The sequence below is a fragment of the Nipponia nippon genome, unplaced genomic scaffold, assembly GCF_047370975.1.
Source record: "Nipponia nippon isolate SJK-2023a ecotype South Korea unplaced genomic scaffold, ASM4737097v1 scaffold_1, whole genome shotgun sequence".
Taxonomy (NCBI): Eukaryota; Metazoa; Chordata; class Aves; order Pelecaniformes; family Threskiornithidae; genus Nipponia; species Nipponia nippon.
The window spans coordinates 23,454,706-23,598,884 of record NW_028262290.1 but is presented as its reverse complement, the minus strand read 5'-3'; the positions used below and the strand labels follow the sequence as shown (position 1 = coordinate 23,598,884).

Genomic DNA, 144,179 nt, shown 5'->3' with positions numbered 1-144,179 from the left:
CCCCTTCTTGCCATTTGAAATGGAACCTGTCCCAAAATGTGCCCAGAAGCCCCCAGCTCGTCTTCCGCGGGGTGCCCCTGCCCTCCGGGGTCAGCTGCGGTCCGCCCCCCGCCGCCCGGGCGCCGCCGTCCCGTCGCTCGGCCCCGGCCGTGCCGCGCAGCGCTCCCGTCCCCGCCGTTCGGGTGCTCCCTCTTCTTTTACCGTCGACCTTGACGCCGTCTTTCACGGGATTCCCTCCGCCTGCAATCCTCTCTCAGCCGCTGCCTTTTCCCACAGCCTGCTCGCCCCTCCTGACCTCCGCCTCGGGGCCAGCTCCGAACCCCTCTCCTCTGTCCTCGGGCATATTTTAAGAATTATTGGTGGACATTAATGTTACATCGGTTTTAAATCGTGTGCCTTTTTTTTTTTCTTTCTCTAGTTAATCATTCATACTGTCTCTTGTCGTCTCTGAATTCCCTGGAACTGGAGTTTGTCCTGTGCTTATAGATGGCTAGCGGTGCTTCCGCTAAGCTGGTATGAAACCTAAAAGCTTACTCTGGAAAAAGTTACTAATTACCCAACCTGCATTTAACATGTGCACATATTGTAAAATGTGTAAAATGTATAAAATGTACTGTGCTTTTCCTGCGGGATTTGCAATGTATGGTCTGTTAAAGGCTGGCACATACACTTACCTTTATTTATGTGCATAGTTCCATTTGAGTCAATAGGAGTGCTTCCAGTACATCAAATTAAGAGTGAATACAAGTCATTCCATGGTGAGATACTTAATCTGAAATGACAGAATAGGCAATTACAACAAACAGGGAGGGGAAGTGGAAAATGAGGGTAACAGCAATGAGATTATACTGGAATTTTGGTGTATTGTGTACAAACGGCAGCAGTTCCTTCTTTGCTTGCAAAAGGCAGTAGCTAGGTGAGTTACTTAGGCTCCAGTGTTGCAAACATGGACGTGTCGCTTAAGGCCTGTAAGTAGTGCCATTGTATTGCTTTGGATAAGATAGGCAGAAAAATGTTACGTATAACTGTTTGCAGGGTAAAGTCTTGGCCACTTTCTTATGTATGAGAATTTGTACAGAGAAATGGAATTAGAGAACTGAAGTTGATAAAATGAGGGGAGAAAAAGGAAAGGCAAGAGTGGAGGTGAATGAGAGAAAGAAAGCGAAGAGTGGAACAGACAGATTTGCTTATAGAATAGCAAGATAAGATAGGTGAACAAATTTTGACTGGAACAGGAACAGCAAACCATTTTACCAACTCAAATGTGCAGCCACCAATAAAACAAAAAACAGCAACAAGAAATGCAAAGCAATGCAGTAATGTATTGCTTTCTAAATGCCCAGAGGGATTCAGCAAATCAGTGCAAATATTCTGAAGTCTCTTGGCTGATGCTGGAGAACAGGAGGGGAACGGAGCCCAGGTGTTTTAAAATTCTGCACTGAGAGATTGAGTGGTCACTGTGGTGGTCAGATAGTTTCTCCTTGAAGCTGATGAGGGACAAAGCAAACGTCCAGCCACCCTCCTGAGAGCTCTGCAGCAGAGAGCCTGCAGCCAAGTAGGTGCTTTTCATCAGAAGCATTCAAAATAGTCAATTTAAAAAATACAGAAAGCACAGGGAGGAAAGAGAATCTTTTCTGCACAAGCTGTACACAAAAACTGACAGTGGTTTGATTTGATATGTAGGGAAGATATGTTTGCTTGCTTGCTTGCTTGCTTATTATTATAGAACAGGATGACAAAGAGGTATTAAGGGAAAGTAGGGGCTGCCCAAACCCTTTAACAAAGAGGAAATACCTCATGCTTACTGCATTTTGTGAAGCATACAAGATTTATAAAAACAAACAGGCCTGTCTTTCCAAAACACTTTCTGGAGAACATCTAGGATTGAAACATTCTGGGTATTTAATTCAGCTGCTGGCAGAAGAGTACAAAGTATTATTTCAGAATACAACAATACTGCCCTCCAAGCAAAGCATCTGGTGTGTTCTAAGGAGATATAAGCACACACAACACGCTGTCAAACGTGGAAGGGCAAAAATTGTATCAGCATGAAGAGAGGTGAGCAGAGAGGACTGAGAAAGAAAAGTGCTTTTTCTCTCAGTGGTAGGGAATGGAGAAAGGGTGTGACATGGACAGCCTTGCCTTAATTTAGTATATCCTTCTCATAATCTATGCTTGTATGGACTGCTGGCCTCAGTATAGTTTCAGTATTTACATATGAACATACATTTACATATGAAACACTGCTATCTCATATGAAAGGGTACTGTAAAATGCAGTGCCTTGGGCCAGTATGTCATGTGTTTATGGTCTCTTCTTTAAACTTATGTTGGAAGAGTATCAAATATGGCAGGTAAATGTTTCCATCTCTCTGATCCCACATCTGAGTCTCTCTTAGAAATCTTTATCTGAATATTCAACCATCATCTTCAACATAAAATTGGCAAAGGCAAACTCTTTTTTTCTATAGATAATTTTATATTTTCTGCAGCTTCTGCCATCATCTGGTCACCAGTCCTTCATTTTTAGGAGAAAAAGAGACATCCTCACCCTTTCCCCTTTTGACACACACATTGGGGTCCCTGACCTTTCTCTCATGTTGTTCTGAAGAACACCCTTTGTTTGGGGATTCACCACTCTCCTACATTTTCCAGCTCAACTGTCTTGCCAATTTTTTTTTCTTTCTGGAGAGTTTATTTTTAGCACCCCTGATTTTACTGATCTGTCTTACAGCGTTGCCCCACAGATGGCTGCATTTGCACGAAAAGCATAGCAGAAGATTGATATGGCAGCAGGAACAAGTAGCATGGGGAAGGAAGAGAACTGTTTAGATCAATTTTGCCACTGGAGAAAATATGGAAATGCATTCTGACTTGCAACTAAAGAAGAAAGGATAAAAGCCTTTGATGAACTAAAATATCTGCAATATCCATTGACAGCAAAACATGTCTTTAGACCAGGCATGCAAAAATAGGCAATACTAATAAATATCAGTATATAACTGATAAATATCTTATTATTTATTAGTATAGCTAAGATACAAATTGCACAGGACGGGAATATGTGTGGAATTCTATCAGGCTTCTGTTTACCCTTTGTGAAAGATTATTTGCCATGCACTGATTGTCATAAATTGTATTGAGCACAGTAGATTAAAAAATACATATGCTGGAAGAAATCCAGATTAGGATTTTCTCAAAAGGCATCATTAACCTGAAGGTAAAATGAAAGGATATTTGAATACAAGGGTAGCATGATGACAAGCCTAGGATAATAGCTTCGTGTCAAATAGAGCTATCTGATGTAGATGCAACCTCACTGATCCAAGTTACAAAGTGGCAAGATACCAGTAAACAATGTGCGGGCTGAGAACTTTCCAAATTATCAGCGTGTCATAAAACATTAAAGATGAAGGCTTCCATAGCCATTTCAAACATCTCAGATATCTTAGCATTATATCATCTGATCTAATCAGTTTGTGTAGTAGTCGATAAAGAAAAAGCAAGGGTAGAAAATTTAGGATATCTAGAACTACAGGCCCGAGAACATGCCTACTGCAACAAAGAAAATCTGTTTAAATCAATTAAATAGGTTTATTTCGAGCCCCAAAGAGAGAGAATAGAAATAGTGAGAGAAATCTGTGAACCTGAATCCAGAAAGTTGCTCCTAAACACATATGTCACTCAACTTGCAAGGCTCCAAAAGTCTGCAAAAGACTTGTTTATGAGCTTAACATTTCTTGAACACCTAAAACTCCGGATCCTGTACTATATAAGCTCTGGAGACTGTTCTGGAAGTCAGGTGCCTAAAGGTGAGGAGTTGCAAGGCGCATGTGTGATACCTCTGTATTTTCTTGGAGCTAGCCCTTTTTAAAGGTCAGTTGCTCACACTGTCTGTATCCTTAGGTAGCTTCAACTTGTTAAAAAAAATAAATGAAAATCAAGTAAGAGTTAGTTATACTGTGAAAAGCAGCAGACTATCATTTCTGTTGCACAACACTGTTTCCATTCTAATCCCCCAGGTTTTCCTCTTCTGTTACTCAGAACAGCCTGAAACTTCTGTTTTTCTGTGTTGCGAAGTTATGTGCTTAGTCTCTGCCCAAAGGTGAAATTGTTTCTGGAAAGCTTGAGCAAGACTGTTTTTGCTGTTTTAAGTGTGAGAACAGTGGGGTAGGGGGAAAAATTGTATAAAGGTAAAAGTGCTTGAGAGTTTTCTAAATAACTTTTTCATCAACATCACTAGATGTGAAAAGATTAAAGTCATGGTGGAAGTAACCCTGCTCAGGAAAGGCCTATACTTTTTCTAAAGTTGGTCTCAAATCGGTCAGAGAGTCCTTCAAGCAGCATGTACAGTCCATCTTTGGCAGAGCCAGAGGACATATAGACTCGCCGTTCCCTGAGGAGCTAATATCTGCTTAGATTTAGCTGTCCTTTGAGTCGTAAACAGTGCCTCCGTATTTTCATGGTGACACACTGACTGCACCCCAAAGTCCTAGTCCACCAGTTGCCCCATTACTGCATAATCCTTCCTGGGGTGGCTCATCTGCAGTGCATCTACAGGTTCCCTCACGAATAAACTTGGATGGAGGAGGCTGGCGAGGGAGGTGCTTGGTGCCCGTGGGGATCCCACTTCAGTGCGCACCATGGCCACAGTCTGCTATTGACAGTACAGGACCTCCAAAAGTGCCACAGCAGGCCCTGTGGCCTTGTCTCTCTGCATGTCCTCATGCCACAGTTAAGTATCATGGGTAACTCACAGGCATTTAAAACAACATGCCATCTGTGTGACAACGAGAGGCCAAAGGGAGTCTTTGTCACTGTGTCCATGGGGGTATGCAGAAACAGAGTGTTTCTCCGTAGGAGCATCTCACAGTGGTGAGATGCCTCAAGTCAACTGCAAGGAGGTCAGTGGACCTGAAGGCAGCATGCGTTTGCATCCAGGGTGACAACTGCCAGCCTGGACAGCATGAGGAGGAGATTCTGGGCAGGCATGATGCCACAGAACCCATTGTCGCACGCTGTCACCTGCAGTCGTGCCAGGCGTTGCATACCCGGCATGAGCACATGTTGAAAAAAGACAGTGAGGGAGGTGTCCTCCTCGGCTGGACCCATAGCGTACAACCTCTGACTCTCCTGTGGCCACAAAACCATCTTGTCAGGAAGCAGGACAGGCCAGGGGCTCCCCATGGCAGCCAAGGCCTGTCCCACCACCCCAGCCCTAAGGCAGGCAGCTGGAGGGCACCGGGGCAGCCCCAGCCCTGGGCATCGGGCACCTCCCTCGGGACAGCCTGAGGTCAGGTCGGGATGTGAGCCCCCAGGTGGCCCTGGCTCAGTGGGGCCCATGGCGGGGCAGGACATGAGGTCCCTGGGAATGGACAGCCAGGGCTGTGGGTGCCCTCAGGGCTCCAACACATCCTTATGGAGAGACTCCATATGGCTTTGACCATCACTGACTTCAAGAGGAGCTCACAGAAGCAGAGCTCTGGCGGGAGCACTGGTGTGTGCAGTCACGTTGTTGGTGGAAAAGGACAGAGGTGGGGATCAGTGAGGAGTGGTTGCCTTTAGCCCCTGCTTAGAGGGTAGGTGGTTTCTGATACAATGGCTAAGGCTGTGAGAGCCAACAGAGAAGCAGCAGTAGGACACAGGACCTCTGTACAGGGAGAGCTTTCCAGAACTGCATCATCCTCCCTGGCCTCACCAGGGCAGACAGGCCATTCACGGGGGAGAGTCGCTTGCTGTGTGTGGGGAGCTGCATACACAGCTCTACCGGGTTGTCTGGCAATTTCTGCTTGCCATAAAACATCCTGCAGCCCCAGCCACTGCCCAAGGGTGGAGGACATGAGCAGGGTACTCTGAGGCAGCCTGGTCCTCCCCATCATCGGCGGGTGAATTCTGCATGCCATGTAAAGCCGCTCTCCTCTACGTGCTGAGGCCACCGCCAAGATGGCAGCTTCACCATGAGCGTTGCACTTGTGACCGTGCCTGCCTTCCTGCCAACATCTCTGGCAAGTTTGCTGTTTACTGTGATTACTCTCAGCGTGACCCTTTACTCAGAAGTCTCCTCTGTTGTCTCTTCTTCCTCAGGCTGGCTAGGAGGCCTCCCAGACTGCCTCTGGAGTGAGGTGGGAACCTCTCGCTTCCTTGCATGAAGCTGACTCCAGACACAAGTTAGTAACAGCAATTTCCCGTGGTCAGGAGCATTCAACTCGACTAATCTCTCCAACAGTTCCCAAGACTTCAAGCCCCTTTTGGGGCAGTCATTGCATAGGGAGAGGGCAGCGACTGCAGTGCCGTGAGACTACCCAGGAACGGTATAGTTAAATCTTTGACAGAGAGCTCTAAATAGTTTTGATTCATGGTAGGCAGCATACCAGGACGTGCCTAGTTTGGCCATGATGCAACATGACTGGAAGATAACTGCTGGTCTCAAATGTCCTTTCCACATGCAAGGGAAGTATCTGAAGCAGCCAAAGGTTTTCAGTCTAGTCACCACTCAGACCAGGCTACAGAGAAGGACAAGTATCAATGAAGACCATTGATGTAATGCCCCAAACCTGGGCAGTCAGCTTTGGAAAACTGCTCCAAGGAATGCTCCCAGGATGCAATCTGCAAAGGGTTGAGCCAAACCCCTGCATCCATACACAAGGTTGCAGTGCTGGCCCTGAGGGTACAGGTATCTTCAGGAGACATGCTCCAGTGGGGACCTGAAGGAAATCACAGCAGCGGAGTGGCAACAGAGCTATCTCCAGCAGTATTACCATCAGCTGCAGAGCCAGCCCTGATGGGAATCTTTTCTCCTACATGTGCAAGGAAGGAAGCTGAACTGGCAGATGATCCATGAAGTGTTTGGGCTGAGACTTTAAGGGCAGCCCCTGTGAGCTCCAGGCTTGGAGAGAGAGGAAGGGAATACATCCCACAAGCTTCTTCCTTCTAGGCCCATAGCAGTCAGCCTGCACACTGAGAGGGCTTGTGAGGGGTGAGAAGGCCACAGGAGCATCACGGGAGTCCTTTCTTCTTTTAGTTTGCTTAAAGACCAACTTACTTCATGGGTAAAAGGGTATTTTAAATAGCTTTTTTCAACCTATTAATATTTGTTTTGGAATTTGAAGTACTTTTTCTACTTTCTAGCTTCTCTCTGCATTCTTGAAGCCTTTGACAGCTCAGTTTCTTGTCTGCACAGGCGTGAACCAGCCACCTTTACTCAGTGAAAGAACACATGGGTTCTGGATCCATGAAAGGCAAAAAGTGAATACCATTGGGTTCAATGGGAAGGTCTATTTTTTTTGCTATCCATTAGCCATTTAGTCATATCTCAGATTGGCTACAGACCATGGTATCTGGCAGAGGATCAGCTGTGTGTTGTTGAGAATGGGCAGTGGGTCTTTATCCATAACAGCTTCCATGCTAACAACCTTCTGGATCACCTATGGGATAATCTTCTGAACCACGTCTTGCAGAGTCTTGTCCAGTTCAGTCTCTTTATCATGCTCAGAACCATAGGACTAGAAAACATATTATGTAGTTTGTACCCGGGGGACTTTATGTGCACTTGCATTGATGGCAAAGTGAGGAAAATGCTGTGGTGTTTTCTTCTCCCCACTGTCCAACAAGGTCCCCAGGAGTTGGCCCTCCATCCAGCTTCACCTCTGCCATGTTACAAATGGGGTGATACAGCTCTTGGGTGGTGTGCTGACTTTGCTTGCCTTCTTGAAAACTGAATTGATTTAAAATACATTTAACATATGTTTTAGGCCACAGTTGTTAATTTCTAGAACCAGGTGTCTTGAGTTAGCCCCTTACTTTCTTTCATGCTAGAATTTGCCTACTGTCCCAAAGTAATCAAGGCAGGAATCGGTGGATTTGGGTCTTCTGAGGACTGTGTCTGCCTCAAGTTCTGCAGAAGGTACTCTGTGTGTTGGTGTTGCCTCCTTTTTTTTTTCCTTGGTTTGTCTTCACAGGGTTTCTTTCCCCTTGATTCCTTTCTATTTTTGTATTAGATCAGCTAAACACATGACACCTAAGACTTCACTCACTCTGCCCCCCTTCTACTCCCCGGCACTCAGTTCTGGCCAAGATATACGGACAGAGATTTCCTCTCACCCAAGGGTAATGAGTCACAGTCTGGATGATTAGAAGGAAGCGTTAGGGTTTCACCTGCCTTCTGGGAGATCATTTTCTCCTTCAGATACCATTCCTAATCCTATACTCGCTGGAGATGCACTCTACCACAAGACCTGAAGTGAGTCCTCTCTGGAGACTGCAGTGATACTCATTGCTTTCTGGAAGGTGTTTCTGCACCACGTTTATCCCTAAAGGGTTAGAACTGACACTTGACACTGAAACTTGTTCAGTGTTTTTTTTTGTTTCAAGTTTCGATAAAGTTTAACCACTGAGATAGCCCAGGTTTCTATTTGAAGCAATAAAAGGGCAGCCATACTGCTCAGCAAGCAGGCTCTCTGACGCTGTTGTGGGGTTTATCTATAATGCAGGGTATGTAGACGCATTTGGGCTAGCTCTACGTGGGTTCAGCAGGCTGTGCAACCACAGACCCCAGTGAAGAACAGCTCACCAGCCTTCCAGGCTGAGAAATGCTCTGTGTTGTTGCAGTATTAATGCTGGCAGTAACTGAGTCAGTTGAGATCTTGAGATCCTAGTCTTGCCATTGCTGCTTGCTTGTCCTTCACTTCAATAGGGAGTTGTATTGGGTTTGCATGGCAAGGTTTTCATAGCAGGGGGCTACAGGGGTGGTTTCCGTGAGAAGCTGCCAGAAGCTTCCCCTATGTCTGACAGAGCCAATGCCAGCTGGCTCCAAGATGGACCCACCGCTGGCCAAGGCCGAGCCCATCAGCAATGGTGGTATCGCCTCTGGGATAATATATTTAAGAAGGGGAAGAAGTTGCTGCACGACAGAAATTGCAGCCAGAGAGAGGAGTGAGAATATGTGAGAGGAACAGCCCTGCAGACACCAAGGTCAGTGAAGAAGGAGTGGGAGGGAGTGCTCCAGGCACCGGAGCAGAGATTGCCCTGCAGCCCGTGGTGAAGCCCATGGTGAGGCAGGCTGACCCCCTGCAGCCCATGGAGGTTAATGGTGGAGCAGATATCCACCTGCAGCCCGTAGAGGACCCCACGCTGGAGCAGGTGGGTGCCCGAAGGAGGCTGTGACCCCGTGGGAAGCCCATGCTGGAGCAGGCTCCTGGCAGGGCCTGTGGACCCGTGGAGAGAGGAGCCCATGCTGGAGCAGTTCGTGCAGAACTGCACCCCATGGGAAGGAGTGATGTTGGAGAAGTTCATGGAGGACTGTCTCCTGTGGGAGGGACCCCACGCTGGAGCAGGGGAAGGGTGTGAGGCGTGCTCCCCCTGAGGAGGAAGGAGCGGCAGAGACAACGTGTGATGAACTGACCACAACCCCCATTCCCTGTCCCCCTGCACTGCTGGAGGGGAGGAGGTAGAGAAATCGAGAGTGAAGCTGAGCCCGGGAAGAAGGGAGGGGTGGGGGGAAGGTGTTTTAAGATTTAGTTTTTATTTCTCATTACCCTACTCTGATTTGATTGGTAATAAACTAAATTAATTTTCCCCGAGTCGAGTCTGTTTTGCCTGTGACAGTAATTGGTGAGTGATTGCTCCCTGTCCTTATCTCAACCCATGAGCTTTTCGTTATACTTTCTCTCCCCTGTCCAGCTGAGGAGGGGAGCGATAGAGCGGCTTTGGTGGGCACCTGGCGTCAGCCAGGGTCAGCCCACCACAGGAGTGCTGAGTTAGAACAAAGCAAAGATTATGAGATTTGGTACAAAATTATTCCCTGGAACAGTAACTAGCAACACACGTCTCTGCTCCTGTGGAGGTCTTTCTGCAATGCCAGGAGTGTGTTTTAAGCTTCAAGTCACCCCAGTTCACCACCTATTTAGCTGTCAGATCTGGGCCCTGCAATATAGGATCTGATGTTACTGGTGACTGGAATTCATTATTACACCCAGCTCCTTAGCTGACATTTATAAAAGGCTGGATGAGTTTATGATTGATAAGAAATTCACGTTAACTAGAGAGCTGCAGGAGACAATAGGCAAATGATGCAATCTACTAACCACCGACCAGGGAAGAATTTGCACCTCCGCATGTGCATTCAGTCTTCATAGTAGAGCAGTTCCCCTGAAGCCTCTGATATTGCCTATTGCTAGAGATGGGGCTCAATGGAGTAATTACCTTAGTCATAATGACAGATACTCCAATGCCATCAATTTAAATCCTTTTCATAGTGCTGAATTACAGCTTGACAGCAGAGATCTCATGACACACTCCTGCTTCTGATTCCCCACCTGCCTCGTGACAACTGTATTGCTTGGTTACATGAAAAAAACAACATCACTGCCTAAAAGGAAGACAAAATGACAACGAACTTATTTTTATTAATTCTTTGGATTCTTTACCATCTCCTATTTTCTTTCTGTATTTTTTGTTTTTCCTTTTTGCAAGATTTTACATTTATTGGGACTGAATCTTTTCATTGCTTGCAACTTCCCAGTGCTCTGATGCGATCGCTTTCCAGTTTGCAATTTCTTTCTGTGTGCTGCTAGAAGTTAGAATCCAGGGTCACCATTAGTGTTTTACTAGGTTGCAATTTGCACCAGTGAAACACCTCCTCGCCCCAAAAGTGAGTTTAAGGTATTTGTCAAAGGTGTGGAGGGTTGCTTGCTTCTTTTAGTTTTGTTGACAAAACAGGAAAAAATCTCCAGCTCTCAAATTGGGTTCCTATCATCTGGTAACAGGAATGCATGAAGACAGATTTTAATTTATTTTTTTTTATTTACCATGGTGAGACAAAACACTTGAAGCCTGGGTACTTGCAATTAGGATATGAAGGATGTACCATACTGTTCTGAAGACTGGAGATACTTAAACAGTTTATATTTTGACACTGAAGTCATAGGTTAATGTAAACATTTTATCGTATATCCAAGGCATGCCGTTTTCCCATGACATGCTGTAGCCTCATGTCAGCTAGTTGTCTATGAAGAAGCTGTATGAATCACCTTCTGGCTGTGTCTGTCTTTCTTCTTTCAGTGTGGAGGAAGCACAGATTACGATCTTAGATTCATGCTTACCATTTGAGCGGATAAGGTTGGGTAAGATGAATCCTGCCCTCAGATTAGACAAATATCAGAAAAGATATCAAGTGTTCCTTTCTCCCTTCCTCCACAGCATTACTTGAAATCTAGGTAGTGATTCTTGCAGAATTATTTGGTGTAATAAATGCTCATACTTAAAAGCAACATGCTGTAATTAGTCAGTGATGATAGCTTACATAGTTTAATTTGCAAATACACTCTTATCCCATTTCTAAGACCCTTAAACCAATTTTTCCACAGCTGGAGGATTCTGTCAACCAGATCACAACAGGCAACTGGAGGGAAAAATTGAGGGCTCTTTGCAAGGATTTTTTTGCTGTGTGAAGATGTGAGCTAGCTGGTTGGTAGCTTTTATTCCTCTTTATTGCACATGAAACCTTGATTTAATGCTTGTGCAGTACCAGAGATGTGTAAGGGACACTACAGCCAAGTAAAAGGCATCGAGAGTGCCCCATGTGGGATTAAAGCTTGTCAGGACTAATGGAGGGTTAGAATGAGTAGAGGGAGAAAGTACAGGATCACAGGTCTTCACAGCGTACCGAACTGTCATTTTTACACTTTTCAGAGTCCCTTTTTCCTGAAGGAGCCAGGTTGAGCTATAAATCTTGTCAAGGGAGGTAGGGCTCCCCAAAAGACCATTTGCATCTCCTGCTTGGAGAGAGGGAAGGGGCCAGCATGTGTGGGATGCAGCTGGCACAGGCATCCAGACCCAAGAGCTCACAGGCATTGGCTCTGCCTGTGTAGCTGTTGAGGGGCTCGAAGCCAGCCTCGGAGAGAAGTGCGATGACTGTTCAGCAGCAAATAAACCAACAGTAAGAGGTTTTCCATGATTCCGTTTGGTTATAGCTGAGGCTTTGAGGGAGTGAATGGTATAAAAACAGGAGAGAGAACGCTACTCTGGAGCATCTGCTCTTGAGCCTCATTGCGTTTCTGAGTCCAGGCCCATGTTCCCTGTACAGAAGCCAGAAAAGAATAATTCTAAACTTATTACCAGAAACAGGAATCACCCTCAAGACTGATAGGTTAGGAAGAGCCCAGAGAGGAGAGTGTTAACATCCTCATAACGCTATGCCCACGATGGCCTGCTTTCTTTTTGTCTTACTGCTAAGCAAAATACAGGATGCATAAATAGAAACACTGAATATAGACTGCAGGAGATTATTTTAGCACAGTATGAAGACACGATGCCAGTAAACCTGTAATTTGAATATATATTTTTGTTGCAAGATCTAGTGTTCTCTTTTACACGTAGACGCACATACATAACAAGAGCATTGAGGCTGTCAGTTCTGGCCATCTCAGTAGTATTGCAGAATTCTCAAGAAGGTGACAAAACGCTGCATTCAGTTGAGAAATCAATTTAAGCAAAATGCTTAGACAAATAGATTGTTATCTATAGAAAAGGGGAAATTAAGGGCAAGTGTAACTTCACTGAAGTATGCCCTGTTTGGGAGAAACCAGAGAAGTACTAAGCCACAAATGGAGTTGAGCTTAAACAAGTTGAGCAATTAAACTTGTTGAGCTAGTTTAATTGCAAGAAGAATAATCCATAATATCTAAATATTATGTTTTGTGAAACTGAAATGGACACTAGCAGAATATAAGGTACTTCTGTACTAACTGTCAAAAAATATTCACAATAACTTACGTATGGAATGAAGTAGCAGGGCAACAAGAAAACCATATGTAATGTTTTAACAGAAGTTAGGCAAATCTTTGGGCATCCGAACTGATAGTGCTCCTGTTGCCAAAGAAAAGCACCTAGAGGTACCTTCTGGGCATTTTCCATTTCAGAGTTCCTTCATCCCTATTGCCCAAGGATCTCTTCACATTAGAATGTATCAATGCGCAATTTTTTGTTCAATAAATAAAACTCATCATTTGGTATATATCTAATCCTAGTGCCATTCTCTGGAGCCAGGTAAATGAAAGACAGTTTGAAAATAGCTGTATGGAAAGACGACTCTCTCCTTCCCTTCTTTCATATGCACAAATAGGCTTGGAGGAGAGTGTTGATGGCATTTACTTTCCTTTGGGAAATATGGGGAGCTATTCCAGCTGGCTTGGCCAGTTTGCCAGAGCACAGCCCTGCCATGTACCCCCAGTTCTCTGCAGCTTGGTCACTTCCCCAACTCTTATCTCCCTTCCAATTTAATGAGATTATTTTCCCTTGGTGTTTTGCAGGTTTTTCCTGTCCTTTCTTTTTTTTAAAAATGAGTAATCATGCTTGCTAACATCTTATCCAAAAGGCCAAGACTTCAGTACAGCTTTGGAAATGCTGCATGCTGTGAGCTTTCATTTGCCTGTTGTTTGCATCTGCCTTTAGATTATTAATAGAAAAATTCAGAAAAAACATAACTTAACCCATATTATACTTTACTAAATATCCTTCCTGGCACAACTAAAGATAGTGTCTCAGTGTCAGGGCACAAAGCAAGAGTGAGACCAATTCTTTTCAATCTGTCTAGAAATTTCCAATTGCAATCTGTGGAGAGCTGCCTGGTGGTCCCCACAGACTCGTCTGATCACATGTTGCTGGCGCCTCATCTTTTCCAGCTGCTAGCTTCTAATAAAAGCAGGGGGAAAATGGTATTCCACAGAAATTATGAATATGACTGCCCCAGGGGTATTATGTGAATGTGTACTGGAGAAAAGATGATGTCCATAACCCTGAAAGCAGGGGAGACCAAGTTTGCAAGACAGTCTCGTTGTTGACCTGTGATCCACCATGTGAAAAAGTTGGACATTTGAGTGGCCTTTTAAGTCCTAGTCCGATTAACCTCTTCGGGGCCATTCTTTACCCTCATCTTCCTCCCTACAGTTGCAATACACTGTTATAAAACACTTTTCCTCTAAATCTAGATCCCTGGAAACTACATGTAGGATAAGATCCTCAGCTCCTGAGGCAGGGCCATTTCTCTGCCAGTCCAGGACTTTTTAATAGTCCTACTCTTAATCTAATTACTTCTCCAGTCTAGTTTAAATTGTCTCAGTCAATGCAGAATTCAAACAAAACTGGAGACCGTATGAATAAGCTTAGCCAAACGGGAATTTTCTCTGTCTAAAGGTCAGGTTTGGCCTCTAAAGAACAGCCTGTGTAGTAATGAGTGTTTGGCTCCCTTGAAAATTGCAGTTGTATGGAAATGTCACAAGAATACGTGTATCTTTATTTAAAGAACTGTTTTTTTTGACTGAGTTGCTTAAAACCACATGACTGAGGTATTTTACAATGCAGCTGTTACAGATGACTCCAACATAACCTCCTTTACAAAGGGAGGCATGGAAACTAACAGATCTTCAGACGGGAATAAAATCAGCTGTAGCTGTGCTTAGGCTTGTCACTTGCCTTTTTTTTTTTTTTTCAGAAGAAGATGTGGGTCAAACCCTGCCCTCGCACCAGTGGGACCACACTGCAGGCTGGAGAGTCGAGGGGCTCAGCCTGGCTCTGCGCGCAGCCCGCCAAGGGGCTGCCTGGGGCTCGGCCTCCTGGCACCCCACTCGCCTCCGAGCACTGGAGCCAGGGAGAGCCCCTTTGATGCTACAGCACCTTTCACACTACTCAGTCAGTGCCCAACACCAAATTCAAAGTCCTATTTAATGAAATCCTCTCTGTATTTGTCTTCCTCTCCTGTTTCGTGCCTTCCTCTCTAGAACAAATCCTGACCCTAGCATGTCCTTAGGCCTACAAGAGATTTATTTTAGCTAAAATAAAACAGAGAAGAGAGACTCAAGTACCTACTACTGATGGGCAAATAGCTTTTATTCCAAAAGAAAACATGATGCGATAAATCCACTTCAGACAGTGGATTGCGGAGACATATCAGTGGATGTTCATACTCAGCATGGCACTTACTGCTACCCTTTTGACAATTATCACCTCCCGGCATAACCCAGGGCTGCTGAGCTGATATAGAGCTGGCTCTCCCACTGTGGAGGGTGCCAGTGAAGTTAAATGTACCACTGAAGGGGCAATGTCTTTCTGATGCGCTGCTGGAGCAGAGCCGTGGCCAGCCTCAGCCTTGTCTCCGCAGCACCGCTTTCCCTCTCACCCCAGCACCGTTCTCTCCCCAGAGCACAAGCCCCACGTCTCGCTACTTCTGGGCAGCACAAGCTTTTGGGTCACAACAACCCCATGCAATGCTACAGGCTGGGGGAGGAGTGGCTGGAGAGCTGCCTGGCTGAAAAGGACCTGGGGGTGTTGGCTGACAGCCGCCTGAACATGAGCCAGCAGTGTGCCCAGGTGGCCAAGAGGGCCAATGGCATCCTGGCCTGTATCAGAAATAGTGTGGCCAGCAGGACCAGGGAGGTGATTGTGCCCCGTACTCGGCACTGGTGAGGCCGCACCTCGAGTACTGTGTTCAGTTTTGGGCCCCTCACTACCAGAAGGACATGGAGGTGCTGGAGCGTGTCCAGAGAAGGGCAACGAAGCTGGTGAAGGGTCTGGAGCACAAGTCTTATGAGGAGCGGCTGAGGGAACTGGGGTTGTTTAGTCTGGAGAAGAGGAGGCTGAGGGGAGACCTTATTGCTCTCTACAGCTACCTGAAAGGAGGTTATAGCAAGGTGGGGGTTGGTCTCTTTTCCCAAGTAATAAGTGATAGGATGAGAGGAAATGTCCTCAAGTTGTGCCAGGGGAGGTTTAGATTAGATATTAGGAAGAATTTCTTCACGGAGAGAGTGGTTAGGCATTGGAACAGACTGCCCAGGGAAGTGGTGCAACCACAGTCCCTGGAAGTATTCAAAAAATGTGTAGATGTGGTGCTTAGGGACATGGTTTAGAGGTGGATCAGGCAGTGAGGTTAACGGTTGGACTCAATGATCTCAGAGGTCTTTTCCAACCTTAATGATTCTATGATTCTGTGATGCCAGCCCAAATGCTTGCTAACAGTATGAGCAGGTCCTATGAAACAGTGCTAGCCGCAATCAAGGACACGTAGGGCAACCTGCTGCAGTTATAGCTTCTCCTTGTAAATGACTGTGTAGAGACAGGGAACTTTTTGGAAAGGAAATTAAAGCAGCAAGGTGGATGGCCAGGCAAAGATGCCGGGATCAGATAGGGAGAGGCAGCATATTATATCCTAGGAAGAACGCAATCGAAACTGCTGGGAGGGAGCATGCTTCTGGCATATTGTTCTCTTCCTCCAAAATGTGGTTGTGTGCTTGTAGCAGGAGTCAGTGAACAGCTCTGCTTATTGTGTGACTATTTGTTATTTCGGCCCACCGCAGACTCAGGGTAGAATTACCTAAACACTCAATATTCACATTTTGAAATATTCTTTTAATTCCATAACCATAAAGACTGGAGATTTTACAGTTTTGAAAATGAAAGAGAACGGTACAGTAACTTGCAGACACACATAATGGCTTTTTACAGGAGGCTATAGACAATTTTCTGACTACAGTTAAGCTGTAATGAATGAAAAAGAACTCACACCAGCACACAAAAAAGGGAGGAGGAAGACAAAAGAAAACCTATTTACTTTTAAAGGCCTGTTGGCAGCTAACATAAGACCAAAATTTAGGTTTTGAAAAACAGTACATTTTACCAGGCAAAATCTAATGAGGCTGATTTTTAAACAACTTAGCACAATTACATTGATTGCAAGAGCAATTTGGGTAATTACATGTGGAAATGACCATAATTAGCCAGAAATGAGCAAGAACCTTGCAAATGTTCCCATATACAAGATTTTCTTCATGTTTCTTTGAGATGTTCACTGCTTAGTGTACAAGTTCCTTTCTTTAAGCTAATAAAAAGGTGTGGTTAGATAAAAAGTCTGTCATATGTTTATAAATGATGTGTCATAATCCAGATACCTAAAAAACCCCGAACTTTGGGGACAGTTCTGAATTGTTACACATGACTGTTGGGATTTTTTGGGGAAGACTGTGTGTCCATTCTTATGGTAGCAGCGCCCAGTGAGACATGGAGCAGCATTTCAGTATGCAAACGGGGAGGGGGAGGAATCGTGCATTTTGCATTGAAGTTCTGCCTGGCATCATGTCAAAAAGTTAATTTCAGTGCGGTAAGAAGAAGAAAGAACAATTTTAGGAAGGGTTTGATATTTTATTCATATTTAGATTAGGTCCGGAGAGATGATGAGAATGTTAATTGGTCTCTCTGAAGAGACAGACGTTCTCACCAAGAAGAAAAATCATCTCAAGCAATTGGGTCTTTTTTCTTTGTTATTCTCTTTTCTCTTTTAATCTCTATGCGAAGCTAAAGAGAAGCTGAAGAAAGCCAGGCCAAATGGCAAGAAAATGAGCCAGGAACAGAAGAGGCTTCAATTGATGAAGGGAACTGTGGACAGCAGGGACAATAGTCAAAGCAGGTCTTATCTTTCTGGATTGAAATGAATTGGCTAGGACCTTTCATAATTGTTTATGATCTATTATTATTGTTATCATTATAGATCTCTCAAGAGAGAAGAAAGTAGCTGGTGGAAATTTCTGGCAACTTGAGAGATAAAATGGCGACTCAGTAGAAACTTTCCCTGTTAAAAAGCCACGTTAGGTGGTTGTAAGTATCTTCTCTGTTTAAACAAGTGGTCTTGGTGATAAAGGCTTCCCAGCAGAACACTCAAAACAACAGTCACTATAAAACTCAACATACTGCCAGCAGAGTTGTGTTTTTGGCAAAACTCACCCTGTTGTTGATCAAGGCAGTGAACTTCCTCTGTAAAACTCATCCATGGCCCAGCTGGACAAGGTTTGTAAAATAAATACACCAAAGTAGATTAGCTTTAAAGCTCTAACCAAGAGGTGGCAAAACCAGGGGGGATGTGCCGAAGCCCTGTTGTTCAGCTCTGACAGGCTGTCTCCTAGATTAATATCAACTTTCCAGTGTTCAATGTTATTTCAGTTGGCTACAGTACTCTTGTTTCCTGGTGTTGTTCCATCTCTGTCAACGTTTTATATCTGTCTTTTGACTACTTTTTCCACTGAGCTCTCCTGCTTCCTTAGTGTTGCTACTAAACATGACAGAGGAGCCTGGTAGATGTTCTTGGGGGCTGTTGACTTTGCGAGGACCTGATGCCCAGTTCTGTCCCACCATGTCTGGCTTGACCTAGCCCTGGTAGCCTGAGGAAGAAGAGCAGCCATGTCATTACCTAATGTGAAATACATCCTTTTGTCATGATGATACAGGACAAACCAACCCCACATGTGTAGGGTGAGTAGTAACATTCCCTGCTGTTGTAGCTTCTCATCTTGAGGTAAAGAAATGATGTGCAAGGAGAGAAAGTGAGAGACTATTTAGCAAGCCTTCATCCCAGGCAGGGGACTCGCTGCTCTCCCTGCACACTGCTGAATTGTTGCAGAATGGCTGCAATAAAAGCGGAGCAGTTTGCAGGGGGCTGAGGAGAAGGACATCTCCTGCTCAGCCCACCCAATGCAGTGGGGGTTAGCGGCCATCTGGCCTAATAGGCCTCCACCAAGAGGCAAACCCTTATTCATGTGGGGCTGCGGGATGATTGCTTCTCTTTGGGGAGCTTTTTCCGCTCTTCACCTCCCCCGCCCAATAAATTCCTGTTTGGTCAAGTCCACCTGTTTCATTTTCCTTTGGAGAAGTGACATGCTGGGCATTTGGGTAGGAAAAGGATGGTTTTCCTCAGAGGCTGGCTGGGGGCTTGAGCTGATGTTTCCTTGATCACTCCTGAGAGTGAGCCTGGCAGATGGGTAACATGACGCTAGTCTCTGAGCTGGAAACATTTATGAAAAGAATTATATGTGGTGGGATACCAGGCTTGACGGCCTCACAAGCTCAAGCCAGTCGTGCATCTCTGCCCTGTCCTCTCCTCTCCTTTCCTATCCTACCCAACTTCTTATGTTCGAGTAAACACTACAGTTTCTGAAGAGACAGAAAATGCAGAATCGTTTCTCATGAGATAGCAGTAAATTCCCTGGTGAATGTCTTGGGCTGTGATGATCCACAGACCAGCATAAATTTGGGCTAAATTTGGTTCTGGCTTCTGCTGTCAGAGGAATGAGTTCAACTAAATTTTTCCACCTGGGTAGAATATGATACCTGATGAGGGCTGTCTGTCTATGGCTACTACTTAAATGTATAGCAAGCCATAGTATAACATTCTGATTTAAGTAAAAAATGTTAATTTAATAGACCATACTTAGTTTGCCATTTCAGGGAGTGAGTGGATCAGAGCTTCAGCTGGCCCATGACTGTGTGACTCCATCAAAGAGCTGTTGTGGTACATACAAACAACAGGGCTGGCTTCAGGGCTATGATTACTTTTGGGCCATACTATCTATCCTTACTTTGCAAATGAAGTGATTCTGCTCATAAAGTAAACATCCAGCGTGCTCCATGAAAGACTTGGGAAGCAACAGCACCTTCCTGAAATGCGCTCCCATGTAGCTCAGTTTCATACGTAGGTGTTGATAGCTCATTTATGGGCTGCTCGGGATACATCAGATGTATATCATATCCTCTTTTGTTAAAGTGCCACTGAGTCTGGCCCAGCTGTTTAAAACTCAGCCCCTGCAGAGTCTATGGTGATCATTTTCACCCCTTGCTATGGCAAATTTTCATAACCTGGAGAGGTTCAACTGCAGTTAGCTTCAGTAGTGTAAAATTAATTACTTTTATATATTCCTGTGCTGTAAGCACCGGGTGCAGCTACTGTGCTGTAATATTAGATTAAACTGAGTACATTATTAGCTTTATCAATGATTCATTACAATCTTAATGCCAACCGAAAGGACACAGAGTACCCATTTACCAGTGTGCCTCTAGCAAACACTGCAACACACACAGGTGCTTTTTTTGGAAGTGCCTTTATCAAGGAATATAAAGTAGTAGAAATTTCCTGAATTGAGAACATGTGTTTCAAGTAGATTATATCAGAAATAGGAAAAAAAAACTGCATTTAACTTCAGACTTACGGCAAGGTGCTCAAGACGGGACCCTCAGCCATATGTTCCAGGCAGCCAGGATTAGTACAAAATCTGTGTGACAGCAAACAACTGCAGACTGAGATGCAGACCATTTGTAACACCGATTGACAACTGTGCTCATGGCAGTCTGTGCAAAGGCTGGAGCAACTGAATGCAGCTGTGAAATAAGGTTGAACGAAAAAAAGAGACTCACAAAGACTCTCAGAAGCATGTGGCAAGTGAGCAATTGCCTCCCCTCAGCCATCCCCTCCCTGTCTTCCCCCCACGTTTTGGAAGGAGCTGTCTCCTTGATTCGTCGGTCCATCAGTTTCCTCCACTGAGAAGTCATTCCTTGTTCACTCACCCCTTCGTAGCAGGTCCTGAAGGAAGGGTGGGCTCTTTGGGTGCTATTAATATGTAGAGAAATGCTAACTAATAACAGAATAAAGAGAACAGGGGAATTTTTCTCTTCCTCTCCCTTTTGGGTCAGGATGAGAAGGGGAATTTCAAGGAACAGACTTCAGCCGGTACAGATGCAATACACAATTTCAAAGTTTCCCAGTCTTTTTGAAAGCTGAGGCATTGGCCTGTGATATGCACACTTGTCAACAACTGTATATTCACCCCTGTTGGCTTGAATCAGATCATACTACACCCCAGTTTGTCACTGGTATAACCACTGATTTCAGTTAAATTAGTCTTTATTTACACTGGTGAGTATGAAGAAAGGCAGGTTTGCTAAGTACAGCAGATCACATGAAACCGGTCTTTTTCTTCAAGGGAGGCATTAGTCACCACTGCAGGCACTTTGATTTGTTAGTCTGTACACAGCACAAGCAGGCTTTTGAGAAAGCAAAAGAGTGTTTGTGTGGGTTTCCTGGGACGTTCAGCACTCTTGTAAACCCTTGTGTCGGTTTTGGTAAGGTTGGTTAAAACAGGTGATTGTCGGCTTCAAAAATGAATCAATGAAACTCCAGAAACAAACCACACTGGATGTTAGAAGCAAGGGTTGCTGTGTGCGAGACTGCCGAGGAAATACGTGTGTCCCAAGAATAGCCCACAGCTGTTTACAGGGCATCTCTATTGGGACCTGAAGGATGGGAGTAGTGCTGTGTGTCTCAATACACATGTATGATAAATATTACTCACTGGTAGCCATTTGAATGTGCCTGATAGAGCTCCAAGTCATTCTAAGAAAATAAATAGTTATTCATGGTAACAATTACATTACTGGGGTCTTTGGAGCCCTGCTGAGGTCATCTGACTCAGGACCAGGAGATTCAGTAAACCACGAGTAAGAAAAACTTCCTGTGATTAGGTTTCATTTCACTGTAGATAAATCTGTATTTCTACTGGAAAACATTTAGGGTTTAATGACTCGAAAATAACTGAAAACTACTGAGTACTACTTTTGCCATTTGCAGATGAGAGTAAATGACATTATATAAATGAGAAATCTAAATCACCAGAGTTAGATGTTTAGCCCAAATGAACGGAATCACAGAATCACAGAGTGGTTGAGGTGGGAAGGGGCCTCTGAAGGTCATCTGGTCCGACCCCCCTGGCTCAAGCAGGGCCACTTAGAGCCGGTTGCCCAGGACTGTATCCAGATGGCTTTTGAATGTCTCCAAGGATGCAGACTCTACAACCTCCCTGGGCAACCCACACCAGTGCTCGGTCACCCTTACAGTGAAAAAGTGTTTTCTTATGTTAAAACTCATACATTAAATCTCAATGTTCATGTGATGCACACACAAATCAATTTGGAAACTAAAAAGCAGGTTTTGCTCTCCCTCCTTTAAAACTGAGTAAGCAAAATGGACAATTTCTACAAAAGACAAGTAAATAGCAGAAATTTAAAAATCATTTCCCACTGAAATGCTTCTTCAAAACATTTTCAGCCAAACATAATTAGAAAGGTAATTTCTTAGAAGCGTTCAGAAAATTTGCCCATTCCTTTCACATACATTTTTGCAATATTACTGCACTTCACATTATGCATGGAGCATCTCCCTGAAGGAATCTGAAAGGCCTTGTCTTTGATATGCCTCTCGCAGCTTGCTGATGCTATGACGCCAGCAGGAAAACCAGCCACTGTATGTTCGCTAGGCTACCAGGCAGCTGGGGAAAGGCAGTGCTTCGTTTAATACTCAAGACATATATATATATATATATATATATATATATATATATATATATGTAAGTCTGCAGATATTCTGTGAAGATACATATATATTTAAAATGCTGAGTATTTAAATCAGTACATATGTAACATATTTATATATAAATGCATTTTTGTGTATGTGTGTGTGCATATATACATACAAACACAACCATATGCATTTAAGCTTATTTTATTTCTCCTTAATTCTCTTCCTTCTGTACTAGTCTCCTTAGACTGTAAGCTTGCTGGATCAGATGCTGTGCCTGTACTGGTGCATCCTGTCTTAAGGGGGAAATGAGGGTATTCCTGTAATATAAATACTAATTTATAACCCAAAATCTGTGTTCAAAGAACACTAAGGCTGCAAAGTCAAGCAGCCAAAGGTAGGAAAGACCAAGATTAGGGAGCTCTGTGCCACTTTCTTTCAGTCTGCTTTGCATACTGCTTATTACCCGATCATATATTCTGCTTTTTCCTTTTTCATTGCCTCATTCAGTTTATGCAATATGCAGTACTAACTTACTGAGCAACGAGGCAAGATTGGTTTTCCCCTGACTTCCCACATGTAAATCTACATCCTAGTTACTGTATGCTGTTCAAACCCTGCTACTGAGAGGAAACTGTTGTTTCCTGATTTCTTTAGTATCATTGGTGCTCACCTCTATCGCCTTGGAGTGCCTCATGAGTTTCTGTTCATGGCATCCTCTCTTTGGTGGGAGCAATGTCCATTGCTGATGGCAAACTGAGGTAGAGTAAGGTAAGGTAGATTTGATTTGGTAAAATTGAGATAGATTAAGGTGAAAAATTTAAAAAGTTGGGGGACACAGTTTGAGATATACCTAATTTTTCACAGTATCCATCACCAAATAATACTTATAATTTCAAAGCTCAGCTCACGAAGACTTCAGTTCGGTGCTCAGCCCTTCTGAAAAATGAGCCCAAGGAGCACCAAGACAGGCCTTAAACCCCAGATCACAGGCCCAAGCCGCTGAGCCATGGGAACCCAGGTGTGTGCCTGTGTAGTTATGTTCAAGACACCCAAGAAGTAGAAGAGGGCTCTCCGAGCTCCGAGCTCTCTCCATCCTGTCGTGTGGGTCCCCTATGGTGAGAAACCTTGATTCTGTGCTGCTCCAGGTCAGCACATGTCATGGGATCCACAAATGGAGTTTTGGAATGAATTAAATATGAAAATGAATAATGGACCTTGTGCGGCACTCCTGGGGAGACCTAGTTTGAGATCACATTTAGTTTCATGCTCCTCTTAAATATTACATTGTCGTTGCACTATAGAATGCTAGAGCAAAAACACCAGGCTGCATCCCGGGAGCGGCGGCAGAGGTTTTGGCAGACAGGCAAGGAGAATCGGAGCCACCGGCCCTTGGGAAGGTAGCAGGGGCACTGTGAGCTGTGGAACGAGTGAGCTGTCTGGGTGAGCTGTCTGGATGTTTCAGGAAAGTCATCCCCCTTGACACCATTCCTGGTGTTCAGGTCGGACTTGTCGTCATTGAGCTTCAAAGTCAATCCCGGGTGTATTTCTGTGGGGCTGCCATTTTCCCATAAAGATTCTCTGGCTTTTCACAGCCTCTGACATACTCGCATCTGTTTGCACTCACTTTGGGCTTGGAAACATTTCTTGAGAGAAGGAGCAAGTCGGGTGAATTTTTCTAAAAGAAGAGGTGGATTTCTTGAGCTCAATTTGTTAGCATTGCAGAAAAAGTGTGGTTTGTAAGAAATTTGTCTCCTTCCAAGCCTTTGGGCTGATTTTTTTTTCACGGGCTCTTTGGCTCTGCTCTCTGCGAGCTGTTCCCGGCTCAGCTGGCACAGCCAGCCTTTGTGCGTGACTGTGAGAGCCTCTGCATTTCTTGTGACCTTTGAATTCATGCCCACACACAGAGCGGTCCCCAAGCTGCTGCGTGCTGCCTCAGCTCCAGCCGCTAAGGACTACCTGAGGTGCAGCGCCAGCTGAAGAAAATCATTGAGGCTGTTTTTGGAAACTACCCACAACCACCCCAGAAGTTTTTCTTCCTTGTAATTCACAGAAGAGACGTGAGCTGTGTCTGGATGGTGCCCCATGCCTGCACCTTTCTGGCACCCTTCAGTCCCATACGACAGTACAGGCGAAGAGAGGGAGATGTAGGCTTCAGGGTGACAGGGCTTGCTCTCTTCTCACCTCTTTTGGATGACCTGTGGGCCCTGGAGCTGGCACCACAGCCAAATGCTCACCAGGTGGCAGGGAAGGCAGAAGTCTGAAAGCACCGAAGATTGCCGGGGAAGAAGCGTGCATGGTGACAACGTGAGTGGCCGGAGATGTGAGGGACGGAGAGGCTTGGGTAGGAGAGGCAGAGAGGCGATGAGGGAGGTCGGAGTCCTTGGTGCGGGGCAGGCTGTGAAGGAGGTGAAGGGGGGGGTCCACTGCAGGAAAGTGGCAACTGAGGATTTCAGGAGGGGTCAGAGGGGAAGCCAGTACGACAGGCCTGGCTGCAGGAGCACCAACGTATACAGCCTTCTTCCCTTATGTAAGCTTAATGCTTAAGGCTGGGGAATGAGAATGCCAGGACATTCAAAGGCTTTTCAGGGACACACGAAACCCCAGGCACATTTCAGAGGGGCTCTGACAAGTGGATGCACGGTGAGAGTCCAGCTCCCATGCACACGGAGGGGCTGAGCAGCCTGGCCACTGTGTGATGTGTGGAGTCACGGGGCTGGGGTGCAAGGGAAGGTGAGTATATCCCCCTCTTGTCCTGTCTGAAAATTCATACCGGGAATTAAGATGCAGTGCTTGTGGCAGTCAGGGGTTCAGCTTGATGATCCCAGGAGCTCCTTCTAGCCCTTTCTCTTTAGCTCGGGCATACGTATCACTGCCCGACACCTTATTTGGGTGCATTAGGTTTATACAGCAAATATAGCAGCCCTGCTGAGCCCAGAAGTGGAACTGGCCTCTACATATGCCCTTTCTGTGTCTTTTGCTAAAACAGAGGTGTGTTGGAGGGAAGTACACTGCTTTCCCGTGTACATGGAATGGAATGGAATGGAATGGAATGGAATGGAATGGAACGGAATGGAATAGACTAGACTAGACTAGACTAGTTCAGTTGGAAGGGACCTACAACGAGCATCTAGTCCAACTGCCTGACCACTTCAGGGCTGACCAAAAGTTAAAGCATGTTGTTAAGGGCATTGTCCAAATGCCTCTTAAACACAGACAGGCTTGGGGCATCCACCACCTCTCTAGGAAGCTGTTCCAGTGTTTGACCATCCTCTCGGTAAAGAAATGCTTCCTGATGTCCAGTCTAACCTCCCCTGGCACAGCTTTGAACCATTCCCACATGTCCTATCACTGGATCCCAGGGAGAAGAGCTCAGCACCTCCCTCTCTGCTTCCCCTCCTCAGGAAGCTGCAGAGAGCAATGAGGTCGCCCCTCAGCCTCCTCTCCAAACTAGACAAGCCCAAAGTCCTTAGCCACTCCTCAGAAGGCATTCCTTCCAGCCCTTTCACCAGCTGTGTTGCCCTCCTCTGGACACATTCAAGGACCTTCACATCCTTCTTAAATCGTGGGGCTCAGAACTGCACACAGTGCTCAAGGTGAGGCCGCACCAATGCTGAATACAGTGGGTCTTCACCTTTCTGATGCCTATACACTGGATGTCATGATCAGGGTCTGCACTAGGGCTAGTTCTCCTACTAACCACCAACAAAACTCCTGTTAGTTTTAAGAAGAGCGGGAGTGGACTGAGGAATCTCTGAAATTTTAATTTCGGGTAAGAGGGACTTATGTAATTTACCACCAATTAGAAATAATTCAACTAAACCTGAAAATGAAAATATATTGAAGAAAACTATAGGAGGGAAGCAGCTGACTTTTTTCTGTACTTGCATAGAGGCAGGGCACTTTATTTAATTTTTCTACGGATCAGAGAAAATAACCCCTCAAACAGCCACTGCAGTAAATCATTGCACATTTTTTTTCTACTATGTCTGGAAAGGAACTGGAAATCTGTTACTTGGGCTTCAGAAACGAGCCAGGAGCATGACATTTAGGCCCCTGCTTCTCCAGTTTGTGTGCGTTATATCCGTGCTGTGGACCACTGTGAATTAATTGCTATTGCCTTTTATGTACTTTAGCTGGCTACAGCTGCTCAAGACACTTTTAAATATCCCAACAACTCCAGTATTATTTGCTGACACTTTCTAAATGTTCTGCTCAGCATTTGGTTGTCTTGATAGCATCAAATGCCCTGTTTCACTTGGAGGCAGCCAGAGGCTTTGGTTAAGGGCCTGTACAGGTGTTGCGGAAATAATCCAGGGCAATTCTAATACCATCTAAAAGCCGTACTGTTTATTTTTCTGCACACACGGGCTGCTTATCACAACCACCTGGAAAATTCCACACATGCAGTTGCCCCAGAATGGGGCTTTGTGACAGAGCAAGAAAAATGTTTTTTTCATCTGATTCACTGGCAGTAAGTCTCCAGTAGGTAAAAGCATGTTTTGTATAGAGTAGGAAGGCAGAAAGATGAGAGAGCGCTTTAAATTAAAATGGAAGCTTTGTTGGCATAAAAGATTAACCCAAATTTCTGCTGTTGGTGGCCAGAAACCTGCTCCCTCGCCATAACGCCAGCTCCCACCATCAACTTATGCTTGTCTGGAGTTACGTTGTGTGCGGGTTACGGCTGCATGCCAGGGTTGCGTGGCAGTACAACTCGGTATACCGACAGTTTACATAGCAACACCGTCTCATGGGTGCAAAGCACTTGCTTTCGCCAGTGCTTCTTCCTCAGCTCAGCCAAGGTGGTGGCACTGGTTCGATGGACACCCACAGGTCTCGGGGCGCAGGCGTGCTGGGGAGGAGGAGGGCGTTGGCGTGGCTGGGAAGGGAAAGCCAGAGCACGCCGAGCGAGTGCCTGGGGCTGGGCGTACTGTGGACGGCCGCAGTACCCACCTGAAGGGCCCAAGGGTGTGCCAGGCTGAGCTGCCTGCCAGGGTCTGCCCTCCCCAGCTCTTTCACAATAACGGACTGGGACCCAAGGCAATACATGAGGCTGAGACTGGGTGAAGCGGCCTGTTCTGTGCCTGAAGCATCATGTGGGGCCACTGGCTCAGAAGCAGCGTAAGCAAGAAATCATGAGCCAGGAAAGCAAGAGCTCTTCGCTGTGCCTTGCTTTCTTCTGAGGTACAGGCAATGTGCTCTTCACCCCTACTACATCACCTCTCGGTTCTGCTGAGAGGTGCTTTGGGATGGCTGAAAGGGCACTGTAAAACCTGTCCTGCCCTTCGCCAGCTCTCCTTGATAGAGTACTACAACACTCTGTGCCCAGCCTTCCCCTTCCTCCTCCACCTCAGCCTCCAGCCTTTTCTGGTGCAAACGTGTAGGGTTGGAAACAACCATCATCTGAGTGACAGGAGCCGTGTGGCCATTCCTGGGTGACCTGGAGCAGGTATGCCTCAGCAGCTGATGCTAATAAGGAACAGGGAAGCTGCGGCCCTTGCAGTTGTCCTTGTAATCCTGCAAATGGTGTGGGAATTTCCTCTCCATGCTATATCCCTGGTCCGCTGAACAGCCGCGGTGGTAAAGAACTGAACTCTTTAAGGACACATCCCACCACCACTCAGAGAGAGTTCAGGTAGACAGAAGCCCAGGCTGAAAATCAGCATACCAGGGAATGCAATACAACACCGATGCAATGAAATCACAGGTGTCTCTGAAAGTTATGCCAAAACCATTTGGGTGTCATAAAAGGGTGACTTTCCTGCAGATGTTCCAAGCCCTCCTGCAGTGACCACTGTGCTCATAGTAAAGTTTCCTGCACCAGCACCCAGATTTGACTTTTGCTCTGCAGTGTAAACCTCTTCACTCCGGCTTGGCTCTGCTGCCTCCTTTAACATATTCTCCATTTTTACAACTGTTTTAGCAGTCTCCTCCCCATGACCTATCACATCACTATTATCTTCCTTATTAATTATATCTGACATTCAATTGGCATGTTTTGACAACCTTATCAGTGAGATTTGTGTTCTCATTTGACCTCAGCCTGTCGGGGATGGGAGGACAGGGAGTCCTTGAACAAGCTTCAGACCTAATGATAAATACTGAACAGAAGAGACATCTTTCTTTGAGATCTCTTGCCATGTTCTGTAAGAAATGATGGGGGAGCCTATTATTAGGCTGAGTGCCTGCGCCGAGCACCACAGGACCCTTTGCCTTCACTAGGTTCGGCAGGCACTGCCAGAACACGCACAGTACTACACCGCGTAGTACTTAATCATCTGTTTTAATGCAAGGAACCACATGCCTGTTCTTTCCCAGCTCTCTCTCAATCCTGGTAGAGTCGAGAAATGTACCCCCAGTCAGCGTTTGCCATCACTTTATGAACTCCAGAGCATGAACTCCTCTGAAGCTGCCCTGCCATTGCTTGTGTCAAGTCTCACCAGTAAACATGCAAGAGTGCTCTGCTACCTTAGGTTTCTAAAGGGATTCACAACAACACGGGATTTTTTTTTTTTGTTTCAAAAAATGGCAAAATCTGAAAGACCTAAGGATTAATGGAGATTAATCCACTACAAGACTAATAGACTGCCCATCCTCATATTGACACCCCCTAGACTGTGAATTCCTCAGGGCAGAGAATCCCTCTCTCTTCTGTGCTTTTTAAAGCAAGGCGGGCTTTTGTGGTGCTAGATGCCTGCTGAGGGAAAGCAGGACACCTGGTCTCAAAGCGTTTAGCTGCATGGCTTCCACAAATGCTTTTCAGTTCCAGAAAAAATACTGAGCAAGGCCTTCAGGATTTAGCCCATGAATTGTGGTTCTCAGAGCACATGTGGATCCTGAGACGATTTGAACTAAAATTGGGCCAAGGAGGTCTCTCCTCCTGCTTGTGTTCCTGGTGGGGCAATAGCCTTAATGTCTGTAGCTCTCATATGATTGCAACTTGCTGCACAGGAAGCAATTACGGATGAGGGCTGAGCTGCCCGGCCTCATGGCTGCCTTCCTGGCTCTTGTTAAGCATCTGTGGACAATTGGATGGATGGAATGTGCTAACGAACATATTCCCCCACACTAGGCTTGTCCTACTGCTTACATCGGTCACATGCTGGAGCCAGGGCAAATCAGGTGAGTCAGATAAAGGTCTCAAGTGTGGGATTGTCTCCAAGCAGCAAATGCTGAGGTGCATCTGCATCTCACCCCTGCACAGAAGAACTTGGGGAGGGCTGGTATATAAGGAGTTTTCCTATAGCTGTCCTGTGCAAAGCTACCTTGCAAGGGAAGCTCCTGGAAAGCTGAGGCTATGTCTCCTTACATTTTCCTAAATCACCATAGGACACTAGAGAAGATGCAAGACCAGGCAAAATGGTCCAGGTGCCCTGGAAGGGGGAAGCCAGCTGAACTAGCTTCGACATGGTGTAGCCTACAATCCTAGCCCATGCACACGAGGTTGTTTAGGCCTGGGGCATGCTGTACCCTCTTTTCTCAAGCCCATTGGCAATTTGCCAGGCTGTCAGTGAGGGTTATACAAATCTCACATGGGATGTCTGTACCAAGCAGGTTATCCCTTACCTACTGCTAGGCTGTCCTGGAAGAGGTTCCCATTAATTTTTTTCCCCCACCCTCTGATGACACATTTTCTAAACCACAAAGCTGCTTTGATCTGGACAACATCAAGAGTCATGCTGTGCTGTGGGTTTTCCCTTTAAAACTCTTGGCAATTATGCACACTAACAGCTATGCCTCCCCTCGGGGCCACTGCTCAGAGGTCCTCCAAATGGGCCGGGTGCTTTCGTACAGCTCTGGACCTTTTTTTCTTCCCGTGACCTTCATCCACAGAGGTTTTTCTTGTCCTTGAGTCTTGGCTGCCTTGGGCAGCTGCAGCTGGTAGCATACTTGAGTCTAAAACTTCCATGTATACAGGAACTTGACCTGATGTGAGCCTCGCACTGCTGACTCCTTCCTTATGTTCCTCCTCTGCAGCCAGGCCAGCACACAGAGCTTTTGCAACGTGGCGCTGCATGACCCACACGGACCAGACACAATTGGACAGACTGATCCATGATTCATTGAGAAGTTGCCTCAGACTTAGGGTTCAGGGCAGGAGAAAGGCTAGTTTCATCTTGCGTGCGACGATCCAGCGTGGTGCTACCACGTGTCAGAGAAGTAATACTTGGAGGTCTGCTGATTTAAATGGAGAATTTGGCTTCAGCCAACCTGGGTTGAGTCACATTGCTGACTGAAGGGCTGCTGCTTTGGGTTTTGATTCCAGTTTTTGGAGCAGATGCTGTATGGGAGGTTGTGTGCTAGCTTCCTGCCTGTTTCTGCCTGCAGCTGGATGTGGTCCTGGAATAACCTTTTGGTGACAACCATAAGGCACCAGCAGAGCCAAACCATTCTGGCTGGCAGCCTGTCTGGGAAGGTTGTCCCTGCTGTCCAGCAAGGACTTTGGAGCAGCTGTTTAAAGACAGCAGAAATAATCTGTTCCAGGCTGCCCGCGAGACAGCATTGCAGGAGCCAAAATAGGTTTCAGGCCCAGAAAACGCAGCTTTTCATGGTTTTGTTCTTGACTTCACTGGAAAGGAGGGAAAGTTTTCGGCTGCCACCAGCTTCTGAGTGCTCTGCAGGAGTGTAATTGGTGGTGTCCATCCATTTTCCCATGGGCAGTCATCCATGCAAAAGCCGGCACCAGCCACCTCCACAACCAGGCTACGTGAGAGCAGTCCCGGGACTCTGGGTGGCAGGAGGCTGCCGGAGCAGCTCAGGGTGTGGTGTGCCTCACAGCCTCTTTTAAGGGCACACCACGGCCCTCTGTGCCTATTAGAGGTCTCCAAGCCAGGGAGCAGGTCCCTGCCTGGGCCGGTGGCCAAGAAACCTGTCTGACCCCTTACCTTTATCATAGGCCATCAAGTGTCAATCAGAGGACACTTCTAACAAGGGCTTCAGCTCACTCTCTGAGAGCGCGCGGTTGCTTCATACGTTGCTAATCCTGCAGGACTTTCCACCTGTGCCTCTCCACCCTTCACCTGCTCTTTGCTGCAGCACTGCGTAGAGGCAAAGTGAGCAAGTTTTCTTTCTTTCTCCCATCCATTGTAGTGCCTGCTCACACTCCAAAGCATGCCTCCTTTTCCCTTTTTTCTGATTTCTAAAGGGTTCCAGTTTCTCCAAGCTCAGGTACTTTCCCACCTCCTCCTCCCCTGCCTTTCTGGGCCTTGCTCAGCAACAAGTGTGAGCTATGCAAAATGCTTGTCTCCCATCAGGTGTAACGGATATTACCATCATTTCTGCCCAACACTGCTGCCAGTAATAAGGATGTAAATAATGCATAAGCTGATGCTAGATGAGGATCAAATATGTACAGCTGTGAGTTATTATGTGGTACCGTGCTTTAAGGTTGGTGAAAAGAGCCACTTTACAGCTACTTAGGATTTTTGTATTCTCTTCCCAGGAACTTTCATCTGAATGCTGAATGTGCTCACAAGATAACCTCTTAATTAGTCACAGTCCTTCATTTCAGTTTCTGCTTTGCTCGACTTTGTTGGTTAAACAGCCGAGGTTTCCCTGGACCAGGGTCACAGCAAAGCCAGTGGGAGGTGGGTGATAACGGCTGTGGAGATGTTTCACTGCAGGAGGGCAAGCAGAGAGGTTTCAGGTAAAAAAGGGGAGGATCGTTCCCATCTCTTTGTCTCGCTGCTCACTCAGAAGTGCCCTGAATAATACAGCCTAAACCATCCCCATCTTGAGGCCTATGGATACCTCCCTCCTTTGACTGCAGAGTGGAGAAGGTTCACCCGAGGCAGGATGTTAGCACTGGGGAGACGAGGCAGCCGTTCACCTCTCCGAAACATTTTGACTGTGCCTTATTTTCAAGTTTTCATATTATGCGAAATGACGGGCAAATCAGGCATAACACAAAGCAAATTGTCTCCAAAGCTATCAAAATTGTCACTTTTGGACACTTTTGTGTTCAGCTATTACAAGCACGCTTTTCTAAATCTTTTCCTGTCTTCATTGATGTCGCTGCTTGCTCGCTGCGACACATCAAAAGGCTTGCGATGCTCCTTTTTCCCCTGCGCAAAAGGCACCTGTGCCTCCTGCTGCCTCATGCTGATCTGTTTCTAGCACACTTGACACACACAAGTCAAATGCTTTTTCTGCTGCTTCTGAGCTTGGGCATCATGAACCAACTTACGCATCTGAGTGTTCTTTTCATAGCCCAGGGGGGCCAGGCAGTGTGGCAAGGCAGCACGGCCAAAAAACCAATGAGCTCAGGTCAGGAAGGCTTTGCTTTGCAAATCATCTCACCAGGGATGACGCAACCCCAAGGCAGGCATGTGCTTAAATGGAGGGGCACTGTCATGGAATTTCCATCCTTCCCAGGTTGGAAACTGCAGGCAGCCAGAGTGAATGTCAGAGGATCAAAGACAGTGGAGATGCCAAGTTCTCAGGCTGTGTTAAGATTATAAAGAATGTTTTAAGGTTATAAATAAGGTATTTGGGGAACAGAGGAGGCTGAAAGGCCTGTGATTCTGGCTGGTCCCCGTTCTCCCCAGAATTAGGATGGCGTATAAGGGACAAAGCAGGGGTCCTTGCCTCAGGGCACTGCTCCTCCTGTGGGAGCAGAGGGCGAGGTTGGGGCTGCCCATGGGGCAGGGAACCAGGCCTTGAACCGTGGGGTGAAGCTTGGGCACGGCACTTGCCTCATTCACGGCCCATCACAGTGTGCTGGGGTCTTGGTGAAGGCGTCACACGCAATGATGTTGGGAAAGACTATTGCAATGCACAAAATTAAGCTGAGGCGCTTCAGCATTTACTTTAGCTTTTTGGGTTATGTCACTTTGCAGTTTCTACCAATTTTTCATCTCATCTTCTTGTACATGGCATATGATTTCTGTCCCCCACTAAGTCATTGCTTTGTTCCTAGTGGTAGCTCCAGGATGTTGTTCTTTCAAGAACTGTAACTAAATGCAGTGTCTTCTTTTAAGTTAATCTTCCTTTAGGTGGAGCACGTCGTTGGTACTCATGTTACACTGTTCTTTGCTTGTTCTTGAGTACAGGCTAACACGGGCACCGACTCCGGACCCAGGAAGGACAGTCTCCATGACGGCGAGCAGCGGGGAAGCAGCCCGGCAGTGCTTCTCTCCCCAAACATGGACACCGTCTTTTGCCAGGGCGAGGACAGGGGTGGGCAGAAGGGACCTGTGCGTCTCTTATGATGACTCTGGAAAGGAATGTGCATTTTCTTTAGGTTAGAAAGGGGGAGAGGCTTCTGGCCTGGCCATCTGCATCCAGGCTGCCTCTCATCACTTTGGAGGGCACTGCCTGGGGAAAAAAAATCAAAATCAAGACCAATAAAAGAAAAACTGTTAGAAAGGTTATGACTTGTCAGTGCCCAAAGCCCAGGCAGCAGCAGAGCATGCCAGCAAGCAGAGCTCTGACAGTCACTCAGGGAGGTAAAATGAGAAGCCCTGCAGCTTGGGGAGCGTGGAAATGCCCCTGTGGCTTGGAGCTGGGCACACGACAGCAGGAGAGATTTCAGAAAGATGTGAGAACTACAGGGAGTGCTGCTGGCCGATCGTTTGGCTGATTTCCCTGTTATGCCATCTCAGCAGCAAGAGGCATTACCTGGATCCTATTTATCTGTGGTCATTAAAAATCCATTTTTAACTTTGCTGAGAAAAACAGTGGTCTATCCAGTGCCCTGCAGTTACGTTTAATTTAGTGGCATACTTCTTTTGGCCAATGGACTGTCAAAGGTGTTTTAAATCATTAAATATCCAGTACTCCCACAGCTTTCCTGGGTGATGTGCACCAGGTTATTGCGTTGTAAGTATTTGCAAATCCCGGCGGGGATCCTTTCTAGGTTTCCTCTGCTCCATGGTGCTGCAGTAAGCATTCCCAGCCGCACCCATGGATGCGGTCACATCCCTCTCTCATTCGCTGACATAGGGAATGAATAGCTAACAGCTTTATTGACATTTCTATACAGGGTGCAACTGTCATAACAAAAAGATACCCAGGCATCCAATTTAGCTGCAAATTTACCTCTGTCATGCAGACCCTAGACAAATGCCAGATTTTTCCAGTATGGGTACTAAGAACTTCAAGTATTCCCACACACTTCTCTGTCATCCTTTTTGGATCTTTCTTTTCTGTTATAGCACATTTTGAATCTAAAGCAATGCAGCCAGTTAGTAGTAAAGCACTTGGATGGCTTCTACATCAATGCTCAGGAAAACAGTGTCAAAATTGGGGAAAAAGGGAAAGGAGCAGAAAGAGAGGAGGCTTTTAATTTCATTCAATGATGTCTACTAATACTTGGCAATGTCAGAAGATGAAGCAAAATCATCTACATCTGGAGGAGAAAAGGAAATAGCTGTAGTTCCATTTTCAAATCCTAAAGCTTATGAAGTGACAAATGGTGTTTATCCTATCTGGAAAAAATGTTATTCTTAATTGTAATACTGTCACTGCTGCCAGCCCTCACAGCTTCAGTGTGTGGCTCATGACAAATGGTGTCTTTTCAAGCCCTGTTTTGATTATATAGGAATCTCAACAATGCTTTTTTTTAAGCTTGAAAGTGTATCCCAGAGCAAAACTTGAAGGTTCAGAAAGTGGAAGACAGAGAATTCACTATATATTGACTTTAAAAAAAATCTCATCATTTTTAAGGAAGTCTAATAATTTCTTGTTATTTTTTAGTTTTCCAAGTTAGTAATACCGCACTCTGGAACAGGAAGGCACAATATATACACATACACGTCACTTCATTTGTCGCTGCAGCTTCTCTCTGCAGAGAATATCCTTTGGGTTTGCATTTATCATATTTATACATGCAAGCCTTGTATCTTTACATACCTATTGGACACTTACATGTATAGAAGGTGCAGGAATCTGTAATTATACTTCTGCTTGTTAACCTGGTTACATTTCCTGGACTAGTCTGGGAAGATGCATGCCATAATACCCCAAAGAGTATTCATACCATAAGACCATGAAGAGAAACTTTCTGGGAGACATCTAATAATGTTGTTAAAAGAGCCAAAAAGAACCTGAAAAAAAGAGTTCTCATATCTCGTCAGACACTAGATTTTCATATGAAGATACAGAGAAACTAGAAATGAAGAAAGCTTCCAGGAGATATTTTTCTGCTGTTGAAGATTGGCGGGAACATGAAGGTAAATCCAGTGCTGAGATGGAGGCAGTTGGTGTGTGTATTTTACCATAGATATTTTCACCGGACATCAGAGAGCATTAAAAAGGGCAACTGCCCATCTCCCTAGTTTCCTGGAAGTGCTGGGTACGCATTCATGTGCAGAGCAGCAACGCTTCTAAGGTACTGAGCCACCAGAGCCCTGACTGTCACTGCACACCACCTCTCAGAAACAAGAGGACGATGTGTGGGCAGGAGAGGACCTTTCCGTCCCCTGGACAGCTATAGCCAGCTGGCATAGCTGGCTTGAGGGAACGCTGTTGTAGGATGCAGGAATGTCTGACTGTGGCGTTTTGACTTGAAATAGACCTTGGTCCAGGCTGAAAAAACATTTTCATGCTTAGCCACAGAAAGAAGTTGTCAAGACAATGGTTTCACACACTGGAATTAGAATATTTCTTGTAAACATTAGACTAACTTTGTTCCTTTGAACATGGAGGAGCCTCGCCACAGGGGAACGCAGGGTTTATGGTTGTGCTGGCGCTCTTCCTGTGACAAACAGAAAGAGCAGCAAAAGCAACAAACTTGAGAAAATAAAGCCAGGCTGAGAGGAGGTGAGCTGTGGGAGCAGCCAGGGGTGTGGGACAGAGGACAGGCTGTTTCTGTCACCTGAGCCTCTGCTAGCTGCTCCTTCAGAGGAAGGACAGGTATTTGCAGGCGCTGAGGTTTGTCCGTGGACACTTTTGTGGGAGTATAACCAGTGGGATGCTTTTGGCTGCTTTTTGCCCTTTGTTTTCTCCCTTCCAGGCTGGGAGCCCATTCTGCCAGTGTGCTGAGTGCCCTCAGCTCTTTCTGCCACTGCCTGTAACTAAGGGTGTCCTGTCATTTACTGGAGGTACAGCGGGGCATTCTTGGACCCCTCAAGATAAACAGCTCTCTTACTATGTCTCCAAGCTGAGGCTTTGGATGCTTCCCAGTTTGGAAGGTCACTGCTGAGATGGTGCTCATTTCCATCTATTAAGAGCTTTGAGATCCTTGCTTGGACCATGCTGTGGAAGCATGACACATTGTAGATAGCAGAGCCCTGAACGGAAAATTCAGCAGGAGCCTGGTCAGAGGAAGCTTTCAGGGTCACTGTGAAGGGGCCCCTCAAACATGCTGCCCGGTGCTCAGCGGCAGGCAGCACGTGAGCGAGCACTCGGCTGCTCAGCCCTCATGCACTGGCAGACTGCTAGGGCAGGTATTCATTGGGGCTGTCCCTCACCTTCTGGGGTCAAAAGGAGCCCAATTATCAAGCTGACAGATGATTTAAACTGCCTGGTCTCACCCAGCTCATTCCAACAGAAGGACATGGGCCTGTTGGAGCGAGTCCAGAGGAGGGCCATGAAGATGATCAGTGGGCTGGAGCACCTCTCCTATGAAGACAGGCTGAGAGAGTTGGGGTTGTTCAGCCTGGAGAAGAGAAGGCTCTGGGGAGACCTTACAGCAGCCTTCCAGTACCTGAAGGGGGCCTACAAGAAAGCTGGAGAGGGACTTTTTACAAGGGCACATAGTGATAGGACAAAGGGTAATGGCTTTAAACTGAAAGAGGGTAGAGTGAGATTAGATATAAGGAAGAAATTCTTCACTCTGAGGGTAGCGAGGCACTGGAACAGGTTGCCCAGAGAAGTTCTGGATGCCCCATCCCTGGCAGTGTTCAAGGCCAGGTTGGATGGGGCTTTGAGCAACCTGGTCCAGTGGAAGGTGTCTCTGCCCATGGCAGGAGGGTTGGAACCAGATGATCTTTGAGGTCCCTTCCAAGCCAAACCATTCTGTGATTCTATTCTATGACATTCAGGAGTGGTCTCACCAGCAGCTCAGCACGTTGAAGGGACAGCATTCTTCACCAGAGATGAACAGTGGGAACTATTAATTGGTTTGAGGATGGCAGGTGTACTACATGCCTTTCTAGAAACAACCATGGGACATGCAGAGGATGGGGCAGCTAGTTCCCTTCTGGGATTCCAAGCAAAGGCTTGGTGATTGCCATATTTACCAGGCAGCTGTTTACTATGAACTAGATGACACCAGTTTTACAAAGACCATACAGCTACTGTCAAAGCGCAAGGGTGCTGGGACACTGCTGATGTGTGGGATTCAGACCAATACCCTTCATGGCATTGCCAGTCCCTCAATCTGCAGAAAAAACACTAAAAAAATCCATGCATCTCCCTGTCAAGCCAATTAGCTCTTGATAGTCCTCTTGCCTGCCCACGCTGGCAAGTGTGGGAGGTGTAGAAGGGTGAACGGCATGACTGGTCAGATGGGGTGTGAAAGAAAGGCTGTGCAAAGCAGCAACATGCAGGCATGGCATGGCCCTACTGCCAGAGGCGCTGTTCTCCAGCCTCTGCCCAAGAAGACTAGCTCCTTTTCTCCACACATTCGGGAAATCGCAGTGGAAGAAGCTGAGGCCATGGTCCCATAATGTCTCTGGGTACAGATTTGTCCCTGCTGTGCCCTGGGCCTTTGTTCTGGGGTGATGCCCTCCCACGTATATGGATCTACAGCAGGTGAAAAACAGGTAGGTCTAAGGACAGGCTAGGTGTAAGAGCTTGGGCTGTACCTCATGTTCCCAGCAGAGCCCATACGTATCTAGAGCAATTCATAGAAATCAGTAGATTCCCTTCAGATTTGCACCATTACAGGAAAGCAGAAGCTCCTGAGAAGTTCACGTTCCCAGAAGAGCTATGTACAAAGCACACCCACCCTTTTCTCTGGCCTCTTTCTTTAGGATGATTCATGCAGATTTCTGTTTGCAGTTGCCTTCGATCACTCCAGTGAATCTGCTGCGATTCAGCCATTCTCATTTTGAACTCCCTCAGAGCATTCAGTCAATCCCAGCTTACCAAGGTCAGAAACTAATGAAAATAACATGATACAATTTCCAGGGATGCTTGATATGCTTGATGCTCAGCCACCTTTCTCTGCTGAATCGTCATGCAGCTTCTCTGCAGGAACATTATTAACTCTAACGTTCGGTGGGACAGCAGGCATGGGGATGTTTGCCACCATCTCCAGTGAATAGTTCACATTCCAACCAAGTGTTTTTTACCACAGAAATAGTTGGGAATATTATTTTACTGGGCCAGATGGTATAGGGCTGTCACTGTTGGCCCTGAGAGTCATAGCCTTCTGCTAGAGAGAGGCTGTCCTGTCTGAAACAGGGAGATGCAAAGTTAGGAAAGGTAAAAGGTTCAGCATCGCCAAAGACACTCAGAGTGTGGAGCAGATGTGGCAGAAACTACTCTGCTTAGACCTGGAAAGTTGAGAGACAGTCATGTCTAGGAGCTCAAGTACAAGCGTGAGTGGAGAAATAGACACGAAGGAGATCCCAAGAAGAACAGCTGATAGGGAGAACCAGGGAAATGTGTCTACAAATCAGCCTGGCTTTTTGCAGTAAACAGCATAAATAGATACTTGAACAGGGCAACAAGCTGTTTTAAATGGGAAGAGATGAAGGAAAAGAAAAAAACAGGTTTTATTGATTAGAAAGTTCCACTGCGTTTAGCAAAGGGATGAAGAGAGTATGGGATGAGGAAAGACTTGTTTTGGGGAAGGTTGCCAACTGAGCTGTGATGTTATTGTAAAAAATGTATTTGGGGGCTTGTGCAAGTATTGGGAGGCAGTTTTTAAAAATTCCAGGGAAAAGGGAAACCAAAGCAGCAAGATCTAGTGAAATCTCTTTCTGTCTGCTTTTCTGAGCAATAACAACTCAAGTTACAAATGAAGATTATTTGTGTTCAAGATTCAACATGCTACCTTCTAATTTCCTGTGAGATAATTTCCAGTGCACATCTGTGAACCATCTAAGAAGTCCTACAGCAAAAACAGGAAAGATGAATGATGACATTAACCAGTAAAAGAAAACAAGGCAAAAAAAATCCAAAGACAACCAAAAAAATCCTGTTTCGAAGGAAACTCAAAACAAAGTGTTTTGGGTTTTTTTCCCTTTATTTTAATATACTATAAAGAGCATAAAGGGCACGTATATAAGTTCTTTTCCTTTGGGACACAACTGCAAACCACATAACAGAAAAAGACACTCAAAACAAGTCAGCCAGAAGACTGGAGCAAATGCCTGGCTCTAATGGAAATGCCCTGTTGCTGATCTCAGGACCTCTGCTTCTTCTCAAGTAAAAGCTCCAGCACTACTGCACACCCACGGACTGGATCAGGTCTTGGCTCAAGAGTGACAGAGCGAAAACTTGACTTCCTGCAGAACAGAGGACGTTGCTTAGCCACCTGCAGAGCCTGCTGGGCACAGGGTGTGATGAGATCACAGGAACGAGCCTCGTCCCTGTGACAACAAGTTCATCTGGGGAACTACCTACACCACCAACAAAGCCGTTGGCTTCCTGGAAACAAATGCTTATCTTTTTAGCGAGTTACTCCCTCACTGCCAGGTGACCAGACTTCACACCCACCTCTGTTCTTTGAAAATAAGTTCACAAAAAAGTCTTGATCACGCCCCAGCGATCTCCTCTCTAATGCAAGCAGTCCTGGCTTTCCAGTCTTTCCTCATAAGGAAGCTGATCCCCTTGGCCCGTTTGGCTGCCCATCTCTAAACTGCTGTTTCTAAACTTCAGATGCAGAGACCAGAACCACGCACGCTACCCTAGATGTGGTGCACCAAGCTGGAGCAGCAAAACGGTGCCCTCCGTCTTCTTCTCAGTAGCCTCCCTGAGAACAGTCACCACTTTCCTGGCTTTCTGGCTGCCACGGCACACTGAGCCGAGGTTCTCAGGGAATGGTCAATGGTGACTCCAAGAGCTTTTTCTTGAGTGGTGGCTGCCAGTTGTGAGTAAACATGGTTTAGATTATTCTACCCAAGACATCATCTCACCTTTGTGTACGCTGAAGCTTGTGTGCCACCTTTCTGTCTGCTCCCTTGCTTTTGTTAAGTCCTCCTGGAGTTCTTCACCAACAGCTCAGCATTTCACCAGACAAATGAGCTTGCTATTGACTGCAAACCTGGGCATCCCACGACACACACCATTCTCCAGGCTGCTGGTAAAGATGTTGAATGATACCAGATGCAGAAGTGATTCCTAGGGGTTCTGTTTCTGCTTTTTCTCCATCCTGAAAAGTCACTGTTGAGACCTAACCTTTCCTTTCCACTTTCAAATTACAAAAAGACCTTTTCTCCAGTCCATGGTGACTTTGTATCTTCATAACCTTTGTTGAGAAACTGCCAAAAGCTTTCTGAAAATCCAGTATGTCCAGTTTATCTATGTACTTGTTACCACCCCCGTGGACTTCCAGCAGACTGATGAGGCAGGATTGTCCCTTACAGAAATCGTGCTGACTGCTTCCTTCAACTTCGGGTTTCCCTGTGTGTACAGTGGTCTTATGGCTCTGCTGTCGTAGGAGGAATGGAAGTCAGACTCACTGGTCTGTTGTTCCCCAAGACCCCTCTAACTGGGAGCTACACTGGCCACTCTGCCCTCCTCCAGCACAGAGGCCATTTGTAATGACAGTTTACACACCTTGGCCAGCAGCTCTGCAGCTTCACATGTGAACTATCATGTAAATGGTGCCTGCTCCTGCTGGTTTACTGACCTCCAGCCTATCTGTTTGGCCTGATATGCCCTGTGAATTCCATTCAGATTGGTCTAACTCTTCTGATGAATTGGTATCAAGAATATGCTGGGTTTGGGGCTCTCCCTTATGTCTTCAGCAGGAAAGCCTGGTACATAAAGCTCACTGAACATTTCTGCTGTTTCCTTGTCTGAGAAGACAAGTGCCCTTTTACTTATTTGTCATCAAACTAGTTGGCTTCCTGCCTTCACTATATGAAGAACTATTTACTATCAGTCTTTGCAAGGCTCAACTCACGTTCTTTTTTAGCCCTTTTAATTTCTGGTATATGGTTGACTTGCCATGCTTTATGGGCTTTCCTGTTCTCCTAATTCGGGTAAGCTTCTCATTTTTTACACATTAACTTATTGCCTGGGATAGCATCCTTAATGTTCCTATTGAGCTGTGAAATGGCCTTTTCTCACCACATTGTGTTCTTTTCAAATCGTGGCACAACTTTTACCTGGGATTTTAATATAGTATTTTTTAACAGCCTCAAGGCTGCCTGTTCCCTTCTTGCTTTTTGGACTGCTCCTTTTAAGGTTTTCTTTTCTTTCTTTTCTTTCTTTTCTTTCTTTCTTTCTTTCTTTCTTTCTTTCTTTCTTTCTTTCTTTCTTTCTTTCTTTCTTTCTTTCTTTCTTTCTTTCTTTCCTTCCTTCCTTCCTTCCTTCCTTCCTTCCTTCCTTCCTTCCTTCCTTTCTTCCTTTCTTCCTTTCTTCCTTTCTTTCTTTCTTCCTTTCTTTCTTTCCTTCTTTCTTTCTTCCTTTCTTCCTTTCTTTCTTCCTTTCCTTTCTTTCTTCCTTTCCTTTCTTTCTTCCTTTCTTCCTTTCTTTCTTTCCTTCCTTCCTTCTTTCTTCTTTCTTTCTTTCCTTCCTTCCTTCCTTCCTTCCTTCCTTCCTTCTTTCTTTCTTTCTTTCTTTCTTTCTTTCTTTCTTTCTTTCTTTCTTTCTTTCTTTCTTTCTTTCTTTCTTTCTTTCTCTTCCTTCCTTCCTTCCTTCCTTCCTTCCTTCCTTCCTTCCTCCACCCTTAGCTTTTGGCATACCTTTCCCTGAAAGCTCACCTATAACTTAGGCAAGGTAATTGCCATCCCTGGGCATAAGCATTTGTGAATGCCAGGCTTCATTACCGGTCAGTGCAGAGAGCACATTTAATGATGCAGCTCTCCGGTAATAGAACAAGTTTGGCATCTCGTAGTGCCTCACAGTGCCTGGAAACATAAAGCTGAATGCCCTCCAGGGCAATGACAGCAAGTTCAAGATGAATAACTCTTCCACTGCAAGGCAAAATGGAAAAGACTCCAGAACAAACATGAAGACATTGCTCCTTTGCAGGCAAACTAATCCCCATTTTTCCAGCCTTTCATGTAATCTGCCCACCGCAGAAAGCTGCTAACTAGGACTTGGAAAATAAAATGTGCATTAAATGAATGGGTTTGGCAGAGAGAACATCTGTTTGTGAGTAACTTCTTGTTCTCTACATATGATAATGGTTATGGATTAGTGTACAGAATACTGAACTTGTTTACAGCTCCTAGGAACTGTATGTTTTGAATCATTAATAAGGAATGTTTTTAAACGCAGAATTTCTCATCAATATGAATGGTGCTGTTTTTCCCCTCCCTAAATAGGTGCAATTCAGTTTGCAAATTAAATATCAGTGAGATTCACTTCATGTCGCTCTTGCAGCAGCCACAGAGATCAACATTTTTATCATCACAGTCTGTTCTACTCGGTATGTTGATATTCATGACAGTTACCTGGTGAAAATAGACCCATTTTCACATGCTCTCTAAAAGATATTCCAGGTTTAATCTGACAGGACACCAAAGGAAGGAGGAAATATTTACTGGGAGCGGGTGGGTCCTGCTTGTTTAAAACAAACCTGGGAAACAAAGAACCTAAAATGAAATTATCCCTAGCTCAGAATATATATATTTACACTTCTTTCTCCTTACAGCAGAGTAGTCCCTTCTAAGGGAGGTGGGCTAACCAGAAGATGAAGAGGAATCTGCATCTAATGCTCTGCCTTGAAGAGTTTTGCATGATCTAATTCTCACCTTACTCAGCTCAGATGCTTCCTCCTCTCCTTGCTTTTCACTGTGCTCTTTAGGCAGCCCATTCTATGGTGGGGATATTGCCTTTTAAAAGCAATAAAAATAACTTTTTAGTACAAGTACGCCTGTGTAAATCCCAGCTAATCATTACACTGACTTAAGCTCTGGCTAGTGTTAAATGCAGATTTGTAGAGCTGTGGATTTGCTGAGCTCCCTACACAGAGCACATGGCATTTGCTTATTTCTCCCTGTCATTTTCCTGCGATATTGCCCCTGCCTTGGTGCTTATTTTCTCTAGGTTGCAACCTGAGCCCCACAAACGCTGCCACTCCTGCGTGTGACTGGGAGGTCTGCATTCCAGCTCCTCATCTGAAGCCCGTCAGAGCTGGGAGCGAGAATAGTCTGTGACATATTCCAGCAGGAATGCCTTTTTTAAAGAGTTTTTTTGGCAACGCTCCAAACACAGCAAGTGCAGAACGGGGATCTGATTTCACCTCTAATGCAAGGAATATTCTTCTGAAAAATTCTCTTCCACAGAAGAGATCACAACGACAGTGAAGCTGTAATTAGTTTTCTGGCATTAGCTGATCTTGATAAGCATACGCATGCACCACACCCACACATAACCACGCTCACGCCCTCTCATAGCTAAACTAACCAGAAGGGAATCAGTGGTGTGCTTTTTTATGTGGCAGAAAAGATACTCAAAACGACTTGGGGATGGCTGGACAAGTTTATCAGACAAGACAAGACAAGGAAAAAATATTAACATCACAAGAAAATTCACGACTGGATTTTGGATTTCTTATTACTGCTTTCCCCGGTGCAGAATTTGAGGGGGGAAGACTCCAGCTGGGATGCGCTGCGGTCTCTGCGGAAGCGAGCCCAGGACCGCCGCCCCGCAGGACGACCTCTCCAAGAAAACCTGTAAGCCAGCTTCCCGTGAGAGAACATTTTTCACAAAACAACTGTCCCATCTCTACTCGCCAGTTCTCAGGAAAGACCTACCAAAAATAAGCCTAGGAAATAATATTCACCTCTACTAGCTACTAAAAATCAGCAGATCAGCGGAGATGTTTGCTTCACGTCATCCTGCAATGTTTCACACATCCTTCACCTGCTAATCCCTCTCAGTCCTCAGGTGCTCCCTACCTGTTGCTGTACCCCTCAAGCATATCACCTCTCCCCTTGCCAACACCCTCTGTGGTCCATGGGTGTCATTACCTTGACCTATTAAAATTATTTTATTAAAAATAAATTGATCTCAAAGCAATCGGTCCCAACTAGTACCATGAAAAATCCAGCTTCTGTCACAGACCTATAAAAAACCTTGGTTGCCCAAAGATATATGCATAGTTTTTGAGTGCATAGGTTGGTGTTATGACAAATTAGACCTACAATCCTTTCCTTGTCTGTGTCCTTAGACCTTCAGAGCTATTACAACGATACGTAACGTTAGGGGCTGGACATAGCCACTTCCCATCATTACAGAAAGGCTTAGATGCCCCTCTAGAACCAAATCACTCAAACAAGGAAGATTTCACCTCATAACAAAGGCAGAGCGGCTCCTTTGCTATCTCTGGTGGTTTGTGTGAATGTAAAAGACATGCAGACAGAGCAGGGGAAAAAAGATAGCAGCTAAGTGCAGACAAACATAGAAGTCTTCATAGCAGGGAAAATCCCCCCACCCTAGCACAGATTTTTGGCTAAAAGATAACATCTTTGTTCCCAGTTCCAAGATGCTGTCACTCCTATTTGATTTCTTATGCTCTAAAAGAAACAGACTTTTGCTCATGCTTTGTAAATGAAAGGGATTGCATTAAAAAAAACCTGTTTATTGTTATTTTTTCTTCTTAACAGAAACTGCCTGCAGGGTCCCTCCTTTCAGCCAACAGCTTGTCAGAAAGCAGAAATAGTACGCTGAAGGAGTTTGATGTGTTACCTTCATCCTTATTAGCCATTATTGATCCAAACGAGGGAGAAGCAAGTTGTACTCATGGATGCTGGAGCATCTGAGCAGAGGCTGTCTATATCAGAACTAATCAGATATTTGAGCTTTGATAAGTTTGCAGATAAATACTCCAAGACACTGTCAAAGGGTCCCCATATAGGATACAGCCTGTGGTGGTTATAAGCCTGAGAGGGCCTCTTAAAAAGATTAAATCTGCCTCCTCCTCTAGGAAGATTTGCAACAGTAAGAAAAATTACAAACTTAAAGATAAAAACATTCCAACCCATCTTCCAAAAACAAGACCACATATCAAAATGTTATAATCCAGTCATGAATATTTTAAAAAGCTCAAGAAGATTTCCATCCAAAAGCTCAACAAGAATAATCCATCCAGCTGGGCCTCAAATTGTTATGTAGGTATATCTGCTTACAGGTACAAAATGTAAAAGAACGTGATTGGGTTGTTTTGCAAATGAGAAGTTCTGAAACTTCAAAAGTTAAACACCTTTAATAAGACCATCTCCTCCAATACTGAACACGGGATTATCTAGAAATACAACTAAGAAACTCAAATATCTTAAACCCTGCCTTGCTCCTCACTTTATCGCATTGATTTTTTCTGTGGTGAAGACCCCAGGGTTACAGAGACGTGAAACGAGGCCACAGGAGAGAATAACTGTGTATGACATCAGCGCCTGATGACAACTACCACAGCGGCATAGCTGACTGTTTAAATGCAAGGTGCCGAGGCAGTCAGGTGCCTGACCCTGTCCCTGGCTCCGAGCTGTAAGAATCTCTTGTTATTTAACTGTGGTTATGGGACTTCTTATGTCTGTTGCCACAGGCTTGTCAGAAACACTCATCTTCTCACCATGAGATAAAACTATTTTTTAAGGCTAATAGTTTAACAACTAACACCCTCCCTGCCAAATTGTGCATGGCCTCTCACACACAATGGCCTGCTAAACCTAAAGATTTATTAAAAGTGAAAGAAGAAATGAAAACATTGGGGTGATGGAAAGCAAATGAAACCCCTTTGACTTAGTCAGCCCTCTGATGCGTCAGGCAGTACATTTTCTGTCGCCAGCCAAGGCAGGCAGATCTGGAGCAGGCTTCTTTTGCGACCACGCACGGTACGCTGAGAGTATAAACACGAGATAAGAACCGCTCCAAAACCGGACGGCTGCGTCACCGCGAGCTGCCGGCATCTTTCGCTTTCAGCAAGCGGCGGAGAGTGGAGGGGCAAAGGATGGGAGCCCGCTGGCAAGCAGGGCAGTGCAGCCAGGATGGGGCCGTGTTGAACTCATGAAGACAAAAGGCTTTCCTGTACATGAAGAGCATTTTAAAAGCTCCCTCTCATGGCCTGAGAGTTCACAGGCTTGGTAAACAGGCTTTGCTAAAGCTATTTAAAAACTTTCCTTGCCTGATTTGAACACAGTGGCCCCATTCAGGAAAGTGATGTTTTTCTCTGGAGTTACATCCTGGCTTTGGATGTGGTGAAGCTTTTTCTGAGAAAAACTTTGTTAGCAGTCTAGCAGGGATGTCCTCCCCCTCCGCAGCAAGAGAGGGTGCGGGGTGGGGTGCAGGGCCCGTGCAAACGGCTGGGGCAGGGAACAAAGAAGCAGGGAGGGGAGTGGGATCCAGGGGTCAAAGCAAGGATCCAGGATCTGTGCTTCAGCAGAACCATAATCAAGACATCAAATACCTTGTAACAAAAGATTTCCTGGGATTCCCAGGGTGCCTGTGGGAAGCCAAGTGCTCTTAGGTTCCTCGGGAACTCCCAAATGTGCCTGTGATGGCAAAGGGCAGCTTTAAGCCTCCTTTGGCCTCACCCAAGTGCCAGCCAGCTACAAGTCAGGATGGTCAATTTTTGAGCATTCAGCACAACCTTCCCTGTATTCACCAAGCAATTTGGGAACTGGAAAAAAAGTCTTCATAGCATTCAAGACAACGTAGTATAACACTGATAGCCTACACACAGCATGGTAGCAAGGCTTTTGCTGTTCCACGTGCTGACCCCAAATGCCATGTAATTACCAAGAGTATAAAAATAACTGCCTCCTGGTTCTCATTTTGCTATCGCCATTATCCACAGTACAACTGTGCCCACATCTGGATGGCTGGGGATAAGTATTACTCTATGGCACTAGTGCCCAGGGGCCAGGAACCTGCTGTGGTAGGCCCTGGTCACCCAGGCAGAGGCAATGCCCGCCCTGGAGAGCTCATGACTGCAATGGAAGATTAGAATGGAAAGATAAAATATAAAATTTTCAACTGAATGCAGTCTGGACTCAACCGAAGGAAAGGCAATAAGAATCGCAAGGGTCAGTTTTTCCCCCATGTTCACCTCTTCAGACTTGGCCGACAGGATGATGTCCAGGACACTATCATGCAGATGAGAGCATTTTCCAGCTGTAACTAACCGTCTCTGGCAAAAAGGGTGGTGAAGAAGCACCAACAAAGATGTGATGTGATATTTAGGACAGATTTATGTCTCTTTGCACTGTTTGAGTGATGCAAGGAAGATAACGCCACAGTCTTTATCACTGAAGGCATTTTAATCTTGCTCATGAAGTCTGCTCCAAAACTGTAGTTACCCCTGCCCCTCTTGCCACACACAAAAGCACCACGGTCACAAGATGCCTGATGACCATGTGAGCTGAAAGCCTGAAGTCTCATTCTTGCTTTTTTTCTGTGGGAAGTCTCTGCTCAGATCAAATACATCATTACTGCATGAGACACAAAACCAAAGCTCTATCATTTATGATTATAATCTGTCTTGGGACGTATTTCACATTTCAGAGGTGTTAATCCCAAAATACTGGCCAACTTCTTTGTCTTCACAATTTCCTTCTATTTCAGAAATACAGTGGTTGCAATGTGAGTGAGTTTTTTCTTTATTTTTTGTTCTAAAGTTGTTGTGTGGTCCTGCACTGCAGGGGCCATATAGACCTGATCAGAAATTTCTAACTAAATTATTTTCCCTGCAAAAATGCCTCACTTACTCTTTTCGGAGCTACTTTTCTGATAAAGTATATGCTGTGCCAGGGAAAGCAGAGGGAGGCTAGCACTTTCTGGCCTGAAGATCAGGGCACTCTTCTTGGATGAAAGATCTCCAGGTTCACGTTCAATTACTATTTGATTACCAGACAAATAGCTAATCTTTTCTCATGTCCTTTTAGAGAAAAAAAAAAACAAAAAAACAACAAAAAAACCCCAACAGATGAAACCTAGAAAGGCCTTGGTGTTCACCTACTAAAAAAATTTGAAAATTCTAAAATCTCAACTGTTTTCATGGGATGGCATGAAAAGCATTTCACATCCCCCTCAATCAGTAGGTTTCATATCAGAAGCAATAGCTTTTAGTGGGGCTGAACTTCCCCTCAGTGGCCCTTCCCCTGAGAACTGGGGTCATTTAGGTTGGAAGAGACCTTGGGAAGTCATCTTGTCCCTCCTCCCACGCAGAGTCCAGTCGAGATCGGATGGCTCAGAACCTTGTCAAGTTTTGAACGTCTGCTGGGATGGAAATGACACAGCTTCTCTGGGCAGCCTGTTCCAGTGCTGAACTACCCTCATGGTGAAAATTTCCCTTGCTGCAGTTTGTGCCCATTGCCTTTCATCTTATCAGTGTGCACCACACAGAAGCGTCTGGCTCTCGTTACTGAGTTGTGGAGAGCAAAAACATCTCCCCTTGGGCTTTTCTTCATGGGACCGGACGAACCCAGCTCTGACTGCCTCTGTTCAGACATCGTGTGCTGCTGCCCCCTAACCATCCTGGTGACCTTCTGCTGGTATTGCTCCAGTTTGTCAATGAGTTTCTTGAACTGGGGAACCCCAGAGTGGACACAGTACTCCAGCTGTGGTTTCACAAGTGTGGAATAAAAGAGAAGAATGACCGCTCTTGACCTCCTGGCTATACCCTTGCTAACACAGCCCAGCATACGGCTGGTCTTTGCCACTGTGGCCTATTGCTGCCACACGTTCAGCTTGAGGTCCACCAGGACACCCAGGTCCCTTTCTGAAAAGCTGCTTTCTAGACAGTTGACCATACTGAACTGTTGCACAAGGTTATTCCATCCCACGTGAAGGACTTGGCATTTGCCTCTGTGGATTGTCATGAGGCTCCTGTCAGTCCATTCCTCCCACTGTCAGGGTCCCTCTAAACAGCAGCCCTGCCCTCCAGCATATCAACCACATCCCTGCAATTTGGTATCACCCACAGGTTCCAGTTGTCAATAAATGCTTTAAACAGTGCTGGCCCCAGTATCGGTCCCAGAGGGACACCACTAGTAGTAACCTGCCACCAGATGGATTTTGTACTGCTGATCCCAACCTTTTGAGTCAGGCAGTCCAGACAGTTTTCCATCCACTTTATTGCCACTTACCCAGTCCATATCTCACCTTCTTACAGAGGCATAGTGAAGATTTTTGGGTGTATGTAAGATGCTTTGAGAGCTGCAGCCCCTGTGTAAAAAAACAACACAATAAATTTGGACAGAAATATATTTGTAACATTTTCTGAGTGCTTGGCTTTGCAAATTAACTGAGTTCTTGTTTATACAATTTTATTTATACCATCCATTTAATGGTTGGACTCGATGATCTTAAGGGTCTTTTCCAACCTTAAAGATTCTATGATTCTAAGTGGGAAGTGTCGATTTGGGGCTCAAAACCTTTTAAATATTGTGGGTTTTTTAATGTTTGTTGTTTGTTTTTTTTTTTTTTTTCTGGTAGATGCTTTGAAATCCCATGGTTGAAAGATGCTTCAGGAATAACTGAGAGTGAGTGTTCCTAATGAATCTCACTAACCGCAACTATAGTGACCAATACTCTTAATGCACTAATTTTCCACAAGACTCCTGCCTGCTGTAGTGGATTACATGGACATGCAGGTTTCTCTCCATTTGCCTGTGTAGTCCCACGCCTGCTTTTCCTCCCTGTGCTACCTGTGGTTCATGAAGACAGCCCACTCAGCTGCAGCAGGCACTACCCTCCCCTCTTCCCACTGCTCTGGCAATGGCAGAAGCAGCAAGTCTGACGTCAGGACCAGCCCAATCTTTCCCTCTATTCCTTCCCTTCTCACATGACATCACAATTAGGACAGGAGAAAACGGGCTCAAGCTGCGCCAGGGGAAGTTTAGGTTGGCTATTAGGAAAAACTTCTTCACCAAAAGGGCAGTCAGGCACTGGAACAGGCTGCCCAGGGAAGTGCTTGAGTCCCCATCCCTGGAGGTATTTAAAAGACGGGTAGATGTGGTGCTTAGGGACATGGTTTAGTGGTGGAGTTGGCAGTGATAGGTTAATGGTTGGACTCGATGATCTTAAGGGTCTTTTCCAACCTAAACGATTCTATGATTCTATGAGGCCAGGCCATCCTTGAGACAGCAAAAATTAGTTTCATTTGCAGTGCTGAGAAACTTTGAACTCGATTCGAACAGACGATGAATTTACTTCAAAACCATGATTCATTCCTAACACTGAATGGGACAGCAGGGGGGATGGAAAAATTGCATTTGAAGAGGGAAGGCTTTTTGCAAAGAAACTGAAAAAAACTTATTGAGAAAGCTCAGGGGATCTTTAGTGTGCCAAAAGGGCAGACAGGGCTTTTGGTGATGCTGTTAGTCGTTGTCTTCCAAGGATAAAACGTCCACTTCTGAAGAAGAGGCCTTTGTGTTAGAGGACTAGCTGTAGGCATTTGGGGCAGGTTTGGATGGTGGAAAGCCCTGCATGTCACAGCAGACACACATTGCCAAATGGGTCAAACGCAATGGAGTCAATGCACCTCGACTGCTATCATCGCCCGCAGGACGGAGTCTCACCGTCAGAAGAGCTGTCCCAGAATTGTAGGCTCCTAGCAGGCGCTGGTTTTGAGATAGTCATGCATACTGAAATTTGTTTTGTTTCTGTTTAGGCAATGATGAGAAGAGTTTAGTGACAGCTTTCCAACAACCAAAATTAGGGAACTCTTCAAGGTCTTAGGAGGCAGGAAAAGGAAATAGCACACAAGTTCACAGAAGAGCTATTTTGAGAAGAAAAGTCTATATCTTCCCACACAGCACCTGCAACTGCTGAAGCTACTCAGTAGCCTGCTAAATTGCTTTGGATATCTGGGTGAAGACGGGCGTTATCTAAGGAAGGCAAGTTTGAGCAAAAGTAGCAGGAAGCAGAGTCTAGAGAGACTGATGCTTTTTTTGTTGAAAAGCTCAATTGGAAAGCACGGACACATGGCAACACTGAGAGAACAAACCCCACTGGACAGATGTCGGGCACGGTGCTTAAGGCATTACTGGAATGCACTCAAAGATGATGATGGGGATGTGGCTCGTCATAAAAGCCCATATAGAATGAAAGCTTTGTAAAATTTGGATCTGCTGTAAGTTCAAATGGGTGTATCTTAGGGTGGAAAATAGTTTTGTGCTTTTGTCACTGAGTTTACAACATACATTGGGATAGAGAGACCCAAGAAAGCCATGGCTTACTGTCTTCTTCCTCTGTAAGGACCATCCTCATGGATACTACAAGTGATGGTTATTATTTAATGCTAATGCAAATATTTTTGTGATATTTAAAAAATATAAATTAGAAATGAATGGCATGCTTTAGAAGAAATCCCAAAGTTGATTGCAAATTAATGCCATAGACAGGAAACAGATTGAAGTAACTTTTGGGGTGGAAAATGACAATTGTCCACATAGCATAATGCTGCATGCACATGCTTGTCAGAGAATGAGGAATACTAAGGTCAGCTCAGATGGTCTGTGTTTTTCTTTCTGTTTAGCATGAAAAGCGACAAGTCTTGTTAGCAACACTGCTGTCTACAGAAAATGTCTTGCTGGCTCCTGCAGACCGTGGCTCAGCCTCCCGTGATGTCAGTTGGTATCTCTCCAGAAACAGTTTACTTCCTGATGCACTTCGTGAAGATATGAAACACCATTATTATTACCAAGCCTTGCCATCAGCAATCTCAGCTCTAGGGTACGGTGGTGATTAATACTCGGGTAATGTCTGAACAGGGTTTGCGTGCTATGGAGAAACAGGGTGCTTGTGTCATGCCTACCACAAACTGGCCCTGCTCTCAGCTGGGGAACACTAGGCTACACATGATAAAGAACATGGATAGTCTTTGTAAAATGGTGAATCGTGTTACAGTGATAGAAAGAAGTTGTTTCAGGGAAAGAACTAGAAGACTATGGAGAAGCATGAAGTCAGTTAAGGTCCTTGAATGTGTCCAGAGGAGGGCAACACAGCTGGTGAAAGGGCTGGAAGTCATGTCCTGTGAGGAGCAGCTAAGGACTTTGGGTTTGTCTAGTTTGGAGAGAAGGAGGCTGAGGGGCGACCTCATTGCTCTCTGCAGCTTCCTGAGGAGGGGAAGCAGAGAGGGAGGTGCTGAGCTCTCCTCCCTGGGATCCAGTGATAGGACACGTGGGAATGGTTCAAAGCTGTGCCAGGGGAGGTTAGACTGGACATCAGGAAGCATTTCTTTACCGAGAGGATGGTCAAACACTGGAACAGGCTTCCTAGAGAGGTGGTGGATGCCCCAAGCCTGTCCGTGTTTAAGAGGCATTTGGACAATGCCCTTAACAACATGCTTTAACTTTTGGTCAGCCCTGAAGTGGTCAGGCAGTTGGACTAGATGATCACTGTATGTCCCTTCCCACTGAACTACCCTACCCTACCCTACCCTACCCTACCCCACCCTACCCTACCCTACCCTACCCTATCCAGTGCTTAAGGCCAGGTACAGCTGTCAGTTAAACAGATACTTAAATCCAGAGTAACTCCATCAGCACTGAATCTATTTACTTCATATTTTCCCAATTTTAGTTTGATAGAATTGGCCCCTGATTTTCCATGCTGTACTCTCTTTTTCATTACTTTTTTTTGCATCCTTTCTCAGCACCCACCAGCCAGGCTTGCACTGGTTTAGTCCATTCCATTCACATCCATGTTTACATTCTTTCTGTACTTGCCCTGTATTTCTCTCGAACATAATACAGTTATCTACATAAATACTGGCTCCTCAAAAGTCTTGGTTTTGCACATCCCAGTCTGTCTCACAGTGTTATAAAGCTCCATTCATACCTGTTACATCTTTGTTCCCAAAGTAACTACACTGGTCCAAAAAAGGGGGGGTGCCACTTCAAACAAATGGCACAAAGAACTGGGGTGCCTTGGTGTAGGTTTCTGGCACCACACATAGCTAGTGGGCTGGATCTATTGCTCCTCAAGTCAGCGATAGTCTTTCTGATAAATGAACGGTATCAGGTCAATTATGCGGTGACACGCACGGACTGGCAGCCTTGCACTCAGACCTCAGAACAACCGAAAGTTTTCAGGTGAGTCCAGGTATCCAAGCAGCTCAGGAACCAAGCGGCAGACCTTGCTGCTGGGGCCGACAGCGCGCTCCCTGCCACCAGCAGAACCCAGTTCTGCTGGTCAGGAGTTCGGGAGGTGGATTTCAATGGGCCTACGGGAATTTTTACTATTCTATATTTTACAATCCAAAGCTAAAAGAGGATGGCTTTGACCCATCACATTTATGCTGCACAGCTCTAGAAGCACACTGCAGGCATCCACTGACAGAGGAATTTGGGCTATGTCCACAAAGACTGCATTGCCATTAGCTGGAACAGGAGCCAGTTCCTCTCCAGTTTCCGTACCTGCAAGGTCTCTGGAAGTCTTTTGTGATGATAATCTCATGCACATCAGCCTTTCTGGAACTACACTGCCTGTGACTTACAAAGTCTGTGCTGGACTCTGTCCTTCATTGTTAGCATAGGGGAAAAAGATACCTGGTATGTAAATTAAGAAAACAGCATAGAATTTTATATGTCCGTGAAGTAATCATGGCAGGATAATATCACTTTCTCACAAAAAGGCCTTCAGTGTAATATAAATGATGAATAAACATGGAAAGTAAAGACAAAGCCACTGAAAACTCATGAGGCAGGGTGCCATTGAAATGGGGTGGGGGAACTACAGAACTGAATTCTAATTTTATTTTTAAAAGAATCATACTTCATTATTCAATCTTCAATCATACTTCATTACTTCAGTGAGACAGTATTTTTCCTTGCCTGAATCACATGGCTTTTTACTTGATGTAAGTCACTCTTTACATAGAAAGACACATCTAGTCTAGTTCATTTAGACTTTCTGTTTTGTACTTGGCTGAGATGGCTAACCAACTCTCCCTTCCCCACAGAGAGCTGGCTTTACCTTCATTCGCTTTCCAATATGCTATTCAGAATAATTTTCCTGCTTTCAGGACTTGTTTCAGGACTTGGTCTTCAAACCACCTCATTATTAAAACTCCAAGTTACCTTTTTTTTTTCTTTTTCCCAATACAAAGAAAATGCGTTCAGAGTTTAAAGCTAAAGGTGTTGCAAGCAGAGCCTAAGCATTTTAACCAATGTTTAATTTAGCTAGATTCACCACTTAACACTGAGTAGCCAAGTTTCATGCATTAAGAATTATCTTGCACCTCTTAGTTTTGCAAGCAGTTTTTACCAATACAAGCACTGTTGCTGAATTAGTCACATTAGTACCTGCATCTGCAAGGACTGAGAGAACAGGCTAAGGGCTTGCACTTTGCACTTGTTATAGCTATTTTTCTTAAAATTGCTTAGGAAATCATTAAGATCATTTGGCTGTAAAACCATCTCTTCCAAACCTTAAGCTTATTTTGGTGTCGCAGAGAACTGAATGGACCTAAACTGACAGAGCTTTCAGAAAGCCTCAGCCTGCTCATCAGTACAGTTCAACCAAAGGATCAACTCTATCATCCAGACTCACAAAAGCAGGCAAGCATCTCATTTTAGAGCTGGTTCATTAAAGAAAACCCAACAAAACAACAACCCAGCTTTGGCAGAATAAAAGGGGGGTGTCTTCAACATGGACAGTGCAGCAGGGTGATGGGGGGACACTAAAATCTGCCTGAGCTGGTGATTTGTAACGGCAAAGAAATTTCTTTACAAATTGTAACGACTTCTTGAAGAGTTATCTGGCAGTAGGAAACAGTTAATCTTGTCTTTAGAAGAGGAATCTACACTTTTTTCACTTAAAGATACTTATAGTCTGCCAGTGACAGCATGTAAGCAATGTAACTCAGCTTACCCATCTCTTCCCCCATTCCCAGAGTAATTGTCAATCAGTATTCCCATCCTTTTGTGTTTCTGTCTTAAAGTATAACCAGATATTTACATTCACAGAACTGCTAAGACAAAATCCGCTGGATAAGTCACTTGTCCTAAGTTAGCTGCCCTGCTAAGGCACAGCAATCTCTCTGATGAACTGATGAGCTGCCCATATCCAAAAATACTTTTCTGGACTGTGAATGGTTGGAGAGTTGCCTGCCATTCACACAGCTAGAAAGAGACAGTTTTGTTTATTAGACAGCTTTGTCAATCTCTGCCGGATATCTCTGCGTACAATGAGCCTCAAGACAACGAAGATGGGCAATTCCATTGTCGAAAGCTGGAGTAACAGCATTGCTTCAGTGGAGTTACTCTGGATTTACAGTGGGGCAAGTGAGACTGGAATCTGGACAACTAATAACAGGTCAGTAAGTTGTTTTCTCACCTTTCCCCCCCAAAAAAAAAGACAATGAAGCTAATAAAAATGATACTGGACCGAAAGTAAAGCGAAGTGGCTGTTGCACACAGTTAACACTGCACACAGTGTTCTCATAAAGAACAGGGAGTTTCCACCTGGGAAATTCCCTCAAACTCTGTTTATCCTCATGAAAGATGAGCAAGCAGCCAAGTAAGGGAATGCAAAGGATACAACTGCTCTAAAGGAAGATGGACCTTTGACTGCAGAGGGAGAAAGATTTTTCTAGAATCAGAATTACTATTATTTTTACATGTAACAGTCAATGTAAGTGACAGATCTCTTAGAGGTCAGCGTGGCCAATGCAGGCTAAGACACGAACACCCGACGAGAGAGGTTCACACTTGATCTTGTCCCAGCCCAGTGCAATACAATCTGTGGTAAAGGGCATTTTATAAAGCACAACACAGCAGAAAACAGAAACAATGAAGGTTACACAGGAGCTCTGACTGCCTAACTTACACCTCTTTTAGCCCTAAAAATGCTCTTTTAGTCTCGCTGTTTCCATACTAGGTAGGTGTCTCTGATAATAGCTATGTTGCACCAAGAGCCCCACCAAAATCAAGGCAACGTTTCTAGGCAGCTTTCCACAATGCAGCAGCCCGAACACCGGTGCGTTTTGCTCCCGCAGTCCAACGCTGTGCACAGTGGTGGTGAAAGCCATGAGTTTTGCAGCCAAAATAAAGCCTCATAAAGTACTACCTGCCGTCAGGACCTTGAGCTCCCTTTATTCTTCCTTCCCGTGTCTCTCAGTGGATTCTTGATTTCTTTTACTTCCCCTCCTCCCTCCCCCGAAGCTTCCTGAACTTTTTCCTTCTGGATACCAGGAGACATGTTGGGCCACCAGCCCCTGTCTGCTCTGAGAACGAACTGTTTGCCTCCTCCATGGCCACCCCAGTGAGGGGTTGCGGCACTAACCTCTGCTGCACAGGACCAGGTGCTGGCAAGGGCCGTACGAGCTGAATAAGACCTTTAAGATACGAACCTGGGTGAGTGCCTGGACTGACAACCCAGGGAGCAGAATGGGTAAGACTTGGAAATGCTATGGGAAAGAAAGAAGCCCCTTTATAAAAACTCTTCTTCACCCTGTGAAAGTTAGAGTAACTGTGGGATTGCAGCAGTCTGAGCAAAGTAGCTCCACAGCCGCTCAAGACACGGCTGGAGAGCACTCCCCTAGCTTCCTGCACACAAACATGCAATGTCTGGCCTGACTTCTGAGACTGGGTGCTGGATTTAGGACCCGGCCATCAAGTGCTGTCGTTAAAATGATGTGCTAAGAATGGAGAAATGTCACTGAAGACCTTCCAAAGCTCGGATTCCATAGCTCATACATCCTCTTGCTGCCAAACTTGTTTCCAGAATGAAAACTGATCCCCTGCTCAACAGGGAAATGTGAGAGCCCCTACATCCACCAGAAAGAAGAAAGGGAAGTGCCTTGGTCACAATCCTTCCTACTCTGCCTACACTGAACCTCAGCCAGAGGTACTGACCCTGGGAACGGGTTTCTTAAAAACTTTAGGAAACGGCAGACACCAGGCTCAGATTCTGTACTTCAGTCTTCTTCCATTTCCATTATGCCTAGCTGACAACAGGCAGGTCTTCCATACTTGGCCATGATTCTGGATCTAAATCATCTCTGGACACCAACTGCTCTTGCCCACAGCCACTGAAATCAATGGGACTTCACAAACTGGTGCAGGAGTCTCAGCCAGACAGTGATGATGTACGATCAGAGCTTTTGTCTGCGATTCATGCATTCCTAAGAGTGCTAAAGAAATAATAGGAAACAGCAATGAGATTAATAATTCACATATCAAGGAATATATATTCCTTTGTCATTAGATTATGCTTAGAATATATTGTGTAAAATTAATACCATTACTTTGAGTAAAAAAGCCTACAGGCTATCAGTACCAGTATTTATTTTTAAAGTCTTTTTATGCATATTAACGACAACATCGCTCAAAGATTGCTAAGTTATACTGATTTTACTGGTGGGGAAGCAGAGGTTAAGCAAGTTTTTAAGGCCACACAGCAAGTAAGTGCTTGGATTTATAACTCCCAACTCTGCCTTCTGCTCAGTCCAGCAGGCCGTGCTGACTCACTGTGGAATGCGCATTTCCAGCAAACTCTTAAGGGACAAGAGGAATCAAAAGGAACAAAAGGTACAGATAAAGTAAGCATTAATTCTAAAACAGAAATGTTTTCTGCCATTCAAAAAACATGAGTCAACTTCAGTTTAAGTTGTCACACCTCACCCGCGTGTGAGCCAGAAACAGGAGCACTAGAATAACACGAGGGAGATTGTTCTGACAGTGTTTTTAACAAAACAGACACAAACAGCCTTATGTCATGAGATTTCCAGGACAAAGAAAATGTAATATGTGTCTGAGATTTCAAATGAAGTTTATGGAGATTTACCCCACGGTAGCTTTGAAGTTCAGAGAAACCAGAACTGTTCCCCTCCACGCAGATCCTGGCATCCACAAGACTGTAATAAACCAGCAGTGATACTGGTATTCCAGCTTCTGGAAGACTATTTCTGTGCTACTGCTCTGTATTATGTAAGTATGCTCCTCACTGTTGGACCTATCTGTATGTACTGGAACATTTAAAAAAACAAACCTGTTTTAAGCAAATTAAGAATTTAAATATTAATTTACTCCTCTTAAAGATGAACTATTTTAGGAAAACCAAGAAAATGAAATGGAACCGACCCTGCAATTTCCAAGACCTTTTGTCAGACATTAACCAAGACGAGTGTGAAGGGAAGTGTCGATTACGTGACAGTACTATAACCAGACCGTCTGGAATCTGACAGTGGAGTGGGAATAAAGAATTCATTTCCATTCCATTAAGAGTCTCCATCCATAAAAAGTTAATTTCCTTTTATAGGTAAACAGAAGGGAGATGCCCAACCTGACACAGCTCCTTAAATACTCGGACGGGACTTGTAAAGGCCTTAAGGCACACAGCAGTTCAAGCTGCAAACTGCCTGCTCCATGTACCCTCTTCTGACTGCATCTCATTAATGCTAATGCAACTTAGGTCACGGGATAAATCCCAACCTATCGCTGGCAGATTCAAATTTAAGTAACTACAACAATCTTTTTTGTGCAGTGAAAGGGAGGCAGAGACTGAGATTCAAGAGACAAAGTATCAATAAAAAAAACCCCAGAAAGTAGAGAATAAAGAACTGAATGGCCCTGTTTGAACTTGGCTTTGGTTAAAGTCAACCAGCTGAAAGAGCTCCCGATCCAATACCCGCATGTAAAAAATAGACAGGGAAATCACATATTCTGATACTTAATTTAGAACCTGACATTCTAAACTTACTCTGCGGGTAGTTAAGTCAGAACCAGACACTACTCCTGCTTTATCGTTTCAGAAACACAGCCTTCTGAGTCCCAGTATACAGAAACATCTTAAATGATGTTACAAATAAAATTCACAATAAAAATCTTACCAGTTTTAGTCAAGAGGAAAAACTCCAATTCTGCATATGTTTCTTGTTACAAAACTGGGAATGTTTTGCTTGGTTTGAGAGCTCCAGTAAAATGACACTTAGCTGTCTGTAACTGGAAGAATGAAAACGAGAAGATTTTCCCAAAACTGTTCTTTTTGCCAGGAGCATGACTGTGTCTGCCCAGCTTTCCTCAGAAACATCTGCAGTTTCTAAGGAAGTTGCTAATCTCCCGCTCTGAATCTTTCTCCTTACTCTTTTTGATCCATTACTTTCAGCATTCTTCCTTCATGTGCCAAAAAGTCACACTAACCTCAGATCCTAATGCTTGCTTGCCTACAAAAAAAAACCCCAAACTAGGGGAAGTTACTTGCAGAAAATATTTTTTATGAAGAAAACATGCTCTATCTTGTGCCTCAGTGGCTCTCACATATGGTTTGTGGTCTCCAAACTGCTGGCTAACTGGCCATGCAGCGATAACGGACTCCACGGCACCGACTCCACATCCTCTCCTCCCCACCGTTGCACCTTGCAAGGTGCGAATCCTTGTCTCATCTGTGAGGGGACAGGGCACAGCTGAAAAAGCCGAGGTATGTTCATAAACCATGGTAGATGTGCAGCTGGCTCTACCAGCTCACTGACACTTGGCGGTAACTAGGAACCATGCTGGTCTCATCTTTTAACATCTGTTTTGTCCTCAATAGACTAACTCTGTCCTACATCAAGAATCTTGCAATGGAAGGGGAGTATCTCCAGCGGTGTACGTCCACTCTAGAGGCATCCTCTATATGCCCAGCATAAGCCTATTATGGAGCCATAGCCAAAAGAAGGGCGGTAAACCTGGGGCATCCCTCTATGCTGTTCCTGTGATCTATGCTGCTGCTGTAGACCGCAAGAGCCCAGAGGCTACAATACCCTGTTCCATGGAGCAGAGACTGGTCTCCATCCAGTCCCACTACCCGGAGAGTCTCACAAGTGGTGCACAGACTCCTCATATCCACCGACCTAAGCCAAGCTCAGCTTGTTCACAGGTCAGATTTCGGACATTATCTATTGAAAGCTGAAGCAATCCACGCATGACTTTGATTTAATGAAAGTACCAAAAGAATCAACTACAGCGGTAGAGAAAGAAAGTAAAACCGAAAGCAAGGTTCATACAACAAGGTTAGCTTCTTTTATCTTTATTACAGGAAAGTGTAAATTAAGATGATGACTACTACTGATAGCAGTGAACTGGTGAACTGGAGACAACTGATAACCCTCTCTTCAAAATATGGTATCTTCCATCCCATAAAGAGCCTTCAGCATAGACTAGGCTAGGCAAATAAAGATAGTTGGTAAAGAACAATGGCTCCAATAAGGTGGGGGATAGCGTGCTGTAAGCAATGAAGACAACAAAATGGAAAAAAGTTATGGGGAAGAAATAAGTTTTTGGAACAGAATCCTTGGTGCATGAGAAACAGGGTACATCTCAAGCTGAGGTGAAGCGTGATAGAGGCATGGAGTGTAGGGCAGAAGATGAAACGATGGGGAGGGGCAGAGTTAGGAAGGGAGTGAGAGTAAATTTCTGGTAGGGCTAACTGGCACAGCTTCCCGATCCAGCTCCTTGGGGTCAGATGCGTGCTAGCACTAGCGCCAGGGCAGGGAAGCACATTGGGAATAAAGTAGCAGCTGCCTGGGTGCCAGCAGCAGGTGAAGTCTGTGGCTTTGTACCCTTACATTAGTTAAGATTTAAAAACAGACTTGCAGTTAGATTGCTTTCTCGGCTTAAAAATGCATATAAAGTATTCCTAATTGCTCTACTGGAGCATAGCTTGTTGCCTGGAGGAAGACAAGAGCTTTCAAAACTGTACACCTTTGAATTTCAGAACATACCTAAAGGCCAAAAGTTTCTACAAAGCTATTGGACTTCTGGCAGAGTGACTCCAAATGCCCAATATGAAATCCCCAGGGTCCTGGAAAGCCTGAAAATGCAGGGAATAGACACATCTCCAGCTGTATTGCCAGACCGCCTTTTAATCCTCAAAGCGTTTGCTCCATCTGCAGAGGCTTTCTGGAGGACCAGGTTAAGACAAGGCCGACAGTTCCCCTAACCACTGTTGCATTTCATGTGAAAAACGGACAAAACGACCATGTCCTTAACTAAACAAAGTGTACCATACTAGCAAATGCGTTGCTCACTTTGCAAAGCAGACAGCGTTAACTCTAAAAACCAAAGAGAATTGACTAATGTTTTGAAACTGAAGAATTCACTTACTGCCAAAACAATGGCGCTTGGTGGGTGAAGCACACCTTTGCGAGGTAGGTAATGTGATCTACACTTCCCAAACTGTAGCACTGAGACCAAGAAAATATGTCAGTAAGTCAGGGTGATGAATAAGAACAGAGCTGGTGGTATATTAAATACCAATCTGATGACAAATGACAAAAACCAGAATTCCTTACATCAGATTTATTTCAAACTGATCTCACTGGAGGCCTTGCTTGCTATTCCTAAACATCCTTTTGGCATAGGGGTGCACAGATTAAGGACACACACGCTCATTATCTGTGCACATTTGCAGGCTGTAATTCTAGTAAACATTAGATTTAAAAAAAACAGTTCCTTGACCTTTGAAATAAAGAATAAAGCTTTGACTTGTAGTATAATTAAAATTTTTGAAAACAGCCTTCAGTTCAAGCTCCATGTGTTCATCACTGGTGTTCATCGACTGACACGAGGATTCAAACCAATACCATAAATGGGAAAACCAGTTCTGTAAGGAACATGTCTGGCAGGATTGAACAGTCCACATACAAGCTGCCATGACTTTCAGTGGGGTACTCCATTATTCTTTATGTCATCTACAGAAACTGTGCTTGCCAGCTTAAACCTATGGGTGTCTACATACTTCATTTTTTGTCTGAAAATATCTGTACCAAAACAAACCAAGCGAGATGTTCAGCCTGTAATGAGACAACAACAATAGGAGGATGAGCATATGGCATTTCAATTCTTACATCCTAGCAGAAATCCACTACCTTTATTAACTAGTTTTGTTTCAATATGCACACTTCATTAAGCCAGCACAACCTTTAAACATTACTACCGTCACACCACTGCAAGGCTATCTCAGCCCTTCTACTAGAAAACTTACCTGCCAGAGATTATGTTATTTGAAAAACTCCTCATACTAAGGAATTTGGCTCAATATGGAATTCATATTCTACAGTTCAAAACAAATTTACTACGATTTTCTTCTTGCTCTGCATTAAGAGAATGTTATCTGTTCTTTTTTCTTTGGCAAAGGGAAACGAGATATTGCATATACTTGATCCTTCATCTGGATTCCTGCCTTCTGATATTTAGATAAACATAACTTAATACACCAGAAATATTTAATGTTTTACAAAGAGCTTCTGTTCACATTTGGTAAAACTTCTTTTGCTAACCTATCTGCAGAAGGATTCTTGTATAAGAGGAACCAGTTCAGCTTCCACATGAGCAGCTGTTAATGTAGGCACACATTCAAACACGCAGTTGTCTGAAATAGCAGCGCTCTAGACGTTGAAAGTCAAGAGGGGCCAGCTCAGATTGCACGGCTGCATGGCCACCCCTGTGAGATGGTGTCATCACAAGCCAGTGAAATCCTTCTCCTGCTAGGAAGCGATTACTGGTCACTCCTCGCACTGCTTACAAGCACTGGGATCGGCCTTTAAGCCGTGATTCACAAAGGTATCACACTGCTCTGCCTCCCTTGCTGCTGTCTTGGCTCACTGCATTCACCCCCCTCCTGTTTTCTGCAAACCGTACATACCACACAACAAATTCTGTTCCAAATGTCTCCTCATTTTTCCTTATCCAGAAGGTAGTTTAAAATCACAAATGGAAAGAATGTGTCACTTGAAGCCACAGTTGTGACTTGTTCACACTTTGACTTCAGAAGAAGTTCTGATTTGTTGCTTTTTAGTTATGGCAATTTCCAGTAGGTCTCCCATTCCCTTGGCAGCAATGAAGTACAATAGTTTTGTCTCATCATAGTCATTAGGAAATATTGCTTGCTTAATGCTTAGTTACAACAATGATTTACAAACTGAAAATGCCTACAGCAGAGACACATTTTTCAGGGTTCTGCACAGACTGCTTCAGCTGCAACACCAGAGCATTAGTTCTGCTTTGCATAAGAGCACAGACCACACCAGATCCCCGGCCGTCGGAGACTTCTAGTTTTCATCTCCGATTTCTCTGGAAGCATGACCCTGGGAACACTTCACTTCCCGGCAATAAATAGCAAAGACCTACCAGTTAGTTGCATTTGTTTCCTAATACTGTATACTTTAAAAGTGTTCCTCCTTTGAAGCATTTGTAAGAGCAGTACAAAAGATGCCAGGCAACACAAAATGCAGCTGAAGTACTTAAATATGTTTAAGATAACAGGTGCATCATACTACCCTGCAAGTGCAGGTACAGAATTATCTCTACTGTCACCAGAAAATAATTTCATAATAGAGATTGGAGATTCAGGATTCAACAGTATTTCAGCACTTACAGAGTTTACAGAGAACTGCAGGTTATGAAACTGTGCAATGACGTTTGAATTCTTCTAGAAAGACCCAACACCAGGCATGAGAAATGTAGTAACAACCGGCAACAACAATTTCTGTCACATTTTGGATGACTTCGGAAATTTTATAAGGTATACCCCAAGTAACCCATCTACAAGGATTAATGTTGAAATGTAAAGGAACACTGAATGAAGGACACGCATTCTGACCTAATTCTCATGTCATTTAAGACTTATTTTCATCACCAATTCAAATATGATTTTAACAAAGAGCTGGCTTCAGAAACAGGAACAACTTCAGAAAAAACTGCCTTCAGAAACAAGTTAACTTGTGTGTCACCGGAGGAAGAAATCAGTTCTGTTAAAAGTCAACTTCAGGCAACGTTTAAATATATGCTAGACTTTTGAAAATTCTGAATATGACAACAGACAATATTACCCTTTTTTGGTTTTTGAGTTGGCAGGAGAGTTTTCACGTGCAATTTGTACTTTCTAGTACTACTTTAAGATGATGCTATTGAATTTCTGAATAAATTACTTAATTTGCATTTCTCTAATATATTAGGACCACACATACTTTGATTAGAAAAAGAGCTGCCTAGCTAACTAGCCCATCTACAATACACTGAGAAGTTGATTACTTTTACTTTCTTAAGATATTAAAAACAGCCAGAGAGATTAGTTGACTCATGCTAAAATCACACTCCAGATCAGCTGCAGACCCAGAAACTGCCTAGATCTTCTGTTTCAATACTTTAAAGTGAAACCATGTTCCTTCTCTCAGAGGAGCTTTTCACAATGATACACCTCACAGCACCAGATCACGTCCGGTAATGAAATACCTGTTGTATTGGGGCAACCGGAAACAATACCTACCTATGACAGTCACACAACAGATCATCCCCTTCTACAAAGCAAACTACCAATATGAGTGAAAACAGAAGCCCTCGAAGATAAAAAGATAGGGTACATGAACAAGTTACTATGAGGTAAGATAGGTGTGATCTTGCCATGAAGTAAATGTGAGCACAGGGACAGCCTACTGCAGCGTAGCCTATGTGCATCCATTTTACACTCCAGTTTACCTTGCACTGTCTTGTCCACTAGGTTGTTTTAGGACACCGGAAAAAATCACTTCATCCCTCCATGATTGTTTTCTCTTTCAATTCCTTATTCCGTTTTAGCTCATTAGTCTGAGAACAGCTTGAGACAACAAGCTGTCTTGGATTTGAAGAGCGCCTAGCAAAATGGAGTCCCTGGATCAAGGTATCTAGGCACCGCTGCAATAATAAATAAAAGAAATCTTATTGAACTACAGACAATCTAAACTGATCTATGTCATTATGCTGAAAACAGTACAACTCCCTATGACAACAGATTCAAGAGGAAGTAGGCTAAAGTCCTCTTTCTGTTCCTGTAAGAAAGACAGATTGTATTCCCTGAAATCTAGCGTACAGGAGGTAAATTAATTCTTTAGAATCAACCTTTGAAAAGGAAGTTGTTAATGTTTATAGATATATTGACAGGCACAGCTGTCCTTTTTCAATAACAGAGGTATATACAGAAAAAACTCCTCTTTTAGTCAGACATTTATCACGTCCTTATTTCAAAGCGTAGCAGTCATTACACAGTGAAGTTCAAACAGTGCTTTGGATTTCTTTGGGTTTAAAAAGTGACATACGTTAATTTGGAAGACACACGAGATTTTTCAAACCTTTCCAATGTGCAGTTCCGAAACTGCATATGCATACAGCATAAGCAAAGTACAGCAAAGTAGGAAAGGCTACTTAAGGCTCAAGCTTGGTTTTCTTGGTTATATTTTGTACCCCCGCATAGGTAATCTTAAATCTCGAGGAGCCTCCAGATCACATGTTCAATACCTGAAATCTTAGATAAGAGAGACAGACAGACAGCCAGCAACTGTGATTCAGTAACAATACTGAAAATAAACCAGGCAAATCTAAAAAAAACATGCTCTAAAACCTCATTTATACCAACAGCATGGTTGTAATTTCTCAGGGAGGGCACCTCCCCACTTCTGAAATGCCCATTATCAATGCACAACAAACAAATAAACTCAGTAAAATGGGGTAGAATCATTAGCGCTGCACTAATGTAATAATAAAACAAAACATATTTACTACATATATTTATTTGTGGCATTCACCCATACTGAGAATACAATTACAAATTATGCTGATAATACTTCCTGAAAGACAACATGATTATTCAAGATACAGAGTATTATTAACAGAAGTGTACTTATTTAGAGAACTAAATGTAATTTAGGTATACTATGAGTTTATATTTCTCCGTTCATGAACAGATGTACAATAATTGAAATACTCAGAAGAGGAGTATGTTCTGGTCTTTTGTTTTGGTTTTGTTTTTTTTTGTTTGTTTGGTTTTTTTAAAGGCTTTCCTTTCTGCAGCATTGCAGCTGCTAGAAAAGTATCGTTTCATTAACCTCTAACTTAAGAAATGAGATCAAGAATTATTCAGACGCAATTTAGAATGGGGCCCGGCTCAGTGAAGCACACATCAAAACAAAGACAACAACCCTCTTCACTCAAACCCATAAACAGGAAAGAAAAATGTACATGGTAGCAGAGAGATGTAGGTTATGTCTATCAATACTTATTGTAATTTATAATTTTATAAATGTTTGATGTTATTTAGCAACAATTTAGGATTGGCTAAGTAAAAAAAAAAGCAATTCATTAGGTTTGCAGAATTCATTTTGTTTGGGATTTTCAAGGCAATGGCAACAAAGATAGTTAGATGTCTCATCAGCATGGGAGGAGAGCATCCGCTTTCTTTGAAAACCTCCAGCTTACTCTGTAGTACCTTTCTAGCCTTCATAGAAGAGTATCTAACTAATTCATATCCCTAGGTTATTTACAAACAAAGGATTTCACAGCTAAGTACAGAATGGGTCAAGGTTTCATTTCATACAACGTTCCTAAATATTAACATTTTAAATACTTTTACTCTGCATACTCAGAAAATAATTCATAAGCCTGTAAGTGCTGTCTGAAAACAAATGAAATGGAAAACAATTTGGAAAGGAATTCTATTCAATCAAGTCCTCTCCACAAACATGAAAACAATACAATTATATGGTTCAGTCTGGTCCCTGCGGGAGGAAGAAAGTTATCCTTCATGACATATTTCACAAAGACAATGACCTTACAGAATTATTATATACAGAGCAGAACACCTAAATCACTTTTCAACCACTCTTACAAAGAAAGGTTTGTTTAGTAACATTTCAACAAAAAGGCAAAATTTTCAGCCTAAGGCTGAAACAACTTTATTTCCAAAGCACAACAAACAGCTTTGTTCTACAAAATTTACTTCAGGCAGGTATTAACAACATCAAATTCATCTGGGGAAGAAACACTACATTAATCTAATAAATAAAGGAGTGATCTATACATTAAAGACATAGTAAAACTTGAACTATTTCTCATTCTTTTTATAAACTAGCAGATATGAAACTATGGGGAGGCATTAAAAGAACTATGAAGTTGCAGCTTATTATTGTCTATATATCAGAACGCATTATTATATTATTCAGATTTCTTGAGGAGGACTTTTAAAAGAATATTTTTCTTTCAACTGAAGCACACACAAAAAAATCCAACAATAGATTTACCTCTCTTAATAAGGAAATGAAATGAAATTTGGTTCCATACCAAGATATATTTTTCATGCTCAGGAATTTAATATTCATTATGAAAGGCCTTTTCTAATCATAATATTTTATCAACAGAGAGGATTATCTTCACATCTTGCTTGCAAGTCAAGATAAGTCAGAGGTAGCTTAGGAATGCTTTAGAATTTAGTGTTTTACTTGAAATGAATTAATCCCTCTTTCAAAGGGGTTAATAGTAAGTACAAAAGGCAAACAGTATATACAGCTGCCACTGCCTGCACCAAGAGAATAATTCCAAGAAGCTCAAAATAAGATTAGGACAGAGAAAAGCACGGTGCACTTCTTTGCTTTTGCTTCAGTGCACCAGTTCAGGCTGGTTTTCTACAAAAGGAAGCACCCCACTAACATAGTACGCTATTCCAAGCGACAGAAGAGCAATGACAATGATGAGGAGCAGCACCCTCCAGAAGCCCAGGTCTTCCACAAACTCTTGCCATGTCGTGCGGAAACTGGAAAGAACTCCTTCACCTTGCTGTAGGTTTGGATTAAGGAGGGAATGGCTTTCCATCGCACTACGAAGGATTAAAGTTAAAAATACATCAGAGCAAAAGAATGCACCTTTAAGTACAACAGTAATCCTACTAAGAGCAACCGAAACATTCTAAATTAAAAACTAAACCCACCTACAGATTTATAGCATTGCCTCTGCTAATTCAAGACAAAGTGGATCAGGAAAAGACTCCCAACTCTAAACTTAATTTAGTTGAAAGGATGTTTTATTAACCTGTGAAAAGAGAATGATCTTCGTATCTGTACAACTGCACTGAGTTTGCAGGCTTGCCACCTAGAAGCCTTCAAAAGTCAGTACTCATAATTCCTACTAAATAAGGCTTAGTAAAACCTAATGAAGCATAAGCTAAAACCTCAAGGGGCACAGCTCTTGTTAATAAAACAAATTATGATTTAAAAATAAACTCTGATGAATAAAATGGAAATTTTACCCAATATAATTTAGATTCTGAACTCTGTAGTGATCTTTACTACTCTCCTGCATGTCTTTGTTACAGAGGCCTCTTCTCCAGCATAAAAATATCACAGAAAACAATAAATTTGGATAACAAGAAGTTCAGAAACTTTCTGATCTTCAAGACAAGTTGTCATCACTGTGTTTTCTGTCATATGGCGTTCGGCAACTGCTTTGATGTTTTAACGTTCCACTATCAATCCATCAGGCCCCCTTAAATTGTTAAGACTATAAATTAGGGACTGGAACTCTCACTTTTAAATGAGAAACAAATATAAAATTAGAATGAGGCAGTCATCTTGACAATGAATCACCTTCAGAAAAAATATAAGTTGTTTCAAATACTGCATGGCTTCTTGTATCATTCTCCCAATTTTGCTGATTTCATAATTGGTTTGTAACAGGAAACTTTCTCTGTTGCTGTATGAAAAACCTCACAAAGAATAGGAAAACTTTCTCATCACTTGATTTCACTTCTGTAAAATTTTAGCCATCTGCACAGTCCTACTACTTCTCACTTGAGTGCAATTACATACACAAGTGTTTACAGGATCAGGCTCTGACAAGCATGGAAAAGAAATGGTGAAACCAACTACGTACACAATGATGTCAATAGCAGAAGGTAAGCAGAGAAAACCCAATTTTTTTCCTCCCTTCTAATTGCTTTCAGTTACCATATTCCTAGATATCTCTTATAGCAATAATAAAATAAAACATTTCATGGAAAAGCAATTTCCAAGTCAAAACTGACTGTAGAAATGCTATTGTTCTTGGTGACAATAAAAAATTGACAAACGATTGTTATCAGAAAAAGGTCTCATTTATGAATCTCTCTTCTAAGATTACACCATGGGAAAACTTCACACTATTCATATGGTATTTTTTCTTAGGAAGTACAGCCACTGAAGAATAATTAGCCTGAACTCCCATAGCTTGCTGAGTATTCCAGCGTCACATGCCGAAGATTGCAGAAATTGCCTATTAAATAGCTTGTCTTTTTTGTTTTTTAAATATTTACCTTGCTGTAATGCTATTTTTGCTTGCCCACAGCTGCAGGATTTAGTCGTCTTCCTTGCTTATTATGATTTCCCAAGCAAAACAAAGGGTTTAATAAAAGACAGCCATTGGTGTAGAACAGAACTACTCACTCATTAAGTACTAAGTAGTTAATACGTAACCACAGAGAGGTTAAATAAAGGTGCAATGCAATTTAAGTGAAAAGATAACATCGTTGCTCATTAAATAGAAAAGCGTACATAGACAACACTTTTGCTATTTTATATTACAACCCAATTAAAATCAATGTTATTCAAGATATTTTTTCTTATTACGAATTACAGCTGCTTAAGAAATGGTAATGCAGCAATGCATCCTACAGAAGAGTTTGTGCCACACAGCCCAGACAGATGTTCTCTTCTGTTTCCAGCACAACGTGGAAGTTCACATTTGGATGCACTTGTGGGCACAGTCACAGGTCATGCTGGGCTGTGCAGATGGACAGATCGTCTGTGCTGAATGACGGACAGAGTGAGCTCTGCCTCCTGACAGCACGGTGCCACTCCTCACTGGGAGGAGTGCAAAGGAAGAAAAAATAAATTTGACTCGGGAACTTAGCTTTGGCCTCTGCTTCCAGAGCAGCAGCAACTGTATATAACAAGGAGCAGAAAACTTAAGGCAGAGACTGTTTTTAGAAAGAGCAACCATTATTTCTCCATAGGTTCATACATAATGTAAGAGAGTTGGGGAGGAGGGGGAGAGGACAGAAGACATTCATCTAAGTGTCTCTAAAATGTGAAAATAATACTAAGAGGGAGGAGTGAAACTGTGGAGGTCTGAAAAGCCAACCGTTACAAAGACATAATTTATTTACAAAGCAAACAGCACACAAGCTCACTTGCTTTTGCTGCTGTAGGCATCTGTTATTTGTTATTTTAAAAATAATGTATTTCAGACATTTTAAACACATTCACAAACAAGCTGGGTAGTGCACTGTTTATGTCTCTGTGCCTCTCCCCAAGGAGAGCTGCTGACTTCCTTGCCAAAGCAAACAATATAACATTTATGAAGGTCAAATAACAGAAAGGAAGCTATGTTCATTAAAGGGACGCTATCAAATCAAAAATTGGAATTTAAGTGGGGCTGAGCTGTTGGTCCAAAATGTTTAAACAAAAACAGCATAAATGCATTTCTGTGTGACAAGCAACGTTCAATAAAATTTAGTTAACTCAGAAAGGTAGCACGCACAAATTCTTGTAATTTATACCCATGTCATTTTGAGAATAACATTAAATTTTCTATTTCAGGGCTTAAAACAGTCTCACTGATGAGTGGGAAAGCGTAAGTTCTTATTCTGATGTATAAGAAAGAACTTCCAATCTGCTCACTGGGAGTATTTGGCATGTTTTCTGTAATTTTGTTGCTTTCACCTTTTCTGTTTACTCAACTTAGATAACAACTCCACCTACACAGTTTAATTTTCATGTACAGAACAGGCTGCGTACATTTTGACACAAACTGAACAACAATTATGTGACAAAACGCCCTGTCTTTTGTGATGTTATGTTCCAGCAGTCACAGTTCACAATCATTATTAGACAATATAAAAAATTACAAATTTGAATAAATTCAGCCTAAGAGCAAGTATTCCAAACAATGTCGATATCCTGTCTCCAATACAAATTCAAAACAAAACAGTACTGGAAAGATCTCTTGCATTATTAATCTCAGTCCCATGTTCTGTCATGTTTACTGGCAATTCAATGACTTCTGCAAGAGAATTAGCCCCCTTTGAAACTTGCAAGGGTTCTTGCCTCATCTAAATCCTAAAAGAAGGCTGTCTTGGAAGCTCATTGTAAAAAAACATTCCCAATTTTCAATCAAAAAAGTATTTGTTGTTTATCTGTATCCTTTGCCTCTTGTGCTATCATAAGCTTTTGTCTTAAACAGTTATTTTATGTTGTTCAGAACCAGTATTTCTTGTCAGCAACCACGCACCTCTCAGCCTTCACTCTGCCAGGCTAAAACAAGCCTCCTTTCGCAAGGAGACGCTCTGTTCCCTTGAGCGCTGAAGTAATGCTTCTCCACGCTTCTTAAAGGAAAAATCAAACTTTTTGAATGGGGCTAAACAGCACGATAAAACGTACCACACAGCAGAAGTCACCGTTGCTTTTCACAACAGCACTGACAGTTTTCTTTATGTAGTGGAAATATCTCTTTTTGCGCATTGCAGGACTTCATTGCCTTTGGTAAGGCAATGGTAAGTGGTAGCATCAACTCCTGGAACTGACTAATACATCAAGCCTTTTCTCCTATAACCTCATTTTCCACTGAGCAACTTCCATTTTACGGCATACAGCTGTAGGTAAATTAAGTTACATTTTGTGCTACTGAATCACAATTTATTCCTACTAATTTTCTCTCCCTTGTCAGTCCAGGTTTTTGTCTATGCCATCCCAATTTTCCTCTGCGTTGCCTATATCTCACTTCTTAGTATCACTAACATGCTACTACTTCCTATGCCAGAATCATTTATGAAAATTATAAGTAAGCACAGCCCCAGAACCAGGCCTTTAGGAATTCATTAGTAACTTCCCTCTAACCCAATACTTTCTCTGAAACTGTCAGCAGTTTTCCTGAAATCCTTAGTTCTCCTTTAACTATCTCTTTAGCCACCATTAAATTCTTATTTTATTCTCCATCTTTTCCAGGACTATTACCGAGAGAAGTTTCATATATGGCACCGTATCAAATCCTTTATTCAAGTTTAGATAGATGAAAAGTCTGCTATCCCTTCTTTGCATAGACAATCCATCTTATCGAAGGAATGTTAGGTTAGCCTGTGATACTGGCGTTTTGCATTTCACCCCATTTTCCCTTTGGCTTTGTGCTAAGTGGTAGAATATTTATTTTTGGGAGTCTGTAATGGAAAATGAGTAATTATTTTTAAAAATTTTCACCGTAAAAGGAAATTCTCAATAGAAAAAGTTCTTTTTTTTCTTACATTTGATCTGTTTAAAGAGAGTTTTCCAAAATTTAAAATTTTATTTTGATTTGGTCTGATAATACCAGGCCAAATTTGATATTATCTGTTTTGAGGAATAAACAATCAAGTCAATCACAAAAACATAAAAGCCATAAACATTATTTCTCCTTGTAATTACTTTTGTTTTGTAAATACCTTTCGCTTTCAGCAGTTTGCATTGTTTCCAGCTTCGAGTGAGCTCCTCTGTTAAATCCTTTCACCTCTTGCTCCTCTAAAGATTCCAGGAGTCTAATCACATCTTTATTCACACCCCTTCGTTTTGCAAGAACAAGCGGTGTTGCACCTTGGTGATTGCTAAAATAACCCCATAAAAGGACAAGAGAAGAAAAGAAACGTTTAATATAGAAATTTGTAACAAGACAACTCAGCATAACACTCTACAATTTAGTAAGTCCTCAGAACTATTTTCTGTCATGTCAGACAATAAGAAATTCCTGTCTATACAGGTTATAGCATAAGTGGCTATAGAAGAAAATCAGTATATTTAGGTTTGAAGTTGCACAACTCTTTTTTCCTCTAAATAAAATCAAAATTCCTAGTCTTCTAATCTAATTGGAATCTCTGGGTGTTATAACAAAAAATAAACAGTAGATTTATGGCAATGTTCAAGATTAAGCTTAATTTCAAGAAGGAATTGTGCAATCTGGCTCTTCATAGTTCCTTTTCCATGTGTGTATTAGGACATCAGGCAAAAATAAAATAAAATACAGATGGTCCCTCTGCTACTATTAAAATAATACTGAACAGGACCAGAGCTGCCTTCAGACTAGAGATTTTCACCAGAGTTGTTTGAAATGAGGAAAAAAAACCTCAACCGACAACCCATAAAGAATCTGGTCTGCCAATAACTAGTTTTGCTGAGTTGAAAACATTAATGAGGGACAGGTGAAAAAGGGACAGATTAAAAAACTCAAAGGTTTTGAAGTTACCACTCATTTTTGCATGCGTTGTGAATATGCAGAAAGTTCCACAAACAAAATAATTCAGTTACTGCAATGAAACAGCTAGTTATTTTGCAGCTTGAGAGCTTACATCTGAGCACTGGCATCTGACAGCTGCTGGAAGCCAGAAGGAAAGAATATACAATATTTAAAAGAAGGACTGAGTCACAGACTTTGAGGGAGGGGGAAAACACTGAAAGGAAGCATTGTTACCAAAGGAGTATGGGAAAGAACTGACACACACACATACTGTATTTTCTTTGTCTTATACAGTACAACAATTAAAACAATAGAACTGTGGTGGAGAAAATTCTTTTCAAGTAGTTAATGTGATTTTTTTCTTTGGTGCCAACCACCCACACCTGGCTGTCTGGCCAAACCAGGATAGCAATGTCATCAGTGAGGAAGAATTAGATACAGCAGCCCACACCAGCAGCTGCTATTTTTATTTGCTTTGCTTGTTGCACAGACTAGCAGAAGTGGCCTCTTACTGTTTTTCTGCCTTCTTGTTTTATGTTTTTATTAAAAGATATCTTTAAAAAGTTGAATTGCACCAAATACAGCATTTCAGCAATAGCAGATTTATATGCAAGGCTCTGGCAACAGAAGACCAATATATTATAAAATATGTGCTGTAAAAAAAAAAAAAAAAGTGACTTACCAAATATCAATTTTAAGTCCATTAGAAACTAGGAACTGGATGGTATCCACATGCCCACACAGGTGAAGGGCTGTGTTACCTTGGTAATCAGTGGCTAGTAGGTCAGCACCAAATTTATGCAACAGTTGACAGATGTCTACATTTCCTCTGGCTGCAGCGAGGTGAAGGCCAGTTCGGCCTCGGCTGTCACGAATATTTGGGTCGAAACCACTCTCTAACAGTCGTTTGGAATAGTTAAAATCTCCATCAATGCAAGCCTGCAGCAGCGGCACATTTGTCTGGGAAGAGTCATTTACAAAAACGTAGGACATTGTTCTGACTCTCTCTGGAGTAGGTGACTAACCTGCAAGTAAAAGTGGGAAGAAATGATGGTGAAACCAGGCAAATAAACACAATGCAAATATTCTGTAGGCTGCTCAGGCTCCCAAACAAGAACGCAAACCAGCTTATAAACCAACTCTGAAATCTTCGTGTCCTACATATTCACTTCATACGCTGCATTCCCTTCTGGTAGTATGGAAAGAGCTCCTTTTAGTATTACTCACACCTCTGGAAACAGCAGCAAAGCTTTGTTATTACAGAAAACTGATAAGATCAATGCCACAAATGCAAAACAGGCGATTAACTTTCACCTAGTAAGAGATCACATATACTAGTATTGATATTAAAGGGCAAAACACTGCAGGTCAGAACTGAAAGGGAGAAGAACCACCTTTCGTCAGACGGAAAACTATAAACAGTTCAGTTAACAGATACAGTGACTCTAACTGCAATTCTTACTAGCTATAAGCAAAGCTGCTCCAGTGGGATTTCCACCATCTGAATTTGAACTTTGATGCACAAAGTGCGGTCAGTTGCTGAAAATGCTTGATTACTAAATACTAATTCCTTCATTCTGCAAGAAATATATTTTTCAATACTCTTTGCAGAACATTATTTTTTTTGCAGAAGAATATTTTAAGGATGAGTCAAATAATGAGGCTATGATGACACTGTGTGCTTCTGGGACACAGAAAAGATGACTTGAAAACAATAAGGAAAAAAGAGAATGACTATGCAAGAGGATGGTAAAATGTGCATGAGGCAATGGTAAGAAGAAATGAAAACATTTAGGAGACTGGACAGCAAAGCTTTGCACTGCCTCAAAAAGGAGGCAAAAAAGAAAAAAAAAATCATATAAATCAGTAAAAATCCTTAGAAGAAACCTCAATACAGAGTTCAAGTGACAGGAAGGAAAAGTGATTTTGCTAGATAAGCTTTGAATGGAGACTGAACTGAAACTTCCCTTGAAACAGCATCTTTCACTTGCCCAGGGTTTGTATTTTGGGCCCATGATGTAGCAGTGTTCTGACCAACTATCTGAACCTCTTATTAAGACTGCTATATGCAGATTTAAATTTCCTCATCTATATAAGGTATCCTTCCACACCAGTGCACTCATTCAGCTGGGAGAATGGAAACATGGCCAGTAGCCAAAGAATTTGATTTAAAACCTCTCCTTTTTTTGAGAGTTTATAATGTCTATATAGCTCTTCCCCCATGTTTTAGATCAAATTCAAGATCAAAGTACCTACAGAAGTAATTTCAAAATGTTTACACACGGGTCTGATTAACAGCTGTAGCATTTGGGGCTGTTGAGGTTAATAAATCATATTTAAATTTCACTAGGTTGTATTTCCTATCTGGACAAATTCTGCTACATGTATCAACACTGTCTAGTTTCCCAGTGCAGGAATGCACAATTTTGTTTTTTCTTTCTGGGATGCAGAAAAGAAAAAGATAGGAATAACTTCTACATCCTGGTATCTGTATAAGGAATGATTTTAAGCAGAGTACATTCCCCTAGGCTGCAAGTATGTTTTTAAGCATGTGACAGTATATTACTGGCTCAAGCAGCCTTTTCCACAATCATCTCCAATAGCAAAAGGCGAGTTCACTGATGTACCATAAAACATTTCATGCAAGACTGGTGTCATTTAGGGCACTAACAGCTTTCTTATAACCCTACACAGAAAGAAAGGACAATGTACTTACTCGTATTTCCAATGAATATGTTACAAAACCCCTGAGTGTTGCACAGCTAGGATTCCCAGCTGACAGCAATTTCAATTTTCTTGCCCATTTCCCACCCAAATCATAAATGATGCGAGAATTCTTCTTCAACTCTGCTAGTCCAATCTTTGCTGAGAAAAATATCGGGCCCAGTTTCTGTACAATGTGATTGTGACCTTTACATTCTGCACTAAATCTTCCCCAAAGCAAGATCATAAATCATTTAAAAACCTCCAATTATCAGCCATAGTAACAGCATATCAACAGCACAAAACCCTACTTGTACTTGATAAAAAGATTGTGGTACTTGTAAAATAATATTTGAGTGTTTAAACCTGTTTAATAAAACAAGGCCTAACATAAATCAACAACAGAATATTATACTGGAAGAGACGTATGCTATTTGAGAAACAGTATGGCATGCTCTGTTAAATGTAAGCTAATGTTTAGATTTTCATACCAGATGTCTATATCTGGTGAAGCGTTACAGAATTCCCCGTCACTTCACATACAGCTCTGATGAAACATTAGCTAGTAATACCAGAAAAAAAACAGCACTGCCTTATCTTCTCAGGAAAGGAAACACAAAGATTAGCAGTTATCAGAAAGCGTAACTGGAAGTAATTCCAATTCAGAATTTATTATCACTAGAATCTTTCAGAATTGATTGCTAAAGTGTAGAAGACTAGAGTGAAACCTTAGTATTTCACAGTAAGAAAGAAAAAAAAACCCAACAAATCCTTCTTCCCAATGCTTGGAGATTGTGGACTAAGCAAATGCATTCACAAAAAAAAAAAAAAACCTGGACCATCTGGTTTGATTTATCATTGTGATTAAAAAGATTTTTTCTACAAACGCAATTCTATTTCACATATGGCTACCTAACCTATCCCAGATACGAGCTGCATACAAAGCTGAACTATACACCATCTTTAAAATGCCAGTCCCCAAATGATACGTTCTTGCCTCAAATTTAACCCAATTTAGCAAAATTTCCTGTCTAACAAAACTCGGAAAAAAATTACAATAGTTGACTTAATTAGATATTTTTGAATAAACAAACTGTGGTTACATTTCTGTCCACAGTACGTATCAAAAAGCTTATTGCTGCAATGAATATCTAATGCAGTGGATTTAGAAACAAAATTCCAAACCATTAGCTATTCTCTTTAAATTGCTTCTGAAAGGTGAATCAGATAACAACTCTGAATCTGCCTAAAAGCTGGTACACCCACCATTAAGCATTAATGTCACAGGCACAAATTAGGACAAACGGACTTGCATTAGTAACAAGACATAAAAGTATCGCAAAATGAGCATTCTGAATATCCCTATAGATTACTACTCCTGGAGTTAAATAAATCTAATTTGTTTCAGTAAATGACTGCTTCTAAAAATGCATCTCTATCTACTGAAAATGTATCTTTTAAATTTTACTTCTGTTTAAAAAAAAAGTTTTGCTGTTAAGAACTTCGTACTTTGATAGAAAATTACTTTTGTGAAAAAAAGTAAATTCAAAGACAACCTCCCAAGCAAGAAGGATTCTCATTAGAAAGACATAATATAAGAACACATTTTCCCTAAATTTATACAACATGGATATAGCCTGAGCACAGTGTACTTTTATTAATAATTTTAGACATGATGCTGTAAGCCTCTTCTTCAACGACACGTGGGCTAGTACAGGATAAGAAAATCTAACTGAACGGTTCCGTTTTCAGAAGGAATGCTTATATTATGTGATTCTGTAAGAATAATTTACTTTTATTTATTAGAAGTCAGTTGTCTCTCACTGTACTGCGTACAATGGTAACTCAGTGTCACACGCTGATCTGTTGTATCACACCTTCACACCTGCAGAAGCCAGGAGTGAGCTTGAATAATTCAAACCACAGAGCTAGGTGCAAGTTCTGTCACTTCTTAAACTAGTCCTAAATTTGCACTAACCATGGACAGTTTAATTTTACAGTAAACATATGCTGCTGTCTCTGCCTTCTCAGTAAGTTCAATGGCTACCAAACAGCGCTAGAAAAAGGAGAGAATGGCTAGATTGTGAGACAGAATCACTAATGGGACTGGTCTCTCCACTACAAAAATATTAATGAACCCAACAAGTTGTAATAAATCACCCAGTCACTGCTACATAGGATACACCAGTTCTGCAAAACTACAATATTTCCAAGAACATTCAGGAAAACTGAAGTAACTGTCCCTATTTTAAAGCATCATGTCGGAACAACGGAACAATATCGGATTGCTCAGTACTTGAGAAGATTGCTCAGTACCGGAACCTAAGCATCAGTAAGACTACTACGAGAGAAACTGCCACCACCGAGAAATGGAAACTAAAACAAAACCAAGAAAAAGAAACATCCCCCACCCCGTGCGAGCAAAACGTGCAACATGCGTTACTTGTAAAAATCTACATTTGCCAACTCGCTCGTGGCAAACAGCTTCCTCTTTCTGTAACACACTTTGAGAGTACTTCAGTGGCAGTGGCTTGCAGAGCTCCTCCTCTTCACTCTTTAAATGAATGAAAAACATTCCAGTATTTTGCTTAAACTGTAAGCCCATGATCTCTGAAGGCAAAGCTTCCTGGTCAAATGGGACCGTTCCCTTAAAAACACTACGTGAACACAAGCTCTCTTGGAATATACACGATAAATTTTTTAAAAAGGTGTAATTTAATAATTAAAAAAACACAAACCCACATTATCTTCCTCGTCTATCCTCTGAACACTGATCAGATGTTGAAATGTAAACCCAACAATATTATTCTTTTTCCCTTTCTAGGTAGCCCGAGGGAGAAATTCCTTGATAAGTTTTCATGCGCACTTATATTAATATCTAAGTCATTTAACTGAATAAATGTTATATTTAGTAAAAAATCATGATCAATTGTCACTTCCGTTTAGGAAAGAACCCCATGATCTACATCAAGTTCCACTGAGAGCTCTGTATCCTCTGTTAAAAACCTTTATCTATTCAGTCCAACTGGAACAGAGTTTTATTGCTTCACTAATATGGATCTGCTGCTAAAAGCAGCATCTCGGATTCAGTACAGCATGATGTCTCTTTTACACACAGCTGTATTTTGCACCGTTCTCCCTTCCTAACTTTAGTTATTTGTTCAACAGTTCGTGGATTCAAGGTATCACAGCAGGTTCATAAGACCTGCCTCTCCTTTCACGCCTCTAGCCAGACACATGGGTAAATGGTAATACAAGAACATTATTTATGCTGTTTGTTTTCAGTCATTCCCATTCCCTTCTGCAGACATGAGACATACAGGTATATTCTCTTGACGTCAGGACCGTCCTCTAAGTAGAAACTTTGGTGTACTGCATATACATAGTGCTTTGCACGTACAGGCTACAAAGTACTTTATGAAAAACTCAGAATAATTATAATAATTATAATTATCAGCAGACAATGGCATTGAGAAATGGGGAGCTTTGCTCATCATTGTACAGTGTATCAACATTACAAGATAAAAAATAACCAAGATTTCAAATGCCAATCTGAGGTTGCAGAATGCTTCCCCAGATTATATAGTACATGCATTGTGTATTAATGTACACAAAATAAGGGAACGATAGGAAAGAGATCATTCTTTTAAAACAAACAAACTCCTTTATTGACAAGCACATTCACGAACATTTTATCCTTACTACACTTAACTGGTAATTTAGTTGCATTACATGTTTCAGTGCACTTAACTTCTATCAAATATACATTTAAGTGTTTCCGAACCTTGCTCGTGTTTCATCTTCTGCAAAAGAACTATTTAGGAAGAAAGGCAATTTACAGATTTCTTCAAATCAGCTCTAACTTTAATTCCCCACAGCTGGCTCAGGTAAATCAGTAAATAACTACAGTACTTCCCTGATCATTGTGGTTAGTTTGAATACATCTGCTTTTATAGAAAGTTATTGAATCACTTACATCAGTCATAACCATCAACCTCGTCATAAACCTTTATTCAAATTCCTTCTTTGTTTCTGGTGGGAACATGTAGGGTGCTCATGTATGTTGGTCAAGAAAATACTAAAGGTCATCGCATATTGTTTTGTTGGTGGTTTATTTGTTTAGTTTTTAACAGACTAGAGAGAATTCGTTCCACTCCTAATGAAGTGTTTGTGTTTAAGTTTGCTGCAGACCTTGAAGCAGTCTTCTGGAAAAGAAGACCAGAGTAACTGAGCACCAAGGGATGGTTCACAGGCGGCGGAGGCGGGTACAGCCCCGGCACCTGGATGAGCACTGCCACCACGCGGACTGACAAATTCCCGTCCGACTGAAGCCGGTGGTGCAGTGGGGAACCCTGCCCTCACTCACACAGACCGCTTTTTCTACATTTTGTGGTGTTCTCTAAGTTCCTGAGAAGGAAATGATGGAAGGCCTGAAAAAAAGATTTTATAAAACTGGGGAAAAAAGAATGCTGCAATCCAAACTGCTATTCCCTCGTGGTATAAAGAGCAATCTCGTTTAAGCTGCGATCCTGTGTTAGTGAAATGAGGACGTCAGTACATGGCTTGAGTTCTGAAGACAAAGGTATTTCCTTCAAAAAAGTACACATTTATGCCTGTTTCTTAAAAAAACCTGAAAACTAAAACCAAACCACCCCCCTGTCCCAAAAAGTCCAGTCCTTACCTACACAAACAAAAAGTCTGAGATAACAAGTTTACTAAAATGGGAAAAACTTTCCGTGTCCAGCAGGAATCATCAGAAGTCAGAGCTTAGTCAGCTTTATTCCAGCAATAAAGCAAACTAAGAATCAAGAACCTGTCACTAAACCGCTTATTATTATACAGTCCATATTTCCTTACTTTATTTCTTATAATGTATACAGTAGCTTATATGCTCTTAGTCATACATAACTTTGATGACATGGCCTTAGTAATGTATGCAACATCAAATCCAGTTTAATGGCTAGTGAAAAGAAGCAGGTCCCTTTAAAAAGCAGAGGTCTCCTAAATTTGCAAGTCATGTATATATAACTGTATGTTTGACTTCACCTTTAAAATAAAATATTGCTCTGCTTGTTCATTAGAGTTTATTATTTTATATCAACAAATAATACCAATGATAAGACGACTAACGCTGTCAGATACACAACTGTTACTATGACTGCTGGATACGGATATTTCTGCTCAGAATTTTCATGTTCACACAGCAAATCATTAAACCAGTTTATCAAAGCCGAATAGTTAACTGATATATTTACCTCTTTCAAATATTCTATATTTCTATCAATACAGCATTACTTTAAATACTTAATCATATCATGTTGGATCACATTATGCGACATGGTAAGATGAAACGGTAAAACTATGAAGGTTGTATTTCTAATTTATATATCTCTCTCTCTCCTATTTTTCATTAATAGTTACTTCACCATGCTTAGGCTCAAAAAATTTCTCCATGTAGACAAACCTGTAGTATTGGTATCTGCCCAACACTGTGTCTTAAGGGACTGAAGGAGGTAAATTAGCAGTCTACAGGTTCCAAGAACAACTGGCAAGTCTGACAAGAATCGGGGAGACCACCCTTAAGCTCCTGCTCTGCACAGAGGCTGGAATTGACCAAAAATGTAATGGAAAATGGCTGGAAAAACGTGAAATGGATTTGAAGCTGTAATTATGGAACCTGAGGGTGAGGCAGCTCAATTTATGTTTACCAGTTGCATCAATGGATCCTGCTGAGCCTAGAAACAAAAGATATCAATCACTTATACAGGGAAAACTTTCGCCTTTAGATAACTCAGTAAATGCTAGTAACTTGTCTGCAGAAGACTTGATAGTCAACATGAAAGCCGGTGTCCAGACAACAAACAGCAATACCACACAGGGTGTTTGAGGTGAACCATGGATTAACACAGTGGCATGACGAGATTCTTTGGTTTGTTCTTCACTTGTTTCCCAGTAATATTTACTATCTGATTTATCTTCTTGACTGCTGCTGAGCATTGTGGTTACATTTTCATGGAACCATTCATCATAACTACAAAATACTGCTCATTACTGGGAGCCCAGTATTTCATATGGGAAGTTAGGATTCTTTTTACACTATCTGAATCACTCTACCTACACGGAATTCATTACGTTACATTATCCAGTTACTCAGTCTTACTGGGCCCTTCTGCAGCTTTTCATAGTTGACCTTATCTTTACTACCCATGTCATCAGCAAGCACCGTCACCTTGTTGCTCACTGCCTTTTCTAGGCTGTTCATGGAAATATTAACAGTTCAGAATCCAGAACCGAACCCTGTAGAACAAACTCTTCCACTGAAAAGACTGATTACAAGTTCACAAAAAATGGCTGTCCTAGATCAGATTGATCCAGCTCGCCCAGCACCCTGCTTTCAACAGTGGCAATTAGAGATCCCTCTTCGGAAGAACGCATGAGCTCAGCTGCTTTCTGCAGCCCATTCCCCAAACACACCCTAGCAGCCACTACTGTTACACGGGGGACCTCCCTGACTAGTCCTTTTAGCAGCCCCTCAACAGACTTCTTGTCCAGGAGTTTTTCTAATCCCTTCCTGAACCTGCCCACTCTATCTGCCTCCACAGCTCCCTCTGTCACCCACACTGAAGTCCTTCCCTATATCCATCTGAAACCGCCCTGCCACCAGCCCCAGCAAGCAACCCCCATTCTAGTGTCGCAAGACTGGATGAATAACTCTCACCTTATCCACTGCCTTCATTTCATAAGCCATCTCCTCTCTAATGCGAGCAATCCTGGCTTTCCAGTCTTTCCTCATAAGGAAGCTGATCCCCTTGGCCCGTTTGGCTGCCCATCTCTAAACTGCTGTTTCTAAACTTCAGATGCAGAGACCAGAACCACGCACGCTACCCTAGATGTGGTGCACCAAGCTGGAGCAGCAAAACGGTGCCCTCTGTCTTCTTCTCAGTAGCCTCCCTGAGAACAGTCACCACTTTCCTGGCTTTCTGGCTGCCACGGCACACTGAGCCGAGGTTCTCAGGGAACGGTCAATGGTGACTCCAAGAGCTTTTTCTTGAGTGGTGGCTGCCAGTTGTGAGTAAACATGGTTTAGATTATTCTACCCAAGACATCATCTCACCTTTGTGTATGCCGAAGCTCATGTGCCAGCTTTCTGCCCCCTTCCTTTTTCTGACAATTTATTTCTGCCCTCTTTTTAATCTTTCAACTCAACTGTTTCTGCATGTAAGAAATCTCTTTTATGCTATAAGCACCCGGTCTCTTCAAAAGCCTCTACTAGGGTACTTTTTTTTTTTTTCTTCCTGAAAATCCAAGTAGACTGTATAAATCACATCACCTGCATCTACAATCCCACTCAGTAAACTTTAGTAAAAGCTGACGAGCCTTAGATGTAGCAAACCTCTAAAAAGGTATCCAAACTCAGGCAGAACCACTCCCTAACATACTAACACACAGCAAGGAGACAGCTTTTGTGCTTCTCTGCACAAAAGACGTCGAGGTGAAGAAAGACAAGCATTCTACACCATCTATGGGAAACCCATACACCAGAAGCCTTCCCTGAAACATGCTGCTGCCCTTTTTCTGTCACCATCCATTATGCTGATCTGACACCATAAGTCTTGGGCATGCTGGAGAATATGACCCCATCAATGAACACGAAAAGATTTATTCCTTTAAGTTTGTTATAAAATTCAGCTGAGGTAGCTGCATTATGCAGATGCGAGAAATTTGCTGAGTGACAAAACTGGTGTTTAAGCAGCTCTGTTCCACTTAGTCAATTGAAAGTTTATCGATAGAGTAAAAGAAAAAAATGTCACTTGGAAAAGCGGTGTTGACACATCAACTAAAGCTAGAATCTAAGTTCTGTAAGTATAGGTATGGCTTCAGGGAGGTACTGCGTGAGATAAAACTTTTTTCCACATATTTAGTAAGTATCGTCTTTAAATAGTAAAACAAACCACAACAAATGTGAACATTTCAGTATTTGTGCTCTTGACTTAGTGATGGCGGAATCCCAGTAAACACCAATGATTGAAATTTGGTGGAACAGGCCCATGCACCCAAGACAGGTCTGTCAGCCTGTCATCTACACTAAAAGTGTGCTATGAATGGCCCCTACAGAAAGCTGAACGCATCAGGGATCATGTATATAAACCAATGCCCTCTGAAATATTTTATGTGCCTATTAACTGACCCATCTGGAAGTGGAGGATCCACAACTGAGATCATGCGGGAGGCAACCAACTGACAGACTGATCAAAAGAAAAGAGAAACAGCCCTCAAAATTCCAGCATACCCAAATCCCGAGAAGAGCCACTAGCAGTTCACCCCTTGGATGACCAGGTATCTCAGGTCCTGGGCTGCAGACGAGGACTTCGAGGCCACATGTACTCAGAAATTAACTGCACAAGAATACGAGGTGGGATAATACAGTCAACTTAAGGCACCACTTGGAATCCTTTGCTCTTGCTGATGAGGCAACTCTAAATGAAGGATCCCAAAACCTGCTGAGAGGAAACCTATCACTGAGTGCAGATCAGAACTGATTTTTGTAGTCCCCTCTTGCAGAGGCAAACTAACATTCCTCTGGTAGAAGACAGCAGATGCACACACTACACTTCAGCCCTTGACTCATCTCAGCTTACTCTCCAATACCTTCCTTCAACTGAAAAAGAGAGCAATGAGCCAGTGTCATTTTCTGATTGTCACCAATCCCATTATTCAGACTTCAAACGTTACTACAAATATTTTTCTTCTAAAACACACATTTAACAAGTTCTTGTTAATAATCTATTTTACAAACAAACAAAAAAGAACAACAGATCTAAAGTCCACAGATAACACTAAGCTTAGTCCCCTGCTGCAGCAAGCAGAAGCACAACTTGTACAAACCAGTCACACTCCATCTAAAAAATGTTGGGCTTTTGCTCCTCCTCGACCTTTTGGAAGGCTGCTCCTGAACATCAGTGCTCTCTGATGGTTAGAAATTTTCACATATTATCAGTCTTAAAATCTACGTTAAATTATTCATGTATCAACATCATTCTTTAGCTCAATTTATTCCCTTCACGGCATTTACCTTGATGGTTCAATAGAAAGCAAAAAAGACCTTCATTCTGCAAAACTAAAAAAGCCAAACGCTTCTTTCAACAGACTCTTAATTTCCTTCCCTACCTGTCCTAGGCACATCGTCCTGCATTTGTTCCACTTTATCTTTTTACCTGGGAATGATTAACATTATACCAAGTATTCTAGAGTTTCATTCATGGATAACAGTAACTTCTTTTTCTGGATCATCATACTTTTATCAAAGACAGTTCTGAGGACAGGTTAAAGAAAAGCTCTTCCGGTAGAAATATGTATTGCCGTTTAGTTTCATTTCATTGTTTTCTGCTAAAAAGCCTGTTCCAGAGCAGCACGCCACAGGGGCTGCGCACTTTCGGACGCCGCATGAGGACGGCAGCCGCCCTCCTGCCTCTGCCCCCCGCCCGGTGACAGAGGCTGGCAGCGCACTCGCTGCCCTCCCGTCAGGCGCCTCCCCACCAAAACGGCACGGGCTCCGCTCCACCTCACCAGGCCTCGGCCCGGGCCCCACGCCGCTCTGGTCGCCGCTTGCGGTGCCCGCCGCCGCCGGGCCCTCTCCCCCGTGCCGCCCTGCCCCCGGCTCCCCGCCGCGGCGCCCGAGGGTGTCACGGCCTCGGGGCGGGCTGGGCTGGGCTGGGCTGGGCTGGGGCCGGGGCCGGGGCCGCTGCCTCCCCCGGGGCTGCTCCTCACCCCCCGCTCCGCGCCACGCCGGGCGCGTAGTGCTCGGCAGGGCCCGGGCCCGCCACACACACCGGGGGGCGGGCAACGCCCTCCCCTCTCCTCACAGACAGACCGACCGACACCGTCCCTCCCCCCACGGACAGACGGACGCCGCCCCCCTCCCCACGGACAGACCGGCGGACGGACGCCGCCCCTCACCCCCGCGGTACCAGACACTCGGCGGCGGCGGCGGCGGCGGCTGGGCACGCAGAGGGCGCGCGGGGTCGGGCGGGCGAGCGAGCGGCCGGGGGAGGCCGAGGCGCGGCGGAGGGGCCGTGCGCCCCCTGCCGGCCGGAGGCCGCCCGCCGCTGCCTCGGACGCTGCGCCCCCGCCGAGCGAGGCCCGGCCCAGGCCGGCGGTGGGGGCGCGGCCGCCGTGGGCCGCAGGCGGGAGGGCAGCGACGAGGGGGCCGCCCCCGGCCCGGGGAGGAGAGGGCGCTGCTCACAGGGCTGCCGCCGCCCCGGGGCCGGGGTGGGCGAGGCGCGGCCTCCGCCGTCTCGGAGAGGAGCTGTTTACAGCCCTGCCTTTGCGTTCCGAGCCGCGTCCGCCGCCGGCGCGTACGAGGCCTCCGGCAGCGGGGGGGAATCGGTTCCGCAGCGGGAGCGAGGGCAGCGGACAGGGCCCGCCGCCGGCTGCAGCAGCCTCGGCGGAGGCGGCGGGGCCTGCGGGCCGGGCGAGGGCGCGCTGCCGGCCAGCCCAGGGGCGGGAAAGCAGCAGCGGGGGGGAGAAGGGGCAGCAGCGGTCATGGAGAGAATCACGTCTCTGGTTCATAGCAAAAAAAAAAAAAAAAAAAAAAAAAAATTGCAGAAACTTCTAACAGTTGGCTGTTTTTGGTGAATAAAGGAAACGCCACAAAGTTGTCAAAACGCTGCCTGTCAGGGGCCCTTGCTTTCTGACAGCGCTGTGTGCACTGCCCCCGTAACACCCCAGCACCAGCAGGCTACAGCGTCGGTTCCTCTGCACCCGCAGGCCCTGCACACCAAGGTTCTGTGAGTATATGGGAGTGGGGAAAACGTTAAAATAAAGGGTGGGGGCTGAAGTTATTTGACTTCCTCAAACACACCAGAACGGGGCTTTTTTTTTTTTTTAATTTTTCCTGTTCCCACACCTGATCCTGCCTTTCACAGCAAAGACAGTAAGAAGTCTCAAAGATGCTTCAAGCCTGGTATAGTGTATTGTGCATTAGGCACTTTAGCCTTCTTGCAGCAGCAAATAACTTAGCGATGTGGTGAGTGGTGTATCTACCTTTACCCAGCTACATCAGGTACTTGCTTACCCCAGCGTCATCGGTATAAAACAGCTCAATTTCTGATGCAGTTACACGCATTCAACCAATAGCCCTCCCTGCTGCCATGCCAGGGAGCACATCAATGCCGTCATTCTCCAAAGCAGGGCAGCTTTTGAATCAGCACTGATGATATCAAGAGGTCAGTAAGGGCACCACAACACTGTTCGGCTTGAAAGGAATGACGGGTCCTGGTGAGGGGAATGATCACAGGAAATACGTGCCTTTTCCAGACAGCGTCTAGGTGGCAATAGCCTGCTCAGCCATCACACTAATTACACCAATACTCTCAGAAACATTATAAACTGACATATAAATACTTTTTCCTCCTCTAACATTGTAGCGCCATTTCTAATTAACCCTCCCCTTTCTGCCCCAACAATTTCAGTCTAGGGAAAAAAAAAAAAAAAAAAAGGCATATATGCAAGACACCTCCAGATTCTCAGCATCCATTTGAACTGGTTCACTACAGTTGCAAATACTATAAAGAACACTGCAGAGGCAAGGAATTACACTGTAGATTTTTTTTTTTTGCTCTTATAATGCAAGGTTTCAACAACGGGTTTATTATTTCCAGACAATTAATTTTGAAAGACAATATCTAAAATAAATTATCACAGGTCCTCTTCTCTTATTTTCTCAAATACACGGTCGTCTTCATTTGGCCTAACCAAAAATCTTTTCCTTGATATAAAACCCGAATGAACTACCTGCAGTGAAACAAATAAACAGTTAAAAGAGTATATGCATTTCAATAATTATAGACAGATACAAACAGAAGCTAGAAAATCTGACATGTTACTGCTCAGGTGCAGCGGTTGATCTCTTTATGTTGGCAGATTTCAGAGAACAGATTGGTTTTTTTGGTTTTTTTTTTTCCTGCTGGAATAGGACACAAGAATAGTTGTTTCTGCTCTTAAGGTTTATTGCAATGTACTAAATGTGGTGCAGATTGAATGGCAGTTCCAAATGTGCCAACATCGATGTTATTTGGCATTATAGTGGCCACAAGGACATAGGTACAGGTACTTGAACTGCCTACTAGGCCTTCTGAATTAGATTGACTACTGTTAATCACACATTCTTAACTTTAACCATAACACCTGCATAAATGATACCTTTTAACTCTCCTTTTCCTAAAGGGTAGCATGCACTGTCTGAAACTTCCTAACAGCACATCGCCCAGCAGGTATAAGCAGGCAAACTGTAAGCACCCAAGGTACAAGCAGGCAAACCATACCCTTACATGGCCTGTATCTGCAGTTTTCTGTTGTACTAGGAAAAATTATGGCACAGATTTTTCTTCTGCCTCTTGCAACATGGTATTTTGATTATATATATGTAAAAGTAAATGTCCTGAAAAACCCTACTAAAAGCGTCCATCTCAAAGCTATGGCAACCATGCTGCAATAATCAACATTAAGGCATTAGGAGACCGGAACCAAATTTTGCCTATATTATCTCTGTCGAAGTTATTTCATACCTATTTTTTCAAGATTTCTAAGACATAACAGCAAAATTGCCTAGATGCAGGCACATTCTACAGCACAGCCTCACTATCTGCAAAGTCCACCTATTGCATACTAGTTAAATCATTATCCCAATTCAAAATACTGTTCTTGATTTTCCTACTAAATCTTAGTGCTGCACTAGATTATCTATTCAAACAAGAATTTACAGGCTGTTATGCTGATCTAGTAGTATCAGTATATTGCTACAGGATCGTAAAAAAACCCCAAAGTTAAGGCTTTTTTCTCATGACTCAGCAGAAAATATTTGGCTTAAGTTTTCAGAGTCTTTGGACAGCAGTCGGTTAAACTTTCCACCAACTCAGAGCAAAGACATATAAGACTCTTGGGGATACTAATGGCAAAATTATAAAAGACCCAACTCAAACGACACTTTTTCAAATGAGAATGTGCAAAGATACACTTCTAATATTTTTCAAGCATCTTGCAAAGAGAAATAGAGGAATAGGGAAAGGGAAGTCTTAAGAACCTTAATATTGCAATCACAGCATTTAGAAGTTAGCTAAGCATAGTTTTAAGATTTTATATTAATTGCCTGTCTAATAACACAGCTTGGTGCATGAAGACCTAAACCAGTTTAAACTTGCTGTATAAAATGAGGCATAGCATGCCATGCTATCACTGTTTAACGCAACAGCGTACCTTGACTTGCTTTAACAAACAGCTCCATTCTAATTATCAGTTGTAATTTTCTTAGTTCACCAAGTTTCATATCAGCAGGCAGACACTGCACCAGCAAGACACAGCTGATAAGCTCAGTGGTTTTATGTTGCCCTGTCCAAGGCCGCTCTCCTCACAAAAATTCAGAGGGAGCATTCACAGTCCATCTTACTCACAATTGAGGAGGTATTTTAAAGTACGTTCAGGTCAGAACAGTTGCCTCAAGCCTCGAGTGCCACGCAACTTAGTCCTTGCTAAAGTTGTACCGCAACAAGGCCACTGGACCGCATCCTTCAGTCTTCATCACAGATGCAAGTCTATTCAGAAAGTGTCGTCTCCCTTATTATCATTTGCCAGTTATTTGTGAATACTGAAGGCCACACTTAACCTAGACTCTTGTCTCCAGTCGTGAGAAGTACGGAGCACTTCAAAGAAAGGGGCAAGAAAACCCACCACACAGGTTAATCGATTTGCTTATTGAAGAGCAGTTAGTGACTGGTTTTATGCTGTTTCTGAAGATATAGCAACATTACTTTTTTCTGAATTCAGATTAGATTTCAGTTTTCTCTTTTAGAGATATTTCCCCTTTGGCCAATCACACACTGTAATAGAGGTATTTATCTTAATTCACTTTACATTATTCCCTTTCCATTTATTTATTAACTCATATTCAACAAATGACTTGGAAAAGGAACATCTTTTAGCCATTTAGCTCTTCAGGAACTACTAGCTATGAATACTGATTCCAGCAAATGAACTTGGAATTACATCTTTTACTTGATAGGAATGTATATGTATAGATATGTAACATGACAAGTTTTGCAAATGGATACAATTCCCAACTACAGGGAAAAGTGAATGCATAAACAATCCCAGTATGGAATCCAAGTACAAGTCTGTAAACTACATCAGCAGCTGCATGTGCATATACGCACGTGATCTCTGTATATATTCTGGCTCTCTGTAAACTTCAAATGTCTCATTCAGAAACACTTGCAAAAAGTAAATAAAATGAAGCAAGTTGTCATTAAACCCATGAAACTAAAATAAAATTTTTATTCAGACATGTTTCTTGCCCTCTTCTTCCTTCCAAAATTCAAGTTTAGCTCCTTTTCCTACCCAAAGAAGTTCCCGTTAAATTTATCAGGAGTCTCCCTAACCAGGAAAACAGAGGTTGGGCTAACCACCACCAGTAAGCAAGACACGCTGTATTTACGGTTTGGAGACTCTCTCACTCACTAACCTGCTTTTGTTGGACGCTGGATTTCTTACTATTTTTTGTAGATTCAGGCGTCTTGATCTCCTAAATAGATTGAAAAATTTAAACGTACAATAAGCTTAAATGCTTCCCCAAGTACTTTAACAAAATACACTGAGCAAATCAGCATTCAGTTAAACCCAGCAGAAACAGTGTAGGAAATGAACTGGCATATTTACCCTTCTCCAATAATTCTGTTTTAGTCCAAGCTACCGGAGCACTATCAACATCTGAACAGTTCAGTCATGAATGCTCATCTGCATAATTAAAGGCTTACTGTACTTCCATTACAAATAAACTTAGAGTGAAAGAGAAAATATTTTCCAAAATTAAAATTGGTCTTTTCTTCTGAATGGCTTATAGTTTAAAGCTATGAAATAACATGCTGTTCATTGCCTCATTGCTCACTGTGATCAGCATGGGTCTAGAAGATCACACATGTTCCTTTCCTTTTTTCTCTTCAGAAGTTTTCAGTTAGCAGACATTCAAAGTCTTTAGATGTCACAAGGTTAAACAAAAGCATTATTAATGCTGGAAACGATTGTTAAAAATAACAAGTATCTAAACATATTTTCATCCTTAAAGGCCTACACAAAAGACAGCAGAAGTATTTTAGCTACAAATCGGATTTTTATTTTATTAACACTTCTATTTAAAACCAAAAATTTTCAGTGTGAATGTCACAGATCTCAAATTGGCCTAACATTGCAGCAGATGGAGCAAGCAAGTGAAGTGGTGAAAAAGTGAAAGCCAGAACAGGATACAACAGGGTAGTGCAGAACATTCAAAAATTATGCCATAGATATTCTTTATCATATGCAGCAAAAATCAAAGTCGAGGGGAGAGAACGCAAAACAGATTATTAAAACTGTGATGATAAACTATCTTTAACATTCAGAATATTATTTCAGTAAAACTAATAAAAAATGTACTTTTTAGTCAATTAATTGCATACTGAAGTGTTGAAACATGCAAGATCCTTTTCCTCAATGGGACTTCTCGCAGCACATTTGAAGGAATGATAGAGTAGCAGGCTTATTTCTTTTAAATATAATTCAGATACCAACATACACACATGCTCACCATTTCTTGGCCTTCTTTGGCTGCCTTCATCATCTGTTCTGATATAATTTTCTTCAAGCAGCTACTGAGCAAGAATGCCTAAAGAGGATAAACCAGAGAACATTCTGATTTCTTCTATTAAAAGATGTACTCGACACTTCCATTCTTCCTCCACCAGAAAATTACAGTCCCTAACTACTGAACTATAAACTTCCCTAATTCAGTTAATTTTGCTCTACGCTTAACATCCTTACAGTGCACCAAACTAGCTGCTGTTGCTTAAAGCCCAGCCTCAGCATGACTAACCCTCACAGCGCTGCTCAGAGCATACGAATTTTCATGACTGAGGCGAGTTATTCTCTCTAGTTGGCTGTGGCTCCTACCTTAAAGGCTGCCAGATTACACCACAGGCTAAGTAAGGTTAATCAAATGTGGCACTACCACCATCAAAACCACTTCAACAAGCGAAGCAAGCTGGAGTTCACAGGCACTCAGCACTGCTGATAATCAAAGCCCTGGTGGTTACACGAGATGGCCTATGGACCAGCTCACAGTCGCATCTTGCACAGCTAATATGAACGGAGCGGTACGCATTCATCCCACATTAGGTATCTAGCAGAGGCACCTCAGAGAGGAGTGGAGTTGTTCTTATGCTGTCTGATGAGCGTCAAGCACCGAGAGATGAATCAAAGACAAAATATCCTACAAGATCAGTGATGGAGGGAGGAGCCATCTCTGACTACACTCCAAATCATCCAGTCTCTCTGTTTTCTGCAGTGGGATCTTGGATCAAACCCTTGTTTCTTCCACACAGTAGCACATTTCTGGCCTCTAGCTCTTCCTCACACTTCTGAGGAAAGTGGGACACAGGTTTTCTAATCAACAAGTCACTACATCAAGCACAACCCTAATAGATTTCACAGAATTAATACTGAGGTAATTCTAGGGTTTTTTCTCCAACAGCAAAGAAACTAGAAAGCTTACTGCTTACGGCTCATGTTCTCATAAAGCTTAAGCATGGCAGGAAATTAACACTTACTAAATAGCTGTGTGAACTGCATCATCACCCCAGAATTCATGTGTGAGAAATTAAGCATTTTGATTTTACTTTACAGTCTGGTGCTGGGTGGGTCTGAGAGGCAAGATAAGCAGTTTACTTGAATAACAGGCTCTATACTTTTTATAGAAGCTCTGTACCTAAACTGAGACTGGTGCTGTCTTTGCTACTGCAGAGCCTAGATTATTTGCTAGGCAGCATAACCACAGATGGATGACTTGAATTCCTGGATACCTTTCTCTTTAAAGAGCTGCCTGAAAATAGTGGGAGGAATGGCACCCTATAAAATATTATTTAAAAATTATTTATACGTAAAAAATATTTACGATGTCACATATTCACACCCTCCATTAATTGTGTTAATATGGCTTATATTTATACTTGAATAATAGGATTTTTATTGTGGGAAATGGGAGCCCTTGACCTTAGGTGGGTCTGACCAGTTAATAACTTTGGATACTCACCGAGTCCAGCAAATAAAAAGCACCTCTCCACACTCCATCCCAGGCTTGCTGCTGAGTGCTAGACATTTCTCTTCAATGGAAAAAAAAAAAAAAAATCTCTTCCCCTTATACTAGAAACTCAAATGCTTTTTCCCAGATAACTTTGTCCCTAGGCTAACCTGCTTGAAAGCAGAGCCGCTGCACTCTGGTAGAGATGGACTAACCACTTCTGAAGATCCCCTATGGCTGTAAGATTACATTTTATTCTGATCCTTTCCTAAAAGGACTGAGAACTAACCTGTTTTGTGTACAAAATTATCCACTGCCATGTGCCTGAATCATTGTACTCAAATCTGAGCTCCAGAGTGTCATCTTCACCATCCTTTGTAGCACCCTGGGTGGGGGGGGAGAAAAAAACAAACCAAAAAACAACCCCCAAAACCAACCAACCAAAAAAAATCCCAACAAAAACAAACAAACAAAAAACACAACAAAAAAAGACAACCACCAATGAAAATAAGGAACAGCTAAATACAGCATTAAGGTGTTTAGCCTTAAATCAGAATTAGTCAATCAGGTTAATTTTATACAGTATATAAATAAAACAGCTGAAGATTTGTACCAGAACACTTCTCGTGGGGGAGGGAGCAAGTGGGAGACAGGACGGGGGAGTCTTTACAAGCACAAAGCTGGCTAAAAGCAGTTCTTTTGCTCCCACGCAAAAGTCTCTGCCAACTCCACCTCCAACAGAAAAGGAAAGGGGCAGGTAAAGTATGACATGGAATACCAAGGAAGGGAGAAAACATAGGAGTAAGGCTAGATGGTTTACTGCTGTAAAGGCTGCCAAGGGAATATGTTTCAGGATAGGTTTGGAGGGGAATATGGGCAGATGGGAGGGATTTAAAGCAGACCACCTCCTTCCGCCCAGACCTGCCCTTCCCTGACAGACTTAGTTGTCATGAAGAGAAAGTAAATTCAGATCCAAAGTCAGTGAAGTACTTACAAGAAAAGTAACCTGCCAACTTCTTAACCTGTTGATTTTAAAGCTGACCTCTTTGGTTTGGTTAGTAGGCAGTTTTATGCAGCAGTTAATCTCATTATTGCCGACATAGATGTCAGCTGAGCAGCCTTCTTCTGGATAGTCACAAATGCAAGGATCAAGCCGTACATATCCATAGAACCGCATTTCTCGAATCAGCTCCAGGAACTGCACCAAAAAGAGAGAACTAAAGCAATTTGCTGTAAAGGCAAGTGAAATCTAGTGATTTTGGGGAGGGGGGTAAAAAAAAAAAAAAAAAGAGCTATAAGGCAAATCTTTCAGATTCCTAATACTCTTTCTCCTGGGAGGACACAGATTCACCACAATATGTCAATGCTTGATTCAGAGAATAGCGCTCACAGTCCAGACTTAGAAACTTGATTTCTTTTTTCCCACTGGATATGATGAGCTGGGTCTTTTGGATGCTTGTCAGATATGATGATGGGAAGAGATAAAACTAACCAGTAAGAAATACTGAGAACAGCGGTCTCAGCAGTCTGAATTTCCATTTGATTTCCTAAACTGGATGACAAACCTTTGCACCTGAGTTTAGCAAACAGAGAAGACTAGGATTCACAGTCAAAAACTTCTTGCTAGCCCTTGGGATCCAAGTCATCCTGTTGGGATATTTTAAAATGCTAGCAGAGATGGGAACCTCCTTTTCTATTTGGTGGCTCAGTATCTGACCAGGAGATGGGAGACCTGGGTCTCTAGCTCAAACCACTCCACAAATCCATACTCTATTTTTAAAGTCACAGCCTCTAGTATCATTGCTTCAAAAACCACTCCTTTGATCTGTTTACATTGTTTTAAAAATGCCATTTTACCTTTGCTTTGTTTGCATTTTTTTGTAGAAATTTAAATTCCTGCATCTGCCCTTCTGTTGGTTTAACCCAATTCCTCTCAACTTCCTGGATTGCCTTAAAAGAATTTAAGAATAGCAAAAATGTCAGCGAAAATGTATTTCCTTTCACACACAAACACTCAGAAACACACACACAGAAAGCTTTTTTCTTTTTTTAAACAAGGCCTTTGATTTTGGGACAAGTTCACTCTACACTATTCTTTCCTCCTGAATTAATAGTTTCCAAAGCTAGTACAACTCAACACACCTACAGTTCAGAATTCAAGTGCCATCATATCATGGCAGAGTGCCTACATATAGAGACATACAGATGCGTACATACACTTGAAAATAGAGTCAACAGACACCTAAGTATGTCCTTTTGTGCAATACTTTCCCCATGCACAAAGCATGGGTGAGTTAGAATCTCTAGTACGTGAGTTTGGGGGGAAAAAAACCAAAACAAAACATGATCAACAACAGCTATACCCAGCACTTAGAAAAGCGCAACAAAGCAGTGTTAAAGAGGCACCATTTACAAACATTTTAAGAATTTGTGTAAGAGTAAATTAATGCGGGAAAGTTAACTTTTAGAATTCTAAAGACCTTTCAGTTTTACCTGCATATATAGCAAATCCAGCGAAGCTCTACAATCCATCAGCAGTGTATCAAGAGAAGGATCCATATACCTTTTCCATGCCAAGGGAAAGAAGTAATAAAATATGAAGATATGTTTCCAAATATGGCGTTTTGATTTTTCAGCTAAATATGATGGGAGCACAACCCAGAAAGATCCCATTACTTACCAGATTAAAAAAAACCCAAAAAAACCCAAACAAAACAAAACCCACAAACCCCAAAAAAACAGTTGTGCCCTTGGAATATGTCCTATGCTCATTCTTTATACATTGTAGCAGAATGGAAATAAACTAAAGTCAGGTTATCCAATCTCTCCACTGTAATTTTGGTGGTACAAATGTAACAGTTACGATTTAGAACTAAAACTTTCCTCTTTCTTTTCTCAAATAACGCAGAGTTTGTTTATGTAAAAGTTGGTAAGACTCTTAGAGCATCCACTGCCATGCTGCAGTGCTGACATACAAGACCTAGCTTTAAGCTAGCTAGCTGCAGTACCAACTCCTGTAGAACTGCTGCAGGATCAGATCAGTACAGCAGCAAAGCAAGTTAAATATTCAGTTATTCAAGTGCCATAGTGCAAAAACTAGCTTGAGCCATTTGATTTAAAAGCAGCTTAGGTAAGTCGGCATGACAGTACAAACAGAGCAGCACAGGCTCCATAGCTGGTGCAGCTGTATTACTCCCACTGCACAGGTGATACGCCTCCTGCGGCACAGGAACAACCCAAGGGCTGCCACTCCTACCTCTGTGCTTTGCAGCAGTGCTAGATGGAGACGTATCTACTCAGACAGTCACTTTGTCATGGGTTAGTACCACGCAGTGCTTTCATTAGGCTGCTCAAACAACAGGTCTCTGTGTAGTTTCAAGCCAAGCAACCTTGCTCACTGCCACCAAAAGGCATGGTCTGGTCTTCCTCTTCTGCTCCCAACCACGGTCCTTGCTCTAGCACTCATCTGATGCAGCCACTAAGCATGCAAAAATCATTACCTTTTTTCTTTTTCATTGTAGGGAGAAGTAGACCAGACCACAGCCACAGCAGCGAGCCATTAGACTGGCTCAGCTACACTGCCTAACTGCACCCTCAGGGCACTGTTTGACAAGCGGGACTTTGGCACCAGACTCCCTGTCCCCAGGGTTTATCCTCACCCAAGTCAGCACAACTGTTTGCGGCACAGCAAACAAGACTGGGGGACTGACCCAGGCCAAAAATAGGCCAGCAAAACCAAATAAAAAAAAAATAAAACGACCAGCAACTTGTTTTTAGGCCAGGTTAGCTTGCCAGTCCAGTTGGCCATGTCTGCCCACACAGGTCTACCAGCATAACTGCTGAGGAGCCAGAGGTGTGAGCAAATGAAAGGGGAAGAATGCTCTGCTGCTTAAGGCAGGCCACTTACCAAAATAAATGCTCAGGCTATGGCCTCAGGTATTTCGTGTATTAGTATATAGAAATGAGCACTTTAGATAAAAAGTAATCCATCTCTGCCCAAACAGAGTTGCAGCTTGCAACTCAGAACTCAAAGTTCTCCTCTATATTGCTTACAGGTATATTCCCGTTTGTGGTCACTGCATTACGCAGATATAAAAATTAGGAGGCAAGCAGCCACAAAGCACCTCTCTATAGATTCTGAAACAGAGAAGGGATACATAGGTAGCTGCAGTAAAGGACAATTCAGGAATACTACAGTGATAAATTTAAAACACATGGGGCCACAGAAACCAGTCAATTCCAATATCAAGTTGGCCTCAGAGAAAAACAGTCAAGCTGCTGAGGCTTGAAGACTTTGTAACTAAGTTATTCAAGGGATTTCTTTCTCCGAGTATAGCAGTTATCATGCATCTTGGTAGTTTCTCTTAAGCTTCTTGCTCACCACTTTCTGATCCCAAGCTTACAGTGCAACTCTCGCATGCTCTGAAGACTCACAAAAGGAAGTTCAAAGTCTGCCACTTTTTTCACCACTGGGAAAAGAAGAAAAACCACAGGGACATTTGGTGAGATCTAGTGAAATAGCCCAGCTACTTTCATATATCAGTTAGTGGTGGTTAGCAATGTGCTTTTGGAGAAGAAAAAGAACTTAAATATAAATTCTGAGGTAGAGTAAGGTGACAGGTTAGTTATCTTCCTCACTTCTCCGAGTCTAAACTTAGACAGCAGTATTACTTACAGAATATCTCTACTCCCTTAGACTATGCTCTTATAGAACAGCCTTCTTGCAAAACACAGCTAAGCAGTATAGATGTTTCTGCATTTAAAGGACACATGGATGCAAGCTTCCAGGACTGGTGCTTTTCTTGGACAGAACACCAGACAAGAGCACTGTAACTAATGTACAGCAAGAAAAGCACGTCACTCTTCAGAGGTCACTACTTTCCTGCGCACTTTTAAAAAATTATGTCTAAAGGCCCAAACCTGTAAACATTTATTTCTAAGCCAATACTACAATTCAGCAGAACACTTAAACATGTGCTTTCAAGCATCTGAGCATCTAAACATTTTTTTTGGCAGTGGACTATGGGTTACATTTGGACTTGATATATTTGTGAGGAATATCAAAGATGCATAGAAATGTAATCAATTGAAAAAAACTTTTCTGTTCGCCTGTGTATCATAATTATATCACAGTACAAGGCAAAAATAAATCCATCTGCAACTGCAGTAGAAGAGTATATAAAATGTGTTATATCCAGATACATCTGAGACATAGTAACAGCCAGGGATTCTGTGTACTCAGAGATGCCTTTCACAGCCAGAGAGAAGGGGGCAGGGGAACAATCAATAAAATAGACACGGACAGTAAAGTTCCTACACCACTGAGTAAGCCCGCGTTTACTACTGGACCTTCATCTTGAAAAGGTTCAGAAGAGCATTAACATCTTTATGCCAATGAGAAGACTGAAAAAAGCTGAAGGACTTGTCAAGGCCGCAGAGAGAGGCTGCGATGCCTAGCCTTACCCCAGTCAACAGCAAAGACGGTGTTCACTTCCCTGATGGGGCCCAAGCCTGTCCCAGTCCCAGGCCTGGATCCAGCCTCATCCACACACCCGCCCGCATGGGAAACAGGACATCAGCAGACCAACGAGGACATAACAGCCCCTTCAGATTTTCTGACCATAAAGAGACTCACAACCCTGATTTACAGTTTGCTCAGTACCATCGTGGTTAAACTTAAGTTTCTATCAGTTAAGAAAGGAAACATGTCGTGATATAAAGGAAAGTAAGCCACAGACCTTGTTTATAGATATAACAAAAAAGTTTCCTGTCCCATTGTTAAACTCAGCACGTGATCTGCAAATTAAGAACTGTTTTATGTAGGTATGGCCATCTGATTAAATGCCGACCCAGAAATTCCCATATGGTAAAGTTGCTACATGTTTTGTAAACTGAGAGGGACACGATATTCGTATGTGAAAGTCTCACCCCTGCACCACGCTATCTGTGGCCATACTTTCTTCCCCACTACCACTCTTTCCAAGCCATGTGGGGAGAGGGATTGAGGAGGTTTATCAGACAGGATGGGTCTTTCAGCCTGAGCAGGCTCATGCAGGCTCTGCACAGACTCCAGGTTCTGTCACTGCAGCCAACAACAAAAAAAACCCACACACATCCAGGGGAGGGCTAAGTTAAGAACCTTGTAAAACTTACCAGAGAGCGCTCCATCATCATGATCTTGAAAGAAAAATAAGCTAAAATATTTTATTAATTCTCTTGGTAGCCCCATCTTGCACGATATAACCTTTAAAAACAGAGAAGGTCAGAAGCTTAGCTGTCCATTAGCATCAATAAGGAAGAAATGTTCAATACCTATTAATGTAACTTAATTGTTTTTAAATTTTCTTTTACGTCCCATTTAACTACCCGTTTAAAAGCAAATATAACCATTCCCATTATTGCAGCATTTGAGTTTGTGAGGAGTTTCATACGTTCCAAAGGAACATAAAAACATAATAAAATAGAAAACGTTTTCCACTCTGCCATGCATTTAAGTACCCTCTAATGCAAGGCATCTGCCATGTTATTCCATATCTTTACTACTATATCCTCAAATGCTGTTGTACAGTAAGCACTGCGTGCTCTGAGCTAACGACATTGCTCATGAGCATCACAAATATGTATTTTTACAGGATTTGTTTATTTTCCAAGCTGATAGAGTCCTCTTATTTTTCTAGAAAATATCTAGAAGTCCTGCCCCTTTACTGAAAGCACCAGTCTTACTTGTAGGGTTCTACAGTTCTGTGTGAAGGCTTCTGACAAGAGCAGACTTGAGGTCTGTTGAGCTTTCATTATTGACAGCGCATAAGGATGAAAAATCCTATCCATTTGGATAAACATTTGGATTGTTTTTAGCTTGCTGTGGCCCCTCTACATCTTTTCTGAAAGAGGGCAGAAGTACCACCAACAGAAAATGCAGAAGTTATTTGCAGGACCAGCTGCATGATGGGATAGTGGGAACAGAAAAATCAGGCAGAGACAAGCACAGAAACCGCTGAATCAGATTGGGGCAATTGTCTTGTTCTATTTTAGGTCCTGAAAAATCAAAGTATAAATTAAAGCAGTCATAACCTAAGAGCACAGTGCCATCAGAGCATTCCTAGATTCTGCAGTGACCATAATCTCCTGAGTTCACTCAGGAAAGTGGTGTGGCAACCATAGGAAAACTCTCCACCCCTGAGAACACTCTTGTCATAGCTCATCTGGCAGACTGTGCAATCTCAGAGAGGAGTCATGCTTTGGTCAGAGAAGCTGGACTTTCTTTGTCTGAGCACAAGGTGGAAGTACCGGTTTTCAGTCTTCTTCCAAAGGGTGCCAATCCGGAAACACTTCCAGCTCTGTGTCACAGTGACAGCATTGTAAATTCACTTATCTCTACAGTTGAGAAGGGTTTTCTCCAGCTGTATCAGCTGGTTTAAAAAGCAGACAAGTTTTTATGCATGGAGGAAAAAAAAAAGTAGACATCAAGCTAAATATAGGTTGGGGAGAATTATTCCAAGTTAAAATAAAGAACACATTCATGAAGTTTTCCTTATACTTGTTAATATCAGGGCTGTCACTGGAGAGGGCAGCAGAACATAAAAATCACTTGCCTCACACTCAGTTCAGACACCAGGTATAATGGAAGAAAGGTTCGGAAGTCCAAACAAAAAAGACAAAAAAAGTGAATATTAGCACCACCATCTTTCATTCTGTCTGCCTCTGTGCTAAGAAGTCTCCACAAATTACTTTAAGAAATTAGCTAGAGCTTCAACGTGTTATCCCTTAGTAGCGTAATACTAAGCATAGCAGATGGCATTTTCCTAGGAATGTGAAACAGATCTCTGATTCAGTAGGATTTTGACTTATTTTATTTCTTGGATCAAAGCACAAGCTGGTATATGCTGCCTGAATGCCAGGATGTTAGGGAGTGATGGTTGCAAAATCTACCTCCACTGCGAAAGAACAGTGAATGTGGTGGCACATTTACAATGACAAAAGCTAAATAATTCCCAAAAGTCCTATCTCATCTTTAAGACCACAAGAGAAGAAATGGTGTCTGCAGCATTTCAAATGTCATTGTTTCTTTGAAGTGCCACATAAACATTAAACATCTATAAATGCAATATACAAAGCAACATACAACACCACTGTCTGGCTTGGAAATTACCTTGACCCACTGCAAAACTAACTAGTTTATCAAGCCCAAATTGTTAGTAGTTTTTTTTAAATATATTAGCAAATCCTTTCCTTAGTCAAGGACCCTAGGCAAGTCTTCTATCTAAAAATGTCTCCTTACTTCTTCCGCCCTGTTAGCACCTACTTCCCTCTCCCCAAACAACATTCCTGTCTCCCTGCCACCCCCAACACTTTTTACCTTCAGCATCCCCCACCCCACAAGTCTCCTGTTGCAGGGTCTAAGGCCAGCTCTGACAATTACCTTCCCCTGGAAGAACTGGTCCCAGCATTGCCTCAGGTGGTGCAAACCCCATGGCAGAACAAAGCCAACAAGGGGTTACCCTGTGTTATCCAACTCATAATTGTGCACAGATACCTTGTGTTCTGCAGCCTGAGTAACCCATGTCAGCTTGAAGGAGGAGGGTGAATACACATTCAGCTCGCTTGTACCCACGGCCAGCTGAGAGCTACCTCCAAAAAAACTCAGATTGCAAAGGCACAACAGAAATACACTACACAATTTTCTGTATGATGAGAGGAAATTTCAGATTCCTATGACAAAGAGTACCCATCTGGCAGGTGTATGCTTTGTTATTGCTGTTAAGATTAGGAAATGGGAACAACAGAGGAAGAGGCTTCAGCCTTGCTCATGCACACACGTGCAAATACACAAAAATATGCAGAGCCACTGCTGCTCCTCCCCTCCTGGCATAAGAAGGGAACCCCAGCTGAAAGTTTCAAACACAAGCCAGCCAGTTGTGTAAACAACATTTGGTTGCTACTGGTTTCAAAATGTAACCAGCAATTGTTTACTGTATGTATTACACCAGCTGTTCCAGACATCCCAGAGCCACAGTGCTAGAACTGCACCACTATGGCAAAGGAAGGCCCACAGTTTCACAGCAAACGTCAGGGGACACAAGCAAAGGAGAGGCATGCAGAAAAACAAGACATGTCAGTTGCACAGTGAGTTTTAACAGCAGTGCACCAGCTCAGACATAAGCCAAGACTAGACCATCATTTCTGACTACAGTGTTGAAGCACTTTCACCCACACTATGCTAAGGGGGGTTAATTAAGAATGTGCCCCTATAAGGAATAGTATATATTTTCTGATTCTATCATATATGAAGGAAACCTGAACTTGACAGCCAAATGCCATAGAAGCAGAGGGCACATCACATTAAGAAGAGAGAAATTATGGACAAATATAAGAACCAAAAAAGCTCATCTGCAAAATCAGCAATGCCCCCCACCCCGGTACAATAAACTTCTCAAAAAACACAGAAGATATCTTGTATGTCTTCAAATAGGGAATTTTATCCTTTCCTGACTGAAGTGATCTTCATTTTTGCCCGCTTCTCACAAATGGAAAATTTCAACACAATTCTAGAAACCCATTACCTCTAATATTCTTTCTGCAGTGTCCGATGTCTGGATATCGAGTCTAATATTGCTGCCATCAGCAAGGTAAACATCCAAAAAGGCTCTCTGGGTTTGGATCTTAAATGTATCCTGTTAGGTAGAAACAGAACACTGTTTTATTGCTTTCCATATTGCTGGAGCCCTTCTGAAGATGCTGATGCTCCATTTCCCTATTTACTCCAGTAAAATAAACAATTGAGATTACTGTTTACTAAACAGTAAGTTACTAAAATTACTGTTAAAGCTTGCAGATAAAACCAAAATCATATGCAGAACAGCAAGTGGGAAGATACTGCAGAATTAGAGGAGGGTCACTTTGATGTTAAGCTGAGCACAGGTTACTTAGTGTCTCAGTAGCTGTAGGAACGACGCAGTCACTTTCCTAAGAAGCAGAGATTCCAAATAGAGGAGGTGGATAAACAGCTGCATGTGAATATTCAAAGCCACAATCTTGCCAAAAGGAAAAAATGCATCTCTGTACCTATAAATAGGAAAGTCTCCAGTGAGCATAACGAAGCTATGGTATCTTAATACACCAGAGCCACTGCTACTGGAATGTTGTGCACAGTGCCAGGTTCAAAAACACCGCAAACAGCAAGGAGATGCAAAGGAGAAACCTGAAAGCATTCAGGTCATGAGAAAACAGGTCTCACAGTAAGTGACCTCAGAAAACTTTCTTATGTCTAGACATAATAAAGGGGTGATATGCAATCAGGAAAACAAACGTACAGAAGCAAGATCCATTGGCTGTCAGATGATGATAGACACAGTCAGACTAGAAGTAAAGCACACGTTTCTAACAGTGAGATAGCGCACAGAAATCGTGTACTCTCCACTGGTTGTATATCAAGACTTTACATTTCCCTAAAAGACTTTCCCGTGCTCAAACTCAGAAATGCCTTGCTATGCATGAGAAGTCAGACTTACTGCTTTCAAGAGGATGGACACTAGTTTGAAAACTCCCTTGGGGATGCATCTGGATGAGGTGGCAGAAACTCATCGCTGCAGCTCCTCTTCCTGTTCACTGCCTTGTATCAGAGGACAGCAATGGTCCTTCTGGCATTTTTATTAATTAAGGAGAGGTACTTCCCTTGAGATTCATAGCAGGGGAAAAGTGCTGTAATTGCACATACTGCATGTATGACTCCAGTTAACTAACTCAGCTCAGACTGGTAACTTTTTTGGGTCAGAAAGACCATATTTTCCAGTAAGTCTGGCTTAATTAAGAGTTATTTCAAGGCAAGATCAAATGGAAACAAAATGTGTTTTCTTCCACATCATCTAAAAATTAAGAACATGTTGACAAAAGTTTGTAGAATGATATGTGGGAAAACAGGTCTTGAGGAAAACCAAAACAAAACAGTCTTTCTTATTTAAACAGACTTCCCACAGATTTTCCTGACACCCAGTATTTCACCTAGCTGTTTGCCCATACACTTGTTTGCACAAGAGAACCTCTTCTCAAGGCATTAACCAATGCCCTGTCTGAAGCCCTTCTGGGGATCCACACAGATTTAATATTTATCCCCAAACTAATTTCCTTCTTATCCAGGAGACAGGTCTAGTCATTCTTCTTAATTAAAATATGCATTACTTGGCTTCTGTGGAGATACAAAAGCCCCTCTCTCCCTTACATTGAGGATCATCTCCTGCGCTTACCTGAGTACTTTATAGTTTCCTCAAATGGGAAGGAGCAGACGCATCCTCACAAATGCCTTTGGTGCACATATTTTGGTATGAAACATTTCACATGTGACAAAAGCGTATGTGAAATGTGGAACAAACATGGGATACAAACATCAGAATGAGACAAAGACATGTAACTCATTATTGACTCTCAAGGAAGAGCAAGCAGGTCACGATATAGCCAGTTTACTACCCAGGACCCAGCAGTGCTGGGAGGTGAAGGTGAGTGCAAAGGCTCACGCAATGCAGTAAGTGCTTCTGGATGCGGGCTGCTAATGCTGAAGCTCCCATAGGGAAAAGACATGGAGGACTTCATGCATCTACTTCTGCCAGAACCTCACTGCTGCTCCTGCAGCTTTCACAGCCTGGGTACAGACCACCTCGTCCACTGTGGCAGCCCAGGGTCAGAGACACAAAGGTCATTTTACCCTTCTGCCATTCAAAGGGAATCATACCTTGCAGTACCCTACCCTACTTGCCACCTCCCTGCTCAGCAATCATGAGGGGAAGAAGAAAAGCAAAGATTAATTTGAGGATCTACAAGAAGAGATGTATTAGAGAAAAGAAAATCTCAGTCCCATCTAGAATGGTCACATTAAGTATCACTGTTTAATACTTAAACCAGGGGTTTCCAGAGTCATCTTTTAAAAACTGCTTTAATTTATCTTGACTCTACTGAACTACAGGCACAGCTTCATTTCATGGTCTTGGGGACAAATTCTCTACTTTCTTATCTCCAACTTTTGGTTCCTGTTCTCTTAATATGGCTATGACACAGTAAACCAAAAATAAGAATTATCTTAAACTGTTGGGTTTGGTAATTTTTCCCCCTTTATCACATGCTTTTACCCCAGAAGGCAGAACTGTCCGTGCCAGAAACTCCACACATTGTTCAGTGTTATAAATATTTGTGTTTAGCCTCTTATCAGCAAAGTATTGTTGAGACCAAAAAAAATTTACTTACATAAAAACAAAAGGAGGAAACAGTGCAGTCTAAGGCAGGAGAAGACAGTGTTAAGTGAAGAAATACAAATACAGATATGTCCCTAAAACAACACAAGAGAATCCAGCATAAGTTTAATACAAATACAAAGGGAAGAGCATTTATCAGTGTTAGCGATAATCCATTTACTAAGTGCACATGGCAATCTCAACCAAAATGGACAAAAAAATACTTTTGAAAGAAATTTGCAGCAGTGAGTCAGAAAAGTTCAGATCTTCTCCCAGGCTGCTATTTTAGTTTTGGAAAAAGCAGTAGAGTCATTGTCTCATCTACGCACAACAGGCACCAACATCAAAACAACCTGTATTTTGGCAATAGTACACGTTCAGTAGTACTTTTCACATTTCCTACACTTTTGCTCCTGAAATTCAGGGAACATGCCATGTTAACTAGAATTGGACACTTTCTTATATCCCTTAATACTGCTTATCTGAACCTTCCCTTAACGCTGTCACTATTACCTGTGGTAACATCTAGAACTGCTGCCTACTCCCCACTTGCTTGCCCCAGTAGCTTGAAGCACATCTCAGTCATTAATATAAGAATACAGAATAATACAGAGTTGGTGAGGGACTTTCTTCATTTTTTGGTTTTGATGAAAAGAACAGCTTTGGGGGAAAAAAAAAACAAAAAACAACCAACAACAACAAAACCCCAAAACCAAACCACAAAACCAACAAAAAACCCAAGCAAACAAAAAAACCCAAATAAGATATCTATTATATAGTTTCCCCCACAGGAAAAGAGATATCTAGATATCTTTTTTTTTTTTCCCCCTCCCAGTTTTCCATTAGAAAATTTAATTTTAAGTGATTTTGTTTTAAGAGAAGTCAACACCAATCTGAACCCTCGGCAAGCTCTCAATGGATTTGTTGCTCAGCTAAGAAGCATGGGCCATAAAAGGAGAAAGGGCGAGAATGGAGGCCCTTATTACAACAGATTTGAAAAGAACAGCAGGTCAGGGGACTGAATTGCTTCTTAACATCGAAACAAAAATAAAAGACCTCCTTGCATTAAGATTCTTCAGAACCTTCTATGCCAGAAACCTTCCCCCCTGGCCAGCACACAATAAAAGTCTGAAAGTATGGGAACTTCCCACATGAAATTCAGATTTCTGGCCAGCTGCACTTTTGAAATAGAAGTTCATAAATAAGAAACCCAACCTAGTTTGATACGAAAGAAATAACATTTTCAGAGTAGTGGTGAAATCATAGATAATCAGCCTGACTTCTGCTTGTGTATATACACATCCAAACATATTTGTGAGTTACTGCGAATGGGCACAGAAGAATGTTACAAATGTGCATTCCCCCATTGCATGCACAAATGGTAAGTGCGTTGTGAGTGCAGAGAAGGAGAGGCTGCATGGTCAGAGACAGGGGCTCTATCCAAGAAAATGCAGCCCATGATCAGACCAGCTTTGATTCCTAGTAACACCTGCAGACTTCTAGGTTACAGTTTACCTACACTCTCAACAGCATGCACACCACAGCTCTCTCATGGTATTAAATCCTTGGCCTCATGCTTACTCCTCAGAAGGAAAACTGCCTTACATCGGAGTCCTTTGATGAGGGACCACATAAGAACATTGCTTTTTGCCTATTATCAGGCACTGTTTGGCTCTATTTGCTCAAGCACTCAGTAACTTTTCATCCATCCTTTTGCCAACACCTGAATCCTTTGCTCACATTAAAGGCTGCTGTTTACCAGCAACACACACTGGAAAAGATCAGCCTCCTAGATAACTATCTCCAAACCTCTGCTGCTGCAAGGAAATATGTCTCAATTTTATTCATAAATGCATAATGACTGGCTGTCCTCACAGCTGCATCCTGAATATACCACATTACACCATGGGTGCCCAATACAGAGACAGCCCATGATCTATATTCAAAGGGGGTGAAGGGATTGAGAGCAGCCCTGCCGAGAAGGACTTGGGGGTACTGATAGATGAAAAGCTGGACACAAGCCAACAACATGTTCTCGCAGCCCAGAAAGCCAACCGTATCCTGGGCCGCATCAAAAGAAGTGTGGCCAGCAGGTCGAGGGAGGTGATTCTGCCCCTCTACTCTGCTCTGGTGAGACCCCACCTGCAGTACTGCGTCCAGCTCTGGGGTCCTCAGCACAGGAAGGACATGGACCTGTTGGAGAGGGTCCAGAGGAGGGCCACAAAAATGGTCAGAGGGCTGGAACACCTCTGCTATGAGGAAAAGCTGAAAGAGCTGGGGTTGTTCAGCCTGGAGACAAGAAGGCTGCAGGGAGACCTTATGCAGCCTTTCAGTACTTGAAGAGGGCTTGTAAGAAAGATGGGACAAACTTTTTAGCAGGGCCAATAGCAATGGGACAAGGGGTAATGGTTTTAAACTAAAAGAAGGTAGATTCAGACTAGATAGACGGAAAAATTTTTTACAATGAGGGTAGTAAAACACTGGAACGGGTTGCCCAGAGAGGTGGTAGATGTCCCATCCTGGAAACATTCAAGGCCAGGCTGGATGGGGCTCTGAGCAACCTGATCTAGTTGTAGATGTCCCTGCCCATTGCAGGGGCCATGGACTAGATGACCTTTAAAGGTCCCTTCCATCCCAAAGCATTCTATGATTCTATGATATAGATGAGTTGCATTAAAATGAGACTGATAGGGATGTATGTACCTGCTCATACTGTCTTTCTCCTCATGAAAAAGGAGAAGACACAACACAGCCACAATGGTCTCATCTTGTTAATGACTTCTTGCAAGAACTGTGCCATTTGTCTTTCGGGGCTGGAGGTAGTGGGGCATATACTGAATCTGTCTCTCCAGCTTGGCCACTGGCCAAGTTTGCAGAGTTTGGAAGAGTGGAGGGGCAGGGAGGTTATGGGTTGGGTTGTTCAACTCTGCTACACGATGGTGTTGGTAAATATTTCAGCAACGTTTGTTTTGAGCAAAGCATCCACTACACCATGCTGCTTCCCCATGTGTCAGGAGCCCTGCTGGCCCCTGGCAACTTCTCCCATGAGATTAAGTTGCTGGGGAAACAGCCAGAGCATGCCTCCCATAAGGAGCAAATCGTAACAACCTATGCTACAGGTAAAAGTGGTGCTGGGCAAAAACAGGGGCCTGGAAAGCAGGGTTAACCCGCATGGGCTTGTCCCCACTTCAAAAGTTTGCCCTATTAGATATGATTGGGGTATATAGCTGGTTGGCGTGACACTGAGTGCAGATAGATACGAGTCATGTTGAACACTGTCAGGCAGCTGCAGTAAAGCCATGGTCCTTGCACAGCACTCCCGCTCCAGGGAGTGCTGGTTTCAGCACACCCTTCACAACCCCATTCAGAAGCAAAACATAGGACAAGGAGCAAAAAGGTCTTAAATTCAGTTTGATTTTTCCCTTTGCATCTTCTGTTTTAGTCAGTGACATCTGCAAATATCTTTAGCCAGAAGCTTAAATACTGCTGTTTTTAAGACAAGCCAAGAAAATGAAGCAAGCACTAGCAGACTACCTGAGAGGACAGCTCTATTCTCTCTCATAATGAAAGATAGAAGCGAAGGTGAAAAAAAGTCAGCAGTAGAATTTTTAGGAAAAAAAACCTAGCCTAGCAGTCTCATTCACCTCTGGTTCCTGTCTTCTCATTCTATTAGAACTGAAGGTTTCTATTATAAAAGCTGCACTGGTTTTACCTACAGACAGGTCTGCGCTCAATAAATAGCTGTGGTGGCAAAAAAGTGGCTGCCTGCTTCCCGTTCATCGCCACCTGCAGTGCGGTCCCTCCGCCACTTCTCCCACATTAGCTGGCAGGTTACTTGTACAGGTGTGCACTAACTTGTTTCAGGTAGCCAAGACTGACTAGTCAAAGCCAGTCCATGTCATTGGCAGAAAAGGAGCACGCTATTTCATCATTTTAATGATGCTTTATTCTTGAATCTTTCATTAATCATCCCCCTTGCAATGTAACGTAAACAAGAGCAAGTTTGGGGTAATGCCTGGTTTTAACACTAAGTAGCAGTAACACTGAAACCCTGTGTTTTCACTCCTAAGCAATGTGTAGGATGTTAAGTGCTGCCTACACATCTTCAACAATGGAGAAGGAAAGAACAGTACAGAGGTGCTTTAAAGACAAACTTCACTCCATGTCTTTCAATGCTGTTACAGAAATTTTGTCATTCTGCCATAAAACATCTCAGAAGTCACGGTTTACTAATAAATACTGGAACATGCACAAAGCCAGTTTGTTGAGTGAGATTTTTTAATAGCCAAAATGAATACTTATTCACCTGTCAGTTACACCAATTAAAGGCACTGTGCACAGCTAATGACAGTGGATGCACTCCTGTTTTTCACAGAGTTATTTGATCTCTCTTAGGAGTTTGTTCCTTACCATAATGAAAGAACACATAAAGCACTACTGCTATTTGTATTATGAAGCAGTAACTTCTGTAAGCACAATAATTTTAAGTTTAAATTGTAAACAAAAAAGCTGGAAAACTACTGTCTTTGCCAAGCAGGAAGCCTAAACATCGTGCATGAAAATCCATTGTGTTGTGGAACAGAAATTTGGGGTAATTTTATGTCTCAAGAGACCTTGCACTAACATTCAAGGTATAATTCAGTGTCTACCTTGAACTCTACAAAATAACTGACTGCTTTTGGCAGCACAGTCATCACATGCCTTAATAAACACACACACACACACGTAAATGACCCGTAAGTCAAGTATTACACACGTACTTATCAAGTCACCTCTCTTCACCAAATGGGCCTGCAGTACAGAAAAACCTAAATATACAACATAATTTCTGATGGTACATTAAGAGAAATCCACGATACTGGCATGCCAAGAGACATCTTTAAACACTGCAAACATGCATTTTGAAGAGTTATTTCCTGCCAGAACTTTGTCAAAAGTCAGTTGGCAGTGTTTGAGGGCAAATTGCAGGCATTCCTGATGGATTTAACTTTCTTTAGTAGACCTGTTATCAGTTTCAGCAAGACTAATTAAGACTCAGCAGTAATTGTAGGGCTATAACAGGCATTGGATCAGAACTAAGGAGAGACTGCTTCTCACAAAAGAAATCCTTAATCAGAACGGGATTTTTCGTTCACTGTCTTGAGCACTTCAGGAGGTCTGAATTTAAGAGACAGTAAATAAAACTTTATCTTTTTATTTACAAAGTATATAGGAAAAACCTTTCTAGAATTTGTTAGGAATACTTCTTCATACCATTTTCTATAGCCTTTCTGAACTCCTCTTACATACCTTAATCACACATAGCAAGTGAAGAGCTCTCGAGTCACAAAACTCTTACTCGGTCCTTCAAAACATCGCCTCTCTCCAGAGGAACTCACTGCAAGCAAGGTTACAGCAACACCAGCAGAATGCCAAGTGCTTCCCAGAAAACGAAAGCAGCATCCCCTCCCCAAAAATACTGTTGGAGTCATACTGCACCTTGCTCCAAAACACTACTATCCTCATAAGAAGCACAGCAGCTAGAGAGAAGGTAAGGTAAGGGAAGAAAATGGACATACAGGACCTTGCAGTAGTCAGACACAAGCAAGAGCTATCCAGGCTCCAAGCCTAAAGATCATACATGTCATGGACCACATTAAAATGGATTTCAAAAGTCATCTAGGTTGCAAGAACCCAAATACATGCCAGATTCTGCCCATCACTACAGCTGCAAGACAAGAGAACATGACATTTTCACAGCAGTCATCAATACGCTTATCAGTCCAAAGCACTGACACTACCAAAAGGCATTTACAGTTGCAAAATCCAAGAATGTGTGTAATCCTTCTATTGAGCTCTCACAAAGACTCTTCTGGGAACTGTTTAGAGGCAAAAAGGTTTATCAGATATGCCACAGGATATAAAAACAAAGCAAATAGTTCTTTCCATGTGAGAAACAAGTTCGTACATGGACAAAACAATAGCAATACTATTATTATTGCCACCCAGGTTTCACAGAGAGCACTCTGTCATTGGAACTTGCTGCTTTACAAGACAGACCAATACGCTACAAACACAAGGAAAGGAAGATAGCAAAGGAAGCCTTGAACTCAGGAGGTAGGATAATATTTCAACTCTTTCACATAAAGTATTTGGCTGAAAAATTCAAAACTTACCTGCTGAAGCTTTCGGAAAAAACCTGTGAAGACATCACTATTGGTAATATTTGAATCCAAAGTAACTGAAAAACAAGAGGAAAACGGGGAGGGAGGAAACCAAACTTAGCCAAAAGATGAAAAACATGGCTAGTGCCTAAAAACAAGATGTATACATGACTGTTGGTTAAACAATCAGTGCTACTTTACTCATACTTTGGTTTCTGCACAGCTACCTTTACTAGCTTGTTAAATCACTGAAGCTATGAACAGTGCAAAATGCATGTAGTGTTGCTATTCTCCCAAAGCAAGACTACAGTAAGGTTCTTGGCCACATAACTCCATGGCCAGTACCTCTAAAAGGAACTGTTGAATACTCAAGTGAAAAAAATAATCACTAAGTAAGATTTTAAAGACTAATCTCGAGTTTGTTTTGTAAGCCTTGGCACAAAGTATCTGAGGCCAGAGGCTACAAAACCTCTTTAAGTTCATCCCCTCACACACCCTTCTTTCTGGGTAGTTGAAATGGTTATATTTTTTTATTTCTTGGCTTACATGAAACTCACGAGACACATTCTAGGGATGCTGCAGACCTGGTTTATAACACAACACATTGTGCCTGAGATTTAGTTTTTCTGCAAGATCTTATAATTCTCACAAGTCCGCCTGGAAACCCTTGAAGGGAAGAGGTTTATGCAGAGCCCAGTTCCATATTACACTTCTACCAGTCCAAAACCTGCCTTTTTTGCCTCCCTCTTTTACCCACCAGCCACAAGTTCTCACATGCGGCCCCGTGTCAGCTCTGGCAGTTGTGAAGCAGCAGGGATGGGTGGCTCAGCTCACTGATACAGAAGAGCAGACAACAGTCAGACTACAGGCTGCCACCAGAAGGCCAAGTTGGCTTAAGTTTAGTGTGAAACTGCACCCTTACATTTTGGGAAAGCTACAGAAAGGCAGCTGCTTCAGAAATAAGAGAACTATGATATGCTGCTGTTCTAGAGCCAGTGAACCAACAGAAAGAACAGGGCTGCAACACTTAGCCCCAGCCTTTTAGATACACCCTTACTCAGCTCAGTGTAGAAGGTAAAGCACCCTGCACAGTCACAATTGTAGACACATTCTCAAAGGTTTAAGCCCTACATATGAAAGCTGATCAGGTTGTTATAGCCAAGCTTACCATTCTGAAGGTACTGCTCCAGCTGAGACTGTCTCTCATCTGCCATTGACTTGGTCATTGTCAGGTAAAACTTCGGAGGGAAAGCAGGCACCGCACTCCCAAAAAGCTGCCTCAGCTGCAAAACAGCCAATGGAAAGCACTGCATCAGTGAAGAAGTATTCATACAAGGAGCTTTCAATGCTCTCTTGTTTTGACAGTGAGACAGCGATGACCTACAAAGGGCACGGGATACCCACCCAGCACCTCTCCCTGATGGCCCTCAGGGCCCACAGCAAGGGCAAAGCCTTTCTTTGCCCAGGCAGCCACCAGAAGACAGCCCAAGTGAGCAACCTCTTTTGATGGGTTTCTCATTCAGTCTTACCACTTCTGAGCTCCTGCTCCGAGCCAGAAAAGTAGCATTGTATTAACCTTATCAGCTAGGTCTTATACACCTCATGGACAAACAAGATATGGTTACAGATGTCTTCTCTTCCCAATACATCCATACAGGGTTTCTTTGATCTATACCCACAGAACTACTTTTTAAGAGCTGGTGACTTCTGCCCTCGACTTGTCCTACCTTAGAGGCTTTTATTATTTTGTCCATGAAAGGCAGTAACTTTTATCAGATCATCTAATATTGTCAAAGGAAAAAAACCAAACAAAAAACCATAACAAAACCCAGAGAATCTTTCAGGAACACAAACTATCTGAAAGTTTGATTCTTCCTCCAGCTATATCAGCTGGCTAGTAAGAGCGTAATGTCTCTGTACAAAGCCTACCTCATTTATAAACAGACCTGAAAGGACTAGAGAACCACATTTACATTATCTTACGATAACATAAGATAGTTCCAATATAGGTTTGGGCAGTAGCTGGTCACTTGGAAGTGTAAAAATTCTCTGCTATAGGCAAATTATCTCAAGAGAAGGATGAGCTATGTTTACCTTCCCAGTATGCACATTACTAAACACAGCAAAATACAGCAAGTTTGCCTGGAAACATTCCTTCACCTAAATCAAAACAATACAGCATCTGATCAGTAAAATGAGACTCCTATAGTATGCTGAGACATTATACTAGTTAAATTTTAAGCACCGGTATTCAATTCAGCAATTAGTGTCACTAAATCCTGTGAAAGATGACATTTTCCCTCTGGCCCCAACTGCCCAAGTCTTTCACATGACTCCAGCAGCTGAAGCTTGAAGACAAAACAATATGTTTATTACTGCAAGAATTAGCAACACCTTTTCCTACCTGTTGTCTAAAGACAGGAGTGAGGCATATTCTCACAGCTCCACTTTCCCTACATTGGCAACACACTGCTATTTCTGAGTTCTTGATTATTAGATATGCGTGAATCACCCCGAGATACACAGCATAAAAGAGTTAGATAACTCTACATGCTTTGGTTTTATGTAAAGCTAACAGTAATAGCTAGTATAGAGTGCTTTTTATCTTCAAAGTCCTTCACATATGAGATCTTCCCCCAGGGACTGAAAAATATTATCTCTGCTCTACAGGCAGGCAAACTGAGGAGATACAGCAAAAAAATTTGCCAGAAGTTGAAAAGCCAGAGCCACATTGACAACAAGGAGGTCCTCTTTCTTCCCTCTGCGTTCAGGCCATGCCTCACCTAGAGAAAGTGGTGCTGCCTGTTATCATCACTTTGCACAAGCTGCGTCTCTGGCCTACTTAAAAAAATAATTAATTCATCTCAGCCCCGGCTGCTTGGCAAGTTTCTTGAAATGCAATTGTGTGTCCTCAGGATTTGGGCTACAGAGAAGAGAAACTTCTCCCAACCGATTAGACTTTTTCCACATCTCAAAGAATTAAAGAAAGATGCCCATAAACCTGAAGTGTGTATTTGTGTACAGTGTTGAAAGTCCACCAGACTATCAGTCACCAGTATGAAATTTCATTCTAGCAAAACGACACAAGTCAATATATTTCTTCACAAACCCAACAGCCTAGGCTACATTTTAAATGCAAGTCAACAACACCACTGTACCTGGCAGTGCCAGGTGCCAACTGCCTGCTGCCCTGCCAGGCCAACACTACCATAAGAGATGGGTCCCCTACCCAAAATCTGCTTCTGACCATTTTTTTCAAGGCTCTGGGTTTGTTTCTGCAACCTGAAGCCACTCCACAGAAGACACGTGTCTCAGCCCCAAGCCAGGGTGCCCTGTGCACTGCCATTTTCTCTTGACTGGACCTACTTGACCAGACAGGTACTTCCAAGCCATCCTGTTGCACAAGCTGTCCAAGGGGAAGACTCCCATCCTTTGGCCTCTCTGTGTGCCTGACCAAGCAGCTTCTTTGCAGACACTATGTGCAGCTCCCATCAACAACATGCAGCAGCTGCCTGGGCCTGTCCTACCTCACAGCCCACAACCCAGCACCAAGGCTGGGCACAGCTCCACTTGCAGCTCCCCAACCCAGAGGCAGCTTCAAGAGCAAGTGGCAGGAAAGCCCGCAGGAGAATGGATCACAAAAACAAGCTTAAATCTGACTGTACTTAAAGTTATTCTGTCAGCCCAGACAGGATGTTCCAACCTGGTGAAAGAGGTACTTATTCTTCCTCCAAGCTTTCCACCTAAAAGAGAGCAGCTTCCCTAAATATGACAGTTTTAAGCTCTAAGAGCTAATCTCTCAAAAAAGGGAGTAAAGACACATGCAATAGTTGGTGCTGTTTTTCATCTTTCTGCAATAAATATTCCCCTCCTCAGCAGGAGACATTATCTGTTTTAAAGTGTAGTCAACCAGAATTAATCATCTCCTACTTAGTCTAATCCCATAGGTTTGCTTTTTGGTGTCAGGTCCTGCCCATGCTGTCTAGACAAGGTATTTCACCCAGGGCCATGCTCCATCACAGGTGTGCAGATGCTGACAGAGCACCAGAAACAAAAGTGCTAACCTGAAAAAAAGAGAGCAGCATTATAACTATAAAGCTATTATGTATCGATTATATACAGAATGAACAGGTATCTAGGCATTTCCTTCTCAGTTACCTGATTAAATATTAAAAAAAAAAAGGAGGAGACACCATTCTAAGATTAAAAATGCTTAAACATGTTTCACGTGAAAATTAAAATATATGTATACAGAAACTGTCCAAGCAATCAAAGGTATGAGACTTTCTTGTACATGACTGGCTAAATGAAGTTTAAAAAAAACATTTTTCCATACGTAATTCCTTTTTATCAATTGTTTTATCATGATTAACAGATTTTTTAGAACTATTTTCCCAACAGTCATTCATACCAATCACAGATGCTGCTAACTGACTCAGTAGAGGCTGGCATCATGACCAGAATCCATCAGTGTTGCATTTCACTCCTAATCCTACAGAGGACACTTCCTATTTACTCCCTGCCTCGAAGTAAACCAGTGAATACTCCAACAATCGCAAGAAATAATCTGTTCCTTTCAGTCCTACAACAAAACATCGGTTCATTATTATGATATTTGTTTAGAGAGGGACACGCTAAGCAGCTGCCAAACTGAAAAGCCAAATGCAAGCATCACAATGGTGAAAATCAAGGAGAGCCTGTGTCTTCAGCTACTGTTCAATTTCGAGGAAATCCAGTAACATTTTTAGTGCACAAACCACTGTCCAGGTGATCTCTAGCCCCACTCTAGAAGTTTCTGTCACCTGTATATTCTTGCAAGAGAGCCTTACCTCTTGCAGAATATACAAGCAGAATAAAGACCCACAGCTCTATTAGGGGTGCTCTGGTCAGTGTGCAGTCCCCACAGAACTAAAGCCAGAAGAGAACACAGACTACAGTACAGAGCACTGGCTAGCTGTCCTTGTATAAATCTAGGGCCAAAGCTCAGATTCTTAAAATGCACATCCATCTGCCATTGATACTCCTGCTGAAGCTGTTCAGTCATTTGCAGAGAATGGCTACACAAGTCTTAGTTCAGCAAGTGCAAACAATAAGGAACGCTGCCCAATGTGTATGGCGTTCATCCCGAGCAAAAGGAGACTGGTCCTTCAGCTGTCCTTCCTGCTGCTAATCCTTAATACCTAAATACTCAAGACAGAGAAGGGAATGAAAACTGGATTTCCCACAACTGAATGCTCGAGCTCCCAAAAGAAGGAGCAAATGGGGAGAAGGCAGAGCCACCTCTGGACCCTCTTACAGCCAACACAAACCCCCATCTCCCAGAGGAAGGTCAAGGGAGTAAATATTCAGACCAAGACAAGCACCTTCTGGCAATCCACAGCCAAGTGCCTATCTCCACAAGAGGAGAAGGGCTAAAGCTGTACTGCCTGCCCCAGCATTTCTGCCAGCCCTGCCCAAGCAACTCCTTCTAAGCAAGATTTCTTTAGGATATCATTCTTGGTTGTTCACACCCCCCCCTTAATACCATTTGCCTTGGGTGCTCAGCTTAAGGCTAAGAATCCCATTCAGAGGTAAGGCACCTAGAGGTAAGGAAATGCTGCTCAGAGTTAGCAATACCTGCACCTCCCCATTCAACAATGTCTCTGAAAGCCCATGCTCCATCACACTACACCGCCTCTGAACAGCTGCTCCCTTCAGACAGTCCTTTTGTAGAGAACAACTGCTCTGGGAGACACCGAGGAACAGAGCTTGGGAGTGCCAAACAACAGAAGCACTCTGAGAATATAAAGTGATGGGGAGCAGGAAAATGCACAGCAAGAGAAAAGGGGCAGGTAAGGCACAGCATCATGAACAAAAATGACTTTGTATTACAAGTTAGGAGAGGAGCTTGTAGAGGTGGAATAGCAGTGCTTTAGAAATCACCACCCTGAAGGAGATCAGAGGCACAACTAGTCCAGCACCACATCCAACTGAGACAGATCCTTCAGAGCAGTGTTCAAGAAATACCATCAAGTACAATCATGCAGAAATCTGTCCACGGGGGAAGCTTATTTCTAATTCACGTCCTGCATCTATCACAGAATTGTTGCATCTGTGAAGCTTCATGGACACCATGTGTGATCTGGTCAGGAGGTGAAATTACTGTATCCTGGAGTTTAAGACTTCTAGTATGTGTGCATTTTTCTACCTTAACAGAGCATTTCAAGCAAAATAAGCAGAACAGAATATAATAATTATAGCTGAGCAACCTCTCATAAGTATAGGGAAGACAATTAAGGGACAGCAGCGTAGCTGTAAGCGTCAAGACCAAGTATGGCAGCTACCAACAGCAGGAATGAAGGAATTAAAAATAAAAATGAGCTAACAAGTTGTAAAGCCCAGCAAGAGGCAAAATGTCAGTTACAAAGAATGCAGAGAAGGGAAGGATTTTGCTGAGAGCATTAATGAAGTTAAAACCTCCTGAGCAAGAAACAGCAAGCCTTAAAGAACAAGCAAGCAAATACATAAGCTGGTTTTAGTTCAGATATGTTATCCAAAATGCTCCATTAACCAAAGCAAAATATTACTGTGAGAGCTCCCACAGGGAAAAGAATTGCAGAGCTGGGGCACAAAAGCACACCTCAGCAAACACTGCTTCCCATGGCAGCCCTACTGCTGACTCAACTGTCTTTTAGCTGTGCTACTCCAACTGTTTGTGCAGTCACACAGAGTTGGGAGAGATGGACCGATCCCCATCAGGGGTTACCTGGCTGAACAACTGCTCCAGAGTGATCCCATCACTGCAACTGAGAGCACAGCAAGGAGGCTGCCAAAAGACAGAGCACCTACCTAACCCACTACTACAAGAAGCGTTCATCAAACAAGGCCCTAAAATAGGGTTGTCAAGGTAAAATAAGACTGCTCAGCAGGAGTGACAGTGTGCACCCAGACTGACGGAAAAATTGGGAGAGATTTTGCTTGGAGACAAGGACTGGCAAAGGCCAGAGAGATCAGGCCAGCAAAGAGAAGGCTGGCAGCCACTCTGCTTCCAGGGAAGAGCTCAACATCACATGCTCCCTTTTATCTTCCTAAGAAAACCAGAGGAAGGATAGAGGGGAAAGGGACAGAGGCAACTCAGACAAGACACAAAACAAAAGCAGAGATAAACAGGCAGATTCACCCTGAAATAATCCAGTTCACTTAGCTGGGGCCACGTATTATTCCCTGATGACCACTATTCCTTGTAATGCTCCAGGCCTGTGTTCCAGCTGTTTTGTAATTACCTAGTAATTGCCTGTGTGGAAAGGGTCACTCCTGAGGTATGTGCTTAGGCAATTTGGGCCAAAGGATCCAACACTCGGTTAACCTCTGGCTTGTCCAAAAAAACCCTGCAACTGACTGTGCAATTTGCCTGGACTGACCTCTATACACTTTCTAGAGTTGTTCATAGGATTAAAGACCCCAATAAAGCAGTTGCATCTCTCTCCCAGAGGCCAAGGAGAAGAGGCACAAGGAGCTCACAGCTTCTGCTCCTTGGCCAATGTTTCCCATTAAGCCAGCTTACCATACCCTTCTACCACATCCCTTGGCTTCTTTTTGGATTTGCCTCTCAGTTGCTGCTGGATTTCACCCTGCAAACACGGGTGCCCCACAAGCAGCAGCTCTGCCCCTCCGGCAGCAAGTATCGGGGGGTGGACCGGGCCGGGTGTGAGGGCCGGGTGTGAGGGCAGGGCACGGCTTGGGGGGACCAGGCGTATCCTCGCTGTGGTGTCAGCATGAAGGAAGGCTGCAATAAGGCGGGTTTGGGCAGAAACAACTCGCTGCCCCCATCCCACACCGGGCCTGCGAGGGCCAGGAGAGCCCCTCCTGCCCCGCTGCCCTCCCAGGGGCCCGGCCTGGCTGCCTGGCCCGGCGGCCGCCGCACCCCGGCAGGCTGCCCTCGCCGGGGCTTTTCGGGGTGCCCCCCAGCCCGCCACCCCCGGCCAGCCTCACCTGCGCGTCCCAGCGGCGGAGCTGGCTGTACCGCGCCTTGCCGAGCAGGAAGCCCTCCAGGCACACCGAGTACAGCTGCAAGGACACAGCCGTCAGACCCGCGCCCGGCCCCGCCGGCCCCCGCCCGCTCCCCGACCCGCGCCCACCACGTAGCGTCCCCCGCGCCTCTCACGCAGCTCCTCGGCGGCGGTGATGCTGAAGTGCAGCTTCATGGCGGGGCCGGCCCGGGCCAAGCCGTCCCCTCACGGCAGCGGCGGGGCTGAGGGAGCGGCGGGCGGCGCAGGTGGGCGCGGGAGCAGGCGCGGCGCCAGGGGGCGCTGCCGCGGCGCGGGCGGCGGGCACCGAGGCGGGAACGTCCCTCAGGCGCGGCCTCGGCGGCGGGTTTTATCGGAAATCCCCCCAGAAAGGGAGCCTGCGCGGGGGGGGACGGCCTCGTTAGGGCCAGGGGCAACCTGGGGGTGAAATTAATGGTCAATAAGCGGCAAGCGGCGCCCGCAGGGGAAGAGGCCTGGCTGGGAAGGGCGGCAGGGGTGACCCGGGGCGCCGAGCAGGAAAGGAGGTGGCCGAGGGACCCTGTTCTAGCGGCCTGTGTAGGTGGGAACAGCACGGGGAGGGGGACTACGAAGTGGTAATTCACTACGAAGTGATGATAATTCGCTGTTTTTCAAGGCATGAGAACTCGGGGCCATCTGGTGAAAGGGGTACGCAGCAGGCTTGTAAGAAAAGAAAGTCCTTTTTTCACACAGTGCCTCACTGGAGGTCAAATGTAGTTAAAATGGCAGGTCCATCTCTGGCCTGGCACTTTTCTTTATCACTAATCGCTAGATGATAAAGGTGAGTTATACTTGCCATATTTCATAGCTTCCTTTAGCGTATTTCAGGGACCCCTGAGGGAAAGGTGCTGTGGGAGCTGGGCCTTCTCCTGTGAATCACCGTGGAAGTCCTCATAGTCTTACATGAGCAGTGCTGCTGGAGATGTGAAATGAGGTCATCAACATGGAAATAACGCATCTGAAATGCCTCCCCTGCAAACCGGGGCCTGACATAAGCGCAGTACTCTGGCCTCACCAAAAGGCCCTTCAGCAGAGGAAGAAAATTATTTTGGGAAGGCCATGATTCACTAACTGACCTGGGGAAAACCCCTTCCCAGTGGAACAAGGTTTGCACGTATTGTTCAAGAAACAGGATTACTGTGGGCATTCTGGAGAAAATGGAGAAGAGTAAGTAAAATAACATTGTGTAACATGTTTGATGATTTGCTCTTCTTCTTCATCTGTGCAGCCAAATATAACCAGTCTGACGACTTCTGGAGTGCCCACGCAACCGCCCTCTTACAGAGCCAACTTTGTAGCTGCTGGTGCCACGGCTACCCTGTTGTACCTGGGAGATGAGGCATCCGCGCCCTGGGGAGCTCTGGAAGAGTTTTCTTTCCCCTCCTGAACAAGGCCTCTGTGCGCATCGTTGTTCACATCCCAAGCCACTTTGCAAATCCGCATCTCCACTTGTAACCTGGGAGGCAAGGCGACTGTGCGATGAGTTTGATGGAAAAATGTGAAGTATAGGCAGACAGAGGAAAGAGCTATGCTTCAGGCCACGGGCAGGAATTTTCCACTTCTGCTGTCGTTCTAGGTTGGTGGTCTCTCCTCATCTGCCTGAATCTGGTTCCCCTCTGGAAAACTACAGGAGGGGAAACGAAGCTACCTTTGGTGGCAAATCTCTTTAACAGTGGCAAGAGACAGGATTAAGCAAGCTTCCACTTAGAGATGTGACAATGCAATATGTTTGGGGCCCACTTTTTGAACCGTAATCTCTGTTTTATGTTATCTGCTGACTTCAAGTTTAACCTAGACCAAGTGTAACCCAAGGTGCCAGGCACTGCAATGTCACACAACTAATTAGTCTGCGCAGGGCGTAATTTTTGTTTTCTGAATGCTCAGATATCGCATGGAACGTTTTAAAGTGTGCTCAGAGCTATAAAAAAAGTACGTACCTCTGGATAGCTATAGCCAGCTGGAACGTGACTTGATTAGGGATGTTTCTTTAGCAGGTTACGTGAGAAGTAGGAGACTATTTGGCATAGATATACTGCTCCTAGTACTTAGTGTGCAACAGGCCCATTACATTGGCCCATCTTGCCTTTTCCTTTTTTTCTTAATGATTACATTCAATCCCAATACAAGTGAGAAATCTAAGAAAAGTTTTGAATTATTTTTTGAAAATATTCTTTCCTTTGTTCTTGTTGCCCAAGTCCTTCAAAGAGAGATCCAACTACATGTGCACCTTGTGGTCTTGGTGTAGCTGAAAACATTTCTTTCAAATTTGTATCCATTTCAAATGCCACGTCCTAAGGATTTGTAACCCTGCCAGCTGTGTTTTCATTTGGATGCAGCTACTATCCATCATTATTGACCACATCCTACAGAAGGTAAGAGGGACTAAAAGCTTTTCTTCGCAGAGGTAGTTGTACCACGTGGACTCACAGATTCCTAAGGAACAGCAGTTAGGCTGCTGGCGTGCTGAAATCTCTGCCTGCCTTGTTGAGGAATTGTATCTTGGGGGTTTTTGTGTGCTCCTCCTGGCTTGTCAGTTGAGGAAAAACTGGTGAAGAGGGGAGGCAGCGAGTGAAACGCTGACTTGCCGCTCAGAAGAGACAGGATCCCAAATGCAAATCATCACCCGGCAAGAGTAGGGCATACAGAGATTCCCCAGGTTTCAAGTCATCACATGAGAACAAGGAGGTCCTAGACTCACCTCCTTTGCTAGCAGTTGAGCTGCGGATCCTCTTCAAGTCAACGTGCTGCCTTTGAAACGCCATCAGAGAAGACCTGCAGCATTTCGCAGCCAGACCTTGTAGCCTTCCTATGGCTTTTCATTGCAAAGGTGGCGTGGGGCTCTTAGTATCACTCGCCATGGTGTCGATGAGGCAGCTAACTGATGCAATGCGACATGGGATGTGGTGTTTCTCTTTGTAAGGAAAGGACTAGTTGATCAAAGGGGAAATGGGAAGGAGGCAAGGGAAACAGGGCAGTTTAATTCAGAGTGCCCACTTACATCATAAAAAGTAATCTGGGAGAAGAACTGAGACTTTTTTGAGAGTAGCCTCTGACTGCGGTAAATCCAAGCCTGTGCTGGATTTACTCAGGAGGCATTTCTAACCTCGAATCGCCTCTCAGGGACAGCTCATGTACATGGGAAGCTATGAAGAGTTCACTAGTAGTTTAAACTATTCCAGCAGGGAGGAAAAACATCGCTTGTCTTCAGGGAGCAACTCCAATGGAAGGATCAGTCACAGAAATGGAGCTTCCTATTTAACCCCAAGTAGGATGGCCAGAGACACAGAACTATGAAAGCCTAGGGAATTGTGGTCCCAAGGACAAGACTGTGGCCCCCTCTAGCACGTCAGTTTGGACCACAACTCCTGGACCTATTGAGAATAGATACAAATCCTGGTTGTTTTTTGGGAGGGTTTTTTTTTCCCCAGTTATTCCAAGCAGAAATAGGTATATTAGATGCAGAATTCAGAAAACCTTTTTGCAGAGAATCCTAATCCAAAATGGTAAGTGGCTTTCAGCATCCAGTTGTCCATAGCAATCATTAACAATGCTCCGGAGAAAGAAATGCATTTATGTGCACGGACTGAAGATATAATTTATTCAAGGATAGAGACCTAATTAGTGTAAACTGGCAACTGTAATGACATTGCCTGACTCAGGAACATCTTGATTTCCACCACCTTGTCCCCTCCTCCCCCAGGACCCAGTGAAATCCAAATTTCCTATTCTGCAGAGCAGCGAAGGGAATGCACGCGATCCAGATTACCCTTGCACCAAACCTTTGATTTAGCTGCCCATAAAGCCACATTCTGCCTGGGAAAGCAGATGGTGAATATAGCACCGTTCATTCATTCAAATCACCACTCATTTCAGGAGCAGGCTTTTGGCTGCTGCTAAACTCTGAAGCATTTGCTCTGCTTGGAATGGAAGACAGGGAAGGACTGAAGGAATGAAATACCAGAGGATCCAGCAAAATCAGCTTAGCACTGGGTGGCTGCAGGGCGGTAGAGGATCAGCATAAGCCTCTGACACACGCTAGAGGAAACGTGTGTCAGAAGGAAGCGACTGCCAGTTAGGCTGCCTACTAAGCCAAGGAACAATGCTCTACCTCTATGGAATAAATTGATTTTTCTGTGCGGTGCATTGTTTTACAGTGGTACTCTAAAGATACATTGATAGCAGCACTAGCAAACACATTGTTCGCTATCTCAAAGATTAAAAAAAACCAAACCAACAGAAGACATTGATTAAATAGGCACCTGTGGTACACAGTGGGGAATTACCATGTAATCAAGAGCAGGAAGAAATAAACCCAGCCAACCCAGGGTTTTGTTTTCCTAAGCCGTCATGATTGCCTCAGCAGAACTGCCTCACTGTTTCCTTCCATCACAAAAGTTACCTAGTATTTCAGACTCCTGCACATGCTGGTGCTCGACACACCCGCAAGTGTCTTGTACAAAGCTGGAAGAACCCCTCTTCTCCTGCTCCTTCAGTTTCCCCCTATGCAAGAGGTTAAATAACTTGTACATTCTTACAAAACATAAAAATTAGCTCTATTTACCTCCAGCAGACTCACCAAAGACACATTACCTCTTATTTGGGAAAAGAAGTAGAAGTGAGGCAGGCTCTTACTTTCCTGCTAGGGCCCCGAGACTCCTGCAGATAGTTAGGTGTTTGTATCATCCTTCAAACCTTCCATTAAACCTTTAATATCATCCAATTCTTCAACATTTTTATTCTGGTGCTATATATTTTTAGGTCTTTAAAACTGTCTCCAAAGCTTTAATGTTGTTATAGTTGACATTACATAAAATTAAGGTTGTACATTCAACCTCTTATCATGTACATATCTTGTTTGAACCGCCTCCTTTCTAGGATTTACCATCCAATTTCAAAAATCCTTACAGTTGTACGCTGCAGAAGGATTGCAAATTAAAGGCTAACCCAGCCTGCCTCCATCAGGACAGGACTGAACGTAAGAATTGTACAAGCTTAGCCTAATGCTTTTATAGTGAAGTGAGGGATTTTAAATAGGATTCATTTATGCCAGACCAATTTCACCTCTCTATGCTAGGCTTATTTCTGCAATTCACTTAACAGGAAAAATCTGAAGATCTTTGCACAAGGGGAAAAATAAGGCCACTCTTGAGCTGTCTTTTGGGGGACTTCAGAAAGCTTTCTGAAGGGCTTTAAGACTGCAGCAATAGGTCCAGAAAACCGTACGCCACAGATTTCAGAGAGCCTTCCAGAAGGAAGTCGCTAACCCCTTCCTGTGATTCGGCAGAAACAGTATCCTCTCAATACAGCAACGGGAGCCCGATGGACAGCAGTGGCTAAGGGTCAGGCCTTCCTCCACGACTAACAGATCTGCACTCCTTTCCCCCATCCCAGCCGGCCAGGCTTTCCTCTCCTCTCTGTAAAAGGAGGACGTGCCATCTTCACTGCTTCCTTTCTCCCCCTGCATTATCCATTTTGATTAAGCAGCTTACAGAGCCAATTATGGGCTAAACTGGGTAGAAAATGCCTCTCATTCTGCAAGCCCGCAGAAAGTACCCCCTTAAAGGAAGGGGGGGAAAAAGCAAGGCAGCAGCTGTAGGGTAACCCATCTGTAGATGGACACCTTCAATGTATCTAACTTACACAGTGAAAGTTTGTTTTACAAACAAAAGCTCTTGCTACTCTGTCTCTCTTGATTATGTACTTAAGAGTTTTGCATTATGCAAAACTCCCAGCCTCAGTGAGGCCCTGTAGCAAATTAAACAGCTCACAAGCTAGCGTTGGCTCTTCTCACTTCTGTTCCACTGGTCATTTGCTCAGATGCTCTCTGTAGCGACTAACACGCGAGCTGACCTGAAGGTCCTATCAGCCCCGAGTGAAGACAGGATTATTTCTGTGGGATTGTACGGTAGATAAGGATTTGTTCAGCACATTAAAAAACCCAAAATATAGCAAAGCTAAAATTAAACCAATTGGTCTCTTACTAACAGAGGAAAATGAAAAAGCTAATGGTAGCCATTCACTTGCTAGGGAACACAGCATTAGAAATAGACGACTCAGAGGATTAAGCAGTCCTGTCCACAGAAGGATTTTTACTGTGTAAAAAGCATCATCTTTTGGTTACTACGCGTTCAATTTTTACTACATTACCACCTGAAGCCTCACCTGCTTTGTTCTAGGAATACCTTCTGTTCGTACGTTCACAATAATGGAATTTTGCAACAATATCTATTGCAGACAATCCTTGCTCATTCACCTATACCCATGCCACTCTGCCTCCATCTCGGGGATCATTAGCCATCTAAAGACACAGCTGGAGACCCATGTAGAGATTGTTCCTTCCACCAAAACCTGTCAAAACGAACATCACAGGCAGGTGATCAAATGGGAACACGTGTTGATGAGCTACACAATTCCAACACCGGCCTTTTATAATCACATTTCTTACTGATCATCTCAAGGTAGGGTATTTAAAGGTCTGTTTCTAATTAGACAATGGCAAGAGCCCAGACATCGTGCTATTAAGGATTTAAAACCCAGATATGGATCTAGCTGCCCTTTTCATTTGTTTTAATGCCTAAGTTTATATTATCAGTAACAGGTGGCTAGATGTAGGCTAATCTTCTCTAGAAACTGCTAAAACATACTATAGAACGGGCTTCTAACTTGGTGTTCTGAATGACAACCTTATCAGAAGCACACTGTACAAAAGAAACCATCACAAGTAAGTCAGTGTTTAAGGAATTTTTATTAAACCAAGAATTTTATAATCCAAATTACGTTTCTTTGCTCAGCTATCAATTCTCACTGTCAACTAAAACAGTGGTGATATTCTGAGCTTTTCCACAGTAAAGAATTACAAAATTAAAGAAAGGAATGCTTTAAATTTTGTGAATGTGCTGAAAATTCTTTTCCCCCGGGTTTATAAAACATTAATTTGTATTTTTTATTTTACTATTTTTTTTTAAATTTTAAATCAGTAAGTAATCTAGGACTAGCATTTGTTTTGCTAGCCCCGGCGTTGCTCTGTACATAAGCTTCAAAGTTTCCTTTCCTTTTTTTATTTATTTTATATTTTGCAATGTTTTTCTCAATATTTAATAGTTTTTCCATGTTTAGATTTTTTTTTTCTTCGGTGAAGCGAAGTTCTAGATTGTAGTCCCGGATCTTTCTGCAAACAAAAACAGCGTTGTTAGGTTTTAAAATTAAAGCAGCACCTTATGTTTTCTGACATGCTTTCTGCAACTGTAAGCCCGACAGCACTTTGGACTTTCACAGTATCAATCATACCAAAGTTCTTTACAAGCAGTGTATCAGAGGTATCCCCTGCTTTTTAGAGACACGGAAGTAAAGTACCCCAAGTCTGTGATACTTGGTAAGACGAAACTGAGTCTAGAACTAAACAGCACTCTGCACAGCAAGGCCTTAGGCAATGGCTATGCACAACAATTTGTTACCCTAACTTGACTGCAGGTCACCTCTACTCTTACGGCCAGCATACCAGGGCTCATCAAATAACTACACTAGCAGTATTTTCGATTTCCAATTACTAAAACACCACGGAGCATACACACTAATGGCCTCAAAGTTTGGGCATCTTCGTTTAGGACAGACAACTTATTCAGCACTTGTTTATCTCTGGTGTGAAAATGTCACTAGCAAAATAAAATACGGAAAAAGAAAGAAGTGTGGAAAAAACATGACTCAAATTCTGCCTCCAAAAGGAAAGTTGCAGAAATGAAAAATTTTCTTTTTTCTTGGTCTTTTAAGTGATCAAATGTTAAAGCAGGCATCTTCAACTGATAGCTATAAATGTGTATAAAAGCTATAAAAAAAAAAGCTATATGTGTAGCTATAAAAGTTCACATACAGGCAAAACCTAACTGGATTGAATACAACTCCTGTATTATCCTCAACTCCACAACATTTTCCCCTTTCAAAATTGTAAAGATACCACCTTTTGCCTCTTCCTGTCATGCAAAATTAAGATACTAACCCCACAGAAGGAATAAAGAAAATCAATATTTTAGTTGACATTAAAGTTAAATTCACCAAAATGTGAAGTCAAGACAATATGTAGTTTAGTTTTTAACTACTGTAAAATTTTTAGATTTTGGCAAGTATATTGAAATTATAGTGTAAATAAGCTATTTCATTTCTAAGAAAAATAGGGTTGGAGCATCATCTTAAGCTTACTTCAATTCCACAAGTTCCTCTTGAACAACAGTATGAATAGTGGTGTCTAACAGAACTGCCCATTTTTGCACGCATGCCTAGAACTAATTCCAGCTAAATATGCTGTTAAAACCAATGCTTTAATTCCAGCTAAATATGCAGGACACGTCAGTAGCATTTGCTAAGCGAGAGCTACAGAACTGGGCAACAGGAGCGAGCACAAAGTTTGTTTACAACTGTGCCCGTAGCCGCTACCTTCTGTGGCTGCCAATGATGCAGAGCCTGGAAGCATGCTGCTTATAAGGCCCCGGGCTAAGGACCGATTGCCCCAGTCAACCTATAAAACTACAGCGCTCAGAAAACTTACTTATTAAACACTTGGAACCCCAGTGGGATTGTTAACTGCCTTTTGGGCAGCCTCTTTAGCTTGGTGGGCTTGTAGTACGGCTACAGCTTCATCAACCTGTTAAGCAAAAAAGAAAAATTAAAAAAGCAAGCTTAGTAATTTCTGTGTATTTAAGTTAATGAAACAGTTTAAACTAGACATGCAAACAATGCCTGCATTGTTAAAAAGAAAAGGACAACATTACAGCTCCAGTTCATACTAACATAAGCCACTGTCACCCTCTGAAAGAGGGTATTCTAACTTCTCGCCCTGGGCCACTGTTCCATTGCTGCTACTCCACTGTGCCAGCATAAACACCCGTTAAATCAGTGCAGACTTAATTGCTGATAAAACTAGTGTAAGGCAAAAGTCCACCTGCCTTCGAACGAAGAGACTCAGGAGACTCGAGCATGTGGAGGAGTTCAGAGTTGTCAATCTCCAACAACATCCCAGTGATCTTACCCGCCAGAGTAGGGTGCATGCTTTGAATGAGAGGAAATAGACGTTCACCTAGGGAGAAAAAAAGTTAATCAGGGTGACAAATCTCATCTGACAAACATAGCCCAGCTTTAAGGGAAAAGGGGAACAAACACCTTGTTCTACTGCTAAAACTATTTATTCTGAATTTTAAGATTGATAAAAGAGTACTTTGACTGTCCTGCTACAAGGCATAGAGAAAGGCATCAGGTACATACCTAACATCTGCTTTTGTTCTTGTGGAGGGGCAGAAGCCAACATGGAAGCAGTCAAGGGTTCCTGACCTTGCACATGGACAGCAGGCTGCAAATTAATTTAACACCATTTCAAAATTAAATTCTAGTTCATGATTAGTGCAGCTTCAAATACCCAGTGTTCCAAAACTCAGCATAAACAATGCCCACACTGTCAGAAACATTAAAGAAATTACAACTAAGTCAATTTAATCAAATAGTGCTGGTTAGAGCTGAGTGATGCTGGAGATTAGCATCAACCGCTCCATTGTGGAGCAAACGCAAGGAGAATTCAGGCTAAGGTATCAAGCAACTTGAAAACATGAAGGAACACAGGATCACATCCTGTCCCAGGTGAACTTGAAATATACTTAAAACTCCCAAGGCTCTAACTCTGCTGCCACAATGCAGAGCCTGAATGCTAGAATAACAAAGACAACTCTTAATCATAAGTGCCCCACTCCTTCCTCTGCAAAACACCAGCAGAAGCATGGACCGGTTCCTAAAATTACGTACCTGCTGCATAGCAACCTGCGGCTGTGTATTAAGATGCTGCTGAGGATTACGAACACCTGCAGCATATTTGTATTGTGGTACTGTGCGTACAGCAGGAGTAGCTGCAGTAGCTGCTGCTGCAGGACGTGGACCCATTGTTTGTGTTGATGTATTAGCTGAAAAAATAACATAATTCCGTATGTGAATAATTCATTTTTTTATTTAGCCTACACTGTACAAGTTACAAAAAAAAACAGATCAGCCAAAGCAGAACACCTAATTTAGGTCTTGTATTATAGATTCATCTCACTAGTATTGTCAACTGTCACATCACTGGTCATACCTGAATATTGAAAGCTCAGAATTTACTGGATGTTACTTTCTAGTCACCTCACTAATTAATTGCTTTTCTTACATGCTATTGAAAAAAGATCCGTGATTACATTGATTACATTCGCTTTGGCTGAGTATTAATTTAATTTCATTCTAACCTCAAAGGACACTTGATTTCCTCAACACATTACGTCAATAGTTATCCCAAAAAAGATACTTTCATGAAGTAGATAGCCAAAAAATACTACTGCCTAATACATTCTGAGAGAAGTAAATGCCATTACAATCAATTCTGGTTCATTCAATGATGTGCAGATTCTGCATACAGGACACTGGCTCACAGTATTATGACAAAATAAGAAGAGCTAAAATTCTATCATCTCAGTATTTCTACATGCAACCCATTATTGCAATTGCCACAATGATGTTTAGAAATGGCAGAAGCTGTCATACGGTATTATTAAAATGCACACTAAAAGAATTGCTTCATGCTAAAGAAATGGGACCACAGCAGGAGTCTTTGCTGGGGCAATACTTAAAGCAACTACTAGACGGTGATAACTGGCTTACTCATTTAGTAAGAGCCAGAAAAGGACAGAAGTGTTACCATGTGTGACATTGAACTTACGAATGCTTTTGAGAGATTATTCGGAATCAGCACAATTAAAAAAAGAAGTCTAATACTTAAAGTTTGCATAAATGAAACTCACCAACACGTTGTGTTGACATGACTCGTGGAACTTGTGAAGAAGCTGGTCTCATGGTACTAAATGGTGGTCTGGGTGCTGCTGGGCGGATAGCACCAGGCATGTTTTGGAATGCTGCGTTTTAGAGCAAATATATTAAGTTACATGCTGAAACATTGAATGGTGAAAAGAGTTCAGAAGTAATACCACTAACATAACAAAGAGAAGACTGATACAGTAATGCTGTGAAAACGTGTTTAAAAGTGCAAAGGTAAATCATAGAATCGTTTAGGTTGGAAAAGACCCTGAATATCATCAAGTCCAACCGTTAACCTATCACTGCCAAGTCCACCAGTAAACCATGTCCCTAAGCACCACGTCTACCCATCTTTTAAATACCTCCAGGGATGGAGACTCAACGACTTCCCTGGGCAGCCTGTTCCAGTGCCTGACTGCCCTTTCGGTGAAGAAGTTTTTCCCAGTATCCAATCGAAACCTCCCCTGGCGCAGCTTGAGGCCGTTTCCTCTCATCCTATCACTTGTTACTAGGGAGAAGAGATGGACCCCCACCTTGCTACAGCCTCCTTTCAGGTAGCTGTAGAGAGCAATCAGGTCTCCCCTCAGCCTCCTCTTCTCCAGGCTAAACAGCCCCAGCTCCCTCAGCCGCTCCTCATAAGACTTGTGCTCCAGACCCTTCCCCAGCTTCGTTGTCCTTCTCTGGACACGCTCCAGCACCTCCATGTCCTTCTGGTAGTGAGGGGCCCAAAACTGAACACAGTACTCGAGGTGCGGCCTCACCAGTACCAAGGGCAAATGCTATAGCATTTACTGCAATCACTGGACAGAGGTAAAGAAGTGACTTACGATGAGGTCTGGCACCCTGAGCAGTCCAGCGAGGACTAGGTCTAGCAAGTTGAGCGAGTTGATTAGTAGGATAGTATGCAGCACGGTTCTGAGTCTGTCAAATATAAAAACATTGTGCAACTTGGTTATCTTTGAAGGACATGCTGAACAGTCCAACACCTTTCTGCTATGAAATCAGAATGGTGAAATTATGGACACATGCTAATAGTTATATTTACTGTTAAATCTCAACAGATTTTATACACAGTACAAAACTGATCTCTATACGTACCTGTGGGATGGCTGCCATGAAGTAACCTGAAGGAGGTGCTGGTTGGTAAGGGTTGATTACCGGATTAGGTACTGCTCTTACACTTGCCATTCTCTGCATATACTGGTTGGTGAGATGAGCTTGGCGCTCTTCTTTACGCTGGGCTAGAGCTACATATAATGGTTTAGTAGCCACAATTCTACCATTCATTTCTGTGACAGCTTTGGTGGCTTCTTCTGGTGATGAAAAGCATACAAATCCAAATCCTTTGCTGCGGCCACCTTCCATCATGACCTGTCAGTACAAAATTTAGTTTTAAAACAAGAGAATGTCATGTCTACTCAACTCACAAGTTTCTTTTTTCAGCTTATTAGAAGTGAGATCACAGGTTTGTTTTACTGAATGGTTTTATAAAAAGGAATATAATTGCTTAATTAATAACTGTTTACTGAATACAGATGAAAATCTCAGTGATGTAATAACGAGCACATTATTGCACTGAAAAGATGTCATTTTTCTCACATTAATATCAGTACTCAGTTTATTTCAAGAAAGGATTATCACATGCGCTTAACCTGAGATGTACAATAAAGAAAGCAGATGTCCACGTATATAGTACAAGTGATAAGTGACTGGGTCACACCTGTTAGTCCATGAAATAAATCACTCTTCCTTGGCGAAGGATCACTGTTCATTTTCAGAGAAAGGACGAGCACAATCTATAAACTTTACTTTACCTTTGCACTGGTGATTGTACCAAATGGGGAGAACTCTTTTCGAAGACGCTCATCATCAATCCCATCATCAAGATTTTTCACGTAAAGGTTTACACCCTAAAAAAAAGCAAGTTATTTTTGAAAGCAAACGGTCTGGGTAAATCGAAAAATATCATAGAATAAAGTTAGTCCTCTTGAATTAAATAAAACCGAACCTGGTATCTGGTGATCCTGTCCTGCTTCATTTGTTCAAACTTGCGCTTCAGCTCCGTTTGTCTTTCCACCTTTTTCTGAGCCCGGCCAACATAGATTTGTTTCCCATTGAGCTCTTTCCCATTCATCTCATCTACAGCCTTCATTAATAAACAAGAGGTTAGCAGTGCTTTGTATTCCAGTGTTTTTCAGGCATACAAAAAACCCCATGTAATTCAAATCTAAAAAGTTACATAAGGATTCCAGAAAAAGAGGCAATCCACCTGAAATATCACTAACTGAAACAAAATACCCCAAGGCTTCCCTGCTTGGGGAATGGAAATTGCTTTCCAAGTGTGCATCTGTCCAGTTAAAGAAAAGTCACAAGGGGTGCAAAAAAACACCCAAACTTTCTCACATGACGTTGGGGGGGGGGGGGGGGTCAAGTCACATAATGAAGAACTATTTCTCCACCTTTATCTTGCTAAAGGCAGAGAAAAGAAAGCAAATTAAGTCGAAAAGCTCTAATTCACACACACACCTAACTTCTGTTTTTAGAAGTAACATCTGAAACCGTAGCATCTACCAGATTTTCTTATACTATATGTTAAGCTACAGCTGGCATATATGGCTTTTTTAAAAAAAAATTTTAGTCTTTCATTAAGGAAATAAAGAGTATGAAAATATGAACTTTTTTCCTTTATGCTGTTTTGAGTTACAACTATTAAGATGTGAAAACTCTGGCACAGATTTATTAAATTACTTTAAAACCAGAAGTCACCAGCTTATTGTATACCTTCATGATCAAAGCCATTAAACACATATGTACTGAGATATTAGAATTTTATGTTATTTAAAACACCCAACATGTGATTCTGATTACTGTAAGAGAAACAATTCATCAATGAATGTATGCAAGACTGAACAATGTAGTTGTTAAGACAGACAGGATTTGTTCTAATCTCTTGCTTGTACACTTGCAGTACTGACAAATCACCAAAATGCCTTTTGAAAAGCAAACTTCGTTTGTTGCCCTGATTTGTTCTGTGCTCAGTTTTTCTCCTGATGCTATGTCCCTACTGCCACAGTCAACTGACACATCAAAGCAACCAGCTGACAAAGAATTAAGCTATACAGCGTACTGGCATGTTATAGACATGTACACGAATTAAAAGGACCCTTCTTCCAAAGTTACTCTTGAGAATAAAAGCAACATCACAGGGCTCTGTAACTATTTTCTTATAACTGTGCCAAACATGCTCCATAAAACTAATAGCTTTCCTGCTGACTTTGCATTGCTGAAGTTTGAAAACACAATCCTTTCTGCCTTGCACAAATGTTTTGTGCAACCAAATCGGATCCGATGATTCATCTGGGTTTTGCAGAGATGTAATAATTTACTATGCTTGTCTGTCGCCCAGCATGAGGGAGCCCAAATCTCATACAGACCTTTAAGCCCAACTACAACAGGTTATTAAATTATTCAAGATTCCCCATTTCTACACTAGTTCCAGCTGTCTCAGAGTATCTTGACTTAATAGGCGCCTCAAATCAACTGATATTTGCATAAGAAAGCATTCTAAATGACAGAAACTATGCTAAGTCATTTAAGAAGCAGACACCTGTTTTTGCAGTGTCCTTGACCAATTAAAAGCCCTTAATGAATCCACAAGATTTCAAAGTTACAGAATTCCTAAAACAAAGTCCAAAAGCTTACTTTTTGGGCATCTTCATGTCTTTCAAAACTAACAAAGCCAAAGCCTTTGGATTTTCCACTCTCATCGGTCATAACTTTCACACTTAGGGCAGGACCTAAAAAGAGAATGAAATATTTATGCTTCGTATACAGAGTGTATTCTCTTGAATACATTTTGAACATCCTGTTTAGAAGTCTTAATATTTAGTTTGTTTCACTTGTATTACAAAGGACTCCTGCACCAATAATAGTATCTAGTAAACATCACCCATTAAGATAAAATTGCTAATTTGCCCTGATGCTGAACTTCGGCCATTATGGCTGAAGTCTGCCATGCTGAATTTCTTTCCTACTGTATTTTCAACCAAAATGGGGTACGAATTTCACCTCAAAGTGAATGAAATTGTTTTTCTCATTAAAAATTATGACATTTAAGAAGCATTAGTGCTTCCATCCTTTGAAATAGGTACTGAAAGCCAGAGAGGAGGCCTTTCTATTAGGTATGTGCTTCACCATTTACCCCAGTGAAAGGCCATCCCAGTTCAGCAATGCCAAACCTCTGAAAAATTGCAGTTCACAGACTCAATTTAGCAGCTAAATTCACTACTGTTTCAACCACAGATGCTTCAATAGCGGAAAGGAGTTTCCTGTAAATGCTGCTTAGGGCTGCAATAGAGTATCTCACATATATATACACAAGGCTCTTTCTTGCTTTACATGACATCCACTGGAGAACAGCAAAAGCATGGAGGAAAGAAAATAAAACTGAATTAAGGAGTTTGCCATTTCTGATTTCGATGGTGACACATCATATACACTACTAGATCATGATCATATGCCTGCCATAATTTTGCCCTGTGCATAACTGAGGATCAAGCCAGAACCAAACAGCTTGCCAATGGAAAAGTTCCTTATAATTTCGTATTAGGCCAACCACTACAACGCAACTGAATGATGAAAGCAGAGATACTGTGAGTAAAGATAAGTCTGAAGGTCAATGGAAGCAATAGCAAACTCATTTGTCATGTATCCTGTCGTGAATTCGTAACATCAATCTGCACTAACACAGAAAACACTTCTATTCACAACTTAAAAAAATTTGCAAAACCCATTCAAAAGACTATTTAGACACATTATTTTCTGATTACCGGACACAATTCTGATGGCAGGATAATATATGCTATTCTGCCTATTTAAAAGCCTGCAGTGGATATTACTGCATTTTGAATCTGAAATTGGAATTAAGTACCAACTTTTCAGTACCGTTTTTATTTTTTATTATTTTAAATCACCATCAGATAGCCAGCTAACTCCATGTATTATAATGCACTGTACAGGTAAGATAGAAGAAGTAAGCTGAAGTTCACTCATGTTTGTATAAACTTGAAGTTTAAGACATTACCAAACTTGCCAAAGAGTTCCTTAAGTCTCTCATCATCCATGTCTTCTCCAAAATTCTTGATGTAAACATTGGTGAATTCCTTTGCTCTGGCTCCAAGCTCTGCCTCGCGTTCCTTGCGGGATTTAAACCTTCCAACAAATCTAGTTGCAGGAGAACAGAATAGTGTAGATTAAAGCAAGTCTGTCAAGGTTTAAAAATTTACTTTAATCCTCCGGCATCATATTTGATTCTTAATCAGTCTCATTGTTCATTATAGGCATGAAATTCTTTAGATAAAATATTTATGATAATGCCATTAGAAAAACAATTTCACTATCCTTTGCTACATCAGTGTGCTTATCACAGTTATTAGTGTAAAAATGCTTTCAAGCCATTGGTGAGATTGTTGACCCTTATAAAACAGCCTTTGACAACAGGAGCGGGAAAATGGGAAAGAGTAGTAGGTAAAGCAGCTAAAGAAAAATTCTAGATATCAGCATAATCCATCTGCCATACTAAAAACTTGGCAGCCTTAAAGCAGTTACCATTCTTCAATCCAGTTTTTAAGCAAGGGCTATTTAACTAACCTCCCCCACTTCCTTACACACCTTTCCCGCCTATATCAAAGCAAGACTTTTGTTTGTTTTGGGTTTTGTTGGGTTTTGGTTTTTTTTTTTTTAAATAGGCATAGAGAAATAAATAGTTCAACTTGCTCTTTAGTCAAATATCATTGCAAATTGGCTGGGAACACCAAAGGTCAGTTCATACCGTCAGAGAACGAACAGAAGCTGAACACAACACTCTGCAACCCAAGGAACTGCTCGAGTACCGACTTTACGTGGCTAACACTGATTTCTGACTGTAGTAGACTTTTGCTCTCAAATTTCATTGTATTGTCCAACTTTATAGTTCCAAATCTGACAAATCCAATGAAGTAGCATACAGTAACTCAACATTTTCTTAAACTTTGACAACTTCACCCAATTTATAGTAACAAGGATGGCAAGAATGGTAGGGCAATGTGTTCAGCAGATTTTGATAGCGCGTGAAGTACTTTAATTCACTTTTAAAAGCCTCACCTAAACAGAAATTCAACGCAAAATTAACTCTCATGATGTATTTTACCAAACAAAGTTTACGAAAATGATGGGCTTTTATGATTACATGCTGACCTTTTTTTACTAATTTAAAAAGGTTGTATAAAGATGGAAGCCGAGCAAAAACATTCACAGTATGCCAGTCAAGCACAGAACAAGCAGGAAAACTAAAGTTTCAAAATATATGTTCTCCCTGAATGGATGAAGCTACATGCATCTCTACATGTAAAAATAATCCATGATGGTAAGCTGATGCTGATTTCTGTTATCCTTTTTCCAAACCCTCTCAAGCATTTACAGAGCTATTCTTTTACAACTATACCAAATACCATAATGATCCCCAAGGCATAGCTGTGAGGCATGCTCCCCTCCCCCCCAAGCCTAGATATCACTAACCAAGTAGTCAAATAACTTTTTTTCCCCCTACAGTATACAACAGTGATAATGTTTAAAACCTTATGTTTCTCTAAGTTTTATTCTCTACTCCTATTTCCTAGATATGCCTATTAACAGACATCCATATAAAAACATCAGTGTAATCCAACCACTATTCAGGACTGAGTAACTCTAGAGCTTTATGTTTCATCCAAAAAATGGATATCATCCCTATCTCACAACTCTTATAAAGGAAGTATTATTCAGAATACCCGATGGATTGTATTTTATCTCAGACCAGCAAGATCAGAAAACCAGAGAAGTTCCCAAATTCTCATTACAGCATTGGCTTGCAAGACAACTAATATAATTTTTTCCCTAGAGTCCATTATTAGAGTCCATTTCTGAACTTATTCTGCCTTTAGAATAGGCAGGTGATACAATTCATAGTATTCCTAGCACTAAAATTCTAAATCCTCTTTAAAATTAGAAATTTTTAGAACAACATGTCTTTTCTAGGTAAGCTTTAAATATTTGTCCGCTGTAAAACGAATTTCAATCTGTTGATCCCCAACTACATATTTATGTACTTACACTTTGCGGTCATTAAGCAGCATACCATTCATTTTTTCAATAGCTCTTTCTGCAGCTTCTTGTGTCTCAAAATGTACAAATCCATAACCCTTGGATCCATTTTCATCACATACCACCTATTAAAGAAAAATCCTACTGTAATACCCATAGAATGTTTCCAGTGTAAATTCACGTTTTTTGTGTTAAACCATTAAACGCACCAATAATTTTCCACTAACCTTACAAGACAGGATGTTTCCAAAAGCAGAAAATGTGTCATACAAAGCTTTGTTATCAATTGATTTGTCCAAGTTTTTGATGAAGATGTTTCCTACACCACTTTTGCGTAGAGACGGATCGCGCTGAGACCACATGATGCGCACTGGTTTGCCTTTAATGACATCAAAGTTCATGGTATCCAAAGCTCGTTCAGCTGGAAAAACATCATGGAATTAGTAAGAAACACTGAATTTATCTTAATAAGCACACAAATAGCATTTCAAGTACAATTCTTCATAAAATTTTTACTATTTTAAGTCCAGCACCACCAACAAGATGCAAACCCAAACCTCCAATGTAAATAAACCCCACTCTCTTATGCAAGTAAAAACTGGCAAAAACTCCTCAGCAAAAGCTGCACTTAGGAGATAGGAAGGAGCACAAATCAGCTGAACAAGCTGTAGAAATCCCAGTAGCCTAAAGGATTGGACCCCACTATGAAAAGATGGTACGGTGACAGGAGAAAACGTATCAAGTGATGGCAATTACGGCCTATTCCACAGGCAGAAAAGTCTTAACATCTGCAAAAATCAGCTGGCCGCTCCCACATCACATAGGTGTGTATTGTATCAATAAAAATGTTTTTAGGGGTACAGCTTGTGCCTATATGAGGCCTTTTGCAGACATCAACATAAGAACTCCTAAACCACCAATACCCCTAAACTGACAAAATTTCTTTGCTAGGTGGAGTTCAAGCCTGGTTCAGGCAGCTGTTCCACACAATTCCTTCCTTAGTGACAAAAAAGATCTGTGATGGACTTCTGGGCAAGGGACAGCCCAAGGAGATTTAAAATTAGCACTCAATTTTGAAAATCTGAAACCATATATACATTAAAAGCTCACAATGAAATACATACAAGTTCAATGAAGGAGCAAGCATTAGAACAGCAGAATGAAGTAACGTAAACCAGGTTTTGTTACTCCAGTGGAGCAGTTTTTCCAGTAGAACTCCATAACTAACTTTTCAAAGCCTGAATTTAAGATCTCAGTGTATTTAGATAGGGAAGTATCAAGACTTCTTCACTTTTCTTACGTCCCTTCAAAGCAACAAGACATGTCTGATGTTTTAACTCAACAAGGTATTTAAGCAAGAAAGAGCAACAGTTCTCAAGCACGGCAGACGTATTTTATGATTTCCTACATTAGCTCCTTTTTGTTGCTGTTCCTGCACATTTTGAAGAACACTGAAAATGTCCCAATAAATACCTGAAGTCACACCCATTGGTACTAGCTCACTTCACTGCAATTTGCATATAGCAGAGCAATGTGATGTTAACAAGACTGAAATCGGTTTAGTATTAGTTTATAAACAGCAACCATGTCAGTTAATTGTTTTTCTTAGGAGAAGGACCAAGGGCCAATCACATTGTGAAAACCCTTATTTTATGGTTTTGTTCTTTAAGTGCTGCTTTTATTTTTAGCTATGCTGTTGGATATCATGGCCAAAGAAAATCTGCAATCAGCCTCTGGTTCAGCTGGTACACCATGTTTTAGGTCCGTCCTTGCCACATTCTCAGATTACAAGTGAATTTGAAGATTATATTCTCTGAAAGACATCTGTAGAAGTTAACGAGACAGCCATCTAGCATTTTCCTGTAAAAAAAAAATCATCTGTTGATAGTACTACCATATTCACATGACAGTAGTAAGTCAACAACTGATTTAAGCTGAAGCCACAAACAATAAAAGCATTGCCAGTCTTTTAAGTTAACAAAGATTTCACAAACTTTAGTATCAATTAAGCAGGAGAGAAAAGACAACCTAGATACTGGTAATGGGAAACAAAAAGCATTGGAAGGCTTTACACTACAAAAGAAAGGAAAAAAAAATGCAAAAAAAAAACCCAACTGTGGATATCAGACTGGCCACAGTAGAAACATCTAATGCTTCGGTATTGCCCTGGAAGTCATTAGAATTATTACTGCCAGCACCAGCAAAAGTGCCAGCACCAAACAGTTCATTATTTCCAGAAGTAGTAACAGGGCTTCCTTTACTAGAAAAGAGGCTTCTCTAATTCACGCTAATTGCTTCTAGAATAATCCTGACACTCCTCAAAAATGTGTGTTCCTGGACACGTTTCCCAAACATCTGACTCAAAGTGGGTCCATGCTAGCCTTCGCAAACACTACCACTCTCAACTAATTAGTGAGCACGTGCCTTAGACCAACGCAATTCCTCCACAAAGATGAGGATGGCGTGGAAACTCTCAACAGCTCTCCTCATCTCTTCTATGGAGCAGAAGTACAAGAAATGTAAAGATTTCTGCCTAACCAACACCACATTGTCATTCCTCAATAGATTTTTAAAACATTACTAGAATACATCTGCAAACAGGTACAAGCTACTCATTAAAATTCACAACTAGTAAAACTGGCTTACTTTCATTACATTTCAGCCATAAAAGGCTGCGCACTAGTTTGCAGGAGGCAATTCCATTCAGCAGTTAACTTGTTACCAAGTGGACACACCTACCCATGCTGTACTTCTGCTGATTCTGCTGGAGCTTTTATTGAATGAGTCACCAGTTCCCATTTTAGTCGTGAGCAACTGGACAGCCCACTTTAGTAACAATTTCAAAATCACATGGAATATACACTTAATGCTCAACTGTTCTAAACGTACGTCGCAATAGCTATAAAATAATAAACCTCTGGAAATATAAGCACTCAAAAGACCTGAAGGAAGTAGTGCAGTTTCAGATTACTCAAGAATATTTCCAGTTTAGTGATTAAACAAGATTTCCCGGGTTTTACTCCAGACTATGACTCAAATTCAGAAAAGTCACAACTATGAAATGTATGCATACCTCACAAATGTGTCATCAGGCCTAATTAGTTTTTGGAAGAGCTTTGAGGTCCCTAGTTTACAGACAGCTGGTAGTGTCACACACACTTTCAAAGACATTTTTCAAAACTCAAGGTAGTTGTTACTAGCTGTTTAATACACATAGCCCAAGATGTAGCTAAGAATTAGGCTAAAACAAGAAAAGGCAGCTAGTTTGGAATCAAAATGAAACCAGTATTACTGTAAGAATAACCATTCATCCTCAGAGCTCCTATTTCAAGGTGTCAGTAAATGGGTAGAATGATCTATGGAAAAAAAAAAAAATATCAGCAAATGCTTTCTAGGTATTTGCCAAGAACATCAAATTCTAAAAACGTTGCAAAAATATAACCATACAATATCATTTAAGTATATTTTAAACAAGTGCTTCCAGATATGTGCCAGATGCAACTTTGATACAGATGAGAAATACTTTTAACTGACCTGGACTAGGTGTGGAATAAAATATGTGTGCTTCCCGAAGTCTGAAAAATACTTGTAACCTTTGGAGTAACAGCATTTTTCTAAGAGGCACGTTCTCAAACTCTGAATGCAAGCACTGCTCAGGTGAAAAAGCTGTGTTCCTTCCCATATTTGACAAATTACAAACTAAGTCACAAAACGTGGGGTTGAACCGGTTGCTCAACTAATGACAATGATAAAGTCGGCCCTTACAGGATTCTGTCATTACTAAGGAGGGGAAGCATTTGAATCACCTTCAACTTCTGCCTTGACATTATCACATCACAGGGCTGAGCTGTACTAACCCCTTATTTTTCTTTTTGGGAGTAAACTGTACCATAGGTTTTTATCAAATGAAAGCAATATATGTTAAAAAAAAACATTCAAATCGTCTCATCCTAAACAATGGCTGAATAAACTAAAAGCTCTCTGAAGTGAGAGAGCTGATAACAGGCGAAATATCTGCCTATTAAAAAGATGAGACAGTAACTTTTACTACTTACATACAGATATCATCGGTACACCAAAGTCTGATCTGATAATGGCTATATACTAAAGCCAATTTTGAAAGCCAGTTAATCTAATTGCTTGAAAAGTTTGTAATGCAAATCTCTCACTTTCATATGCTTAAAAAAAAAAACATTAAAATAGAAAGCTGTTTACTTAACTGTACTTGAAATCAAGTATGTTCTAACTGGCCGAATTATTTTTTCTTTTAATTGGACTCCACAAAACTTAGAACCGGTCACATTTGGTTCTTGTATCGAAACACCCTCCAAACGAACAAGCCGGTTTGCCAAACTCAGCACAAACATGACTACAACTATGTGGAAAGTTTCTTTACTAATATAACTTTAGAGAACCAGCAACACATCGCATAAAGCAAGTGTAATAAAAACACAGCTTGGGAAACACGATGTCGGAGTTCACTGCAAGGAGAAATGGATGAGAACACAGCTCGCTACATGAAGAGCAAGAGAAGGAGGCCCGAGTAATTTCACCCCCTCCCTACACGTGACAGACCTGCCATGGTGTTTTAAGGTATTACGCTTCGGCCTGTGCCTCGACTGGACGTCCGTAAAACTACCAAGCGACCCCGGTACTTCCTACTTCCTTCTTTTGGCCTCTTAATCACGCATACACACCCAGCTCCTGCGTAGTTATTAGAAGGTGCTAATGACCATGATGCGTTTCCTCCAAGCTAGCCTTCACAGCGGGTTCCTGAGGCAGCCGCGCACGGACGTGCCAGCCGGGAAGAACCGCCCGCCCGCCCGCACGCCGCAGGCACACACGCACGCCCTTCCCCGGGAGCCGCAGCCGCCCGGCCGGGGCAGCTCCGCCAGGCCCCGGGCCTGCGGCGGGGGCGCCCGGGCCCTTCCCCGCCCGCCGTCCCCGGCGCTGGGCTGCCCGCGGCGGGGCGCAGAAGCGCTCCCCCCGTCCCCGTCCCGTCCCGCCCCGCCACGAGGCGCGGCGGCCCCGGGCCGCGTGTCAGCCAGCGCCGGCCCCGCCGCCAACTTCCCCCCGCCCGGCACCAACTTTGCCCGCGTCCCGGCAAACGCCGGCACCGGGAGCGCCCAGGCGGGGAAAATGGATGCGGGGCCCGGGGGGGGGGGGGGGGGGCGGCCGCGCCGAGCCCTGGTGGGGGCGGGGGACAAACATGGCTCCTCCGCCGGCGGCCGCCCGGGCGCTCCCCTCACGCCGCCCGGCCCGCCCGACCCCCGCTCCCTCCTCCCCTCCCCTTCCCGCGGCCCCCGCCCCGGGCACTCACCGTCGGCGGGCTGCTGGAAGTTGACATAGGCGTAGCCGAGCGACCGCCGGGTGATCATGTCCCTGCAGACGCGGATGGAGAGGATGGGCCCGGCGGGGCTGAACTTCTCGTAGAGCATGGCCTCCGTCACGTCGGGGTGCAGGTCCCCCACGTAGAGGGAGGCCATGGGGTAGCTGGGGGCGCTGGGGTTCATCCTGCCGCCGTCTCCCGGCGCGGGAGGGCAAGGGGGGGGCGCTGACGAGGCGAGGAGGCCGCGGCGGCCCGGCGGTCCGTCAGGGCAGGGGCCGGCGGTGGCGGCGCGGGGGAGCGGGCGCTCCGGAGGCGGATTCGAAACTTAACGGCTGCGGGAGGCGGATGCGCGGCGGCGGCGGGTGGAAGGGGCGGGGGGTTCTGGCTCACTCGGTGCCGGGCCTGGCGGAGGTGGCGGCGGCGGCGGCTGCTGGCCTCGGCGGGGGTCGGGCTCGCTCTGTGTCTCCTCTCGGCTGCGCCGGGTCCGGGGGCTTCGCTTCACCGGGTTATTTTATATCAAACCGGCCGGTTGCAGAAGGTTGTCGGGAGGTGGAAGAGGGAAGGATTATTTTTTTTTAAAAGGTTTTTTAGGATTTTTGGATTTTTTTTGGCTTTTTTAATATTTTTAGTAATAAATGGTGCGGCGGGGCCGGGCCGGCGTGTCCGGGTGTCCGGAGCACACGCACTGCGCACACAGCTCCGACGGCGGCCGGGGGACAAGGGGGAGGCCGCCGCCCCGGCCGCGCACTATATATACCCGCCCCGCCCCCACCCGCCCCCACCGCGCCGCACGCCACGCACCGACCGCGCGCACCGCGCAGGCGCCGCCGCGGGGGAGGGCGGGGAGACGCGCGGCGACGGCGCCCGGCCGGGGGGGGGGGGGCGGCGGCGAGGGCGCCTGCGCGGCGGCCGTCGGCGGAGGGGGGAGGCGGGCGGCAGGAGCGCGCCTGCGCCGCCCGACGTCACCGGGGGCTCGGCGCCAGGGCGCACGCGCCCACGTCAGAGCACATGTGCGCGGCGGCGGGGAGGCGGCCGGGTCCGAGGGCGCGTGCGCGCTGAGGGGATCAGCGGCGGGCGGGGCGGGGCGGCAGGGAGGGGTTAACGGCCGTGCGCGTGCGCCCCGCCCCGCGCGGGGAGCGGGCGGTGCCGCAGCCGCTGCCGCGCGTGGGCGAGGAAGCTCGCGTGCCGGCCGGAAAGGGCTGGGCCCGGGGGCGCATGCGCGTGAGGGCCGCTTCCGCCCCGGGGCGGTGGCACGGCGGGGCCCGGCGCTGCGGGGGCGGAGCCGCGGTAACGGCGGGCGGGCGGTGCCTCAGCGCGGCGCGGCCTTGCCCGGGCCGCGGCCTCCGCCGCGTCGTCCCTCCCCTCTTGTCTCTGAGGGTTTCGGGCTGCCGCGCGGGAAGACGGGCGGCCGGTCGGTGCCCCGCCGTGCTGCCCGGCGCCGTGCCTCTGGGACGGGGGACGGGGAGGGGCTTGGCCCTCGGGGCCGCAGCCGTGCCGTGAGAAGTTAGCGAGAGCTTTCGGCTGCCGGCGCGCA

The 144,179-nt window shown here is 43.2% G+C and overlaps 3 protein-coding genes across 18 annotated transcripts; all 3 read right to left on the bottom strand.

Annotated features, from left to right (window-relative positions):
* Nucleotides 1-32,726: 32,726 nt before the first annotated feature.
* ANKRD46 (ankyrin repeat domain 46) lies at nt 32,727-86,337 on the bottom strand. Of its 7 annotated transcripts, none has more exons than XM_087748839.1 (5): nt 85,827-85,846; nt 73,873-74,215; nt 72,406-72,564; nt 49,330-49,392; nt 32,727-33,376 (listed from the first exon to the last, which is right to left on the bottom strand). In XM_087748839.1, exons 2-5 carry the CDS (start codon nt 74,181-74,183, stop codon nt 33,214-33,216), a joined length of 696 nt encoding a protein of 231 aa, XP_087604965.1. In that variant the 5' UTR covers nt 74,184-74,215; nt 85,827-85,846; the 3' UTR covers nt 32,727-33,213. The 7 variants fall into 7 exon arrangements, with proteins under 7 accessions (XP_087604965.1, XP_087604982.1, XP_087604975.1 ...); XM_087748856.1 differs by lacking the exon at nt 85,827-85,846 and adding an exon at nt 81,358-83,217; XM_087748849.1 differs by lacking the exon at nt 85,827-85,846 and adding an exon at nt 84,184-84,543 and having other exon boundaries at nt 32,728-33,376.
* A 1,148-nt stretch (nt 86,338-87,485) lies between these two features.
* Nucleotides 87,486-119,672, bottom strand: SNX31 (sorting nexin 31). 10 transcript variants are annotated; one of them, XR_015702632.1, is made up of 15 exons: nt 119,473-119,672; nt 119,327-119,401; nt 112,524-112,638; nt 111,368-111,432; nt 102,555-102,665; nt 99,148-99,238; nt 97,376-97,463; nt 95,488-95,557; nt 94,852-94,944; nt 93,989-94,192; nt 93,284-93,379; nt 91,507-91,584; nt 90,409-90,468; nt 89,342-89,590; nt 87,486-87,686 (listed from the first exon to the last, which is right to left on the bottom strand). XR_015702632.1 is itself a non-coding variant. In XM_087748748.1 (14 exons), exons 1-14 carry the CDS (start codon nt 119,536-119,538, stop codon nt 87,591-87,593), a joined length of 1,308 nt encoding a protein of 435 aa, XP_087604874.1. In that variant the 5' UTR covers nt 119,539-119,672; the 3' UTR covers nt 87,486-87,590. The 10 variants fall into 10 exon arrangements, 9 of the variants coding, with proteins under 9 accessions (XP_087604874.1, XP_087604930.1, XP_087604921.1 ...); XM_087748748.1 differs by lacking the exon at nt 89,342-89,590; XM_087748804.1 differs by lacking the exons at nt 89,342-89,590; nt 119,327-119,401 and adding an exon at nt 105,226-105,307 and having other exon boundaries at nt 119,499-119,600.
* A 6,433-nt stretch (nt 119,673-126,105) lies between these two features.
* PABPC1 (poly(A) binding protein cytoplasmic 1) lies at nt 126,106-143,379 on the bottom strand. The gene is made up of 15 exons (XM_087748737.1): nt 142,637-143,379; nt 137,544-137,737; nt 137,326-137,441; nt 135,281-135,420; nt 133,900-133,994; nt 132,206-132,343; nt 132,012-132,107; nt 131,296-131,568; nt 131,025-131,118; nt 130,185-130,295; nt 129,163-129,317; nt 128,632-128,716; nt 128,316-128,446; nt 127,919-128,014; nt 126,106-126,547 (listed from the first exon to the last, which is right to left on the bottom strand). The coding sequence occupies exons 1-14, from the start codon at nt 142,827-142,829 to the stop codon at nt 127,922-127,924; spliced, it is 1,914 nt and encodes a 637-aa protein (XP_087604863.1). The 5' UTR covers nt 142,830-143,379; the 3' UTR covers nt 126,106-126,547; nt 127,919-127,921.
* Nucleotides 143,380-144,179: the final 800 nt, after the last annotated feature.

Bases quoted from the DNA above. Each gene is read 5' to 3' on its own strand.
- SNX31 (XM_087748748.1), bottom strand. From the start codon at position 119,538: ATGAAGCTGCACTTCAGCATCACCGCCGCCGAGGAGCTGCGTGAGAGG. The intron at 119,402-119,472 runs GTGGGCGCGGGT...GTGTCCTTGCAG, and splicing joins GGCGCGGGGGACGCTACGTG to CTGTACTCGGTGTGCCTGGA. The intron at 87,687-90,408 runs GTTAGTGAGTGA...GTTTCACTGCAG, and splicing joins CCAGCGTCCAACAAAAGCAG to GTAGTTCATTCGGGTTTTAT.
- ANKRD46 (XM_087748826.1), bottom strand. From the start codon at position 74,183: ATGTCCTACGTTTTTGTAAATGACTCTTCCCAGACAAATGTGCCGCTG. The intron at 72,565-73,872 runs GTAAGTCACTTT...GGGTTATTTTAG, and splicing joins GGACTTAAAATTGATATTTG to CAATCACCAAGGTGCAACAC. The intron at 33,377-49,329 runs GTGAGATATGGA...ATTCCTTTCCAG, and splicing joins CACTATGCCTCTGTAAGAAG to AGTCATCATAAGAGACGCAC.
- PABPC1 (XM_087748737.1), bottom strand. From the start codon at position 142,829: ATGAACCCCAGCGCCCCCAGCTACCCCATGGCCTCCCTCTACGTGGGG. The intron at 132,108-132,205 runs GTTCGGTTTTAT...GCTTTTTTTTAG, and splicing joins ACAGGATCACCAGATACCAG to GGTGTAAACCTTTACGTGAA. The intron at 128,015-128,315 runs GCAGGTGGACTT...TTTGCTTAACAG, and splicing joins CTGAGTCTCTTCGTTCGAAG to GTTGATGAAGCTGTAGCCGT.